At 45.2% G+C, this 144,179-nt stretch overlaps 1 protein-coding gene across 1 annotated transcript; it reads right to left on the bottom strand.

The window, feature by feature from the left end:
- Positions 1-28,516: 28,516 nt before the first annotated feature.
- LOC146862138 (thioredoxin-2-like) lies at positions 28,517-111,821 on the bottom strand. The gene is made up of 5 exons (XM_085643226.1): positions 111,705-111,821; positions 66,596-66,700; positions 64,890-64,949; positions 32,744-32,809; positions 28,517-28,694 (listed from the first exon to the last, which is right to left on the bottom strand). Exons 1-5 carry the CDS (start codon positions 111,726-111,728, stop codon positions 28,632-28,634), a joined length of 318 nt encoding a protein of 105 aa, XP_085499352.1. The 5' UTR covers positions 111,729-111,821; the 3' UTR covers positions 28,517-28,631.
- Between the last annotated feature and the right edge of the window lie 32,358 nt (positions 111,822-144,179).

The following is a 144,179-nucleotide window of genomic DNA, read 5'->3' on the forward strand; positions in this document are numbered from 1 at the left end:
TAGTTGTGACAGTTTTGAGCAAGTTTTTGACAAACAAATCAGTGCTTTTTCATGTTGACAACAAAACTGTAGTGGATCTGGTGAATGGTCAATAGGCAAAATAGGGAAGTCTTCTTAAATTGTTGCAGAGATTTATGCTGGGTTGCTACGGGTCAGTAGTAGCGCTTTAACAGACGATTGATTGATTGATAATATGACATTTAGAGTTAAGCATATACCTGGTCTGGACAATAATATAGCAGATTCGTTACCTCATTCTCAGCGGCAGAGAATCCTTATTTGGCTCCTAAAGCAAACCACGAAAAAACTCAGGTTCCTCCGGAGTTATAGTTTTTAGCGAGCTGAAGAAAAAGATGTTGGTGGAACACTCTATTGCTATCAGCACACGTTTAGCTTACAGAAGGGCTTGGATGGATTTTCTCCAGTCAGGTGTGGTTTATCATAACAACGATCAAGTAGGCTCTTTACTACGTATCGATGACATGCTGCGCTTTATTCTGAGCAACATTGACAAGAATATGTCCCCTACCACCATTGCGGGGAAGCTTTCAGGCATTTCTTTCTATGGTAAGTGCTTTTGGGGTCATGACCCCTCTTTAGGTGAGTTGGGAAGGAGAATTTATATGAGGTTGGTATAAAATAGAGAGCCGTGGCACTGTGCAGTGCAAATCTATATCTTTTTCTTTACTGGGGGGCATTATACCAACACTGCCTAAACTTTGATGTGCCACATTTGAAGATTTATTATTTACACTTTACATGTTACGATTATTCTTTGGAGCTTTTAGGATATCTGAGTTGTTAAGAAAATCATTTCATCAAGGGCTAAAACATTCCAATGTGTCTACCACACCAACTTCGTTAAGTATTCTTTTAGAATCATCTAAAACAGACCTAAGAAGAAAAGGGGCTACTGTGGTATTGCGGAAACTTGGCGGTCCGCTATGCCCATGGTCAGCTTTGTTACAATTTAAAGAATTTGAAAGTTATTCAAATAATAATTTTATTTTTCAGCATTAGGATGGGTCTGCCTTAACCGCTTCACAGCTTTTAGTGGTCTTAAGAAAATATTTGCTTTTATTGGATCCTAATCTTTTAGAATTTGGTACCCATTCTTTTAGAATAGGAGCAGCTTCAGAAACTGTCAGAGGGGAGTTTTTTTTCTTTACAGCAGCCGCGAAGGTTGGGCTGTTGGACATCAAATTGCTGTTTAAGATATGTTAGAGATTTTAATGAATTTTAGACATTGTTTTTTGGTCTTGCTAACATTTGTTTCTTTCCAGGTCGTCAATCTTTTCTCCGGCACACATGGCAAGCGTCGGGATTGTGAGACACTCCTTTGTAAAGTGGGCAGTCATGAAGGACGAACGAAGTCATTATAGTTCTAACCTAAGTTTTTAGCTTTGAGTTTATTATTGATTGATTGATGGGGGAAAAAGTGTCATGCTTTAAGGTAAATTGATGCTTTTGTTACATGATTTATTTTCTTATAAAGCCATGCACTAATGTCCTACTTGTTCATTTGGGGGAAAATGACTTGGTACAACTTTCCAGCCTTATGTTATTTGTTTTCAGAATTTTTCAAACCTGATGGGGTTCACTTTTGTTATACCAAAAGAATTGTATTTTGTAAATATTAAAGAAAGTTACTTGATATATTGGGATTGCATCTTGGGTTGAGGGCTGTATTAGTGACAGTCTCTTACTTGTGTCTTGATAACAAGATCTTATGTTCTGGCGTTTTCATCTAAATCAGCTGTTGAAACTGAACTGGTTTGGGATTTTATTTTCATCTTTGCTGAATGGGGGAACTTTTCACAATTTAAAATCTTTAGGGGTGGGGGGACAGAAAAAACGCCTTTGCAGGGTTTTTTCCTGGTGGCAGATTTAGACGGGATTGAGGCAGGCAGGAAGGGTTGGGGCAGGCAGAATAGCTTAGGACAGAGGGCAGAGGAATGAGGCAGGAGGTAGGAAGGGGGACAAACTAAGGGGTTGGAGTCGACGTTCAAGGTGGAAGAAACAATATGGGCAAAAAGTCATGGGGGATCGATACGGGGGAAAATTCATGGGGGATCGATATGGGGATATTTCATGGGGTATCAAGAAGGGGTGGCGGGTGGGGTTAAATGAAAATTCATTGATTGTATTATTGTATTGAATTGTCGTTGCTGAAATAATAGAGACCTTTTAACCCCATCGGTCTGTGATGTGATTCATTGCCCGATGCACATCTGTTAATGTTAGCGCGCCTGCCCTCGTACTACCCGAAGGTATATTAACTCCCACCCCCAGGTACCCAGCAGAATGGAGATGCAGGGCCGCCTCCTAGGCATCTGGCCACACCAATGGCAGCACCTCTTGTGCCTAGGTTAGTGTCCTTGCACCTTTACTTTGTCAGCTGGTGGTGCGCCTCAGTGCCTCCCCCGTCCTGACTGACTCTCTGCGAGCCCCTGGAGCACAGTGGTGTGGCTTAGCTTGTTGGCAGGTTGAAGGGGGCCTCTGCAACTACAGCACCACCACCAACAGCATCGCCCCTGTCAAACCCATTACCGAGGAGAGAACACCATGAAGAATGACGACTGAGTGATTCAATTTATTTTCATTTTGCATTTGTTTCTTTGGCGGAAAAAAAGGTGCCCCTTTGTCAGGCCTACCTGCTCGGTGTTTAACTTTTCAAGCACTCTCGCTCCTTTATTTTCATGCAAGAGCGAGGAACTCTATTGCACTTCCGGTTCAAATCAATGAACCTCAACTAACAAGAAAAGCATTATCTCAGCAGTTATTTCAGAGCGTGCCCGTAAACTCCTCTCCGCAGCTGTAGGCTGAGTTTTTTTTGCCAAACTCCGCCTCGAAGCGAAGCACGTAGTATTGAAAATTCTGAAAACTTCAACTTTTTTTTCCCCCTACCCTTTTAATTATAAGCACACTTTGTCTCTGTATATCCTTAAAACGCTGGTGAGATCAGATTTTTAAATCCCCCATCAGGGATATGGAGTATAATGCTCTGTGGCTCTGACGGAGTAGCCATACTCCATATTTAGAGTTGAGGGGGGAAGCTATGGATGTTGAGTCAGAAGGGGATCATCTTTTTAGGTCTCGCCTGACCCAGCGCATGCGCTGGTCTGGCGAGACTTATTGAGAGGGCTCCTAAAAGTGCTACCAGGCCAGCCTAGAGCTACAGTGCATGTGCACGGGCGCGCGCGCCGTGCTTTACCGCGATTACTTTCACTTTCGCGGCCGCACAGCCGCTTTGCATAGCCAATAGGTCTCGTTTTTTTATTACAACCATACACTGCTTAGCAGCGGCCACACACGCACACTGGCCGAAGGTGAGCTTGTTGTCTGGAGTCTGGCAAAGTTCGACCTCCGTGTCTGTGTCTTTCTACACGTTGTTTATTTCTTTTATGTTCTTCGAGTCGTGCGTGCGTGTGCAACAGATGGGGTTCGGCTGTAGGGCTTCTGATCAGCATCTGAATTTGAGTAATAGAGGTTACGTGGACGTTGCAGCTTACTGTGACCATCACCCTTTAAATGTTATTGCCTTCACGTCGGAGATCATCACACATTTATTTTTCAAAAATGTTTCCATTTATTATATCTTTCCGTTTGGCAGTTCATTCCCGTGTCCTCCCCTGCATTAGAGTGCAAAGTCTGATATTAAAAACCTGGGATCGCGTAAGTGCATGCCGAGTATCCTGCCTGCCATATAATTAGCAGCGTAGAGCCATTTCTAACCCAAATAGCCTCATGAAAGCACTTAATGATGATAAATGCACATTGCCGTAGGTCCTTTCCACCCGTGTCTCGAGATGCTATGGCATCATCATTTCACTGAAGCTTTTTTATTCAGCTAATCGTTGAAAGCACAGATGTGTTTATTTTTTTTTACTTCACAGGTTTAGCAGGATCTCATATTGTCTGGGATGAATAATCCAGACTGAATGTTGGTAGTTGTCGTACTTTAATATTCGGGACCGCGTAGGTGACAGGGCCCTACCCCTGTCTATGTTGGTATTAGCGAACCGCAAATGGTAAATGCGGCATGTACGAGTGCTTTATATATCGTTCTAGCTATGAATGCACTGTGTACACATTATTCTGCTTCACTACGCGGGTTCCATTTTGGAAGCAGTGGCCATCTTGTCATTGCCCTCACATAGGCTATGATGGAGTTAATACGGGCCTCACAGTACATGGGCTTTCCCTCTGACTTCTCTGTGACCTGGGCAGCTGGCTCTGCTGCCCCGGGTCAAACCGGTCTCACGAGCTCCCCTTCCTCCTTCCACCTGCGATTAGCATCAGGGCTTGACCCGTCATAAAACCCTTTCATTCTACACAATCCCCCGGCTAATCTCTTCCACACCTGCTTGTTCCTGCTTTATGACTTGTTTCCCAAAACAGGAGATGCTCATGTTTATTGGGGGGTCTATTTACTTCAAACGTGGGATCTGAACCTTACTGTGTAAATCATTGTGGGCTGGCCGAACTGGAATGTGGGATGGTCATCATGACTCTGCTTTTTCGTTTGTAATGTATATTTATAATGGCCATATCGTAAACCAAGGAATGTGTGCCTGGAGCATGATATTTTGTACTTAAGGAGAAGTCCGTTCCTATGATTTGCAGCAGTCTCCTGAGAACATACACGCTGTTGTACTTCTAGGATACCTGTCATTGGTCTGCAGCCAATAAACGATTCTTTGACTTCACCCAGAAGACTCTGTGTTTCTGTAGGTCCGGAACAGGGTGAACCCAGAAGTCATAGGGTGTGTGCCCCTGCACCGCTGGGTCTAAAATACCCGGTACTTCAGTTTGGCGCCCAACGTGGGGCGATTTCAGCGGTACCAGTCCAAGCCAGAGGTTCGTGAGGAGCTTCGTGTGGAAATTCCGGAGGAAGGCCGCCACTTCATCGACCCCTGCATGTCGACGTGGTCCGAAAGTCTTTTCTGCGAGGTTCTCCGCGTCCCGACGGCTACGAAGGACTGCTGCCCTGATTAATCGACCTGTTTTGGACCCTTGACGAGTTTTTAGAGAGCGAAACAATCGAGAGAGTCTTCTGGTGACGCCATCGATCAGCAATATTCAGTTAAGTATAAGTGGAGCGTCTCCCATTTGTTTTGGTATCCTTCGGGATCATTTGAATTGGTACTTTGGAGTTTGCAAACGCCAAAACCAGAGGACTCGTGTATTCACGAGAATATCGTAATCGATAATCCTTTGACGTTTGGATCTAGACTAGTGAGCGAAGATGCCTGGTTCTGGACTATTTGGTAGATTATTCTGTTTGGGTTGTGGAAAAGATTTCCAGCTAGAGGAATCATGTCCGGTTCCTCCGGTTGGAACTCCAACTTATGAGCTCTATGTGAAACATGGCGTAGGCCCCATTGCATATAACGAAGTGTGGATCCACTACACCAGGAAAGATGGTGTTTTAAAATGGCCCCAAAATGGTAGTTTTGATACCGATATTTTAGATAATTTGGAAATTAAATTGTTTAAGAAGAAAGCCCGGCCGGCGATGTTTGACTCTTTCCGCTTATGGCGAAAGGAAGCCAAACAGAAGGAAATTAAGTTAGCGAAAAAGAACAAGAGAGAGAGAGGTATGTCAGTAATGCAAGCAGCTGTACAATTTAAAGACAATGAAGAGGAGCAAATGAATGAGCAATTGCACAGGCAGCGTAAGTTAGGGATTGACAAATGTTACCCAGCTTTGCCACATGCTAAGCAGAGTGAGTCAGAAGAAAAGGAGAAAGATCCCCTGATGTCACATTTGTTGAGTTTGCCACCCCCGTATGCTCAAACTGCCACGGCGCCTCCCCAGCTTGTAAATATGCCGCCTCCAGTGCATATACTGCAAGCCTTGCCGCAACCGCCAGTTGCTTTGCAGCCAGTTCCTATTCCTGTAGCGCAGTCCTCTCAAGCGCCTCCAGTTGTGCTTCCAACTGCCCCCGCACTTCCTGCGACTTTGCCTAATCCAGTAACTGCCTCCCCTAACACTCTTCCTTCCACCACTCCAGTACCTGTCTCTACATCCTCTTTTCTTCCCTCTGTTTTTCCCCCTGTTCTCGCCTCAGCTTCTCCTTCAGCGCGACAGCGCTTAGCTAATGTGGTTACTACATTAATGTCTCCTCTCTTTGGGTCATCTGGTGCAACTCCTGGTGTACAGTGTAAGCAGTTGCGCAGCCAATTGCCTAACCCCGATGAGAAAATGGTAATAGATCACATGGCGCGTAGATGGATCGTTTTTCCTTCACTGTATGATGTGGAATCAGTTGTCAACACTTTCCATCAATGGGATGCCCCGAAACAGAGATATGTGTTCGAGAAAATGTGCGAAATTCTCTGTGAAGAATTGGAGGATAGTGGTAGAAATCCAAACCCGCAGGAATTGTGTAGAGTGAGGTTCGATTTTGGAACTGGTATAATTGTGGACCGCGAAGTAGATGAAGCAGTTGCGGTTGTATTGTCCTTAAGGAATGATGATTGCCAACAGTCATTGTTTGAACAAGAGGTCCTTGTGGGGAAAAAGGCAAAAGCGCGACAATACCCTATGAGAGAAGTTCCCCCGGTATGGAAGGAAGCGGTTGCAGCTGCCGGTGGTAACCCCGCTGTGGCAGCGCATTTCCAGCGTGTTTGGGTGCATGTTCCATGGAAGCGCTCTGAGGTGTTAGCGCTTAAGCAGTCCTTGCCTGATCCCCGTAAAAACCCAGCAGGTTATTATAAAGAGTTGTCGCAGACGGCAGGGTCATGCATTATGAATCTGGCCGATATAGACATGTTGTTTGGTAATGTTGTTCCACAGCCTCTATGGGGATCAATTCGTAATGTAGATCACAATGCAGAACTAGGGGATACATGGGCTAACATTGTTGCTGCTGATGCTAGACAAACTGGTGGTGCGAAACCAGAACCTTTAGTAGCTGAACTGCCTGGTAGAACTATCACGTATATGAAGACAATAATGCCTGCGATGCGCGTAAATTGGGATAAGTTATCTGCATGCAGGCAGAAGAAAGATGAGACAGTGTCAGACTTCTTTACTAGGTTTGAAGAAACGTTTATTGACCACAGTGGGCAGGATATGAGTACTGAGGGTGGCCAACGGCTGTTTGTGGATAAGTTTGTGCAGAATTTACTTCCTGACCTGTGTAAAAAGTTAAAAGATTCAGAAAGTTCTTGGGCTGTTTCTTTTTCAGCGCAAATACTGGCTACTGCACAGTATTATGAAAATAGAGATAAAGACGAGAAAGATAGAACAGAAAAGAAAACGAAGGAACTGAAGACGAAGGTCCTTTTACAGCAGGCCTATCCGCCACGTGGAGGTGGTAATAATTATAGGCAACCCCAAGGTGTCTATCACCAACCCCAACAGTTTCAGACAAATCAGCAAATGAATGGGTATTACCAACCACGTGTCCCTGTAGGTCCCAACCAATGTTCATACTGCAAAGAGGAAGGTCATTTTAAATACAGTTGCCCTAAATTAGTGCAGCGGAACGGTAATATGTATGGCGCAAGAGGTAGGGGTGGTCAGCAAGCTCCTAGAGGCCGAGGGCGTGGAAGTGTTCCCCAGAACGCGCGTCCTCTGCCGCCTCAAAGTACCATTAATAGCTTTGATCAGCAAGCTAACGCGATTAGTAATACGGCTCAGTATTATAATAATGATTATTATGCAGAGGACGGTGATGCAGAGAATAATGATTACTAGGACAGCCATAGACAGAGAGAGGGAGTTGTTTCAGTGCCAGTGGATCAGAGTGGACCGTATGTTGAGGTGACTACAGCAAATGTAAAGGAGCCTTTTCTGCTAGACACTGGTGCTGCAAAGAGTTCAATCATGCATTCAAAACTCCCTGGCGCACCTTTGTCTGGCGATATAAATGTTTCAGTGGGTTTTTCTGGCGCCCCAGTTAGGAACCCAATTTCCAGTCCCATGTCACTTTCTGTTGGACCTTGTGAGCTGAAAGCGCCCCTGATCCTGACAACAGGTTGTGGTGAAAATTTGCTGGGATTAGATTTGTTGAAAAGATTGCACGCTACACTGTATTGTTCTCCTTCAGGAGTACAACTTACATTAGGCAAGAAAGTGGTTTCCCCAATGTATTTGTCTAAAAACACGATGCCACCTGAATTGTCATCCCTTCCGGAGGCCCTTTGGGCTACAGGTCCCAATGATGTGGGCCTCTTGGAGATACCGCCATATGTGGTGACTTTAAAGGCTAATGTCAGACTGCCACGTATTCCCCAGTACAAGATCTCTAATGAAGGGCAGAAAGCATTGTTAGACATTGTCGGCGACCTGATTAATAAGGGTGTGATAGAAGAGACAAGAGGCAACGTTTGCAACAGTCCGATTTTACCTGTCTTAAAACGAACGGACCCTTCACAGCCACCTGTTTACAGATTTGTGATTGATCTTAGAGAGGTTAATAAGATTGTTGTGCCACAGTTTCCGGTTGTCCCTGATATAACTGCCTTGTTAACGATGATTCCAGCCTCTGCTGCATGGTTTTCAGTGATCGATTTAATGAATGCTTTCTTTAGTATCCCCATTGCAGAAGAGAGCAGAGACATTTTTGGTTTTAGTCTGGGAGGCCGAAGCTTCCGCTTCAAACGCGCTCCCCAGGGCTACTGTGAGAGTCCATCCATATATAGTCAGGCTCTGAAAGCGCAGCTTGATGCACTTGTTTTACCTAGTGGCGCTATCCTGATTCAATACGTGGACGATTTACTAATTGCCGCGGATACTGAGAAGATTTGTAAAGAAGCCACATTGTCACTGTTGCGCCATTTATCCGCTTTCCATCACAAGGTGTCTCTCTCTAAGCTGCAATATTGTCGACAAGAAGTGACCTACTTAGGTCATCTCTTATCGAAGGAGGGAAGGAAACTGACCCCAGAAAGAATTCAAGCCATTGCACAGTTGAGTGTGCCGAAAACACAGAGAGAAGTGCGTGCTTTCTTGGGCATCACTTCATACTGTAGGCATTGGATCCCTAGTTTTTCCTTATTGGCAAAACCTTTGTTAGCCTTAACATGCAAAGACACACCGAATCCTATCCCATGGTCTGAAGAGTGCCAGAAAAGTTTTGTGGAATTGCGTAATGCATTATGTTCAGCACCTGTGTTGGGTACTCCCGACTACAGTAAGCCTTTTACATTGTATGTTCACGAGAAAGATGGATGTGCGTTGTCAGTGTTAACACAGCCTTTTGGCGACAGACCGCGCCCATGCGCATATTTTTCATCCACCTTGGACCCTGTAGCGAGGGCATTGCCAAGCTGTCTGAGAGCGACAGCTGCTGCAGCGATGTCTATCCGACAATCGGCTGGTTTGGTAATGGACAACACATTGATTGTCATGGTTCCACACGCTGTAGACACATTATTAAATAGGACCAAGACGCAACACTTGACTAGTGCACGATTATCAGGCTACGAACTTACACTGTTAGCTAATCACACACACATAAAAAGATGTAATACGCTGAATCCAGCTACATTGTTGCCTATTCCAGCAGACTCAGATGAGATTGAACAGCATGACTGTCTGTTCAGGACAGAAGAAGAAACGAAAGGGAGAGTAGATCTCAAAGATACTCCCCTGACTGAGTGTGATGGCACTTTATGGGTAGATGGGTCCTGTTTTAAGCTCCCTAATGGTGACACGACTGCTGCATATGCTATCACGACTTTGCACACGGTCGTGGAAACTGCACGAGTGCCACATAATTCGGCCCAAGCAGCAGAATTAATCGCCCTCACGAGAGCATGTGTGTTGTCTGAAGGAATGAGAGTGAACATATACACAGATAGCCAGTACGCCTTTGGCGTGGCTCATAATTTTGGGCGTTTGTGGAAAGAGCGTGGGTTCCTGACGTCGCATGGAGCTAAAATTCAGAATGGCAAGTTGGTGAATGATCTCCTTGAGTCACTGACCCTACCGTTGCAAGTTGCGATCATGAAATGTAGTGCGCACCGGAAAGTCACAGATGATGTTGGACGTGGGAATGCGTTTGCTGATGAGACCGCGAGAGAAACGGCACAGAATGTGAAGACTAGAATGTATGTTGCAGGCCCCGCAAGATGGGTTAATGATGTGGGAATGTGTGAGAACACAATAGAGAGTGTGAAGTCGCTTCAAGCTGAAGCCACAGAGGAAGAGTTAAGCAAGTGGAGAGAAAGTATGGGTAAGTTGGATGAGAATGGTTGTTGGATTGATCTGACAGAACATAGGCGATGGTTGTTGCCTGATGCATATGTGCTTCCAGTAGTTACTATGGCGCATGGAATGGCACATATTAGTACGAAAGGTATATGCAAGTTGTTGGCTCCAGTATGGCAGAATGCTGGGATTCCCAAGTGTGCAGAGAACGTGGTCAAGAATTGCATAGTATGCTTGAAGTACAACCCTGGTAGGGGAACCCCAACTCCGGCTGGTCACTTTGCACCCCCATCATGTCCATTTGAAGTTTTGCAGCTGGACTTTATTCACATGGAAAGATGCAACAACCTGAAATATGTACTGGTGGTTGTCTGTGCTTTCTCAAAATGGATTGAGGCTTATCCTCTGAAAGATAACACTGCCCTATCCACAGCCAAAGCCCTTGTGAAGGAGTTTTTCCCTAGGTTTGGGATGCCAAGAATGGTGTGGTGTGATAACGGAAGTGAGTTTGTGGGTAAAGTGATGAAGAATGTATGTGAAGGGCTAGGGATAAAGCAGAAGTTCCACGCTGCAAATCACCCCCAATCAGCTGGATTAATAGAACGCTACAATGGAGCCTTAAAGCTCAAGCTGGCTAAAATCCAGGCGAGCACTGGTCTTGAATGGCCTGACGCTCTGCCTCTAGCACTCCTGTCCACCAGAATGACCATACACTCACGAGTGGGACTTAGTCCTTATGAGGTCGTCTTTGGCCGCCCGGCTAATGTATGGGGCGTGCCAAGACCGGCGAAATTTAGCGAAATAGAGCATCCAGTACTGCTCGATTACCTGTATGATTTGACTGTTAAACTGCGTGTTTTGCACCAACAGGTACATGATACTCTTCCCCAAGCCTCTGAACCTCCTGGACACCCTATCGACCCTGGTACGTGGGTGCTAGTCCGAAACTTCCAGCGCAAGAGCAACGACGAGCCTCGCTGGATCGGCCCTCATCTTGTCCTTCTTTCAACAAGATCAGCAGTGCGAGTGAAAGGGAAGAAGCACTGGATCCATGGTACTCACTGCAAAATAGTCCCCTTGCCTCTGCCATATGACCAGTGGGTCAAGGAGGGTATCGCCGACTCAGAGACAGACATTGTACCTCGCTTTGTACCATTCAGTGACGCACGCTTAAGAGGCACAGTTTCAGACCAAGAGAGTGACAATATTCTGCAGGAAGCTGTGCCACCATCAAGTCGACTGGACACCACTGAGCCTGAACTTTTGTTTCAAGACCAAACAGCACCTGGCCGTCTCCGTTATAATTTGAGACCTAGGCCCATGGACAAATAAAGATTTCCTCATTATTTCCCTTTTGACATTTTTTGCTCTCCCATCTGAAGGACTTTCTTGATTTTTGTTTTTCGAACCACCATCCGGGTTCTGCCGCAGGGTCGCGGTGCCAAGACTTTGGGGTACAGGCCGAAGACGCTAGGTCGACGGTTCTGGTTAGTCTAGGGCGTTTCCCTGGACTGACAGGCGTACTCCTCAGCAGAAGAAACTCATCCACCGCGAGCGGCCCGAGTAGAGGATGGAGTTTTTTAAGATGGAGAGACCGATTGAGGAAATGACCTTTAACGCAAGGATGTGTAGAATTGTAAAAAGTAAATGTTTTGTCTTTTTGTGTCTTTTTACACTGTGTAGCATAATGATGTTTATTGTAGGATTTGTGTTCTTCTCCGCTCAAAAGCCCATTGAACCCACTCAACAGCCTATATTCCTTTCTACTGCCTCCTCTCACTCTTTTCACCCTTTGCCTGAGCACGAACAGACCAGACGATCAGAGTTCGTAAATAACTCGTTTATCCAGCTCTTGCACCAGCACCAACTGGTAATGAATACGACCAATTGCTGGGTGTGTGGGTTAATGCCCCATACCATTAACAAGGGTATTCCCTACCTGGTGCTGCCGTACAGTTACAATGGATCGTCATGGGCATTCCAAACCATGTTTCTCTATGCTCTAGATACCTACTCCCCTCGCCAACCGCGTTCCATCAGACCTATCACCAATAATAAGGCTTTGATGAAAGGAGTTGCCGATATGAGTAGGGATATTAATGCATACTCATCTATTCCCAAAGAAGAGTTGAGACCTTATGTAGGATGGAACGCGACGGGGTATAGTATTAGTCTGGGTGAAAGACAGCGGAAAATCTCATCTCCAATCTGGGTCGTACCCCACATGGGTCGGTTCTGCTTACAGGGTAATGGTCAGAATCCTAGAGCTCAACTGGGAAGGAGTGACTGTACTGAAACGTACACTTTCCCGTCACAGTTTTCCCCTGCGTTTTTGGCTGCTAAGGGCACATATTTCATCTGTCATGACCGAGCATATACATGGCTGCCCCCTGATTTCTCGGGCACATGTTATATTGCGAACTTGCTACCGCCTACATTTACTGCTGCCTCTGACTATCACAAGACCAGAGTTGTGAGAGGTGTGATTAATAAGGAGGATACTGCCGGTCAGGAAGCAGGAGACTTCTTCTTGGGTTTCCTGCCGTTTTGGGGACCTATGGTCAATAGTAGGAACCTGAGACAGCTGACTCGGGTGGTTGAATCCACTGTCAATGTAACGGCTGGTGCCCTTAGTAATCTGACAGCTGAGCTCCAAGCGGATCGCCTCATGACTTTACAGAACCGCATGGTTCTAGACGTTATTCTTGCAGACCGCGGTGGGGTATGCAAGGTCATCCAATCCAGTTGCTGCATTTTCATACCAGATAATGCTCCAACAGTGTATCAAGCCATCTCCAAACTCCATAAAATATCTGAAGCCATACACGTGGATAAGGGAGATTGGTCACTGGTGGGGTGGTTCTGGGAATTGATATCTGCCTGGGGTTGGAAAGTTCTGATGGTCATTGGAATGATCTTAGCCATTCTTTTCCTGTTCTGTCTGTGTATACAGTGTGCTCCTGCGATATGTGGCCTCTGTGCTACCTTATGTGTGAGGAAACCTGTATCGAGGGACGAGCTAAGTAGTAGGATGATGCTACAGCAACATCTCCATGACTTCGTGAACATTGACCTAGACTCGGATTAAGATGAGTATAGTGATTGCCTATGTAAGGGCAAAAGGAGGGTCTGTCGTACTTTAATATTCGGGACCGCGTAGGGGACAGGGCCCTACCCCTGTCTATGTTGGTATTAGCGAACCGCAAATGGTAAATGCGGCATGTACGAGTGCTTTATATATCGTTCTAGCTATGAATGCACTGTGTACACATTATTCTGCTTCACTACGCGGGTTCCATTTTGGAAGCAGTGGCCATCTTGTCATTGCCCTCACATAGGCTATGATGGAGTTAATACGGGCCTCACAGTACATGGGCTTTCCCTCTGACTTCTCTGTGACCTGGGCAGCTGGCTCTGCTGCCCCGGGTCAAACCGGTCTCACGAGCTCCCCTTCCTCCTTCCACCTGCGATTAGCATCAGGGCTTGACCCGTCATAAAACCCTTTCATTCTACACAATCCCCCGGCTAATCTCTTCCACACCTGCTTGTTCCTGCTTTATGACTTGTTTCCCAAAACAGGAGATGCTCATGTTTATTGGGGGGTCTATTTACTTCAAACGTGGGATCTGAACCTTACTGTGTAAATCATTGTGGGCTGGCCGAACTGGACTGTGGGATGGTCATCATGACTCTGCTTTTTCGTTTGTAATGTATACTTATAATGGCCATATCGTAAACCAAGGAATGTGTGCCTGGAGCATGATATTTTGTACTTAAGGAGAAGTCCGTTCCTATGATTTGCAGCAGTCTCCTGAGAACATACACGCTGTTGTACTTCTAGGATACCTGTCATTGGTCTGCAGCCAATAAACGATTCTTTGACTTCACCCAGAAGACTCTGTGTTTCTGTAGGTCCGGAACAGGGTGAACCCAGAAGTCATAGGGTGTGTGCCCCTGCACCGCTGGGTCTAAAATACCCGGTACTTCATAGTCCCTCAATGTTTTCTGACGAAAGGGACTAGTGTAGGAACATGTGTGCGATCTAATTTGAAGTGTGTCTGATAAGACTTTTGGCCCAACTATAACCTAAGAGCTTTTTTTGTTTAATGGGTCAAGGTGATCTCTTTTCTGCTTTGATTTTAAATACGTTTTGGTCCTTCTACAAAAGTATCACAAAAGCTTATGAAAATATGGCAAACCATCATGAGTAATGCAATGAGTTTCACTGACGGAATTAAAATGTGCCAAACATGACCCGAGTGTCACAATAAAAACAAGCATTTGCAATACAATAGGTCTCGCATTTACGCGAGTTTAAGCTATTGACATTGCAAATAACAATGCCTTTTATTTTTGTTTTCGTTTTAAAAACATAAATAAAAGGCATAGTCATTTACAATGCCAATAGGTTAAACTTGCGTAACTGCGAGACCTATTGCATTGCAAATGCTTGTTTGCTATAAACTTGGCACTATGTGTAGGCAGTTCCCTTCTGCAGAGGAGTGTCAGATTGGCAAGTTACCACTTTAATAATGTATACCTCCACTGGCGGTTTTCTTGTACAGGCCTCAACCCCTATCAGGAGGTAATTTGCGGGGTATTGGTTTAATTGGTGGCTCTCTTTGTGGTGGTAAGTTGGGGGTTTATACAGAAGGGGGCAGCAGTCCTGTCTTAATTATTCTTTGGAGCTGAGAGGGATCTAATGAGTGTGTGAATGAAGATAGTTTAATGCCAGTAAACGCTAGGGGATATAGGAGAGAGAAGGGGAAATACAAGTTGGTTAATAGTTTTGAAGGGTGATAGATAGAGAGAAAGAGATGTGAAATGCCTTTGGGACATGCAGTAGGAGGTGTATGGGTAAGACAATTTTCTAGAAAGGGGACTCTACCTGGAAAGTGAGTGTGCATGTGTTAGACCTGACATACTTGGGGTTGTGTTTCTCCAAAATGTTTGCCTTCACCCCTCATGTTTTCTAAATTAATTTGTATTGGCATTAGGACTTAGTGCACTTTTCCTGCTAACCAGTGCTGAAGTGCTTGCGCTCTCTCCCTAAACCATGGTTAAAAGCGACCTACTCCTGATTGGCAAATGTAATTTACTTATAAGCCATTAGTATATAGTACTAAATGTACACTAAATGTATGCAGGACCTGTCAACTAAATGCTACTAATGGGCATGCAGCACCAATTGTGCCACCTCCTAAATTAACACTTTAGACCATGTCTCAGATCTACCATTGCAGCCTGTAGGACAGTTTTAAACCTTTTGACGGCCTGAACAGTCCTTTTTAATGCATATAACACCCCTAAGAGAGGCTCAAAGGCTCATAGTAGAGGGCGCAATGTATTTAAAAAGTAGAATGTGTGTTTAGGTTTTACATGTCCTGGTAGTGGAAAACTCCTAAAGTCATTTTACTACTGTAAGGCCTATCTCTCCCATTGACTAACATTGGGTTACCTTATTACATTTAATAGGTTTTAACTGTGGATTGGGAACAGGTAGAGATGTATGTTTAGACTTACATTAACTGTCATTTAAAATCATCCTTACTTTTACAAAGTTGCCATTTTCCTGTCCTCACCATGTGTGCTGTCTCCCAGTGTCCTGCATCACATGACTGTGAATGGCTCTGCTGTTACTGTTGGGATTTGTGTATTCCTCCCAGACAGTGACACAAAGGGGGATAGGTGTGAGCAGGATGGTTTATGCTACCAGAATGGCTTGGGGCGAAGCTGTGCCCTCCCCCGAGTGCACTTCAAAGGGCTTGCCTACAGCACACACAAAGAAACTTGACACTAGCCTCTTGTCACCTCAAACTTCTTCGAGCCTTGACAGGGAAAGGGAGGAACTTTCCAGAATCTGATGTGGAGGTAGGGCAGAATGTGGAAGACTTCAAAAGGGCTACCCTGCCACTGAAGGATTCCCTGCTGCTACCAGAAGACTTCTGTGCTGCTTGAAGGACTGCCTTGCTGCGTGAAGGAAAACTGGACCACCTCCTTGAACCTAAGGGCACCAGAAGTGACTCCAAGGGCTGGTTGGCTGGCCTCCTGTGTGAGCTACATGGACATAAACTCCTGGGGCCTTGAACCCTGCTGTTGGCCTCTGTTGGCATGAGCCAAGTGGTGCCAGCAAGGCCTTGGACCCTTGGTAGTGGTGTTGATAATATTTCTCCAAAAGCTGGAACTTGCAGATTTTACAAACAAAAACTTCCTGAAGAGAAGACAGACACCAAACTGCCAGCCAATCACCCATGGTGCACTGTTGATCAGCCTGACTTTGCAGTAGCTCCTGCTATGTTCTTTCCCTAAGCAGAAAATCCTTTTCAGCTGGACCTCTCGTTGATGGTATCAGCCTCATGGAGCCCTCTTTTGCTTCAGCCTGGTCATGGTGCAAATTTTGCAATTCCAAAAAGTTGTCTAAGTCTGAAGGTAAAAATCTTTACCAGGATTGATGATGAGGGACTGCCCATCAATGACGACAACCTCCTTGACTTGGAAATCCAGCTATTCTCACTCCATGCTTTTTTCCAGCTATCGTCTACGGCTTCACCAAGACTTTGCCCAGTGGCACCCGGCATCGACGACTCACCTTGAACACAGCCTGCTGCATTGCCCCGCTGACCTCTAGGTTCTCCAAGGCTTTTCTTCTGAACTTTTTCTAAGTCCGAAGGTAACCTAAGACCTTGCCCAATCCACCCCTTGTATCCTTCCCACACTCCATTGTGGTCAGCCTTACCTTTTCACTATGAACTGGTCTCTCGTGAGCAGATATTCACTGTGGGTGCTTTGATTTTTTAGGCGGTAGATTTCACACAAAAAAACTTTACAAATTCATAACTCCGGTTCTACTAATTGGATTTTATTCATTTTGGTGTCCTTTTATTCAATTTTCCTAAATTGGTTTAGATTTTTCGTGTGTTATGTTTTTACTTTATTACTGTTTGTGTGCTGCATAAATACTTTACACATTGCCTCTAAGTTAAGCCTGACTGCTTTTGTGGCAAGCTACCCAACGGTTAGCCACAGGTTAATTTAGGGACATGTTTGGCACACCCTAAAAATAATTGGTTTTGCTTGAATAGGGTTTTCAACCCCCTCAAACAATAACCCCATTTCTTACAGCATGCATTGTTGTCACGTCTTAGCCTGGAATTAGAGGCAGCTCAATGATATCTTGTAGACTCCGGAAATTATGGAGTTCAACTGGAAGATCCCAGATTGAACAGGCTGGAAGCCCTCCGGATCTTCAGGGTAGAAGGATGCATAAGCAATGTGGTAGGTGCTGCTTCCATGGAAGAAAACATGTGTTCTGAAGGTCAATGTTGTAAACCCAAAGAAGCAGGGATTTGATTAGAAGGAGCACAGCTTCCTGTTTAAATCCCCAGTGTACCAAGAACCTGGGAGGCTCAGCCTGTAGTGCTGTAGGACTTCTAAAAAAGGAAACAGATGCAATTCCAGACTGTTTTCAGACTATTAGGTCCTCATCAGTAGGAATCAGTTTGAGTCTTAGAACACAGTGAGCATGGGACCCACATATTTGCATACCCATTTCTCTTAAGCCATTGCACTGAAAATAACAAAAAAGAGATAGATTGAATGCTTGAGTTATTCGAGGCCCATTTCCAAAAGATACACCAGAGGGTTTTGAAGATATAGAAATTATATGATATAGTAAATCAGATTATTTCACTAAATCACAAACAAGCACTAGCAAATTCAATGAATTTGACACTTAGAAACTATTTCACCAACAACTTTAGCTAGTGGGAATTTGGTTACGTAGTCACTTTAGGTGGCCAAATCCAGTAGGGAGCCAGTCAGGGGGACCAGCAAGGTCCTCAGAAACAGTTACCTCAGCAGGTGAAACAGTCTTCAATCAGTTGCAGGCACTTTCATCCTTTGCAGGGATTTCCTATGGAAATAGTCCTGTTGCAAGGGATGCGGTCAACAGGGGTCTTGCTGCGACTACTCCTTGGTCCATGAAGAGCAAGGACGTCCTGGTCACAGGGTTAACGTCCCTCGAAGTCCTCTTGGTGCCGGCAGAAGTTCTGTCACCACTTGAGTACTAGTTGCCAAGTATCTTGGTCACAGGCCAGTCCTTCCTGGGTCTTCTGGAGGTCCCAGCTGCACCTCAATGACTCTCTCGGGCTCAGTGAACTTGGGTACAGCTTTGTGCATTGGTTCCTGGTCCCTGGTGCTGGTGCTGGTTGGCTGCGGTTTTAAGACTTTGGGCTACCAACTTGTCCCAACAGGCTTCTCCGCTGTTAAGTCCCGTGGGCTGTGAACAGGAGGCCTGCTCACTGACCCTTGGAGTCTCTTGGCTTTGGCTGGACTATGGCGACAGGTTTTCCTTAAACAGGACACAGCAGGCATAGTCATTCTCCTTTGCTAGCTACCCATTTCAGCGGGTATAGTCTACGCTGGTGCAGCCACTCTTTGCTGGTTCTATTGCAAGGCAGCAAGGCAGTCTTTTGTCGATCCTCCTTCCAGTCCGGTCGATATCTGAGCTCAGGATTCCAGGGGGGTCCTAAATAAGCTCAGAATATGCCTTCAGGGTAGGATTTGGTAGTAAGTCAATGGGCTACCAGGTTCCTTTTCACCTGATGACCACTTCCTGCAAAGTGTGGCATTTGTGCATACCAGCATGTAACATTCTGCCCACTTCCAACAGGGCCGGACCCCTTTCCTGGCATGTGGAGCTCCCTAGACCAACCCAGAGGTGTGGCTACTAGTGGAGCCACACACCCCTGGAAAACCAGTTTTGCAACCAGTTTCTGCTCTCCTATACCAAGTGCCAGCTGGAACAATGTTACCCATTGCTCTTCAAAAGGTGGATTTTCCTTTGAAGCTTGCCTTTGGGGCAAACACCTGTGTGGCTTCTTTCAGGAGGGAGGTGACACCTCCTTCGGGAGCAGGCCCCTATAGAATCCTTTCTTAGGAGTCATTAGCACATCTCCCCAGGAGTGCAGAAAGATGTGTTGGCTACAGTCTACTGATTGTACTACTAGAAAATGTAAAATTAATGTCCTGCCCACGAGATATGTCGCATCTTGCCTTAGGACTTGCTAGGCCGGCAATAAGGATGACATAATCATATACCTGGGGGAAGTCTGGCTTTGCCATTTCTTTAAATGGCAAAGTCTTGCCAGCAGTTAAACTGCTCTCTCAGCTTGGGGCCAGATTCAAAAAGATTAACTTAGACTTTTGTGTAAGTTCACTGTTTATTTACTATTTACAAGCTGTGGGTCTCATTTACAAGAAAGTGCTGCAGCGTGGCATCGCAAGCCCTTTGGTTGCACCACACTGCGGCATTTTGAAAGCAAAGGGATGAGACATATCTACAAGGATATGATGGATCCCTTTGCTCTCCCCTGCGCTGGCGCACAATTTTGTGCCATGTGCCAATGCAGGCACCCTTGCACCATAGTCCAAGGATGCCTGTGTCATGGGGATGATTGTTTAAGTGTCCCTTCCTGCACATAAACAATCTGAAATGTCATTTTTCATCTCTTATGTATGCTGTGCACGCAAAGAACTTGAAAAATGTCATTTTTTAATGATTGTTTATGTGCAGGAAGGGACACCTTAACCCCTTCCATGCTGGGCGGATTCCCCTGCTGTGCTGATCTTTTCCTGCGCGGGCGTGGTCATGACGGAACGGTTCCGTCATGAGCACAGCTTAACCGACGCTCATGACGGAACCGTTCCGTCATGAGCGTCGAAGGGGTTAAACAATAACCAGGGATAATTTCCTCGTGCAGAATGCAGAACGCAAAGAAAGAGGAAAAAACCGAGGAAAAATTACCACATTTCTCCTGGTTGCGCCTCCCTGTGGCTCCAATTTAGATGCGTTTCCAGGTTTACAATTTCTTGTAAATCTAGAAAGGTGTCTGGTTCCATGGGTGTCACGTGGCAACACCCACAGCAACAACCATGGAACACCCCTGTCACGCAAAGTGCTGCGTTTAAAGGGGCCATATTTAGAAGGACAGGAAAAGCCATGCAGGGTAACTTTTCTTGTCCTTGTAAATATGGGGCAGCAAAATGCGCCACCGGTGCGTCACAAAAAGTGACACACCGGCAGCACAAGGGGCTTGTAAATAGGCCCTACGGGCCCGATTCACAGAACTAACTTAAGACAAAATCCTAAACTTACTACCATTTTGGTATTCACAGAAGGCACTTACTCATTTTGGTATTCACAGAAGGCACTTACTCATTTCGGTATTCACAGAAGTTAGGAGTCCTAACTTTAGGACTCCTAAATGCCTTCTGTGAATACCGAAAGTCTTAAAATTAGGATTTTTCTCAGTTTAGTAGTAGTAGAGTTAGGACTCCTAACTTTAGGACTCCTAAATGCCTTCTGTGAATACCGAAAGTCTTAAAATTAGGATTTTTCTCAATTTAGTAGTCCTAAATCTAAATTTAGGACTACTAAATTGAGAAAAATCCTAATTTTAAGACTTTCGGTATTCACAGAAGGCATTTAGGAGTCCTAAAGTTAGGAGTCCTAACTATACTACTACTAAACTGAGAAAAATCCTAATTTTAAGGCTTTCGGTATTCACAGAAGGCATTTAGGAGTCCTAAAGTTAGGAGTCCTAAATTTAGGACTACTAAATTGAGAAAAATCCTAATTTTAAGACTTTCGGTATTCACAGAAGGCATTTAGGAGTCCTAAAGTTAGGAGTCCTAACTATACTACTACTAAACTGAGAAAAATCCTAATTTTAAGACTTTCGGTATTCACAGAAGGCATTTAGGAGTCCTAAAGTTAGGACTCCTAACTTCTGTGAATACCGAAATGAGTAAGTGCCTTCTGTGAATACCAAAATGAGTAAGTGCCTTCTGTGAATACCAAAATGGTAGTAAGTTTAGGATTTTGTCTTAAGTTAGTTCTGTGAATCGGGCCCTACGAGTTTATGACCACAGAGACTCTGCAATCGTGGCGAAGACATCCACACCTAAAAAGATGGGAGAGGTCTCACTTTGTGTGCATGGAGCTCTCTGACTGACTGCGAAGACTCTGCAGTCATAAACGTACTATTAGCACGCAGTTTGTGAATAAAAAATAAATAATGACATTTTACTTATGGGAATCATGCCCATAGTTCATGAACTTAAGGCCAAGCAGTAGCATGGGAGACCTGCAGTAGTGTACACTATAATGTAAGCCCAAATTCAAATATATAGGAACTGCTGTTAAATCAAAAGTCATAATGATTTGCAGAAACTTGCTGCCTTTGTAGGCTACATTGGCTGCCTTGTGCCAAGGATAGAAGAGGTGCCAGAGTAATTAAAAGCTTTTTAAAAATTCTGCTGTGTTTTAGCATTGCGACCATTCCACTTAATGATGACAACCGTACCTGAGCAGGCGATAGAGCAGTACTAAGCAAATTCATAATTTAAACTCTCAATCCCAGTATAGAATTGACTGTGCTGGGGTTTATTCACCCACCCGCTGCATCACAGCATCACTCACTCACAATTCTCCTGCCCTCACTCTCAGCCAGCTGGCCACTGTGGCTGGTAATCTGATTCACGGCTTGGAAACACTTTCCTTGTACCCGAGACCCATGTGATTGGTGAAATGGACATTGACTAAGGAGATGGGCTCTTCGCGAAAAGCACTGCTGTCTTTTAGCAAAACAGGAGCTCATGTTAAAGAACGACTGCAATTACGCTTACACAACATCGGTGATTGTGAAAGATGTATTATAAACAATCAGGGGGGGCGTGGTTTCGGAGCCAACGAAGATGGCCGTCCTGATGCAGAGCTCCGTGGCGACGTGAGGAGACGGATCTCCTCCTGGTGGTCTAATCACTGCTTGAGCCCCAAAAACTGCTCAAAATCAGCTATGACACCCAGATGAAGCCTTGTGTCATCTTTTAAGTGCCTGGGGTGAGCGCTTTTCATTGTTTTTTCTTCGGCTTGGCCAAGCTCTGTTTTTCGCGACCGCCGTTTTGTTTTTCTCATTTGCCGTCCGAGCGCTTTTTCCTGCTCAAAATGTTTCTTCGCTTCAACTATTTTTTCTTGTTTCCTTGGCGTTTCGATTTCTTATCATTTTAGTTCCCATGTACTATTGAAAAATGCTGTTTTATGTGGTATTTTCAGTAACTACTTTTTTCCTCATAAGGTACATAACGTTCTAACCGATATATGGACAGACTTTGTTGAAGAGTTGCTTTTTTGGTCATTTAATACTGCGCTCCACAAGTGTCTTCCTATTAATTTCATATTTCATGCACATGCGTGCTCTATACGTAGTAGTACCAACCTCTCTGACTGTTCTATATTAGAGGACCATAATCCTTTCACCATTTTGCAGGAGAATATTGTTGATTTGCAATCCAATATCTCTACTACTGGTGATACATCATCTAATAACGTATCAAGAAGGATCCACCCTCTCCTTCCAGTTCTCCAACGTCAATATCTATGGAATTAATTCTGGAAGAGATATGAGCTCTTAAACCCTACATGGAGGAAACAAATGTACGACTCCAAGGTCTTGAGGAGCAATGGTCTCACTTAGAGCAAAATGTTACTCATTTGGAAAGGCGAATTGTTCAGGCTGTAACCAACCAAGGGGCATATCATCAAGGACCTGCGATAATTATCGCTAAGCGCACTTAGCGCTAGGATAATTATTGCTGTCTAACGTGGAATTTTATCGCTGAGATAGAGTGCTATTAGCAATGCTTTTCTCAAAAGCAATAAAATTCCAAGCGCTAACTGCCAAATGTGAGATTATCGCTGGAAATCCAGCGATAATCTCACAAAGTTTGGCGATAGCTTGATGATGGGGCAAGGCATACTTAGCCATGATATCCACCTTACATAGGATATCATGGCTAAGTCAGTCTTGAAGCAGGCGTAAGGAAAGTAGCGATAACAGAGGTTATCGCTACTTTGCTTGTCGCTCTGCAGGTTAGCATGCCCATTGATAATTGGAGAAATGTCGCTTAGCGACATTTCTCCAGTTATGTCAGGGCAGGAACGCCCACTTTGCTTCTCATTAGAGATGCAAAGCTGGGCGTTCAGAAAACAGGCGCTAATGCAAGGTTTCAAGCGATAGCGTGACCTTGCTGATTAAGCGATAAAATTATCGCTGCTTTTCGTCCGAAAACGGACGCCAATGCGGCGATAATTTTGTATCGCCTCGTTGATGATATGCTCCCAAGGGCCTTCTTTACATATGAAGATTTGACATCTTAAACAACAAGTGGAAAATTTAGAAAATCGTAACAGGTGTAACAATTTACGCATTTATGGTCTTGCAGAAAACCTTGAAGGTTCTGATCCTCTTCACTTTTTTCAATCCTTTTTACCACAGCTTCTAGGTTTTCCTGAGTCTCCCAAATTAAATATTCAAAGAGCTCACCGTTTGGGTCAGATCCCACGTTCGTCATCATCTTCAACCAAGCCAAGAGGAGTTATTCTGTATTTCTTAGAATACACTGATTTGCATGCTGCTAAACACAAAGGAAAAATTTCCTGGCAAGGCTCCACTCTCTTTTTTGCTCAGGATTATGCTAAGGTGACAGCAGACCGGCGGAATTTGTTTTTGAACATGAGACCTGCTCTTCGCAGCTTGAACGCTAGATTTGGTTTGTTTCATCCTTGCCTTATGAAAGTTACTTACAACAATAAAACCACTACCTATGAAGAGCCTGCTTGACTACAACACTTCTTGGATACTTGCAGAGAAGATACCATGGATGTTCCTGGTCCATCGATGATCTGACTGTTCTTTTGTTGATTGTTTTATTGCTCATTAAGCTGTTTATATTGTTTTGTATTTTTGTAATATTTGTTGTATCACTTTTTATTTAATCTCTTTTTCTTACTATCAGGCGCGGTTTTTCGTGGTCTTCTGATATGTGATTCCTATTTCCCGCCTGGATGACGTCTCCCTCTCCCATCTTTGTCCTGGAGTTTCCCACTTGAGTGTGCCGTCTTACTTATGTGGCTTCACCATCCCCATGTATCATTCTATGTTTGTGCTATGTTTCTTGTTTTTCTTTTCTTTTATTTTTGTACTGTCTTCTTTCAAGATATCTCTTCTGTTACCTTTTTCTTATCTGATCTGTTTTATCGTTATTTCTTTCGAATTTTCATTCTTTCCTTCTCTCTCCCTTTTCTTTCCTTTTCCTTTTTCTAGCCTTCTTCTTTCTTTTTCATTCATGCTCATTTCTGGATCTTGCTTTCCTATATTTCCTACTTTATAATATTTCTTCTGTGTACTGATAGTTCACTGATCTCCCCTTATTTGACGATTATTTCTATTACAATGCTTTATTGTGTTATTTACAGTTGGTCATATCAAATTGTTCTTACTGTTTTAAATGCTTAGATGTCATTAAAAGTTATATTCTGGAATGTTAAAGGTTTGGGATCTCCTATAAAACGTCGAGGAGTTTTATCACACATTGCTGGGTTGAAAGGTGATATAGTAAAAAATTATTGGACATTCCCATTACCCATGATAAATCACTTGTGGACTGTAGTTGGGAATCCTATCCAGGAGAAATTTTTCCTATTCAAACATGGGATAAAATTTGGACGAAAATAAGGAAGTCTTCTAGAGCAGCAAATGTTACCCAAACTTTATTTTTTATCTATAATAGACTTTGATAACCCCAGTTAAATTACATAATATTGATACCCCATCCCCCCTACCTGCTGGTCTTGCACAACACCATCAGCTGATCTTAAACATATATTATTTCACTGCCCAATTATTTATACTTTTTGGACCCAAGTGCAGCGACAAATTAATAAAATTTGTCACACTCATATCCCTTTTTCTCTTTCAAACATTTTCTAGGTAGAATTTCTGATGTCTGGTCCTCTCAGACTACAGATGTTCATATTATTGATCTACTCATTGCCTTTGCTTTTCAACAAATCACTAAATCATGGAAGGATACCTCTACTGTATCGTTTCAAGCATGGTGGTATGAAGTTAGCTACAACCATAGATTAGATAGAGCCAACCTCGCTTGCTATTAAAAGAGATATACTGAATTGTTAAATGTGTCAGCTAACCTAGTTCAATCACATAACCCGTCCATTGAAGAGGCATCCAAACCTCCTTGACTTTATGATTATTATTGTCTTGAATATTTTATAATCCAAGTTTTCATTGTAGGAATTCTTGTGCTTAACTGTTTTGATGCAATCTTGAAACTTAATATGGAGTTTATATCCTTATTGCTCTCTATCCTTCTATCCCCCTTTCTTTCTCCTTCCCCTTCCTCTTCCATTCATAAAATTTTTGCAATATGTTTAACATAATTATCTTATTTGCTTTTCAATATTGTATTGTATTCTATTTCTTTTTGATCAATAAAATTCGTCTTTAAGCTTTAAAAAAAGAAACAATCAGGAGGGCTTTTAGTTGAATCAAGTAAAAGGTCTCATTGACTGCTCCCTGGAACAGCCTGCTGTCCCTTTCACAGAACCCTCCTAACTCCTTTACATGTTAGATTCATCCCCTTCTCTGCATCCCAGGTGACATCATTCTGGGCGACATCTCAGAGCTCCACATGCTATGTGCACAGCCATATCACAATCATCTTAATAGGATATCATTTATGTTTTAAAATATTATCACTGTATTTGGCTCTTAGATTTTTCCGTTTTAGTATTGACAGGCTCAATTGACTTTTTCCAAAGAGTTACAGGACTTAATTTTTTATAATGACAGAGCAAGCTGTGTGCCACACCGTAGATTGTGTCTAAGCAGCCTATGTTCTCTCAGCATGTTTAGTATCAGGCTCAATGGGGTTTTTATGACAGTGCTACAGGACCTCTTTTCTAACCATGACATAGCACATTGCATTGCTAAACCCTAATCGGTATCTATTCAATAGCTGGCCGTGGCAGCATCATTACCAGACACTATGGTACAAATTGGATCTTTTTCGTTTATGGTACGTGGAAGTTTTGACATTAATACATTACCATATCGCACTACACAGGGAAGTACTTATTACAAGTGATAGTTTTTTAACATGAACTTAGAACCATTCCTTGCCCCATCCCCACACTGGTGACAGCACCACTAGTGGAAAAGAGGCGAGATGGTGGTCATAGCAACCATGTTTGTGGCCCGGTTATTATAGAGCAAAATTATAGTCTATTAAATCAAACACATTGGGCACGATTCACAGAACTAACTTAAGACAAAATCCTAAACTTACTACCATTTTGGTATTCACGGAAGGCACTTACTCATTTTGGTATTGCCTCCTGTGAATACCAAAATGAGTAAGTTACTCAAAATGAGTAATTTACTCAAAATGAGTAAGTTACTCATTTTGGTAATCACAGAAGGCACTTACTCATCAATGTGTAAGTGCCTTCTGTGAATACCAAAATAAGTAAGTTCCTTCTGTGAATACCAAAATGAGTAAGTGCCTTCTGTGAATACCAAAATGGTAGTGAGTTTAGGATCTTGTCTTAAGTTAGTTCTGTTAATCGGGCCCAATAGGTTTTAACACCGCTGGTATTCTGAAATCACTAATTTGAAAGTGCTTACATACGTGATAATGGAGAAGAAGGACCCAGAAATAAAATATTTGCCTAAGATCACACAACTTTAAATATTCACACAAATGAGGATGCTCTTATTTTTCCAGGTTTTCTGGTTTCATTTTGTACAACTTAGCCACTTAATAGGTATTTGTCTCTCCGTTTACCTCAAATGTTAATGCTTAGTTTGACCTACATCTGCATGGGTTTAGAGCAAGGGTGGCAGGCAGAAGCCACAGGAAAGCTTGGCTAGTTTTGGGATCGAGGTTCCAGCAGGACCTCAAGCTGGGCTAGAGCCAGGCTTCAGGCTCGAGTCTAGATAGAGCTTTCAGTAGCTTGCCTACCACCAAGGTCCAATGTGTCCATTTCTGTAAGCCTCTCCAAAGGTATCTTACTGAAATGTATTGACAATATTTATCAGCACTGCAAATGCTTCTCAAAATGTTGCATACATGTTGAATGATGTGTTAGTCTTCATGTGAGGTGGGTTTCAGGACTGGTGCGTAGTGTTTTCATTTACCCTTTCCATGCATCGGACGGTCCCCGGCCGCCAGACGTCACGGTGGGCGTGTGCGGAGGACAGCCAGGGGCCGTACGAACCACGCCCACTCATTATTTCGCCCGCACCGCGGCGGAAATTGCGCCGCGGTAAAAGGGTTAATTTCCAACCAGGAGTAGTGTAGGTATGCTGGATGGTAGAATTGTGTGGATCCCTGCAGTTTCCAGAACTTCCCATCACAGAAATGGGAGGAAGCAAGGTTATTTTAGCAAAGTTTATGTTTGTAGGGCATTCTGGGTTCGAAAACATAATGGGATCCACGCATATCACTCCACTCTTGGACCCCCCTGGGTGTTAAGATTTCCAAAATGTCTGGGTTTCGTAGGTTTCCCTCAGTGACGGCCAGGCCCAGCCCATACATATACTGCTGCTACACACATTGCAAAAAGGGTTAATTTGCAAGACATAATTCCGATTTTTCCACATATTTTGTAGCAGCTATAGGCCGAGTCATACAAGTGGGGTACTGTTTCATAGAGAGCTATGTGAACTATTGTTACCAATTAAATTTGTCTCCAGTTCTGGCTTCAAAATGTAAACGAGTGAGCAAGGAAGAGCACATTTTTCAAATATTCCCTCTGAATCACATGATTGCATGGGTAACCCCAAACTTGCATTCCAGTTCAGGGAGGACCTGGCTTAGCCAGTCAGTTTGGGCTGGATTGTTCCCATTGGAGCTGGGTCAAGACTGATTTGCATAAAGCTGGGTCCAAACTGAGGTTGCAATGTGTGCAAAATACCAATGGGCTGGGATCCATCGAGTTATTACCAGTGTCTGAGAATAATTCAAGCATTCCATCCATCACTTTTTTGTATAGTTCAGTATGGGAGGACTGTGCCACGTTTAGTTAGGCTTGCGTTTCTTCAGTGGTGGTAGGTGTTTTGGCCTTTACCTTGTGGAGAAGTACGTCTAGGGCGTATGGAAAAAGGGGCTGAGGGAGGAAAGTGCTTGAAATACTTCCCAACCTGGGAGAGTGAAACGCAGTCCCAGACAGAGAATGGAAAGAACCAATTGTATTATAGGTAATACCTTAAAAAACAATTTCATCTGCAATCGCAAGGACACATTTAATTCCAATTGTATGAAAAGGCTTTGACCCTCTGTATGACAAGTTGTTCCCTATAAGATGGGTGTTTTTATTTAACTGCATGTTTTGAAACTGTTTTGAAAAATTACATAGACTTCAACTGCACAGATCGAAGGAGAGTCAGGCAATGAAAATTAGAAAGTGTATAAAAAACAACAAACATACACACTGTATATATCTTTATTGCACTTGTCATATGCCGCGACCTTGCTTGAATATAAGCTTGCATCTTCACATCTCCACAGTGGTTAGAAAAATCATCATATAAATCTTGAGCGATCATATGTGTAATTTTAGCTTTTTCTCGATTTCCTGAATTTCAGCTCCTTTGAACACGTCAACCTGCAAAGCAAAAACACATATCCATATATAAATGAGAAAGTGAGGTGCCATTCTTCTTCACAACATGTAGCATTAAAAAAAAAAGAAAACCGTCATGTGAACTAGGGCTCAGATTTACCAAGGGGTTGAATTGCCCTTGCATCATGCAAGGTAACGCGAGCCCTTAAGTCAGATTTACTAAGTCACTTGCATGGCTTAGTAAATCTAGAGTAACGCACAGCAGTGCAAGTTGCTGCCTTTTGTTACTCTGTGTTGGGAAGATGCTCCCTGGTTGGAGCATGGGTGTTCTCATGCATCCACCGATGGATTTTGGCACATTCCTATATTTACTAAGAATTGCAAACCTGGAAATGGTTCAAAATTATAAACCATCCCAAAAGAGGTGTAATGAGGAGAAATATGTTAATTTCTCCTCGTTATTCCCTCTTTCTATGCAGCACGCATAGAAAGAGGAAAATGCCTCTGAGTATTGGTTTTGTCCCTTCCTGCACAAAACCAATCCTGCTGGTAATGCAGGCACCCTTGCACAACCGCGCAATGGTTCCTGCGTAGGGTTAAGGCAGACTCAGTGAGCCAGCACACAGAGAGAGCCGGAATACACCAAATCCTAGTAAATATGGCACATGCCTGCTCCCTGCATTTGATTCAGGGCAATGTAGAAAGTGGTCTTGGCGTGTTGGGCCAAATGTTGGTATACCCGGGCCTGAAGTATTTTTCTCTACAAGCCTTTGAGGAACAAATACATCCACAATGATGCAGAGCAAGAAATGGAGCAGATCAATAAAACCGGGTAACTCTTTACAGACATACAATACATTTAAAGTGACAGGAGTGCATAGGGTTCTGCCAGCATCAGCTCAGGGCAGTGCTCACTGTTCTGCCCTCACAGTAAGAAGGAGAGGATATGGAATGATATGTCCATCCATAATTAAATGACCAATGTCTTCAGATTTTTCAGTCTTATTTCTTGTTGCAGCAGATGATCATTATCGACCAGAAAAAAAAATATAGGGTGGAATGGGTTTGCACAAAAGCTTAGTAGGCAAACCACAGATTCTAAAGGCCTGATTACAATCCCAGACATTATTTATCACCCCTGATAATTAGGGATACCACAGTATACGTTATTTATCGGAAGTGATAAATAACACCAATTATTAAGCGTTTATAGGAAATAACATGCAGATTTTGGTGTTTAACGCACCAAAATCTGCATTACATGGTAAATCCCATATGTTTTTCCCTGGTTAAATTTCAGCAGGATTGATCTGCTAAAATTGTATGAAGAATGAGATATTTAGCACGCCTGATAATTATTAAATGTGTTAAATACCTTCAAACTCGTAATTCTGACTCATGCGTAAACCGGAATTTACGCAGGGGTGAGAATATCACAAGGAACTTGTAATCAGGCTCTAATAAGGTAAATGCATACAACTGGGAGCAGGGAGGCCGAATGGGAAACATGGGATTAGACATGTCTTAAAGCTGAATAAGTGATGAATGGTAGGTCATGACAATGGGTAAGGGAATAATGCAGGAAAACAGCTCAAAGATGCCGTTAGCAATGGAGTCAAGCAGAAATCAAATGGACCTTCTGGACTTCTTGATCTTTGGGGTAGGCTAATGCTCACTCAAAGCATCCTTTAAGCTCACTTTGGAAATTCTGAGACAAAATGATGTTATGAACCTTTTTCTAGAGAAGAGCTGAGGTTGAGAATGTACTGGTCCCATTATCTGTACTTTCCTTAGAGCATTGATGATTGATTTACAATGTGGGAAGAATAGGGTTTGGTTTCAGCCATAGGTGAGGAATACTTGGTAGCAGATGCTGCAGTAAATACATTACATTAGTTCTGAATTTACACACTTATTGTTACCAATTACCAACCCCCCACAACATACAATGAGAACAGTATGCTTGTACATAAGCTACATATTGAACAGCCTGGTTCTTATCAGAAAATCAAAGTTCTTCTAGGTAACAATCTTCAACAATATTAATTATGGTTTTGCGCCCTCCCCCAAGTTTCTGCCTGAAACTCTTATCGTTAAAGAAATAAACCATCCCATATGTCAGGTTATGTGGCATTTGTATAGTTCATGTTTACCAATTACTTGGCCCCTTAGCACTTTGATACAGAGTTTGCCTTCTGTGTTTGTCCAACATGTTGGGATCTATTGGTGAATATGGGCATGCACCCAAAAAGGATGTGTGGAGGGGGAATCATGCAAACTGCTGTCCAAACCCATATGGATTTTATATATGTTACAATTGCCTCAGGACATTGCCTTGGAATACAGGTGACCCCATTTCCATTGGCTGCATTATTAATTAGTTCTAGACATCTGGAGTTACTCCCCTTGTGACACAAAAGTGGTGGTCTCTAGCATTTCTGGTGGATAGATGTGAAGTTACATGACTTTGAAAAGCTAAAGAACCAGTGGATAGACTAATAAAACATGTTTCTCTTTCAGAGAAACTATTATAAATGGATAGAAGAAAATGTAAATGATTTGTTTTTTACAGATATCTATGATGCTACAGTGAAATTATGAAATGTGTTAAATACAAAATGTTTAGTAGGCAACCATACTTATAGGCCTGTAACATAAAAATGAAGCATTGGTTATTGACTGGACAGATCTGATGATGCCATGAATAAATAAGAAAATATATTAATACTGAAAGGCTTGTTTTTCACATTAAACGACCATTGTGCAAGATGTTTTTCTTCTGTTTGCCGCAGATGTTGCAACTTTGGAAGCTACTGTTTGTTAGCTAGTGAATAGACACTCGTTTGTATTTCTTTTTTTTTGTGACACGAGTTTTCGAAATAAAGCTTATACAATACAATACATGTTTGTATTTAACGACTGACAGTGAGGTTCTCACCTCAAAAGATGCAGACGACAGGGACAATGAATGATGGGAAGAAGTTTGTGGAAAACAAGAAAGGATATGCCGCAACATTCAAAGACACATGGTTAAAAGACGATTGTACCCTGGAGAGAAAATGGGAAGTAAACCTGTTTCCTGGAGCGTGCTGGAATCTTATTAGTCACCATGAAGAAGTAAAAATATAAATGTTGCTACATAGAAAATGTTTATTTATATAGTGCATGTTGTTAGACAAATTCTAGGCAGATTGATTGGGATTTTCATTCCTCCTTTTCCTTAGACTAAGAGCAACATTTCCTTCTACCCACCCCCCGACACTTTGAGAGGAAACTCTTCATTGAGTTCCTTGGATTTCTTTATATGAGAAGTCTTAGCTTATTTCATGGTCTGCAGATATTTGAGCTTAGAATACTTACCACCTTATTTTGCTAAAGCTACATGCTAATGCTCGATTCCCTCATGAGAACCCTTCATAAGTATTTGAATGTAAACATGTTTTCCTTCTAGCATTTTTTTATTTATTTAGAATAGGGTAGTTACTTTATGGATTATGCATGTTTCATTATTATTATATTGATTGCATTATTGACTAATATATTCATGTATCTTATTACCTAATATTGATTGATTGATTATAACAACCATTGTTGATGAGACTTGGAAATAATACTTTAATAAAGATGACAAACTAAAAGATCTAATACAAAACCTTTTTAACACACTAAATCTATTTATTGACCGAATTAGAAAAAATGATAATTGATAAAGTTTTATATTGGCTGCAGCTCATTACATTTATGCAGACATCAAAGATCCATCGACCTTTATAGCGGGGTTTAGGAATGATGTGTAGGTGAAAGAGAAAACACATGCTCCAACACTACCATGGCCCACAGTCCCAGTTTTGAGTATCTGAATATCTACATTTCCTCCGATTCCCAAAGGATCAGTTCTCAATCACCATCTCTGCTACAGAGTGCTGGATGTGATAATTTAGAAAAGTCGTATGACAGCATACAAGTCACATGTTTATATCTAAAACACAGGGTATGAGGGTGCTACTTTATGACTCCCTAAAATCAGATTTATACAAGAACGAAAAATGATGTAATAATATAAAAAAAATTGAAAATATCACACAACATACCTTCTCGCAGTTCTTGATGAAAAGATAGGTGGACGGTGATGTAATTCCATACATTTTGGCTATATCCTATGTTGGAAACAAAAGAAAAAACTATCAGACACGCTCATCTCCATGTTCCTGCATGAGATAGTGTAAGGGACGTTGTAAACATCACTCATGACTGACAGCTCAAGTAACATTGAGGTGCCAGAAATGACCTGGTCCAGCAGCATTTATAAGCAACCAGGAGTGTAAAAATACACTGCTTCAATATAATACATACTGCAAAATGCAAAACAATTACAAGAGCCATAGTGGAGTTCAGAACAGAAGCATTTTTTGTCATAACCTAAAATCATCAGCCCTGGGGGATATGTTTTTAATTGAACTCTCACACACAGGTACGATTAACTTCAGTGATCAAAAAACACAAAAATAGCAGTACAACGTCTTAAATGTAGAGTGACACTTTTAAACACCCCCGACAGCTAGATGTATACCTCAGGGATGGTTATCAATGCCAGGCAGGCACCCCTGTATGTGCCTTTCTCGAGGAGTTTGCAAAAAATATAATGAAACTCTAATATCACAGCAGGCAATCAATACATGTTTGTAACCAGTAAACTGGCGCATTTACAAAAACTGCTTGTGGTTTAAGTGGTTATAGTCAAATGACTGAAGTCCACGATCCTACAATTAACAAAGCAAGCGAACAATTGTGCATTTGCTGTTGAAAGGGTGGAAATTAAAAATGAAAGACATACTGAAAACAGCAGGTGCTTTTTATTTGTAAAGGGCCTACAAGGCGGAGGGCTTCACACAAATTAAGGTTAATAGAACGTAGAGATTAGGAGAAAAAGGAGAGGGAACTGGAATTAAGCATCAAAACGTCATGAAGAGGTCTAAGCCTACAAACATGGTGAATAGGTCCTACGACAGAGGTCAACACAACAAATGTAACACTATTAACATAATGCCTAGGATACAGATATAAATAGGAACAAGAAAATGCAAAATACTACATAAGAATTACACCACCCAAACGTCCTAAAAAAGGAAGGTGAAGTCCCTGTGAAATAGGATAAATATGAAAATAAACGGGTAAAATAAATTACATGTGAATAATACACTTGGATCCACATTACAAATTCTCGGCTAAATTCCGATCCCTGCGCACACATATGTTTGTCCTGGAATGGGAATTCAGAGTCCTGAGACAATTATCTCACATTGTTTCCCCTTGAAAGGTTTCAGGCGGTCAAACCTGTCAAAATTTGAGGGGGAAAACATACATGTCAACATTTTAGAAAAGGAAGGTGGGAGCTTTTAAAAAAATAAATAATCGGGACAATGTATTTCTCCCATTGACTTCTAATGAAGCAGAAACAACTTCAGGCGGGAGACAGACAAAATAAAGCTATTCTTGGCAGCAAAAATCAGGAGTTTTCCGTCTGAATCGGGTCTATTGGCATGGATGGGAAAATGTACAGGGGGCAGGGGGCTGGGAAAAAACATGCAGAATTTGGGGGCATATTATCAAGCCAGGCTATAAAATTCACGCCGCTTTAGCGGCAGAAAACTGCCGCTAAAACGGCGATAATGGGCTTGATAATATGCCCTAGAGAATTCCAATCGAAGCCCATGTTAGATGTGAAGGACATCTAACATGGGCTTCAAATGGAATTCCATAGATCATATTATCAATCCCTATTATCGCCGTTTTAGCGACAGTTTTCTGCCGCTAAAGCGGCGATAATTTTATCGCCTGGTTTGATAACATGCCCCTTGGTTTGTTAAATTGTTGAAACAGCAATTGCTACAATGCCCAGCCTGGTGCTCACTTACTGGGCACTGCATTTACATGCATCGGAGGCCACACATGGCATTAAACACATATAGATGGAATGGGAGGGATTTTCTAGCCCCTCACTGGTCCAGCCAAGTAAGCAGCTGGTGTGTAGGGCTATGAGAACATCTAAGGGGAGTTTTTACTGCCCACAGTTCCTCCCTAACCATGCTGACCTGCTCGAGCTACTTTTTCTCCTGGTGGGAGGCAGGTGGGAGAGGGGGCAGGAGGAGCATCACTGCTCTTCCCACCCTCCTTACCACCACCAACCAAAGAAATCCCCAAACACCACTTCCCCATTCAGTTTGAGACAGCTCCTTCGTCTCTCAGAGTTTCTCTGCCCAAGAGAAGCTTTGGAGTGGAAGCAGCTGTGTGTCCGTGTCCTAGCAAGGAGTTGAGTGCTGTTCCTAACTTTTATTAGCCTAATCAAAAATCCACATAGCCCTTGGTTCATTGCTGGGGGATAAAGACACACATATCTGCACCCCAGTAAAGAGCCAAGGCACTGTTTGGATTTCTATTCTCATCCCTGGAAAAAAAACAGTGCCCGGATCCTCAATGGCCACAGACATGCTCATAGGTGCACCCAGTGAGGAACCTGAATGCTGTGTAGACTTATGTTTTAGCACCATACTTTTTTCCTCAGCACCTGGCTACTTCCTGGGGTACACGTGAAAGCCTAGCATCGTCCAGCACCTCAGAGAACCTACCAAATCACGGAAATTCTGGAAAATAGGCATCTAGAGGACTCCTGACTGGTACGGCTTGTGAGGAAGCCATCAGTTTTTCCTATGCAGATATCGCTCACAAACATTGGTTAAAAAGAGGATTTCCTCATATTTGTGATGGAAAGCTCAGGCATGTGTGGAGAACGGCAAAACTCCCAACATCTTGTGTTCGCAAACACCTATCACTTAAAAAAGTGCCCAACATATGTGGGTGGGCCTTTCTTAACTGACAGGGGCAAGTCAAATATGTGATTGTGAGAAGTCAATATATTATCAATGTGATCTTTACATGGTTACAATCATGTCCTATTTGTGCAGTAGGCCCACCTATACATGTGGGAGACCATTTTCATTGTATGAAGTGTGGGAGTACCAAATGGTATGAATTTTCCCATTTACTTGAAGTTCTTGAATTCTGATCACAGAGAATTGAGGAATAGGGATTTTTTAATCTATACTTCGACAATGGGATACTTTGAGATTCTTGTCAAGAGCACATATTGCATTCCTTGCAAGCCACATCACAGTGGACTCCCCTGTGCCTCCAGTTTTACGAAGTGCCTGGGATTGTTACATTAACCAGAATGCAAGCCGACCCTATATTGTTATATGGCCCTTAGGGACATTGTCGATATTGCTAAATTAGAATGAGCTTTGCTGCCATGATGCTGCTTTTGCGCATGCTACTACATGACTTTGTTTTTGCAAGACTCTGTTTGTGCCTTTCACATGAGAATCGGCTGCTTTTCGTGTTCTCTGTATTTCCTGGAGTTTAGTCTGAACACGATGTGCAAGGTCGATAAACAATGCCCCTTGTTATTCTGTTCTGGTCAGTCCCTAGCACCTAGACATAACATGCTACACACAGCTGCTGTACTGAAGACTCGTGCTTTGATATTACGTTGTTGCATGTTGTTTTAACACACTTGGAGAAAGCCGTTCCATGGAGAAGAGCTCCACTGTTCCAATGATGTAAACCTTACATTCAGGCTTTAAGATATGGGGTCTGCTGCAAAAGCCCAGAGATCTTCCTTTATATAAAATAAACTTCTTCTAGTCAAGGGGAGGGTGGTTAGGCCTAATTGTCATTTTGCCACAGTCTTTCGATAATGACTTCCCCCTTTGTATTCTATGGAATTGTAAGAATGCTAACTGTGCTGAGTTTATGCATTTTGCTGCTGGTAGTGGCTCGTATACTGTACTGTAGAGCACGATAGTTAAAATAAACAATTGAACTATTTTTAGTGACTCTGCTAATTCTTATTGTGGACAAGTATGAGTGAGTAAGCGAAAGAGTATGTCTTGCTCCAGCGAATCCTGAGAGAGTCGGGAGTGTTGTGTTCTGGGTTGTCTAATCATTTTTTAGCTTCATGATATTTGGAGGAGAACGAATGAGACACTATAGCTAGTAGGTATTTGGATTTTGGGCACTAATGTCGTAGGTTGGTACACCCCTATACACCGAGGTCCTGTTTTCCTGCGCATAGTTCTGTGTATGTGCAGAATCCCTGCAACAATATTAAATACTGCAAACTTCCCTGATTGAATTCCCACCCCATCAAAACATCCTCTGTTGTCTAGAGTGTGGATCCAGGCTCAAACCTATGGAAAATCCTGTACTAAAAAGGAAACTACCGTGCTTTGGGGTAAAGTTTTGTTCAGTGTGTTGTCCTGGCAAGCAAATCAGGATGAGGGCATTCTGGCACCTAGCAATAGAAACTTTATAATGTGAGAATATTAAAAATATATGGTTACCATGCAGCCCAGGTGTGATACCTGCGACCAAAAGACCTGTAAATTATACTGGTATTTTGCTTGCAGCTGCTGTTTTCAAAATTTCCAAAATGCACTATACCCAGTTTATTACCTATGAGCACTCTGAACCCATTTATCTAGTATCCCCCAGAGAAATTAAGTTTGTTTTCAGGACATGTTTCTGCGCAGTTCCAATTTTATTAATAAGATAAAGATGTAGATCCACTTTTTTCAAAATGCGAGGTGCATAATCAATATAAATGAAACATAAAAAAAAAAAAAATCGCTGGATTAAATAACAATGGCAGTGCATTTTTTGACATGTGGACTCCATATTCCCAAAACAAAGGTTTCAGGAAACATTGATTAGTATGCAATGCAGTGTAAGTAAGAAAAACATCTTTGAGGGATTGTTGAGAGTGCGCACAAAGATCACATAGTCTATTTTCTGGACCACTCCCATCCCAATCGCCTTTAACAGATTTTAATGGCAAAAAATCATACAAAACAATAAAAGAATTGTCAAACACAATGTTCCAAGTTCCACTTTAGATAAGGTTGGGGTAACGCCTCTAAATATGTGGCAGATGTAATCCTCATCTTCCTTTTTCTCCTACACAGCATCATATCACGATTCATTGACCTGGACCTAAAACTATGTTCCTTTTTTTTTGTGTCCTCATATCACCAGTGTTTGCAAAGCCAAGCCTGGTACCCGACCTGTTCCGCCTTCAGTCTACTTGCAATGAAACATCTAGCCCTGCTGCTCCAGTCCATCCAGTTTCCTGGTTACTGGTTTGCCACAGGTATAAACATAGGACGTCTCCATTAGGTTCTTGCTGTTCTATACCACCTCAAGTAATCGTCCCAAATCATACTACGAGGGCCCCCCTCAACTCCAGTATCCATTTTACATGTTTTTCGAACTACCTGGAGCCTGTCAAAACACTGAGGGGGGGAGAGGATCAGTCCATCTCTTGCAAATCTCTCTTCTGGCAAGAAGCATCATATAAAAAAGGAGATCCCTCCTATTTGCCGAAAAGGGCTGAGTAGGATGATCCTCCAACCCCATCAATATCAAACTTAGACTCATTGTTATATTTGCCTGGAGAGTATCATTGACAACTTTCTCAACAGTATGCCAAAAATCCTGTAATTTTGGGCACTCAAAAAACATATGCAAATCATCAGCGCTTAACATGGCGCATCTATGGCATCTTGGAGTTGGAACTGATACATCTTTTCAAGTTTCTGCGGGGTCCAGTACAACTTGTTGATTGTAAAAACACGGTTCCTTTTCAGTTAGCAGGTTTAACCACCTTGTAAAGTAGTTTTAAAGAAAGTTGCCAAGTTTTTTGCGGCTCCGTCATCCGAATTTCTCCTGCCCAGTTCTCATATAGGGCTTTTAGCTTCTTATCTTCAGATTCCAACAGAGCCCAAAACCAATCGGCAATTTCCTTTTTTCCGGGGGCATCATTCTTTAATTTTGATTCAATTTCCCATGACCCACCAATCTCCTGTCTGTTAGCCTCCACCCATGAGGATAGCTGCAGGTACTTGAATCTTGAGAGGTAATCACCCGTTTTTGCAACCAGCCCTTCCCATGGCCCATCGTCAGCAGATCCCCCCAACACCTCAATTCCCGCCCTCCTTAATGAGAGACTTAACCGATCTTGAAGGCACTCAGGTGTACTGGGTGAGTCCCAGATTGGAGAGAAATCTGAGAAATAGCCCATACCAACCTTACCGCCAACCAAAAGTAAGTGCTGCCTTTAAAATCTTCAGCCTAACTTTAAAAAAATACAATTCTTGACCCAAACTTACATAGAAAACCTTTAGATCCCCACTCCTTTACCATTTCTTTCAACAGACCTCCCCATAGCAAAGCCCCCGGATTACCTAGGAGGATTCTGCAGTTCTTCAACTGGAAAGCCATACAATACAGCCTTAGGTCAGGAAGGGCCAGGCCGCCCTTTTCCAGTTTCCACCTGAGTTTTTTCCAGGTGAGCCTAGCTCCTTGGATGCCCAAACAAAACTAACTAATTTCCCCTGTAACTTATCAATCATAACTTTAGGAAACGTCAGAGGGATACAATTAAAAAAAATATGTCAATTTAGGCAGTATCACCATTTTAATTAAATTCACTCTCCCATATAGGGTCAAAGGGGGATTCATCCATCTAGAGAGTGATTTGTCAATCTCTTTCGCTATCCTCTCCAGATTAAGCTGGGGAATTTGCTCTAGTGTCTTGATGATAATAATTTCAAGATATCTAAGCTCGCTCTGAACATTTCCCTTTGAATCTGGGACATCCCAACACATTACCCCGGTTTTTGCATTGTATCCCAGATAACCGGATAGTGCCCCGAACTCTTTCACTAAGACTTCCACCCTGGGAATGGTTAAAACAGGGTCTGCAGTGAAAATTACTAGATCGTCCACACATATTGAGATTTTATTTTTATAGGTGCCTGAACTGAAAGCAATAACCTGATTATCCCGACGCAGAATCTGGGCAAATGGTTTGATGTAAATATTGAACAACAATGGCGAGATAGGGCAACCCTGCCGCGTTCCCCTAGATCTCGGCAAACGTTTTGTGAGGGAGCTATTAAGTAAAATACTGGCTGTAGTACATTCATATAAGGCTTTCAGTGTTGTTATAAAGCTTGGGCCAAACCCCATAACCGCCAAACTTCCCATAAATAGACCCAGCAAACACGATCAAAAGCCTTGGCAGCATCTAATGTAACTACAGCCATGGGTATCGACCTTGATGTAGCCAGGTCTATATTACCGATTAACTGCTAGGTCAATTCATGTATCTGCCTCCCAGAGACAAATCCTTTTTGATCAAGATATATAAGTTGGGGGGCCAATTTAGCCAGCCTCCCAGCCAAAATGCTGACAAAGATCTTATAGTCAGCATTTAGCAGGGATATCGGGCGGTACAACTCTGCCTTTCCTGGTTCTTTATCTGGTTTTAGGATCAGGACCATGGTAGCTGCTCTCCATGATTCTGGGACCCGCGCCTTCCCTGTATAAACCAAATAAAACAAGATCTCCCATAAAGGGAGAACTCCATCAAATAGTAATTTATAGACCTCTCAGGGGATGGCATCGGAGCCAGCAGCCTTCCCATTCTTAGTTCTCTTCATGGCCCCCCGATCTCTTCCTGAGTAATGTGTACTTTCATAATCTCTTTCCCTTCACTAGTCAGACCAATTGCCCCCAACCAGTTATCAAACACCTCACCCGAGGATGCCCTCAGCTCATTAATCGTATTCCTGGTTCTTTCAAAACTGGCTTTCCAAGCCAATAACGCCCCCGCTTTTTCCCCGTATTCAAACTGTCTCATATTTCCTGCCTACCACCTTGCCTTACACTTTGAATTCAGTTTAATTTTATAGTTTAATTGTGTCTCTTCTAATCTTTTTTATCAACCCTTCCCTATCTTCCCCCTCACTTAGAGATTGTAAGGAGGCCTCAAGGATACCCACTTCTCTTTCCATACCTGCTAATTCTGCCCTCTCGCCTCTTCCTTTAGAGCATCCCAAGACTTTTTAAAATCCCTGTATATATGCCTTAAAAGCATCCCACTCTACTCCTGGGGTAGCAGTGTCTTTATTAATCAAAAAGTACTCTGATGTGGCCTTTTTTATAGCAGGCACCACCTCCTCATCTGAGATATGTGCACATTTTAGTGTCCACCTAAATGCCGGAACGCAGGAAACGTGGCGGCCGTGAGCTAGACGGCCGCGGGCGCCATTGGGGGTTAAGCAGTGCCGCAAAAGTGATTCCTGCCAACAACAAGCCACGTACCGGGTTGAAATGCAGGCCCTTCCATCAATGGCTGGTGCAAAGTCGGCTGCCTGCTGGCCGCTGCGCTGCAGGTCTTCAGGGACTCATTGGAGAGAGGTAGCTGTAGAACTTGGATGCTGCTGGGAAGCCGGCGTTAGAGCCAGGGGCAGACTCAGCACAAGTCGAGGCAATCTGCAAAACCTTGACGCAGTGTCTGGAGAACGGTTTCCCTCTCTGGGAGATCTGAGGAGGAGGAAGCCGGGTGAGAGAGCGAGTTACGCCAAGGAGGTGCGGGTAAGAAGTACCTATCTCCTGCATATGGAGAAAGGCGTTCCAAAAGAAGGTGAGGGTGGAGATAAACCCTCCAGAGACATCTTGAAAACCAGGAACATCGGGGGGGTAAGGCTAACTTTTCTACCAGTATCTTTAACAACAGACCCCATTTTGGGCGCAGTGCAGGAAATAAAGGACACTGCTAAAGGAAGGCGAGGTTGGCTAGGTGGAGGGAGTCTTCAAAGTAGGAGAGCAGGTAAATCCCCAATAAAAAGCGTAGGGGAAAGGAATAAAAAGTAAACTATCATACCTAACAAAATAACACATTTGCTTAAATCCTTCTTTGGTGTCTTACCCGGTATGCATAAAGGGACTTCTGGGGAAGTGACTCCTAAAAACACCAAGAACATAGGAGGACAGGTACTTAATATGTATTTTAATGATGCTGAAAGAGATACAAGCAGAGCCCCACTCCAAAACGAACCCGAGACCGATCCCGTAATAGCTCAAGAGGAGACAGTTTAAATTCCCAACAGCAATAGGTTTGAAGGTCTGGCAGCAATAAGCACACCAGAAGAGTCCAAAGAGTCTGAAAATATTTATATGAGGAGTGGTAAAGATGTCGAAAGAGGAGAAGGGACTCCGGGATATACTGATGACTCATTGGCAAGTATTCTAATGGGGCTGAAGAATGAAATAAAGAATTGGTTCGAAGTATCGGAAGCCAATCAGGTTGGCATATAAGCTAACACAAAAACTTGATGAGATAACCCTCCGTACTAAGATTTTGGAAGAAGAGGTGGGAACAGTAAAACAAGATGTGACAAAAAATGACTCTGAGATCTCTAAGTTAGCCAAGCAAAATCAAAGCCTGATGGATGACCTCGAGAGATTGGAGAACCATTCCTGAAGGAATAACTTAAGATTTTTGAACATCCCAGAAGCTGAGGAGGGATCAGACATGAAGGCCTTTATAATTAATATACTCCGGAACACGGTCTTGAAGGATAACAAAGATGTGAACCTTTCCTCATAACTCCCAAAGGGACAAACCTAGGAAGATTCTGGTGAATTTCCTCTCTTACACCATCAAAGTGGAAATCCTTAGCGGGGCCCTAAAGAACGGATCAAATTCAGTCAATGGTTATTCGGAAGAAATCAGGTCAGATATCTGTAAATCTCCGGAGCAGCGGCAATGGGAATTTGGAAACAAGATGGAAGAGCAAGAGCCCATAGTCCCATCATAGAACTGCAGCCAGCCTCCTAATATACGTACTTGAAAGACTCAATTCGAAACGTATAGGGAGAAACTGTATTTAAATTGTAAATGCTATGAAATATTTTCCCCTCTATTTTATGAAACTTCGAATATTTCATATCAATAATTCCAATAGCATAAAGTAGGGTTGGGGAGATGTTTGCACTATACACCGAGATTAGATTAAAATGTCTGCGACCTAGTGCCCTTTAAATTGGGCCATCACTTTACCAGAAAGGTGCAAAATGTGTTCCTTGACAGAGAGATTAGCAGAGTAAATTTTGCCCAAATAGGGGTTGAAGTCTGTACTTTCCAGCTGTTCTCTACCTACGTGCTATTAAGCTTCCTCTGTTTGCTACATCCCCTAGCTTTAAAAATAATCACTTTATCCTTATTAGTACTGTAATCCTCTACGTGTTAGGTCCTGTATAACAATATTATCCACGTACAGCAATGACGATATATTGCAATGGCCTAACTTTGGTGCATCCCTTCTCAATTCATTCAAACCTGTGGGTAGGTCATAAATATGCAGAGAAAATAATAAAGAACCTCAAAAGCATCCTTGTCTAAGACCTTTATTTGTCAACATTTTCGGTGACAGCCCAAGGTTGTCCCCAAGTAATTCATATCACCAAGCAAAAGAATAGGGATTCGGCCAAAAGCCGAAGAAAAGTTGATGTATGCTGCGTAGATGGTCATCCCTCGTGACATCACATATTTCTAAAAAATCATCTGCAGAGCAGTGATTTTATCCACAATGGAGCTGTCTGGTTTAAAACCAGTTTGTTCTCATGGTAGGATATTATTGGTATGCTCTCTATCCCATAAATGATCTAGCAGGCTCTTTGCAAAAACATTTCCAATTAGTTGAGCAGCAAAATCTGCCTTTATTTATTAGAGAGGGCAGTAGAGCCCTTCTTATGTACTAGTAAAATAATGCTGCCCCTCCACGAAGTTGGAATACGTTTGGAGTGATAACAATAGTTAAAAAAAGGAACGCTAAATAACCTGATCAAAGATTTTGTTCCAATTTTATGAGTGTGATCAGAATTTTGTCAGGGCCCCTGCCTCCCGAAGGGCTAGCTAGATGGATAATAGTCTTTAATCTAAGCCCTTCAAGGACCCACCAGGACTCTTTCATCTGGCAGGGGGTCGCTGTATGTGATAATTTTTCTTCGCCAAGAGGATAGCAGCACACAGATAGGTAATATAGGAAGACCAGTCAGCACTTGAGATGGTACTAAATTTGAAGAATGAACAATAGATTTATATGACCATGTATACGCTGTAGTAAGGAGAATTTCAATACCTCCACTTGCGTGACTTTTCCTGGCTTTTTTTGTGGGACAGCTTATTACAAAATAATTATTCTGATCAAAGAATCTGGCACACCTGGTCTCCTGGAGAAAGATTACATCCGCTTCCAGGGAAAAAGCGAAGTTTCTGTGACTTAGTGAAACAACCCTCAAAGCTCCAGGAAAGGACATTAAAGCTGTTACTAAAATGCCTGGGACTTTTTGTACTTCCTTGTATAATTGGAGTTAAGTGCCCCCGCCAGCCAATTTCACTTGCTTAAATCATCATTCCCCCCCCTAAAAAAAAAACCTGGAGCCTCATCACCAGAACTGCATAAAGTAACAGATCTACCATTTAATGCAACTGAAATCGGAGTTAATGTAGCATTATTTAGCAAGACCTCTACAGGGACCTTACAGTTCTCTAAAGGGGTATTATCTTGAAGAGTGGTGTGCAGAATAGGCCTTGTCAATCCCCTGCTGGAAAAAAGAGAGTTACATCTATGCCCCAATGAAAAAATTTATTACAGTTTTCTAAAATCAGGTTTACAATAACTTTGGGGAAAAAAGTGACTCTAGTGCTCTTCTCAGTTGAGGTATTCAATAATTGTACTATAGAGATGTCATCACTCCTTATCCTTAAATGACCTACTTCGCACTTACACTTTATTAACAAAGACCGATTCAAATTTGACAAATTATCAAACATGGTAACAAAATCAAGTATCAAAGGATTCTCTTTAATTTCAAGGTCAGCGCAAAGGCAAAAGGTCTGCTCACAGGGATGTCAAAATGTCACAATAGGGCTAAAATAGTCAGCGGTCGGATCCAAATGAGGTGCACTGTAGAAGCTACCAAAGTTCTAACATGAAAGGTTGATTTCGTATAAGAACACTATCTACAGCTTCTGGCTGAGATGTATGAGGGGGAGGTACCATCATAGGGATAGAATGGGTAGTGCATATAGATACAGCAAACTCTACACAGCAATCTGAATTATGAGCTTGTACAGCGTCTTTAACATCAAATCTTATTTTCCTTGTTTCCTTTTTAGGTCGAGCCAGGGCAGCAAATGCGCTGCTCTGCAAGGCATGCTGTATTCGGTAAATAGGCTATCGGGGTCTTTGGACACGCCCACCGCTTTTGGTTGGTTAGTTGGGCTGCTTTTCAAAATAGTTTCTCTCTGGTTGGTTATTATTTTACATCTGTCCTGCCTTTCAGTGCTAGGTTCCCTCCCAGCAGACATCACCAATTGATTCTTTTGGTTAGCTCTGGCCATCTCTTGACTCCTCGCTCGCACACCCACCCCGCCTCCCATCACGCGCAAATGCAGCATCCAACTCCATTTAGACCCTTTTCTCCAGGCGACGGTCCTGCTGAAGGACATCATGGGATCCTGGAGGTGAGATCAAGATTAAACAAGCATTTGCAATGCAATAGGTTTTGCATTACTGAAAGTTTGGCCTATTGGAGTTGCAAATAATAATGCAACGCCAATAGCTCAAACTTTCAGTAATGCAAGACCTATTGCATTAAAAACGCTTGTTAGCTATCCTACAAGGTAGCCTCTTAGCACTCAGACTCTTTCCTGTTTTCTTAGATATGCAGATACTGGAGTCTACCTTTTTTCTCTTGTTGAAAATTGGAAAAGAGGCTCCCGAAGTGTTCGGGGAGACCCTATTACTCACCCTATAAAACGTTTCCGGGAGCTTAAAAAGATTTTTAACTAGATGCAGGATAGAAGACAACATTTGCTACAAACAGCAGAGGGCATCAAAATATTGTAGAAAGTATGAGAGACTTATTGTCAGAGATAGGTAAAGCTGTTGGGGGAATATCTGATAAAGTGCGATAGGACCCAAACTTAGCGGAGCAGAGAAATTGAGTAGCTCTGTTGGCTTCTTTCCCAGGTTTTCCTCTGTTGTCGCTAGTAGTGAGCAAGGGTTTAAATCCAATGAGTCGAGACCTCTTAAGGGGTTATTGTTCCCAACCTCGACACTAGTATTAGATCCTGATGAGTTAAGGAATACATTTGGTGTGGAAGCAAGCCCTTTCAGTGCCCCAATATTATTAGATTTGTTTCTCAAGGGGTTTGATTTCCTTTAATGGCAGGTTCTGATGGAGATACAATTCTGCAATCTCAGTTGTTTTGCGGCCATTTCGAAAGCAAATAACGGGGCAGAGTAAAAGGGAGATTGAGGGGGTGCCAAGGAACACAAGACGCACAAGGACCTAGCCTGACCGCCTTCGTGATGCTGGTGCCCACACTGCCCTGCGGAAACTAGCACTCCTAGGCATTCACCACCACCTGCACGTCGATCTAGGTGCCCGCCGGAAATGAAAAGTCCCCTTGGAGTGCAAAATCCATTTGGAGCCTTAGGTGAGAGAGAGCAGATTCCAATAGTCTTCCATCGACTTGGAAGGCAGGCAACCAGCCCGACTGCAGTAAGGCCTAGAGTAGGAGCAGTTTCACAAGGGTGAGTAAAGGTGCCAGGTGCAGTACTATCAAAGTGCTGCATCCCTCTATGCCTTGCTATACCAAGCTCAGGTTCAGGCGTCCACTATAAAGCAATCCATAAACAATAAGTAGGCTAAGTACCTGCCTAGCTATCCCACGACCTATGGCCAACCACCTGCCTCTGATAATTAATGCTGCCTGCTGCGCAGCCTGCTCTGCTGCTCCACAGCTCCATTCACGGCAGAGTCTGCATCAGCGTCTGAAGGCTGGAGTTGCATGAATCAACTTTCCGCAGAGCGGACCGAATCCTGTGTTTGCAAGTGGAGCACACACACTGTATTCTGCCAAAAAGTCGGTCAGCAGGTCCACAGGTACCAGTGATTAGCATGCCCACCTTCACCGTCTTTGCTGCCAGGCTGTACCAGGATTTCAGTGGTGCACGGCACCCAGGCCTAATGGCTCCTTCACGGCATTTGTGAGGAAGAAGTCGGCAAGAGGAGGAAGAGGGAGCCCCGGGACGCCGCAGCTCAGGTAAGTTATTTTAATTACTTTAAACTTGTCTTTTTTAAGTTTTGGAACATTCTCACTGCATTTTAAAAGTGGGCGGGAGGGAGGCGGGTAGCGGGCAACTCGCTCCGCCGTGGGTGTGCGAAACCTGCCTGCCCTACACCTACTTCACGGATCGCGAAGTAGGCAAAACTACGCACACTGCACGGCCGAAGCGTAGCACTGTGCCCAGGCTTAGATTCAAACAAAACTCTTGGAGGCAGGGATGACCCTGCTGAGACTGTCTGTAATCTAGTCCAATACCCCCTTAATGGGAAATGCTAGATATCAATGCCATATTCAGCTGTGCCCAAATGAAGACCTGGTCAGTAATCCTGGATAAAGAAACACTTCTTGTCCCCACTGTCTGTTGATCTAGAACTTCGCCTTCCTATTGTCTGTTCTAATCAACACTACCTTGTCCCCTATATGAGGGGGACAAAAAGAATATCAGAACTAGACGTATGGCTTCTATCTAAGTTTCCCTATATCTGAGGTCGCTGCACTTAAAACCTACAAGTCACCCCTATGGTAGGCATTTCAATCCTGAAGGCTGGGTGCTGGGTTATAGGTGTGTGGGTGCCCCTGCATGAGCAGGATACCCCTACAAACCCTGGAGTGGATTCTCCAGGCTTTGTAAGTGCGGTCAGCCATTTTGATACATATAGTGGCCATTCGTCATTACATGATGGCTAACTATATAGTGGAAGTGCCGAGCCTGGTATCAAACATGTTGGAATCAGGTGCTCCTCCGGGAAGCACCCAGTACTCCTGGTAACAGCCTTTAAGGGTCTGCTAGCAAGCTAGTGCTGCTTCCGCCCACAGACATAATTCTGCCCTCCTGCTGCTGAACTGAGCTCGAGCAGGAGAAGGTAGAACAATAGGTTTCCTGTCACAGGGGGGTGTGACCACCTACCAGACAGGACTTAGTGTATTGGGCTGGGGGGCGCTTGCCAGTGCCTCTAGACTGCTTTAAAGGGCACATTTTGTGCCCTCCTTGCATGCTCTGGTTTGAGCTAGTTCAGGGAGCCATCTGGCAGGAAACTGAAAAAAGGACATGGGAGTATCCTCCCCTCTGTTCAGCCCCTCCTCTGGGAGGGACCCCCGGGTCGTCATAACCCCTTTTCTTAGGGTATAAAAGGGCTTACCTGTGGGTGGGACCTCATATTAGTCATGGGACAAGACTCAAGCCTGAAACCACATCACTCTTTGACCGTCTGGCCACTTGGACTTCACCTGGAATCGAGACTTCATCAAGGAAGACTCCCGCTGCTCCTGGTCTCACTCTTCTGCCAGTCTTCTTTATCATGTGTATCTGTGCTTCTTCCAGGATCTTCAACAGGCCTGTGGGCATCAAGGGCACCCAAAGTAATCTCCCTTGGAGTGAAGGAGTCTCTCCCCTGCATCTGCAGGCACTGCAACAAAACTGACTGGTCTGTTGCTCCTGACTTCCCACAGACTTCGAAAGGCTCAGAAACACAGGTGGTAGTTCTGCAACTCCTAAGAAGTATGACCTGTCCTCTCTGCAATTTTGAGGCCAGTATTCCTCATCGGAACTTCTGGGACCTAATCCCTGTGCACCGCGTCGACTTGCCATTGACAAGGCTCGTTGGCTCTGCACTCCAGAGCAATTCGAGCTACAAGAAGCTCCAGTCTCCAGCATCTCTTCCTGCCAAGATCTTCGTCCTCACCACAATCTCTGCACTATGGGCCCTCATCTTTGTTGAGCTGCTCAAGGTCCTCTTGCGACTGCTTCAGCCTGTGGGTCATCTTGAGGAACTTCTCTTGCTTCAGTGGACTCTCCTGCTTGCTCGGGGGCTGCTATGACTCTCCTGCACTTGGTGAGTCCCTTGGACCTTGCTGGTCCCAACGTTGCTCCTTAATTGTTTTCCATGCATGTTGCAGCTGCCAAGGCTTGTTGGTGCTCCCGCTGGACACCAGCCCCCTGGTTCTCGACTTTCAATGTGGGACAACTCGTGCATGGCTCCTGGCCTTCCTCAGCATTGCCTGGTCCTCACAGCTGCAGCGACAAGGTCACCCTCATCACTTCTGCATCTTCCGACCTCAGTGGGCATTGATCTTCTGTGCCCCCTGATCACCTCTGAGTGGCAAGAGGTTCAGCTCTTCAAGAATTCACCCTTGGATTCCACCAGACTCTTGCAAAGTCTTCACCAGCAGCATATTTCCTGAAGTCCTCCATTGTGGTCTATCGCGGTTTCTGATGTCACTTTGCACCTGTGCATCTGACTTCTCTGGTGTAGGTATCCTGGTTCCTGGGGTATCCATGGGCGGGTGACTCTAAAACCTTTTGTCTTTCACTGGGTTTCTTCATGGTCCAGAGGAAAGGGTCCTTCTTCTTCAAAACGGAAACCACGACTTTCCAGTTGACTTCTATTCATTGCACAGATGTGTTTCCACTCTGCACACAGTCTTCGTGGGGTTCCTGGGTATTCAATTTGAGTGGTTCCTTGTGTCCCCAGCTCTACTGATTCTCCTGGTCCATGTCCCAACTTCGGTCGCAGTTCACATTCCACTTTTTTAGTATATTGTTTGGTCTCCCCCTGGAGACCACGGTGTATTGTGCTTACTTACCTCTTGCAATGGAAGCATTGTTGTGTACTTGTGTTGATATCTCCACGTAGGAGATATACTAATGTGTTAGTGAGTGTTATGTAATAAATAGACATATTTTTATAACTACACTGTGTGGTTCTTTTTTGTTTAACCTACACTACATGATTAGATCTGGTAAAACAAGCTGCTTAACACACTTTCTGGACTGAGCCTAAAGGCTGTTCTCCACAGCTACCTCTTAGAGAGCTTTCTATGGTTGTCTAGGACCACTAAAACTACCATAAGGGTTGTCTGGATTAGTGAAAGGTGCATCATTTAAATAAGTGTGCACCATATACTAAGCCAGCCTCCTACAGTGCACTACTTGATAAACAAATTGTTTAGGAAGGGATGAATGAAGTTCTCCTCCTGATGAAGTAAAGCTACTAGATACACCAGGACTTTGGTTAAGACTCTCAGGGCTGACTTTAATACAAAAGGGAGGACCTTGAACTAGAAATAATTGTCCACTGTGAACTGCAATTATCTTTGGTGGTCAGCCTGGAGGGGGATGTGGAAGTAGGCATCTTGCAGATCTGTGCTGGATAGCCCTGACATGAAATCAAAGGGATGATCTTCTGCAATATCACGATGTTCCACCCAGGAATTACCCCCCCCCGCATATGACATAGTATTAAAGCCCAACGGCTGCACCCTTGATACTGAATAGCATGGGGCTTTACTCCCAGCCCCGCAGCACACCACCACTCATTTCCCTATCTTTGGAGATGAATAGGGATAAGTAGACCACTTGTACTCTATTTGACAAAAAGGATTTCAGCCACTGCCAAGCTAGGTCCACAATTCCTGCCTCTTCCAATCTCTTGAGAAGAATATCGTGGGACACCATATTAAAAAGCAGCTGACAGGTCACGCAAGATGATCACTGCTTTTTTCTCCCTGGTGGATACTGGTTCTAATAACGTCTGTGACTTCTAACAACACTACTTCTGTTCTGAAACCAGAGCAAAATTCAGAATGAGAGGGGTGGAGAATCTCCTTAAACTTCAATAAACCTGGTAATCTGACAACCAATTTTTCCAACATTTTTCCAAGAGCGGTATGTAAGGAGATAGGTCTGTAATTGCTCAAGCAGCGTGGATCTGAATTTGATTTTTCGAGTACATTTAGAAATAACATATTTTTCCACACCACCCTAAAGTTAATGTTGAACCCTGACTTAGGCATGGCAGGCATCTCAAGGAAGGAGAATATGGTCAGCCTCAAATGGCACCCTCAGGCTACTGTGCAACAGTATGCTTATCCTTCCTTTTACTGCTGGAGAGAGGGGCGATTTACAGTAGACCTACTACCTCTGCTGTCTTAACAATATGGATTCCACAAATAAGCATATATACTTATACATGGGAAACAGTGGTTTATGGGGATATTTTACACAGACTGGTTCTGAGTTGCATCAAATAGACAAGAGTGAAGCTAGAGCAGTCCATAAACTTACTTAGGGTCCAGGCTGAAAAACATCCCCATAATTCACTATTTACCCATCTTTAATTTTATTTTATGTATGGACCCTGAAATAATCTGCCTCTGCTTTCAACTGCTATGTAGGGGCAGAGGTGTAAGTGTGACCCATGCATAACATGGCCTCTGTTCACAGTAACCAAAAAAGAATACATGTCTTCTTACCACACAACCCCCACCACTCTCTGTGCCTTCCCTCCCCCTCTAGTACAGAAGCTATGATCCCCAAGTTCCAGAGCATGCTTCTCTGACAGGCTCTAAAGAGCCCCGCTTCAGCCCCTCGTAATTCCTTTATGATTTAGCTACAGTGGTTGACAACATCTGTTACCCACTGTTGCTACATCACAGTATTTAATTTCTGGATTTGAAATTGAGTCATTCACACTAATGTCTCACTATGGGAGTCATGTATAACATATATACAAGTATAAATGGGTAACAGTGAGCTATGGAGATGATTTTCACCAAGAGTTTCTAAATGACATTGTTAGAAATGGGTGTCTCTAGTTGGCAGAGGTAGGTACCTTTGTCCAAGTAAGAACTCTTCTTCCTAGTCAGGGTAAAGGGATACACATCTAAAATAACCCCTACTTACCCCCTTGGTAGCTTGGCACAAGCAAACAGGCTTATCTCAAAGGCAGTGTGTAAAGCATTTGTGCACACACACAGTAATACAGTGAAAACAGTACAAATGGACACCACACCAGTTTAGAAAAATAAGCAAAACTTTATCGAAACCAACAAGACGAAATACGACATAGAATCCAACATGCAATACTGAAAAGATAGTTACTTTGCAAGATAACCTTTAAATTTCAGGAAAAGCTGAAAAATACAGTTCTTCTGAGTCTTTAGCTCCGTCCGTCACTGCCGCGATGCTGAAAATAACAGAATCTAACAGTTCCAGCCGATTGCATTGGTAGGGGCCAGCTAAAGCGTTGACAGAGTCGTAGACAGTACCTTTCTCGTTGCGGCCGATCCTGATGGCACAAATTGATCAGGGCAACCGTCACGGTTGCGGTGAAGTGAAACGGTGCTGGGTGCGCTGCCCTCACGGTGCGGTGCATGCTGTAGCTTGGAGACGGTCATCTAATGGCGTCGGTGAGCCCAAGGCTTGTGATGAGGAGTGTGGTGGTGCTCGATGAGTTGCTGGCAGGTCACGAAGCAGGTGACAGAGCCGTTCGGTGTTTGGGTTGGCCAATGACAGTGTCTGTGACGTCCGGGCAGAGTGAAGCTAGGCGGTGCAGAGTGTGGTGCCCATTGGATGCGGTGCAAGCAACAGCTCAATGACGGTCGCCCAGCAGTGTCGGTGAGACCAGGGATGTGGTGCGAAGTCCGGCGGGGCCCTCTGCGGTGCCTTCAGGACATGGAACCAGCAACGGACTCAGTGACAGTCGGCTACTCTTTTCTTCTGCAGCGACTGAAACCAGCAGTCCCAGAGACGGTGCCCAGAAGGATGGTGAAGTCTTTGCTGTTCCTGAAATTTCTTGAATAGGGGGCAAGCTCTACCTCAAGCCCTTGGAGATACCTTGTCAAACAGGATACACACACAGGGCCCGATTCACAGAACTAACTTAAGACAAAATTCTAAACTTACTACCATTTACTAATTTTGGTATTCACAAAAGGCACTTACTCATTTTGGTATTCACAGAAGGCACTTACTCCTCAATGAGTAAGTGCCTTCTGTGAATACCAAAATGATAGTTAGTTTAGGATTTTCTCTTAAGTTAGTTCTGTGAATCGGGCCCACAGTTACTCTCCTTGGCAGAAGCAGCTATTGCAGGCCAACCCCAGATAGCACACAGCAAAGGGGCAGTACTTCTCCTCCAGCTTCTTCCAGCTCTTCTACTTGGCAGGGGTTCCTCTTGAAGTCCAAAAGTGATTTAAAGTTTAGGGGTCTGGGCCCCACTTTTTATAGCACAGATTCCTTTGTTCTCTGGTGGCAGAGAAGTTATTTGCCCAGTCAAAACCAGTTCTGTCCTCTCTGGTGCAGCTGCCCCGCAGGAGGTGGAGAGAGCATTGTCCCAGGCAGAGCAGGCCCATTCAGGTGTGAAAGAAATCTCCTCCCCCTACTATGAATGCAGCCCAGGTCTATTCAGCCCAGCCCTGACTCATTCAGGAAATGCAAGACACACATCAACTGTCCCCCTCCCCCTATGGATGTCTGAGAGAATGCACATCCAGCCCCACTCACTCCAAAGCCAGACAGTCAATACACAAACCTAGCAGAGGCACACTGGACGGCTAAGCAAAAAACACCTACTTACTAAAAGTGTTTTCTTCAAACCCAGAATGTAAAAATCATCCTTAATAAAAGATGGTTCTTTAGATTCTGAGTTCAGGCATACTAAACTCCATTTTTCTATCTTGTTCCCATGGGCAGTTATACTTATAAGATGTTATAAGTAAACTCACCATTCTATCCTATGGGGCGGATAGCCTTTCAATAGTGAAATACGAAATGCACTGTATTTTACTGTTAGGACATGCCATATACCTCAGTACATGTCCTACCATTTACATACACTGCACCCTGTCCATGGGGCTACCCTGGGCCTACCTTAGGGGTGTCTTACATGTAGGAAAAGGGAAGTTTAGGGCCTGGCAAGTGGATGCACTTGCCAGGTCGACATGACAGTACCAAACTTTGCACAGACACTGAAGTGGCAGGTCTGAGTTACATTTACAGGCTGCTCGTGTGGGTGGCACAATCAGTGCTGCAGACCCACTAGCAGCATTTTTTTTACGGACCATGAGCACATAGAGTGCACTGTACTAGGGACTTACCAGTAAATTAAATATGCCAGTCCTAAAATCACCAATCCATAAATACAATTTACAGGAAGATCATATGCAGTTTACCACTGATCAGCAGTGGTAAAGTGCCCAGAGTCATAAAACCAACAAAAACAGGGTCCAAAACAGGAGGCTGAAAAGCAAAAAGTCTGGGGATAAACCTGCTGGAAAAGCCAAGTCTAACAGACATCAAATAGACAACAAGAGTGATGCTAGAATTGTCTACAATGTCACTAAGAACCCCAAGTTGAAAAACATCTGTGTAATTCAATTTACCCGTCTACAATTTTATGTTATATATTGCCTCAAAAATCATCTGTCCGGGCTTATAACTGCTTGGTGGAGGCAAAGTAGAAATGGGGATCTATACATAACTTGGCCTCTCCTCTCTGTTCCAAATGTGAATTACCTTACGTGCTAGCCATAACCAGCTCCTACCACCTTCTTCACTGCTCAGGCAGACTCTCAGAGAGCCTAGACAGTCTGATCTGGAATGCCCTTAAGACACAGCAATAGTGGATACAGAATTTTGTCATCAACTCTTGCTACATCATAGCAGTTACTTAGTAGATTCAGAATCTGGTATAAAAAAATAGAGGCTTTCTGTGGAAGCCATGTATAAAAATGGGGTTGCAACTAGGAAATCTTTTATAGGTGCTGGAAACCCAGCATACCCAGTGTTGAATTGTACATCTGTCTTTATTTACATTCAGAGTTTATCGAAATGGAACAAGTGGGCTTCTTTAGCATGACTATGTTGTTAACGATGCAAATGTTTCTTGGTGATATGTAAACAAAGTAAGAACTGAGGTAAATTGGAAGTGTATGCATTGAACCGCCCGTAATAACCATTACTGTTTAAGACCGAACAAGCACTAACAAATCCAATAGCTGTAGTGTCAGCTGTTTGGCTTAATTGATGCTTATTTTGTTTAGTCAGGAGTTTTGTAGAGCTTTATTGTTGGGGGATTCGCCGGGCACAAATATAACAAACATTTTCTCAAACCAAAAATATTTATTCGGTCTCTGTAATAAATCTGTATTTCTACATGTTCAGCAGAGATTTTTCCCCTTTTGCAGGATCCTATATTTGTTCTGGTGTTAGTCCTCTGTGCTCTTTAATCCTGCTAGCCAACAGTAAAGTGCCTGTGCTCCCACTTTAAACATAGTTGAATTGACATATTCCTATTTGGTATATTTAACTTACCTATAGGTCACCTAGCACTTTTTACAAAATGTTCCCAGGCCTGCAAGTTAGTCAGCAGTGGACTGCAGCACCTTTTGTGCCATCTATTACAGTACAATGTAAAATATAGCATCAGGGCTACAATTGCAGCCTGACTGTGGCAGTTTAAACACTGAAATTCTACCTGTCAAAATAAACCCTTTTGGCAAGGTCAAACCTTCCTTATGTATGCCTCTTCACCAACAAGGCAGGTTATGGTATTTAAAAGAATTGCATGTAGAAAATTAATGTTAACCTGTCCTTACAGTTACTAGCACCCAAACGCTATTTTTCACTGTAGCGGGCCTACCTGTCCTATGTAGAAACCCAGAGTTCAGATTAAAAATCCAAATACAGTATCTCAGGAATGGGACTAGCTAGAAACAAACTATTTTTAATAGTTATTAAAAGTCCAAGGGACTACTAACCGGGACTGCGAGGACCAGCAGCCTCATCTCGAAGCCCAGCTGCTGCCTCTTCCTGGGACCGCCTCTGCACACCTGATTCGCTCTTAACTGCTCGCGGCCCCCGCTTCGCGGGAGCCGCTCGCTGCAGTCTGTTATTCCCTTGCTGCCATGGACCTTGCCACCAGGGACTACTAACCGGGACTGCGAGGACCAGCAGCCTCATCTCGAAGCCCAGCTGCTGCCTCTTCTTGGGACCGCCTCTGCACACCTGATTCGCTCTTATGTATGCCTCTTCACCAACAAGGCAGGTTATGGTATTTAAAAGAATTGCATGTAGAAAATTAATGTTAACCTGTCCTTACAGTTACTAGCACCCAAACGCTATTTTTCACTGTAGCGGGCCTACCTGTCCTATGTAGAAACCCAGAGTTCAGATTAAAAATCCAAATACAGTATCTCAGGAATGGGACTAGCTAGAAACAAACTATTTTTAATAGTTATTAAAAGTCCAAGGGACTACTAACCGGGACTGCGAGGACCAGCAGCCTCATCTCGAAGCCCAGCTGCTGCCTCTTCCTGGGACCGCCTCTGCACACCTGATTCGCTCTTAACTGCTCGCGGCCCCCGCTTCGCGGGAGCCGCTCGCTGCAGTCTGTTATTCCCTTGCTGCCATGGACCTTGCCACCAGGGACTACTAACCGGGACTGCGAGGACCAGCAGCCTCATCTCGAAGCCCAGCTGCTGCCTCTTCTTGGGACCGCCTCTGCACACCTGATTCGCTCTTATGTATGCCTCTTCACCAACAAGGCAGGTTATGGTATTTAAAAGAATTGCATGTAGAAAATTAATGTTAACCTGTCCTTACAGTTACTAGCACCCAAACGCTATTTTTCACTGTAGCGGGCCTACCTGTCCTATGTAGAAACCCAGAGTTCAGATTAAAAATCCAAATACAGTATCTCAGGAATGGGACTAGCTAGAAACAAACTATTTTTAATAGTTATTAAAAGTCCAAGGGACTACTAACCGGGACTGCGAGGACCAGCAGCCTCATCTCGAAGCCCAGCTGCTGCCTCTTCCTGGGACCGCCTCTGCACACCTGATTCGCTCTTAACTGCTCACGGCCCCCGCTTCGCGGGAGCCGCTTGCTGCAGTCTGTTATTCCCTTGCTGCCATGGACCTTGCCACCAGGGACTACTAACCGGGACTGCGAGGACCAGCAGCCTCATCTCGAAGCCCAGCTGCTGCCTCTTCTTGGGACCGCCTCTGCACACCTGATTCGCTCTTAACTGCTCGCGGTCCCCGCTTCGCGGGTGCCGCTCGCTGCAGTCTGTTATTCCCTTGCTGCCACGGACCTTGCCACCAGGGACTACTAACCGGGACTGCGAGGACCAGCAGCCTCATCTCGAAGCCCAGTTGCTGCCTCTTCCTGGGACCGCCTCTTGCCCTTTTGTATATAACCACGCCCATTGGACGCACCGCGGGACGCGCGCGGGCGAAGCCCGGGCCAAGGGCGGGCCCGTTGTAGCCCGTTTGAGACCGAGGGAGACCGGACCGGGCCCCCCTCTTTACATTGCAGACAAAGACGTATGTGCCGGCTAAACTTTGATATCTCATCGTGATAGTTTATGCCTCATGTGTGCATTTAGTCTTGTCTCACTTGATTGTAGAAATTAATTACCTGCAACCATTTTTACTCAGTAAGTTTTTTCTCTACGGCAGTCTATTCATGGCGACCAAAGAGGGTAGGAACTTCACTCATAATGGCAATCTCACTGGTACTCTAGATCACTTCATAGTGAGAGCTAACTCCGTGATTGACCAGGGCATAGATCTGATGGAACGTAGAGTCTCGCAGGACCTTGCACTGGCCAAAAGATCCTCGATGGGTCACTTTGCTAACGCTCGCACGCCTAAGGCTTCTAAGGGTGTCCCTAATATTACCGGATCTGAAGTACCCTTCCAGCCCCTTTGCCAATTTATAGATGATTCCACACTTAGCGGCCTTTCGAGTTGTGAGGGTTCTCCGGTGACCCCGAGAGATATAACGCCGCCAGTGAATAGGCATGGACCGAATCTACGGAACAAAAAGGGCAAAGTTTTAGGGACGATTCCAAAAACGAAGCCTCAAACCATTAGTGTATCGAGAGTTAAACCTGGGGAAGTTAAACAATCAAAACGCCGGAATATTCAAGCTCCTAAAGTGGTTACGGGTGATGGTTCGGGAAGTTGTGTTCCGCTTCCTGAGTCCTCGCACCGAAAAACTGCAGGGGAGGGCTTAGGCCAGGCACAGGCTCCTCCTGTTATAGCGTCCCAAGTAGATGGGGGATTTCATAACATCGAAATTAGACGCGCTGTTGCGCTCCCTCCTTCGTCCCTTGGAAGAAAGGCTTGCCAGTATTGCGACCCACTTTACTAACTTTGAACAACAAATAAAGGGCACTTTAACTAGTATTGCTACTAAAGCATGCCCCCAGTGCTCCTGTAATTGTATTTCTAATAGTAGAGCTGGGGGGTTGGGACAGATGTTACCACGATACGCTCAGAGACCCGGCCACCCCCCGTCCCACAGGTTATATCACAGGTAGCGACTGCCAAAACACAAAATCCATCACATTTTCAACATGGAGCCAGACTCAGTGACAACCAGCAACTAGTCCACAACAATGTAGGAACGGCCCCCCCTGAAAATGATAGTGTTATTGGCAGGGCAGCATGGAAGGGAGGCACCAGAGAGGTACCTAGAACTACTCCGAGAATTGACTTGCCTCCGGAAGCAAGCCCTTATCTGGTTGTCCTTACGGGGGTTCCTGAAATTAGTGCCACAAGTAGAGAGAATTTCAGTTCTCTGAAAAATAAAATAATACAATGGCTTAATAACTATAGGCCTTTGCCCCCTGATGTCAGAAGTGAGATTATTATGGTTAGAAGGGTGGGTTGGGTGGGGTGCACCCCCAAATCTCTAACTGGTGATTGTGTGATAGTCAACTTTAGGGATCCCAGGACCGCAGAATACATTTGCAAGTGGGATACACCTTGCCCTGATACAAAAATTGGAGTTCGCCCCCTCACGTTCTTCCATCCTAGTGAACACCCCGTGACCCAAGGTCTCAGGAAGAAGGATGGTCTTTTGTACCATATTCGCGAGGGGGAGGAGGTGGGAAGTATAGGCATGATGCATATGATCTGGCTCGGTATCATACCCCTTGCTCAAACAGGTTCAGTTACCTGGATCAGGTCGATTGACTGAGTTTGTACAGTCAGGTAGCTCGGGGTAATATTGTGGGTGAGCCTGCAGTTCCTGAGTTCACTGTGGTAGCAAGGGTAAGCAACCCGCTCCCTTGCATCCGGGGGATCCCCACTTATTCTGTAGGGACTAGTACAAACTGACCCCTACAGAATAAAGGTTGCATTTCCAGGGAGCAGTACTCTCCAATTAACCTAGCAAATAGTAGTGATGCCACACAGTTGGGAAGTGATATATACCAGCAGGGGTGCGTAACCCCTCTATTAGATATCCCACACCATACCCAGGGGAACTCCGAGCACATGATTATAATGTCATGGAACGTGGCGGGCTTGAAAATTAAGTTAGCCTGTCCAGAGTGGGGCACCTTTGTCAACACCACTGATGTCATTCTATTTCAGGAGACTTGGGCTAGGGAGGAGTCCTATAGACTGGGGTTCGCGGCCTTTAATATTAAGGCCCGATGGGGTGGCAAAGGTCGACCCTCTGGTGGTCTGACAACGTGGGTTGGTCTACACCTAGGTTGCCAGGCGGAATCGATCCAGACCAACTCGGATGACATTCAATGTGTCCTTATGACATGGCCCACATTATATAAACTTGCAGTGGTAAATGTCTACTCCCGCCCGACCGGCTTGGCCAAGGAATCAAGTACTATTGGAGAACTATCGGTTTTTCTTGATTCCTTAAGTCCTGACATTCAGTATGTGGTCGCTGGTGATTTTAATTGCCACTTTGAGCCTTTGCGAGGGCTGAATGAGGGGGCGTTGATGGGAGAAGATGAGTACTGGGGAATTCCACCCGGCAAGTCCCCCTATGCCAAGGCATAGTCTCCACTGGCCATGCAGATTACGACCTTAACCCTACACAATTCGATTAGGGCGGTAAATGGTCGTAAGCCCTTAGATGTTCCCTCGAAGTGCACCTATAATAAAAAAGATCACGAATCCCATTTGGACTATGTTATGGTAGAGTCTCGATTGTGGCCAAAGATAGTGGACCTGGAGGTACTGAACAGAATGGATAGTGACCACAACGCCCTGATGTTGAAGATGGAATCTCCCTTTATTTTAAAAAGCTATAATGAAATGACAAAGGATCTTGGCCTCGTCATCACTAACAATAGGCGGCGGGTTAAGTGGGGGAATTTGCTCGAGAAGAGGGATGCACTCCCCAGCCTATGAATGAATGAATGAATGAATGAATGAATGAATGAATGAATGAATGAAGTTATATTTATATAGCGCGTAACTACCCGGAGGCCTCGTAGCGCTTAAGGACAGCAGAAGCAGAAAGAAAAAAGGTTACTGGAAAGCTGAGAGAAAAAGGAAGGTCTTGAGGTGTTTGCGAAAGTGAACAATGTTGGGTTCGCTGCGGAGCGTAAGTGGAAGGGTATTCCAAAAATTGGAGGCATTCAAAGTGAAAGACCGACCGCCCCATTTTGCTCTGCGGACTTTTGGGGGCACGGTAAGGAAGGTGTTACTAGACCGGAGAGACCTAGTCGGTTGATAGGGGACTATCAAAGAGTGAAGAATTTGGGGGCCATGTTTCCAGAAAGCTTTATGGGCCAGGCACATGGCCTTGAACTGGATCCTGGCACGGATGGGCAGCCAGTGTAAAGACATCAAAGCAGGTTTAGCTGATTGTCTACGAGGGGTCTGAGTCAAATGGCGTGCGGCACAGTTTTGAATAACCTGTAATTTGTTTAAGGTGGACTGAGGAGCGCCAAGATAAAGCGCATTCCCATAGTCCAGACGGGATACGATTAAAGCTTGAACCAAAATTCTCCTGGCTTGGAAGGGAAGGAGGGGAAGGATTTTTCTGATTAAACGTAAGAGACCGAAACAAATAGCTGAAAGCTTTGTGGTCTGATAGTTAAAGCAGAGGGTCCTATCGAGCCAGATGCCTAGACTTTTAATTTGGTGCTTAGGCAATGGCAAAGGACCCATGCATGGAGGCCAGGAGAGGGGGGAAGAGGGCGAGGGGGATTTTCCTAAGAGCATAAGTTCAGATTTATCTCCATTTAGTTTTAGGTGCGAAGTGTGCATCCATTGAGCAACTGCCTCTAGACAAAGGCCAAGCGTGTCAGATGAGCCCTCAGGGTGATTAAGTGCCACCACTAGCTGGGTGTCATCGGCGTTGGTGATTATTTTAATGCCGAATGGAGAGACTACTTCAGCTAGAGGGGCCATATAGGAATTAAAAAGGGTGGGACAAAGGGAGGAGCCTTGAGGGACCCCACAGTATAAAGTAATTTTTCCCCTTTTTATAAAGGCAAGCGATATTTGGGCACAAGCCCCGAGCCTAGGTGCACCAGTGAACCTGCTTTCGGTCCACCAGGAATTGGTGGACAGTCTAGCAGGTATCTTTAACCCGATTGCTCTTCCAAAAAAGACTAGGGTGCCTTCTTCTTCTTGGTACAACGGCACCTGCTGGAGGATAAAAACGGATTTGTTAAGTGCCATAAAAGATGGCAAGGACAGGTTGAAAATATGCTCACTTAGGACATTGTATAAAGAAGTAATGAAACAGGCCAAGATAGATTGGGACTGGGAGAGATGGCAGAACCTAGCCTCAGCGCTTGATGATAAGGAAATACGGAGATTCTGGGCCATCGTGAACACAGGGTCCGATGAACCCCGCAATGCGATTGAAGCTAATATAGATGCGGGGGTGTGGGAACTACATTTTAAAACCCTATATGCAGCAACTGCTGACCTAGATTTTATGCCATTGCACACATCTAAACCCGGGGAGGTGGAGGCACTGGAATTTACCCCTGAGGATGTTTTCATTGCCTTAGGGAAATTGGCAATGGGCAAAGCACCAGGTATAGATAAACTCCCTGGGGACTTGTTTAAAGATCAACCGAAGATTTGGGCGCCATATTTTTGTGCTTCATTTAACTCTATTTTGCGTGGTATGGAGGTGCCGGGTACTTGGCTGGGAGCAGAGATTATACCAATGTACAAAAAGGGCTCCCCTCTGCTCCCAGTCAATTACAGGCCCATCAGCCTCATAGACGTCCCTCAAAAAATCTTCTCACGACTCATTTTAGATCGTTTGCAGGAGTGGATCAATGAGAATGAAATCCTTTACCCATATCAGGCTGGCTTCAGGAGGAACACATCCACCATGGACCAGATCTTCCGTTTAGTTATGCTGTATTGGAAGACGGTATTAATAGAGGGTGGCAGCCTCTACATGGTGTTTGTAGACCTCCGATCCGCCTTTGATACTGTTCCCAGGGGGAAACTTTGGGCTGTGCTTCGGGACTTGGGAGTTCCGCAAGCACTGCTGGGGGTTTTAGTAAGGTCACATGCTCAGAATTTTGCACAGGTTAGGTGTGCGAGAGGAGGAATACTGTCTGCTAGGTTTCCGGTAAATAGGGGGGTCAGGCAAGGGTGCGTCCTGGCCCCAACCATGTTTTGCTTGTATGTGAATGGAATGATCTCACACTTGGATGCAGTGCCAAACAATGATGCACCTAGATTGGTAGGTAGGAAAGTTTCGGCAATAATGTTTGCCGATGATACTCTCCTACTCTCCAAGTCCCCTATGGGGATACAACGTATATTGAATGGTCTTAATGATTTTTGTTGTGCCCATGGATTACAGATTAACGTAGACAAGACTACATTTATGATATTTAATCCCCCTTCACAGACTCGACCAGCACCAATATTGGAATCGGTCAGACTTGAGAGGGTTCAGACATTCCAATACCTAGGTGTCACGCTAAGTGAAAACCTCTCATGGGGCCCTCATTATGCCAAGTCCCAACTTAAATTGTCTCAAATTGTGGGGGGTATTCTTAAAATGACAAATGCCTCAACATATAGGCCTATAAGTCCTGCGCTTGAAATATACAAAGCTAGGGCGAGGGCAGCGGCATTGTATGGGGGGGAACTTTGGGGGCATGCTTCCAGGCCTAAAATCTCCAAAGTGGAGAATAGATTTCTGCGGCAGCTGCTGCTGCTTCCCCAAAGTACACCCCTTCTACCGCTAAGGCTCGACTTGGGTTTATTTCCCATCCAGGAGGAATTATCTATTAAATCCCTTAGGTTTTGGAGGAGGTTATGGATAACCCCCGAACTTTCGCAGTATAGAAATGAATTGCAAGAAGTATTGAGCTCAAGCAAGGCAGCGAACATATCATGGCTCACCTTTGTTAAACAAGAACTATTGACAATGGGTCTCTCAGCCCTGTGGCATAATCCAGCTAAGGCCTGTAGGAGATCTCAGGGAAATCACTAACGGAGTGCTATAGGTCACGCTGCAGCAGTATATGGCTGCACGACTCTCGAAATGGCACTATGGTAAAATCATTTTTAGAAATTAAATCTGCATTTGCCTTCGAAGAATTTTTGAATGTTATTCACCCTGTTGCGGCCAGGAAGCTGTATTTACAATGGAGGTTTGGTTCACTCCCAATAGGGTGTCTCACAAGTAAATGGTCATCTTCTAGGGTCACCCAATGCCCAGGCTGTAGGAGCTGAAAAGGAGAATTAATGCCATATTTTATTCTTTTGCCCTGCTTATAGTAGAGCTCGGAAGTTCTGGATTGTACCAATCTGTAAAAACCTGGGCTTCCAGAAATGTTCTGCTGCATTAAGAATTTTTAAATCTGATACTGCAGGATATATTGTGTTTGCCCTATCGAAGTTTCTGCTCGCCATGTGGTCTAAAAGGAGTTTTCTAATAGCGAATAGTGGCTAGCGCCTGTGGCTTTTGTACTGGATTCTGAATCTGTATCCACTGTTTTAATGTTTTATTATCTTATTGTAATGACGGTTTTACTTGTATCTTTTATGGCTGAAATATTTCCGAAATAAAGATTAATGAAATGAAATGCAATGAAAAGTCCAATTCAATGGTAAAGTTAGAATTTTAGTAAATATTAAGGAAAAGTAACTTTTAGAAAGTTACCTTTTTTTCACACCTGAAGTTCTTGCAGGCTAAATTTGCAATTGTTCTCTCACTTCTGCCAGTCAGTAATTAGCATTTCAATTGGCATGAAAAAGGTTTCAAGTGCCTCCCAGGAGCTAACAATAGGCTGACATGAATTGTCAGAGATAACTCCTTTGAACATGACCAAATATGAAGCCTGGAGCTGTGAGCCTCCTTGTTGGCATTACATTGTTACATCCTACGTGAATGTCAAATTGTGCTTGGGACGTCTGCTGAGTTTACATATAACACTAGGGGAGCACTTGAAAGGAAGGAGAAATAAGATTTCAAAACAATTCTTGTGTATACCCTGTCTGGTTGCTAGAAAATCCTGCTATGTTCTACCAGACTTCTGTCTCTGGCTTTATTGTGTGTACTGTGACTGCCCCACACTGAATTTTAGTGTTACATGTGGGGGGGGGACACTCCGATTACCAAAGTGTACTCCCTATACAGCCCGAGCCCTCAGAGTCCAAGTTTAGTGTGGCTGAAGACTTTCAACATCTTGAAAATGCGCAATGTGGCTAGGGTTGGCCCCAAAAACGTTTACATCATGTGTTAGGATGTGATCCAGAGTCGCTCCCACCCACTAGATCATGCCAGACATAAATGTGGCACTTCTAGGCACACACTTCAGAACACTACTGGACCTGTGTAAGATTAGAAGAGGACTGAACCTGCTCTTTGATGCCCTGGAAGAGCCCTAAAGGACCGGCCCTGCTCTCCCTCTAGTACCAAGGACAAAAAAGGTTCCTAAGGCCGACCTCCTGTTAAAGCTTCAGGGACACAACAGCCTACAAGAAGCCTTTTCCTGCAACTACCCAGCTGACCAATGGCAAGTGGACCTGGACTGGGCCATGTAGTTTATCTTATGCCTGACAACCTATGAGTCTCTAAAGGCCTCATTTGAGCTCCTGGGGGTCTTTAATAGGTACTCCTGTGGTGGATTGGAACTTAAAAAACTAGTCAGAAGGAAACTTCTGTGACCAGAATCAAACTGGTTGATGTATCCAAACTGCACTACATGGTGTACTCCTTGTGAAAGAGAAGAATACCATTACCAACAGTAAAGTTGGTCAATAGATAAATTGGACTCATCCACTGCCCCATGCTATATGCTGTAGAGGGCGATAGAAAAATATGAATTACAACAGAAGGAGAGGTTTGGTTGAAAGCTCCTATATATGTGCAATAGTTATTTCGAAATAGCACTTTTCAAATTCATATTGCCAGTTGCCTTAAGATTGACAAAACTAATCCTGTGTGGTTCAATGCCATAGAAATGAGACAATCTGTGCTGCAGTTTACAAATGACTCGGAACTGTGGAAGTACCCTACTGTAAGAAATAAATATTAAAGGCAAAATACTGAAAATAGTTTAATGATTAAGCAACATGACGTATATATCTTTGTATAACCAACCTAAGTCACACGGTCCGCAACAGCAATATAGATAAAGATAACTTTAAAAATTACTTACATTGTTTTCATCAAAATCCACTTTCAGGAATATTACACCACTGTACTGTTTGCTGAGATCCTACAGAAATATACAACATCTTGTAATGTACGACACTTATTGTATTTGCACTCATGACAAAAAACATGCACCAGTTGGATAGTTTTACACCAAAGTTTATGGCATTTCGTTTTTTAGTTTTATTTAAAAGAAAATGTTTCCTCTTTACTAAATAAAATTCCTGTATGAAGTCTGTGCTCGACAGCAAATGTTGTGTGTAAGGACGTTAAACTTAAAATTTTAAAGGTGTAAGATCAGATGCTTCAAAATATATAAAGAATTAAAAAAAGAAGCATTGGCAATAGTCAAGGCATTGGCTTCCAGTCTTTTGGCTGTGTCCATGCTGGTCTTGCCATGGCTTTTGTAAAAAAAAATTGTTGGGGATCTGCTAGATACTCACAAATATATAATAATGATAAGCACAAAAACATTGGCTATAAGCAAACATTTTCTGCTCTCAAAAAGCACACATTTCTTTTAAGTCCATGGAAATGAAGTGAAGTACTGTGGGCAGATGTTCTTCTGTGAAAGAGTAGAGTACTTTGAAGATAGCCAATGACTAACGTGGGCTGACCCACTGCCCATGCTGTAGCGGCCAGGATAAAGTAGCCCCTGCCATATATTATAAAGATATTGCAAGTCACTGAGGACCATATAGAGGAACGAGGATGAAGGCAGAGTTCCTTAATAACATTATGGAACACTGAGATGATTTGCAATATCCTTATGTCCCACATGGGGTACTTTATTCCTTATAATACATGGTCACCCCATCACTAACTATTTAAATGCTTGATGACTAGCTTTCTCATATGTAAGAGAGGATGTTTGCAAACATGAGCAATAAAAATAGAATCGATAGTGCTAAATTAAATGCATCAAAAAGCAGTTAGATATTGGTTACAAAAAGATATTAGAATCAGTTTAATACAAGTAAGTTTAAAAAAAAATCCGAAGTAGCTTAGAACGTGCGGAAACATTCTACATTTTCTATAATTACCTAAGCAGTGCAAAAAATAAACATTTTACCATAAATATCTCCATTTTCCTTGTCACTATACTACTAGGAAAACTGAGCAAATGAAAGAAAAGGAACATTTTGTTTTGTTCCTTTAACAGCAACTTTAATTATGCTCTGTGATCTAACCTGCCTTTCCCCTCACATGCTGGCTCTGGCAAAGGGCATTGTAACATCAGGACTCAATTGTAATAAGTTATTACAGTTGAGTTCTGGTATCATTTCTTTATAATAGGGGAAATTAGAGACAGGTTTTTATACAGGTATTGCAGATTCCCATGTATCCTATATATGTTAGTACAAATAAAAGGTCATGGTTAACACCAGACCTAAAAATGAGTCAATTACATATACAAAAGACACTGTTATGCGCATATAGTGTTCTGTTAATGTATTTTGCTGTGCTGTCTGTAGTACAAATTCCATCTAGGTTCATTTTTACCTCATTGATCAATAACCATGTTTGCATGACCCAGGTTTACTATGAACAGTATTGAGTGTTTTTTAGCAGCAGTTCTCCACGCTCTGCTCTGAAACTTACACCACCTCGTCAGTGCACTCAGATAGCTCAGAGTTATTGCATTAAAGATTGTTCCTTCAAAGACAGCGATGCCTTAACTGCACCCAAACACATTAAACAAATACTTACCTCAAACCTAGGAGCCAATAATTTACAGGGCCCACACCATGTTGCAGTGAAGGCAACAATCACCAGATTAGAAGCTGCATTTTTAAGCTCCTTGTCAAACTCGTCCTGCAAAAGAAAATGAACAATTCTGAAAAAGGAAAAATAAAACTGGAAAGAAAATCCAAAGATAATTGACAATTTATAACCATAAATACTGTTTTTCAACAAATTTACACAGAGGAGGTGAGATGGGAGGTCTGCCCTAGTCATCCTTTCTGGGACTGGGACAGCTGGTGTTGTGTGGAAGGAGCAGTGTAACCACGGTAGCCTCTGCTGTCATTACACCAAAGGTCTGGCAGCATTTCAATCTGGGTGGTGGACTAGTATGATGGTGGAAAGGGTACTCCGTTGCTGTTACCAAAATATAAATCTGCCCCAAAGTCTGGAGCTGAGATGCTCTGATTCAGTGTGACGGTTCTGCTACATTCACCTGCACTGTGCAAAGCTCCCAGACATAAGGACCTTCAGTTTTTGAGAAATGGACATACATTCTGCAGTGATGAGTTCTATTCTAATACACAGGAAGTAGACTAATTAAATACAGAGTACATTTATAGGACCCATCAAAGCGCTGGCTCTGATTGAAGTGATTCAATAGGTCCCACTTATAGCCTAGGATGACCAAACGTTTGTATAATCAATTGTGGGACTTCTTATTCTGGTAGATTTTATTTAGCACTAGGGTGATAAGCTTCACAATATTAATACAATATTCCTCATTTTAACAGAGGCGTGGCATATGCAAAGAAAATACATAAAAAACACAGAAGGTACAACAAAATTATTTTTAAAATGCATCAAGTTTGTTTACTCCAGCAAACACAACTTTAAAACCTCAATGAAAAACACGAACGTCATTAAAATCAAGGGAAAAAATGGAAATATACAATCCACGCTTAAAAAGTACTGGCAAAGACAATAGGTCTCGTAGAGGAGAGAGCTATTGGCTTTAAAAATGTCTTTTAGCCATGCTGTACAGCAGTGCAGATGAAGGAAAAAAATAAAAATAAATTAAGACGTGGCCAGTGCTGGCTGCATCATAGTGCATTTTTTAAATTTCTGGCAGGACAGGGTGCAACATGGAGAAAGGGGGCAAGAAGGTATGTGAAAGAAAGCACTAAGACACAGCCAAATCTGTCTGTGTTACAGTGCATTTTTTAGTTTGTTTATTGAGGGGTTGGAGGGTGGGGAGGCAATATGGAGGAGTGGTGAGGGGAAAACATGCACAACAACATGGTGGGAGGGAGGGGCTAGGAGCAAGCTGATGGACAACAGACGGAAGGTTGGGGGTAATCAAAAACCTGGAGACACACTGTAAGGGGGTAGATAGGTGGGAACAAGCAACAAAAACAATGGGCAACAACAACACAAATAGGGCGAGTGGGAGGGAAGAAGCAGCAGTGGCAACAACAATAGGCAACAACAATGGATAGAGGCTGGTTGGATGAATGGGCAAGCAGAAACAACAGCAGACAACGGAAGGTTGGCAGGTAGGTGGAAATGAGCAGCAGCAACAATGGCAAACACTAAACGAAGGGTGGGTTGTGGCAAGAAACAAGAGCAGAAGGAGGGTGGGTGGGGACAAGCAAAATGGGTGAGAGATGGCAGATAGTTGCAAGCAACAGGGACAAGGGTAAGTGTAACACAGAGATGGGAGGAATACATGAAGGAGCCATTTAAAAAGACATACTCAGGTAGAGTGCTTAAACGCAAAGAAAAAGGTAGTGCCTAAAAAAAATTAGCAGGAGGGCAAAATCAGTGAGCCCATGCTCCTGGAGAATGACAAACAGGAAGAAAGCCTACAGCAGTTAACCGATAAGAAGCAAATGAGAGTGACAATAAAGCCAACCAATGGTAAGCAATAAGGTGATCTCTAAGCCCACTGTGAGAAAACAAAAGGTTTCAAAGAGACAGTGCATGTTCTGTCTGTCTAGACAAGACCTAAAAAGCATGCATGAGGACATCTGAGCACAATGCATACAAGACAAAAAGCTGAAATGGCCAAAATATGTAGAATCTACCATGTAAATAGCTAGAACATTGACAACATTCTGAGAGAAAACTAGCATTTGTTTTGAATCAAAAATAGCTATTCAGTTTAGATTTTCAAACTTAATTCAACCTGATTTTCCATGCAATTAAAACAAATTGAGACAGGCAAAAAATATAAGAGGGGAGAAAGCACAATTCTTAAGGCAACCAACTGGCTGTGAAATCTTGTGTTAAAAAAAATATATGAATGATCCTCTTCATCTTGATTTAGTGCTAGAGGAAACATAAATAGCAGAAAATGGACCACAGACTCAGGTTGCCTGGCACAATAACAGCAATAAGGGGAGAGTGTTTGGAATTTGAACCAGATAACAGTAAAACATGATGGGAGTAGATTAACAAATCTGAATTATGAAGATGAGATTTTAGCAAGAAGTAGCTGTATAGAATCTAGGTGACAAAGAAGGATTACTCAGGCTAACATTAGAACTGCAGTATATTCTGCTCTGATCCATGGCTGCCCAGTAGATGTTTTTAAGGACTGTAGTGATGGAAGGAGTTATGAGTTCCCTAAACATCATCCCTAAATATGAGTCAATTTGTTAATTGACTCATCAGGCTGGGCCATTCTTGACCCTATTTTCTCAAATAGAGAAGTTATAGTTAAACAATGTGGAAGTTATTCCATGGTCTGGCCACTCTCTAATCTACTTTACTTGGGATATGGATATGGCTCTCCACGAAAGAGATGTTCGAATCACCCCTATTTATTATACAGGCTGGGCGAAGGCTAAAGTAGCTAAGATGAAGTCATTGTTAAGCAGTTCGAAGCTCATATTAAGTGGAGTTGTGGAGGCTGACACTTTAGCCTTGAATATGTGGTTCAGGAGACAGCAAACAAGGTGGCCCCCAAACAACATAGTGGAAACCCAAGACACATTCCTGTCCCTTGCTTTTATGTGAAACTGGCAGCAATAAGGAAACGCTGTAAACATCAGGAAAGGCAGTCGCGACAACATTATTTGCTGGAGGACAAGAAGATCTATAGACTGGAATTGAAGCATTATCAAGGATTGATAAGACACCACCTTTTACTCAGAGAGAGAGAAAGAGAAAGCGAGAGAGGGGAGAGAGAGAGAAAGAGGAGAGAGAAGAGAGAAAGAGAAGGGAGAGAGTGAGGGTGAGAGATTGAAAGAGTGAAAAGATACTATTTGGATTAAGGCATAGTTTATGTGATCGTGCGTCATGGTCACAATTATTATTTCCCTGCCACATACATCTCTTAAAACAGCACTCCATTTATCACAATATAACCTTGGATCCCTTATCCTTTAATTCAGGCAGATTAGTACTTGACATCTATTGCTTATCTTACTATGTTGTCTCTGAACGCAAACCTCATATGGCACTACATTAAATGGGAAAAACGTCACCTCGCCACATAAAATCCTGTATTGCCTAACAGAAAGAGATCAACCTCTCTCAGATGGAATTGGAACAGTTATGGGAGAATAGCTGGGAAAGGGTACTTTTTCTACTGCTACACAAAATCCGGCCATGATCATTTGGTCACTGGATTCGTGGGGTGGCGTTGAGCTATAGGGCACACCCTTTGACCTCTCAGACATTACCGCAAAAACTATCACAAAGGTAACTTACACTCTTCAGTAAGTTTACACTTTGGAGTATGTTTAATAATTTCGTTATGCCCAAACACAGAGTGTAAATTTACTACAAAAGAGTAAGTTACATATCTTCAGCCCCAGAGTAAAGCAGTTGGCTTACATCTTGTGTGCATGAGTGAAATCCTTCCTTAAACCCCTGTCTGACCATCTCTAAGCCCCTCTTACTCCTTCCTAATCCAATCTCCTAAGTCTGTCCCTTTCCCCGCCAACTTCCTTGTGTCCCTTCCACATTTACTATTAAACCTATACTTACGTGCGCAGGCTCCTCAGCCGGAGAGAACTCCACATATATAGGCATATGTAAAACTTACAATTTGTAATATGTTCTGTCGTACTACAACATGTGTATTTTTCAAAACTCTTTTTTATTAACATTTCGCACATAGCATAATTTCTAAACCATGTCCTTGTGTCAAACATGACATCATTTGTTGTCTTCGTCCCGCTCTCCCTCTATTGTCTTTCTTCAATGTTGGGTGTTTTTCCACTAGCCTCATGATTTGTTCTTGATGTGCCAGTCTCAGCCGAGTCATCACAAAGTGTGTTTTTTAATCAGGGTCCATGTGTTTATGAAACACAAGTTGCCGAAAACGAAGGAAGCGACTATATTCCTTGATATTCTACACCTTCATATAGTGACATAATTCAGAACAATGAGATCTCCCAGCAGAGTGTGAGGAAAGGCCCCTGAAATGTCATTCTTGATAATCTGTCTAAATGCAAGCTGAGCACTCAAGGTGCCTTCCAGATATGCAAAGGGTCTGGGAGGAGCGTGACTCCTCCTGAAAAGTATGTTCCCTTGCACAATTTTGGGCACCTACTGTCATTTCAGTTTTGTCTAGAGACAAAGGGGTTCTTAGCCTATCCAAGAATAGCATTTGTTCACTGAGGAACGGCTGGCAGTTGAGCATGGACATGGTCAAAGAACACTGGTAAATAGCATCCTTAGGGTCTGGTGATTTCCCTCATTGCCATAAACAAATCAGAGCTATTACTATACAATGTTTTTGGCCCACCTTCATGACTTAACAAATATATTTGTATTTCTGGAGGGCCAGTCTGACGACCAGTATCCATTCCATGCAAAATGCATGCACTAAACCATTTCACAAGGCAGCAGCAGTTAACCATGTCCTCATCCCCCGTTACTCATAAATAACCTTCCTCCTGCTATCAGAAAGCACCATCCTTGTAAACTTGCTGAGGGGTTCCTCCCATGCTTAGCACTGTAAAATCTCAGCACTCTAGCATAGATAGCAGTCTGGTTGATATCTTGTAGAAATCATATAGCGCTTCATACCAAGCTATGTGGGTCAAAGTGTATTTCCAGATGGTTGGATGCTACATTTTGGAGAGGAAGTGGTTGCTGACAATGATATAGCATTTTTTAGGTCAAGCTAGACAGCGCATGCGCTGTCTCTTCAAGACCTGCTGTAATCTGTCTGTGTACTTCTAACCCATCCCCTTTCTTGCCACTGCTTTTCATTTGTCTATGTCAGTGTACTTTAAAAATCATTGCTTGCTAGTGGTCAGTTCTGCCTCTTTGTCCCTCCTTTCACTCTTCTGTTCCTCCCACAGAGCAGGGACTTAGTACTGTCTCATTCCGCTATGGTTCTTTATCTGTTCTTTGGGGGACACTTTTTTCTTGGTTTTCTGCTCTGTTACTAATTCTCTGTGTTTAGCTGCCCTAGCTGCTTACATTCAGTTCAGCAAGCTTTATTCGGTATGTACAACAACCAGAAAAGCAAAAACAAATATCAGATAAATACGTTTTCTAAAACAAAACAAAGTCAACAGTGCATATAACAGTCCAGTTAATTACACGTGAGTCAGTTAACAAGCACAATGGCTTTTTTTCACGTCAATTGCTTTTTGAATATGTAGTACAACATAAAAACAAATCCCTGGATCATCAAAAGCAACAAGCAATTTCACAGCAGCATCGGTTGTTCTCACATTGTATTTTTTTTAAAGTGGCTTCAAATAAAAACATCTAAAATACAAGTAAAAATTACAAAAAAGCATAAAGTGCATGGTGCTCTGTTTAGATTGCTCACCACAAGGGCACGAGGATGTTGGTCTCATTTTCATTATAGGGAAAGCGACTAGGTGATGTGCTAATCCTAGTCACCATCTTGTCAGTACAAATCGATGAGAAGACTTAGTCACTGTAGACAGATAGTCTTGAAAACCACCTCTATGTTCAATTATATATGTGGTTTGCTTCCCTACAACTCATACGGATCTCTTTTTTATGGGCCAAAAAAGTGTCCGTTATCTCCTGTTTTGATAAAGTTATTGCGTGTCCAAGATTTCCGTGGACCTTAATGCATCCCGTCTTCCTTTTTTTTTTTTTTTTTAATTGACATTTTTTTATTAGGGTTTTGCATGCATTTCATCACATTGAACTTTCACAGGTATAAGCGTTAATCATTTCACCACATCATCATGGACCTTTGCGTAGTCTATAGTGGGTGGGTACTGTAGTCAATTAGCTGCTGAAGTCTCCTGTTATGACCCGAAAGACATGCCTCCCACAGGTGTGTTCTGCCTGGTCCCCGTGCACATCATCGCGGTGGTGCCTACAACTTCCGTCTCGTTCGGGGTCAGCTCTGCCTCCCCAACTTTGTCTATGCAGCGTTCCCTTCTTTCCCAGTATCACTGTCAGGTCATGTAACTAGGACAACGGCGTGTAATGCATCCCGTCTTCCTTAAAGGAAAATGGGATGCATTTAAAAAAGAAAAATGAAACGTTTCTGTTTCATTTTTTAAGAGCAGGCAGTGGTCCCCGGGGATTTCGCACACACTCATAAAGAGGAAGTGGTCCCTTGGGGATACCTTCCCGTTTACGAGTGTCTTATCACCTACTTGAAGTAGGTGGTCAACTGCGAGTGTTTTGCAACCAAAAATGCGGTCACAAAACAATCATACATTGCAGTTAGACTCTCTATTAGGAAGGGACGTCCTTGGCGCGTCCCTTCCTAATACCGAGCTGCAAACCATATTTTGCGAGTCAGTAATAGGTTACCGACTTGCAAAATAGGGTTTGTACATGGGGCAGACCAATTTTGCGGTCGCACATCTGCTCCTTTGTTGTGTGTTCTTCGCTCCTATAGGTTCATTATGTAACCAGCTGACGCAAAGTAAAAGGTTCACACTGAAGAATACTTAATTGGCAGTGTACCCTGCTAAAACAAGCAGCCTTTCAAAGCGTCAATTAACTGCCAGTCTGTTAGGATTCACTGGAAACGCGCACAAATTACTTCACGCAGCAATGGTTATCCAGAGACCAGAAGGCTGCACCGCATTTATCTTGATGCCACTGGCTGCAACCAGAATCGATTAAATCCTGCACGGTCGGGCATGCACAGCCCGCATATGTGCAGTTTAGCACCAGGTACCCTTTTCAAAGCTGCATCTAAAAAAATTCCAACCTGGCTTCAGTGGACTTGCAGCAGATGAGTTTCCTCTGAATATTCCAGTTCCTCCCAGGGTGTGGACGGAAGCAAGCTGGGGGCACCTGGGGATTGGTCTCCTGACTAGTTCTGTTAAATACGTTTTCTGCCTACTGCACACACACAACGTGCAGAAAGGCAGTGTTCTTTCTATGTCCAGGCAGCTCTCCGGGTGGAACCGCACTTTTCACAGAGTTCACATGACTTGTTTCCCTAAACTCAGCGATGTATAGCAAATACATTTCCTACCATAAAATATGAAACGCATGATTCTGAATTTAAAATAAACAGTTTATGTTTTATATTGTAAAACAGTGTCACAGTAAGAATACAAAGACTTTTTCACTGGTCAATTTAATACCAAGCATACGATGGGATGGTTAACCAGGTCTTGTGAACTTTTAATCGTGACATCCTATCTGCATACACATCACTGCGCTCTTTTTATTGCATTGGAGGCAGTTATCAAAATAAGACCAGTGTCTGCACTGGCTGCTTTAACCTCAAACTTTTGCATTCACACACTATCGCTTTTAAATCCCCTTCCAGAATGGTAACGTTATTTTTACACTGTCAAGTCAAGAATACTTTATTCGGTTTTAAAGACAAAAAACCATGAAAGTTACAGCATTAAATTACAATTTAAATACAGACACAAGAAGATATAAAAGGGAGAAAGGTAAACTTAAAATACATCTAGACTCAGTGATTTCCTAAGTTTAAAAACGTTTTTTAAATAATTTAAAACTGCGGTAACAGTAAGAACAGTGTCCATTCTCTGAAGCTCTAAGAAAGCCAAGCGACATTTGTTAATTTTCCATTCTTTGAGGAGTGGAATAATATATGTCTTACGAGGTAAGGTATAAAAAGTGCAGAAAAACAGAATATGAATATCTGACTGGGATGAAAAGTCATCACACGGACATAATGGTAGGCTCGATGGCCAAGAATTCATAACTGGAAAAGACAATAATCTAAAAACAATAGACAATCTAAAACGAGTCAGAATAAAACGTTCATAATTAGACATCGGCAATGTTAAGTAAGGCTGCAGGCTACTGCTCGTTAGAAGGGAAAAATGCAGAGACACAGTTTTTTTCTTCAATTCCTCTTGGCTTCTATTTTCTATAAGGTAGTCCAGGGATAGTTTGGACAGAAGATTCCTGGATAAACCTTCCATTGAGGATGGATCTGCAAAATGGTGTTGGCGACCAATTTTGGCAAAAAATGATTTGATGTAGTTTAGCCAATCTAAACGGTCCACGTTTTCCAGTTTTATAACATCCTGAAGGATGGCTCGATTCAGGGAGCACTCATCAGTTGTCCAAACCCTGTGCCACAGAAGAATAGGTTGAATTCTGATCAAATCAGATATATAGTTTAGGCCAAGTTCAGAATGACAAATATAGGTCGCGACACTTTGGGGGACTCTCAAAACATGTCTCAGAAACCTATTCTCAGCTTTCTGAAGTAGATCAATGTTAGTGTGGCCCCAGAGTCCCGAGCCATACATAGCAACCGAGGTACATGTAGCTTTATAAATAGTTAAAATTTCCTTAATTGGTTTCTTTCCCAGTTTTTTAATAAAATTCATTAGGGCCATTGTAGTTTTTTGAAACAGGAGAGTTCTTGCCTTTACCGCGTGAGACCATGCCCCAGTTTCATGGAACAGTACGCCAAGGTAAGGGAAGATAGAGGTAGATTCCAATGGAACGTTATTTAAAAACATTCTTTTTGCATGATTACCAGATTTAGTGCCACAGTTCATTGAAAAAGTTTTAGTGCAATTAACTTTTAAGTCTAGACTAGACATATAGCACTCAAAAGATTTTATCAAATTTTGTAAAGCCACGGGAGTGCGGGCCATTAAAACTGCGTCATCCGCATACAGGAGTGCGGGGATAAACCTCCCCCCAACCCTAGGTATATCCCCGCGATCACGCAGAAGATGACGCTCAAGGCCATTAATATACAACAAAAATAAAAAGGGTGCCAGGACGCAGCCCTGGCGAACGCCCCGGCCAACCTGGAATGACCTTGTGCATTGGCCCTCACGGCCGTAGCGGACCGAAGCTGAGGCACCTGAATAAAGATCCTTCAAAAAACAAACAATGGAATCTTCCACGCCTATCTCTCTTAAAATGGTCCATAATTTAGCATGGGAGACGCAGTCAAACGCCGATGAAAGGTCGACGAATGTGAAATAGAGGCGCTCCCCCTTGATCCTCAGGTATTTTGATTGTATAATCATTAAGTTTAGGCACTGTTCTTGAGTTCCAATACCCTTTTGGAAACCATATTGTAAATCGCTCATTATTTTATTTTCTTCTGCCCAGGTTTGCAGTCTGACCAAAATGATTCTCCCAAGAATCTTAACGGACGAATCTAATAGAGAAATTGGTCTGTAGCAGGCGCAGGATTGCCTGTCGCCCTTCTTATAGATAGGTACAATCACGGAGGTGAACCAGGACGGATTTAGGCCCCAAGCCAGAGCTGCATTAAATAATTGCACAAGCATGGGGCCCCAGAGCTCAACATTATCTTTAAACAGGTCAGCAGGGATACCATCAGGCCCTGCAGCCTTGCCACCCTTCGTTGCATTCAAAGCCAAGTTGACTTCCTCCAAATTTACAACCAGTTTAACTACCTTGTGCGCTATATGGACCCCGGGAGAAATATCAGTAATATGAAGATTGTCATGCGGTGTATAAAGACAAGAAAAATGCATAACCCAATCCTCCTCAGTGATGGCATTTTCTATACGCGCCTTGGTGTTATCATAAAGAAGAGGGGTATTAACAGCCTTCCAGAAGGCAGACGCGTCCTTCTGTTGTGACGCTTCGCATAGCGCTTCCAGGGCCTCCTTTTTTATAACCATTTTCCTATTTGTTAGGGCTTCATTATATGCTTTCCTGCGGATTCTTATTTCAGTAGTATTACGTGGTACTTGGTGGATAGCTCTTTTCAGGGAGGTTAAGGAGCTGGTGCAAGCGTTGTCAAACCAGCTCCTTTTACCCTTTGCCCTCTCATTTGCCACAACCCATAAATCTTCCTTAATAGTGAGAGCTATTAAGTTAAAATGTTCAATTATAGAATCAGGACTAGAATTATCGTCCAAGCATGTGGCAAAACTGGTAGAGCAGATACCCAGTAATTTATCTAAAAACCTTTCCGGGACCACCTTATTCCATTTTAAGCTATACCCGTTTTGTCTACCAAGGACCACGTCCGAAACTACATGAAGCAAAGGCGCGTCCGTTTGTTGGTCCAAAAAAAGATTTTCAATTTCCATAATCTGAGGCAGATGGTCACTCACTGGCTGGTCTATAATGTTGAACTTAATAATATTGTGGCGACAGCTATTAGAGGCAATAATAAAATCAATAATAGACAGTGCTCCTCTACCGACAAAAGTTGGCACAAAGATAGAGGGCATTTGAGCAATTTCATTTACAAAACCTAAATCATACATAAACAATATGTCATTTAGTAAATCCCCAATCAGAGAATGTTCAAAATGAGTTGAATTTGTTTCCTGTTCGATAGTTAAACCGCATAAACCCTGTTTACCTTTAGTGCAGAGTTTACAGTTAAAATCCCCCCCCCAAACAAACATAACTTCTCTATCGGTTTTGTCTATTTCATAATGTATATCATCCCTCAGCGTGGATAGAACGCTGGGGATTTCTTTCCTTGGTATATTATTATAGAAATTAATTACAGCAACATTTAGTCCCTTGCTATTCCTTAAAATTATTAAATGATAAAAACTAGATTTAGGAGAAAACCGGATAACCTCGTATTTAAGCTGATTGGAAACTAAGGTTAATAGACCCCCCTTAGCTCTTCCATGGGTGCTCCCCACAGCCGGGGTGAAAAAACTTCTGTATCCATTAATATTTACCGGATCCAAGGACCAGGTTTCCTGGAAAGCCAGGATATCATGGCCCTCAATAATGGAGCCCCATGATGGATTGTTGATTTTCTCCCTTAAACCGGCCACATTCCAGAATAAGAATGTACAGGCTTTCCTGATTACTTTAGTACCTTGATTACTTTGGGAGGAAGATACCTTTGTTTCCTCAGGTTGAATACAAGTAGAGGCACCAATAGGTCCCTCAACGTTTGATTCGAGTAAGAAGAGAGCCTTGTGAGTGTTACTACAGCTAACCTCGCTTATGTTGTCATTAATCAAAGTCTGGGTAATTTGTACCGGGGTAGCGTCCTCAGTGAGAGGTAAGGGGGCCTGAATTTTGGGGATCAACGGGACATTATCGAGTTTAGGCCCTAGCCTAATGGAAGAATTGTCACATACAGTTTTCCTATGTCAATCCACAAATTCCAAACCTGAAAAAACATCAAAATGGTTTTGAGTAGGCAAATTATAAATGGACGGGGCAATGTCATTCCCGTCCCATGTATAATTATTCGGGCCTCTATGCAAGGAGTAAGGGTGTCTGAAGTACTGATGGTGATTGTATGGACCACGAGGTTGTAAAAAGGGAGTCCGGCTATGACCATGATGAATACGAGCAGACTTAGTGACTGTCTGCCATCTATCCGCCTGGTTCATAGGGGATGGAGTTGGCACATATGGATAAAAATAATTCAAGTAATGTGTAGAGATAACATCACTACTACTGTGGACATACCAGTCCCCAATGTGCCTAACTGCCCTATGATCTTTAAAATTCACAATAATTACGTCCCCTTTTTTGTCTTTGGGACGCACCCCCACCCATTCACAACGCCTCACGTGCAATATTTCCCCATTAATATAAGCAGGCAAGGATCTGTTTTTACGCAACCAGTAAACAACTTTGTTCCGAAGACCTTGAAAATCTTCCCTAGTCCCACTAGGGAGCTCGGGAACGCCAGCTAAAATGATTACGTACGGGGCAGCTTCAGGAGGAAGGTCCACTATTGCGCTATTTTGCCAGTCTTTATTAAGGTCACTTCCAATCCCAAAGTTTTTAGTGGCTGGGTTATCAAGACTTTGTGGTGGGACTGATTTTGAGTCTAGACTTGGATTAACCTTTGAATTATCAGATGTTTTACTGTGTGCAATGTTATTCGTTAGTGTGGGTATTATAGGGGAAAGAGGATGAGATGGCAAGTAACCCTTCTGAGTAGATGGTAAAATAGTAGGATGGCTTGGAGGTCCAGAGCTAGTATTTGTCAAGGCTTTAGCGGGTGTATAAAAAGAAGTGATGTTTTTTAAACCTGACACGCAGCCCGAAATAGCAAGAGTATTATCTGCCAGCTTTTTCTCTATAGAATCCAAGCGAGTGTTTAATAGTAAAATATTATCCAGAAGGGGCTGTATTAGGGATTTCATCACTTGGTCGATTTTGGCCAAAGTGTCGGTCGCAGTCGTGCAACCATAATTGGTCTTTAGAGGCTGATTAAGAACAGACACTTGGGCCATCGTGGCCATCAAAATTGGGGTGATAATTTTCTTCAGGTTCTCGGATAGCCATTTTAAAGTTGAATCTTCAGAACCATTGTCACAATTAGTCCCTTCAGATTCCCCATTAGTTAATATAGGGGGTGAGACAGGAGAAAAGCAGAGCAAATTTGGAGAGCCTTCATCAACACTGCTAGAGCAAAAGCTCAGCAGAGATGCAGAGGCATTGATGGGCGTGTTTAAGGGGGAATCAGTTACAGAACAATTAACCACGCCTGACCCTGTAAGATCTTCAACAGCAGATTTACGAGGTGAAGTAGGAAATAAAGGAGAATTATTTGGTTGGAGCGTAAAAAATGGCACTGCATCCAAATGCCCTGAGGCAGGGTTTTTATCCAAGGGAGACTGTATTAGGGAGCAAACTTTTTGTTTAAGGGTTGCTGAACTTTGTTGTGCATGCTTCCCCCTATGTCTGCGTTTTACCTTTGTATGTTTTCTAGCCGTTTTAGCAGGTGGCAATGGGAGCTGTGAAGTAGCACTAGAATGCCTAGCGTTATGCACCTGAGCGGTAATCGTGGTACTCTTATTTGCTCCACAAGAGATATTACTAGTCATGATAGTCGGAGACAGTAAGGGAGGGGTTATGTCTTCAAGAAGTCTAATGGGACTCACCTTGCCCAAGGAGGCCCTCCTATCAGTGTTAATCTGACTTACTTTTTTAATAAGATAGCTATCCATAGGGCCTGTGGTGTGCAAATGCCTCTCGTCTTTGCCCTTAGTCATCAGGGCAGGTAATTTGCCGACGTCGGTCATTACAATCAGGCAAGAGAAGAGAGGAACTGCACCCAAGGCAAGCCCGCTAAGCCCACAAATATAGTGGGATAAATAACCCCCTCAAATAGACTACCAGAACATGTAATAATACACAGCTATGAGTTATAATTGTTGTACGGAACACAGCTGCAAAGTACCTGGCCCAGTCCAGTCTCTTCGGGCCTCGGAGGGCCACAGAGGGCCCGCCCTTTGCCCGGGCTTAGCCCGGCGCTGCCCGCGCGCTGTCCCGCGACGCGGGGGCCGTGATGATATTTAAAGCGCCTCCAGGCGCGGATGATGCAGTGCCGGCTTCCGGTGCTAGGGAGCCTGGGGATTGAAGTCCCCCTCCACACGGCGGCTGCGAAATTGTAGGATGCGGCGGCGGGAGGGAGACAAGGCGGACACAGGCAGGCACAGGTTAGTGCAGAGTCCCTCAGCAAAAATGCCACAGACTGATTTTTACACTGACTTTACTTCTAGAGACTGCATTCTTCCCATGAGATAAAGGCGAACATATCTAACTTTCCCCTAGCTTTATTTCGTTTCGTCTGGGTTACACTTCTGCGCTGCCCTTTACTCTGCCCTGTATGCTGCCCTGTATGCTGCTGTGCAAATTCCATCTGTGTTTCTCCTTCGCTACCTCGCTGCCTTTTGCCGGGATCAGAAGAATCCTATCTGGCGAGCAGCACCATCAGTTTACAGGAAGGTACCACATTTATTAATCGTTCGGAGATCAGAAGATGTAAGCCGGCCCCTGATTGGATGCTTGAGGCAGCTTACCTACGCCAAAAAATCGGGTTTAACTGGGCAGCACAACTTCCCACCCAATTATTTCTATCACTACAAGTGCACAGCTGTGATATTTGATAGGTGTGACTCTCAGTTTAACAAGATTGTCATAATAAATGCTGATGTGATTTAAACAGGAGAATGTGGTTATTCCAGTATAATACACGGGGGCCTGCAATCTTTATAAAAAACGGTCTCTAAATTCCTTATTGCAGACTAATAGTGCAATCAATAGTCACCTGTATTAAGAAAATGATGCAGCTGGTCTGTGATAAATAATTACGTTTGAATTATGACATCAGAGTGCCAGCTACCAGAGACAGGTCACAGAGCAGAATTACAATTGATATTCAAGCTGGGAAAAGAGAACTCATTTTTCAGCACACCTGAGATCTGTTTTATTATTACTCTGAGATTAACAGGAAGGTGCCAATTATGGCACTGTGTTTATTTTATTCACTGTTGTAGTTCATTACACGAAAGAAGGAATCTCTTCGAATGTCACCACACGTAATTAACTATAGTTGGTTTTTAAAAGTGACTTACCTCCATAAACCACTATTTGTTTAACAGTATGTGTAATTTCTCATTATATCTATTTAACATACTTGCAACTATAGTTGTTCATGAAAAGGATCAAGAGGGCAAGGATGTTGGCTTTTGGGGGAAAGGATAATAAATATTGTGACCATGTATGATAAGGAATAAAAGACTGCCTGATGAAAGATTATTACAAGCACCTAGGAGTTCAATGACACTAGACAGAAACCTGGTCTTCGGCTCGTTCCTCTAGGTGGTCTTGGAATTCAGGGAGACTTGTAATATCCTCATAATGTGCATCATTGGGCACTTTATACCATTGCTTAAAAAATGTAACACTGACCAGTATCAGAAAGGTAAACTTAAAAGCCGACAAAAGATACCCAAACATGCACAGAATGACTAAACTGTACGTCTGTGTCTCATGAAACCATACAATGTAACATGCCTATATCTCGTATTTTGTTTCACTGATCACTTTTTAAAAATCAGCATCTTAGTACAATGCATCAATCAACTACTACTGGTTTGTATTCTGCACCATGACTGCATTTCATGCTATATATAGCGTCTGCCCCAGTATTTCAGGTCAAAATATCGGGTCATCCATATACGATATACAATAAAAATAAACCACCCAAACTTCAGCCCAAGTGCAACTATGTCTATGCGGCTATGACCCTAAAAAGTTGAAAATAAAAAAATAGTTACTCAGCAGTTCTGTTTTGTTCTCAGTTTCAGCAGGTGCCCACTATCTATATCGCCATGAAATCCCTTCAAAGTTGGAGGTGCTTAGAAAATGAACATATACATGTGTACATGTGAGACCTTGTTCCCAGGGTCCCAGAGAGGTCAGAGGCTACTGTAGTGGAGACAGGGTTTTGCCTGCACACATTGCTATGTTAGCATAAGCGTTTTAGATGTTAACGCCATCTTGCCACTTTGCTGCCTTTGCACACGACACTACAGGTAGTTGTTATTATAAGTAAAACTGCTTGCTTTCTTTTTCTTCACATGAGAACTGTCTGTTTTTCACATCCCTAGACGTGCACTGCGACCTTAGTCTGAACACTGTGTGCAGAAACCGTCAAGGTCAAATAACAATGTATGCTGTTGACTTTAGGTTGATCGACCCACGCTCTAGACACAACAAGCACACAGCTGCAAATATCTGAAACTCGGGCGCCTTTAATATTGCATTGCATGCATGAATCTGGCACTCTTGTAGAAAACCTTTCCAGACACAGAGAGCAGTGCTGATCCTGTGATGTGATTCACCTAAGCTGATCTTGGAGGTATGGGGTTCCCCGTTCAAACTTAGAGACCTTCTATTATTATTATATAACTAGCTTATTAGCCAGGGGAGGGTGGTACACAAGGTATTATAGAACCTGTTTCCACTATCATTGTAATATGATTTCTCCCTTTGTTTTTTATGGAATTGTAACCATGCTGATGGTTTTATTTCTAATCATATGTTTGCTTATGTTAGCCAAAATACTGCATCTTTGAGTACGTAGTTGAAAATAAACATTTTAAACTTTTCCTTGTCTCTGATTACGCACGTTGTGGACTAATGTGAGTATAATAACGAAAAGGTGTTCTTGATTCCCACCATTCCTAAGAATATTCGAAGTCGCTTGTTCTAGATTGTCTAATCATTGGTAGCTTCGATATGATACGGAGAACGAATGAGACACTGATGCTAGTTGGATAGAGGTTCTGGGTACTGAGGTGAGTTTTTTGGTACACCACAATTCACTGAGGTCCTGTTTCCTGCGCATAATTCTGTGCATGAGCAGAATCCCCGCAACACTACTGTACTCCAAATGTTACAACCTTAGTCAAATCATGGGTGCTCTGGACCCAAAATACTTTTGATCCGTGAATGTATTACCAAGTACATCTTTACAACACTTGACTCTCTCAGCAAGCCTTGCTTTTCGTGAGCAAGGACTATAAGTACAAAGTACATGTTTATGCACCTCTTGCAGGTTTTCAAAACACATAAAGAAAAGGCATTGTGATTTACAATGCCAATATCTCAAACTTTCCCAAATGCAAGACCTATTACATTGCCAATGCTTGTTTTTTTTGGTGTGGTGAGAAGCCAAAGAGGTGCTCTTATCTAGTCTTGAGGGCGCAGTGCATAATTAACAGTCTGGTGCAGTATGCAGAAGAGATAGGCACACACAATTTAATAGTAAGAGTTGGCAGTTATAATTTACTCTGCAGGTCCAGTGTACTGTTTCATGGTTTCTATTATGCTACCTCCAACACTTCTGCAACGCGCTCAGCTTCTCTCATCACTCTGGTGTCCCATCAGGCAACGGACATAATATGGATCAGTACATGGGCCGGCACCCCGAGGGGGTGTGGATGGAGCAGCACGGGGGAATTCAGAGTGCCCTCCACTTTTATGCTACTGCAAAGGGGAGGGTTTTAGTCTCCAGCGGAGACTGCAGAAAGTCCACTCCACACACTTCCCACTACCTCATCCCTTGGTAACATTGCCAAGACCCAGTTGACAGCTGATAGCCATGAGAGATCCTCTTGTGCTTGGTAAAAGGATTCCTTGGTTAAGGGTCAGGCAGTGGCAGGAATACCTCCGGCTGCAATGCAGTCCTTTAAATACAGCGATTTTACTGGCAGGGTATTCTGGCCGGTAAAATTGGGTCCAGGGTTCGGACACTCTGGAAGTCTGGGTGCAGGATACCAGCCCACTTAACTCAGTGTATTTTGTCATATGGGCCTATGCATGCATTTTATCACAATTGTGAGACTTTTTGTGCTAAAATGCTTCTATTCCACATGCATGCTATAGGACATTTTTGTTTGGGCATGTGTGTTAGATCCTATGCATGAAAAAGTAAATAAAATAACTTAAACATTATCTTAGCCATATTGAAATAATTTGCAGCAAGCATTCATTTTATAACACTAATTTTTGTTCAAGTTGAGGTTGCGTCCTTGTTGGTCTTTGAGTTATTTCTTCAACGTTGTAGAAGATTATTTTTCAAAAAGTGTCATGGATTAGGTTGTGCCTCTGAGCGTAGCAGAAAGGAGTGCGTCAGTGTTGGAGGCAAGAAAGGTACTTAATTACAGCAAACTTAATGAAGGCAACCTGAATTGTAGCTGTCATTTTCAGTTCGTTGCTGGGTTGAAACTCCCAAGCCTGAAAGACGTGGCGTTTTGAAAACTAGTTTAGCCAGAAAACTCAGTTTAAGGATGGGCAAAAGGAATTTTTAGGGAGGAGGAAGGCAGGGTGTGTTTTGCAGACCTTACAAAAAGAGTTCATCTTTGAAGTAGCTGCACGTTTTTGAAAAAGACTAGTGCGTTAGCGTTGCTCTTTTAATTTTGAAACGCCGTTCATAGAAATGCAGATTGCACCAGGTAAGCCTCAAATGAAGCAAATAATTGTTTTATGAATGATAGCTCGTTTAGAGTTCAAGGTCAAGCAGAGGAATTATTACCACATACAGTTGAGGCTCAGCAAGCTGAGGTAGTAACTGTTGGAAATGGCCCTTTCTACAGTGCTTTCCCTCGACTTTGATTTTCTCCTTCCCAGTTTTCCGCTGATCTGGATGCTAGCCTTAGGGCTCTGAGCATGTTCAACTTTGCCATTCTGTGTCAAAGTGCTGTGCTCGTCATATCAAGACTGGCGATTGGTGTATACATGAATGGCTGGTTCGAGTTAGCTGTAAGTCCCATGTCAAGGGGTAAGACATATAGCCGGGGCATGTATCTCGAATGTTCCTCCATGGGCCTGCGGCACTGATTGTGCCATCCACGAAGGTAGCTCATTGATTGTGCCACAGGTTTGCCCTGTTAGGGCCTGTGTGTACAGGTTACTGTTACTCGGCTTGGTATTCAGAAAGCTACGTGCCAAGGTTCTGCATATCCCTTGGTATATCAAAGTTCTCCCTCAGGACAGAATGCAGTGTTGGGAAGAGGCAGGGCATGTGCGTCACATACAAGGGTTATGAATGGCCCAAATTGTGTGTTTGGTACTACAGGACATGCTTTTAGCATTGAATTAGCATGAGGTAATGAACCCTATTCAGCAGTATTTCCAACAGGCAGAATAGTAGCAGTATACTGTTTGATACTGATGAATTTGCAATGACGAATCCTCTCCAGTAGTGTGAGTGGATCTGACATTATGTGGGTGGAAATGTAACTTTTGGGTAAGTGGGCATTTCGATGCTCGTGTAGCTGTGTGCTTTTTGGCCTGTCTACAATTCACATCTGGGTGCTAGGGAGACAGCGACATCTGTGCATTCCTGATAGAAGGCCATCAAAAGGGTCTCAAGGAAAACTGCAGACCTCCGACTCTGAGGGGCTTCTCTGGGATAGCGACGTGGGAGTGCAATTGTCACCTGCATTCCAAGTGGCCAGGTCTTGGCCCTATTAAAGATAGTGATCAAACCTCCCGGGGTAGGATGGCAGACAGGAAAACATTTACAGAGGGCATGTGCATTTCAAAGGTGGCCTTTTGAACTGATCATATCTTCAAAGGCCAAAGTGGGTATAACTACTGGGGCTCTAGCTTCTGAAAGTAGAGACATTTTGGGATTTGGAACCATACTACGCTGGTTTGAAGGTGGAACATCGACAAAAAGAAATAATTAGGGCATGAGGGACTGCAACTGGACAATCCACAGACTTGTGGTGATCTGGAGCTTGTCATGCTTCAGGAAGGGGACTGTCACTTGGTGGATTTTGCCTGAATGTTGCTGGCCTACAGCAAAGTGCCAACTGTTTGGCCCCGGTCTCTACCTACTCTTCAGGGGCTCGTTGTCTGGCCTCCTGTCCATGAGATCCCAGAGACACAAAGGATCTCACCGTCTCCAAGAGATCAGAGATGGGGTTAAGTCTCAAGGATGTGGAATTCCTATAGCTCAACACCCAGGACATATTGTTTGGGGTCAAGGGTAACAAGTTTTCATGTGTATTTTGTCCTTGGGACAAGAGGCCCTACCCCCTGCAGCACAAACCCTTAGGCTGTCAGTTTGCAGTACCATGTTATGGATCAGGGAAGGGCACTGTCTGCAGCTAAGGTAATATTTTGTCAATATGTTAATGCTGTTCAAACTTCTATGTACGTTTCAGTAATTGAAAGCCTTTATTATTATTGTGAGCGCTCTAAGTAAATGTTGTAAGCCCTAACTGCACTACTAACAGTGGTTCCAGTATAAAAATGTGCACACTCGTTTTCAAAGTTTAGCAATATGAGGCTATGTATAATGCTCCCAGAATGCTCTCTGATTTGATGCAAATATTTGCAAAAGTTTGAAAGCAAGATTGATGATTCTTTGCTTTCAAAATAAAATGTTCATAAAAAAATGAAAGCAGGAAAAAAACATTTCACTAAACTACTGTTAAATTTCAGGTACCATTTCTTTGCAGCACCATTTATTAACATGTGTTGATGCATGCTAGTATTTCCCAAAAATAATCATAAAGGAAAATCAGTGTAACCAGTTTCAATAAGATTACGGGGAAAAAAATAAACAAGCATTGGCAAAGCCAGTAGGTCTAAAATTGGTGGTCAGTTTATTAGATTTAGCAGTGTGTGACTTGTTTTGGCATGGTTTTTGTAAAACCTTATTGGTATGGGAGCTGTCAGGCCCTCACCATTATAACAAACATTGTCAAAAGCAGAAATTGTTTTTGGTCTCAAAAAGCACACACTGCAAATGTAGCTACTGGCACTTAACAAAACTACTTTGTGTGCCGATATGCTCCTTGTGAAAGAGCAGAATGCTGCCAGTCAATACAGAGAGAGAGCGACTGAATTTTAATAAACACAAAAGGTCATGGTCAATGCCAGACCAAATTAGGGGCCCAATTGTTAAAGAAAGTCTCAAAAGTGCGCCATAGTATATGTCCTTGCATTAATTGCAGTTATATGGCTTTCGTCAATTCCCCAAAATGTACAGAGTAGGACAAGAAATCATCATCCTAGACAATATTTGTGAACTGCAATTATCATGAGCAAATATGCATGTGTAGATTTGCTCATGAGAAAATCTGAGTGTTTGCTAGTTCACTTTCCCTCCAACCACTATTTTTCAACTTTGGAAAAAGGTTTACGTCTGCCATTGTCAGGAGTAAATTTCCAACATTTCTCAGTATGGGGAAAGCTAAGAGAAGGGCTGTTGAAAACCCTTATAACATGCAAGTTAGTAGGTTTTCACAGACTCAAAAGGGCATTCTAACCCTGAAACTAATACTTACCACTACCTATGTTTTAAGTACAGAGCCTATTCACCTTAGCACTGGTTAGAAGTGGTAACGAGCCAGAATCCTACACCAAGAAAAATGAAGTCAGGAAAATATGAGGTCAGAAGGCAAAAAGTTAAGGGAAACTTCACTAAAGATGCCAGGTCTAACAGTTTTGATGCAATGTTTTTTAAAGATACATTAGAAACAGAATGAGGTTATTTGCCTTATTACAAAGTACAATACATAAATTGTATAACAGTCTGAACAGTATCAGCAAATCTAATATTGGAAGCGGACATAAAAAGGATTCCTCCTCACAGACTTCAAACAACAAAACCCTTAAAAATCACCTATGTCCCAGAGGTTATTAAATAACAAGCATCAATGATCAACGAAACATAGGCCTTGGAATTATCTCATTGAAGCTTCAGATGTGGAAAATGCAGTAAATATGTTGCCAACAGCACAAAGTAATACTGGAACTACATACCCAATGAAAAAACAAATACATCAGCCTCAGTACAGTTTACTGTGGTTAAATGATTGAATGTACATCTGGCACACAATATATTGGTTAGAGTTACAAGAGGATGCCCAGCCCCCCTCAGGGTATTTGGAATACGCTTGACCTTTTTATTCGTGACTCTTCCGCCGATAGGGAAATATCGCAATCACCTACTGACCACTAGCTCTTACTCCTCCTATCATTACTGATTCTTGGAACCTCCATGCACATGGTATTACATGACTTCCCCCTCTCCTTACTGCCCTAATACTCCCCCAACTCCCCTCTCTTCCCTTCTTTCTTTCTTTTTCCTTTATTGCTTTATTGGTACATTCGCTGAGGGTCTACACCTGACAGTCTCACCTGGTTCACTTTGCCAGTCCTATGTGATCCACATAACCAGGCAACAACTGCTTCTTATGTACTGGATCTATGTATATTGTTACTTCATGGCATTATCATTTGTATCTGTATGGGCCATATCATTGTATACATCGTTCACTGTCAGATGTAGGAGGATTAATCTTTTCTTCTCCCTCCTTATTCTCCCTGTATTGCTTCATTATCATAACATTTATTGAACAAAAAAATAGATTTACACATGCATTCTTTTGGAAAGTTATGGCACGTGACATGTTGGTCTTTACAACTTTATACAAAAAAAAACACTTTATCCAGTAATAAAACGGTTATCGCCTTTAAAGAAAATATTTGAATACACGAAGATTTGTGGCAAACTCTAAAAGGCAAAAAGGGAAAAACAGGGAATTTCGATTTACAGGAAATGGGAAAATAAAGCAAGGCATAGGGCATTCCAGACACATGTATAGAACAAATGTTACAATTATTTTTAAATTGATCAATATACCCCTGTTAGACTTGGGGGCCTCTCCTCTAGTCAGGGTAGGGGGGTACACTCCCAAAATAACCCCTGCTCACCCCCTTGGTAGCTTGGCACGAGCAGACAGGCTTATCTCAGAGGCAGTGTGTAAAGCATTTGTGAAGACATACAGTGACCAAGTGACAACACTACAAATGGACACCACACAGGTTTTATATAAAAAATAAGTATTCTTTATATAGATTTACCACAAGACCATTAAACGACAAAAACACACAATACTGTTACTTTAGATGGTAGAATTTTGCTTAGTTCTCTTAAGTTCTTTAACTCAATGTACCTCTTAGATGTGACACACAGGGCAACGAAAGTGTTGCAACGATGTTGATGCGATGAAGTTTTTGGTGCAAAGATATAAAGACGTGAAGATCTTCCAGATGCGTTACGCTTCTCCGATGTTTCGAGAAGACTCGACTGGATGCGTCAGCTGCAGTGGCGACACCCTTTACGCGATGCGACGACAGCGGCCTTGGCAGCGGCACTCTTCTCCGACGTTTGCGAGACGCTTCCGCTCGATGCGATGCTGCAGCGGTGACACCCCTTTACGCGATGCGACGACAGCAGCTCTGACGGCGGCACGCTTCTCCGTGGATGCGAGGCGCTTTTCTTGATGCGGTGCAATGCAACAACTATGATGGCTGCGATGGCGACACGCTTCTTCCTCGATGCAAGACTCTTCTCTTGATGCGGTGCAATGCGCCAGCTACGATGGCTGCGATGGCGACACGCTTCTTCGGTGTTGCGAGACACTTCCTGGATGATGCGAGATGCTTCCGCTCGATGCGATGCTGCAGCGGCGACACACTTTACGAGATGCGACGACAACAGCTCCGACGGCGGCACGCTTCTCTTTCTTGAGTCGCGCTTCCAGCTCCTTGCGACACGCAGTCCCTCAGAAGGCCCAACAACAGCAGCAGGCCCTTCCAAAGAACTCTGGGGAGCTGGGGGGTGAAGTCTGTTGTTCCTGAGACTTCAGCAGGAGGCAAGCTCTTTTCCAAGCCCTTGGAGATCCTTCACAAGTTGAGCAAAAGTACACACAAAGTTCCTTTCTCCTCGGCAGTAAGGCAACCACTGCAGGCCAATCCCCCAGGTTCAGGGATAGTTTCCTCCTGAGCTTCTTCTGGTTCCTCCCTCAGCAGAGGTTCTTCTTGTTTTACCAAAGTGATCTAAGTTCTTGGGATCAGGGTCCCAATATTTATACCCAGAAATCCTTTGTCCTCTGAAGGCAGAGGGGGCCTTTGCCCAGTACAAACCAGTTCCTGAGCACTCTGTTTACCAGACCTCTCCTTTCCTTTCACAGTGCAGGGCAGAACCATTAGACACCCCACAGGAGGTGGAGCCAGCATTGTGGGAGTCAAGTACAGCACTGGAGCACTTTGTTGACAGGATTCCTTCTCTTCATTCACTGTGCAGGGACATCAGCCGCTCCCCAGGAGGTGGAGCCAGCATTGTGGAAGGAAGGCACAGCCCTATTCAGGTCCCAGGTGCAACTCCTGCCACCCATTTGGATGCAGATCTCTCTATTCACCACTGGGACACCTCACCCTGTCTCCTGGAATTCCCCAGACCTGTCACTCAAACTCCAGACAAAGGAATACACACAGCCTAGCAGAGACAGGTTTGAATGGTTAGACAAGAAAATGCCTACTTTCTAAAAGTGGCATTTTCAAACACAGAATGTTAAAACCAACTTTACTAAAATATGTATTTTATCATCCTGAGTTCAGGCATACTAAATTCGAATTTCTACCATGTTCTCTGAGTCAGTTAGGATTATAAAATGTAATAACCAAACTGCCCATTCTGGCCTATGGAGAACAGGTAGCCTTGCAATAGTGAAAAACGAAAATGGCTGTAATTCACTATTAGAACATGCCACACACACCAGGGCATGTCCTACCTTATCCTTACAATGCACCCTGCCCTTAGGCCTACCATAGGGGTGACTAACAGGAAGTTAAGGGAAGGTTTAGGGACTGGCAAGTGGGTGCACTTGCCCAGTCAGCATGGCAGTACCAGACTGCACGCAGGCTCTGCAATGGCAGACCTTAGACACATGTTTACAGGCTGCTTCTGTGGGTGGCACAACCAGTGCGGCAAGCCGACCAGCAGTATTTGGATTACAAGCCCTGGGCACTCCTGGTGCACTGTACTAGGGTCTGACAAGTAAACCAAACCAACCAATCATGGAATCACAAATGATGCATGAATTTACAATAGGGAGCACTTGCACTGTGGCACTGGACAGCAGTGGCACAGTGCCCTGAGCAGCTAACACCAACAAAAATACATGAGGCACAACGAAAAAATGGAAGGGAGACTCACGCCAATGTGCCAGGTCTACCAACCCCCATTAGAATTATTGTAGAATTTCTATTGAAAATAGAAGTTTATGGTCAAAAGAGCCCAAGTGCAGGCAATTGACCTGATTAACATTCAACCTAACTAAATATGAAACTGATCAATTATGTATAATTGCCGTTGTCTCAAATCCACCTTTTCTGCTTCATTACCCAATATTTTTTGCCTTTTTCTGGACCGTAATTTTGCTGTTTTTGAACTTTGTTCACTTTACCCATGCTAAACAGAAGTAAAGTGCCTGTGCCCCCTCTAAATATGGTTAAAGTAGCATATTTAACTTGCTTTCAATTCCCTAATATTTTGTGTTATAGTGTAGGAAATACACCCAGGACTTGAAAATTAAATGCCGTCTGTAGACTGCAGCACCTACAGTGTCATCCACAGGGTAGCCCTGTAAAACATGGCTTCAAGCCTACTATGTGTAGCCTGACAGCAGCAGCCTACAAAACCTGTGAAAATAACTATTTTTGACAGGTGGGAAACCCTGCTTTTAAATAGTAAGAATTCAACCCTAAGCAGACTTTAGGGCCAATAAGGTAGGGTGGATTGCATTTAAAAGTACATGGATGAAATTCAAGTTGGTATGTTCCTCCAGTGACCAGGCCTCTAAAGCTACTTTTACTGGCAGAGCTGTAGATGAATCCTAGGAAATGTCAAAGTATATATTATAAACTTTAATCTTTAACTTTTGACTGGAAAAGGCCAGAATAGTTACTCAAAGACTAACTTTAACATTTATTAAGAGTCTAATTCACTGGTGAAACTGGATTTTTTATAATTACGTAACGTAACTTTTAGGAAATTATATTTTTCCTGCCTTTAGATCCTAGATGCTAATTTCTATTAGCTCCCCAGTAGCTTGAGCTTAATGAGGTGTGAAAACTGCCCCCAGTGCAAGAATACTTCCCTGTGTATGGTGAAGTGTGTTTCCACTTGCAGAAAGACTAGTGTGGGTGGACCCAGGAACTTCATTACCTTGCAGAGGAGCCTGCCCTTTCACAAGTAAATGTAAGGCAAGATCTTGAGAAGGCAACATTTTGTCCCCAAGTCTAAGTTGGCACCAGAACCATTGGGAGGGGAGATGACCCCAGAACCGGTTTTGAGTGAGCACAAGGGAGGGTTCGGCTCATTTCCTAAGCAACACCGCTGGGTGGGAACAAAGGCTGCGCAAAAGTGAGAAAGGTTTTATTTATCTTGGATTTCAGGGGTGAGTAAGACTGGGATTGTTTGCAATAGGGCAAACAGGAACTGTTGAAAACGTGTTGTTCCTGGGAACTTTTCTCCCATTGGTTAGGGAGTATCAGCCATTAATGTTGCACTCCAAAGAGCCCTCAGAATACTTTCTGGACCGGCAGAAGATCAGAACAGGACTGGACCCTGCTTGACGTAAGCAGAGAGGAGCACTGAATGACTGGACCTACCACCCTCTTGCACCCATGACAAAATGGTGGACTCCAAGGGTCAGTTTTGTGTCCTCCTGTGCTGCTACAGGGACACAACTAGATGCAAGAAACTTTTTTTTGAAAAAGTGATCAGTTGCCCCCAGTACCAACTATCTGTCGACTCAACTTTGCTGGTGGCAGTTGCATAAGTGACTTCTGGTCTGTAAGTGTTGTCTTTGAGGTCCTTGGGACCTTAGAAGAAACCCAGAGGAGTTGATGCAGAAACCCCAAAAGTTGGGGCTTGTAAGACCTCAGGAACCATCAGGAGAACCTTATGACAATGGTGTAAGACTTTTGATGCACTATGCTGGGATACAGATTCAGTCTTGGCCTGATGGAGGAATTTGAGCTCTATAAAAATTAAAAAAGACAAAGTCAGAAGGTATAACTCTTTTTTGGGTGAACCCGCTTGGTGTATCTGACCTGTGCTCCATCATGTTAAGCCTGAAATTGTGCCTAGATCCTATTTCACAACTTCCTTAGACAATAGTTGGCACTTAGTGCTTTTTTTATGCTTTTTTTACGTCAAGCTTTAGAAATTCATAGCTTAGGTTTCCCCTTATTAGATTCTTGTAGTTCTGGTGAAATTTTGTTTAATAAATGTAATTCTATTGTTCTAATTTGATTTGGTTGTTTTTTTGTTCTGACTGTATTACTGTTTTGGTACTGCATGAATATTTAACACATTTCTCTAAGTAAAGCCTATCTACTCTGTACCATAGCTACCAGGAGGTCGAGCTCTCTTTATGTTGGTGACTTACCCTGAGAAGTTAGTGTCATTATTCCTTGAAGTCGGTGACGGGCTAGCCCACCCCAAATAAAAATACACATTCCATTTAACTGTCAATACCAGTAAGCATATGGCAACAAACAACATATGGATAGAGTGTCCTTTAGGAGAGAATATGGCTTTTATTTTTAAAATAAGACAGACAATTATCACCTTTTTGTTCCTTTTTTCCAATTTGAGTTTCCAGTTTGTTTTGTTGTTTTCTATCAGTTTACCCTTAAGTAAGTAATAAAAGCTATGAACATAGGATAACAATGTACAGAATCATTGATTCAAACTACGTTGATGTACATCACTGAACTTTTTTTTTTTTAAACTCACACAATTGGTACTTGGTAACCTCACAAGAGTAAATTTGGTGGTGGATATTTATAAGTGTTTTTCTGTGTTGCAGAAAAAAATAACAACATTTGTGGTTAAAGTTTAATGTTTTTTATTTTCAGCTTTGGAGAGTGCATGCTCATCCAATTCATGTACTGGTAAATAGATGCAACATGACCTGGGCGAAGACTATATTGTGAACAGCCAGATTTTCAAGAGATTACAAAATTAAAGAAAGTCTTGTAGACAACTAATATCTGCTGGGAAAGTGTACCAATAGATTATTCATTAACAGGAGACAGAGTACCCAAATAGCTGAGTTATTTAAAAGTCAGGTTCCGTGGAAAGTTTTTTTGCAATAACACAAGTTTCTAATACACAAGAGCTGAAAAATGGTAGAAAAACGGAAGAGAAATGGCAGAGAAAAGGAGGAGAAAGGGGCAGAGGAGGGGGACTGTGGCATTTTGCAGGTGATGAATGAAATGTGGTGGTAGCACAAGACAGAGTGCTTTACAGTGGCCCAGAAGTGAACCAATAATAACTTGGATTAAGATAAAAAGGCAGGAGAGGGAAATAGAGGCAACAGGTATTTTATTCCAGTATTCTTAAGAAATAGTACCAACTACTTTGCTGAGTTACACAATCAGAGACAGGGAATGGTCAAAGGAAATAACCATATTACGGTTATAACAGAAGTAAAAATCTGAGTATGTAATATCACTTGAAAGCCAGGTCAACAATGTGACACAAATTACATCAAACATTATGAGAACATTAAAATAGATATTCCCCTAGCAAGGTTTCCCTCACTGAAAGAGTACAGGCCTCACTGCCCTAGTGACATTACATCTATTTCATGTCGCTGGGCTATAAATAAGGCATACAAAGGTAATCAACAAACTCCAGAATGCCACCACCAAATGTGTACTAAGCTTGAACAGACTTGACCACATCACCCATACTCTACAGAGTCTCCCAGTTGCTAGAAGAACCTCTTTCAGAGCACCAAACATCACCCACATGTCTAGCCATTGGATTTAATTGATTTTTCTACAATCCAGATCCAAACTCTACTCTCGACGGATGAACCTCAAATGAAGATGGCAGCTCTTCATACCATTCCCTTTTCTCAGTATAAACCTACAAACTATGGAACACCTTTCCGAAGTAAATAGAGACAACAAGCAATCACCTAGAATTCAGAAAAACAATATTTGTCCAAATATGACTCAACTTATTGAAGATTACATAGGATCTTAAGCTTGGTAAATGCCTGGTTACTACTCCATGTGCGACAACCAAAGTATCAGCAATAGAAACAATGGAGCTGACACTCCATCTATAACAACCATTGGCAAAGCCAATAGGTCTTGTATATCTATGAGCTATTGACTTTGGTATTGTGTTTTTGCCATGTTGCACACCAGTGTGGCTGCTGTTCAGCACTGCTAAAAGTTAGGGGCATGCAGTGCCCTACAGTGAAGTGGGGGGAGTGCAGTGTCATAGACAAGACTTATTGTCGTACAGTAGAGTGGGGGAGGGAGAAGAATGTTGTAGAGTTGAGTAGAGGGGAGTAGAGTTCAGTGGTTCAATGGCAGAGAGTGTCATAGTGTGCAGTGTCAGAGTGTAGTGTCGTAGTGGAGTGGCATAGAGTGGAGTATCATAGAGTGGAGTGGGGTGGAATAGGGTAGAGTGGATTGAGGTAGTGGGATGGATTGGACTAGAGTAGATTGGTTTGGGGTAGAGTGGGTTTAATTGAGTGGAATAGGGTGGATTGGAGTGGGGTGGATTGGCATGGAGTGGAGGAGGTTGATTGGACTGGAGGGGGTGAATTGGGGCAGTTTGTTTTGGATTGGAGTGGGTCACATTGGAGAGGGACATATTGGTCCAGATTGCAGTGGGGCGGATTGGTTTGGATTAGCGTGGGGCAGATTGTGTTGGATTGGTGTAGGGCAATTTGTTTTGGATTAGAGTACGGTGGATTGGATTGGATTGCAGTGAGGACGGTCCTGCGCCCTGCTGCTGCCAAGTGAGTCCCTGCGCCTGCTGACACCCCGCTCACGGTGCTCTGCTCAGCGACCCGTTTTCTCTCTGTACCCCGCTTCTTGTGGCTTCAACTGTGCCCCAGTGACCCGTTTTTCATTTTGTACCCCGCTTCGTGTTGCCATGATTGTGCCCCAGTGATCCGTTTTTTATTCTGTACCCCGCTTCCTTGCTCTGACTGTGACCCGTTTCTTCATTTTGTACCCCGCTTCTTGTTGCCTTGATGGTGCCCCAGTGATCCGTTTTTTTATTCTGTGCCCCGCTTCCTTGCTCTGACTGTGACCCGTTTCTCCATTTTGTACCCCGCTTCCCTGTTGCTCCCCCCGCTTGTTGTTCCCTGCTCTGTGCCCCTCTGTAACCTGTTTTTCTTTTTGTACCCCGCCCCCTATTCCCACGCTCCTGCCCATGCCCCCCTCCCCCCGCGCCCTCTGGTCCACCTTCCCGCCGCTGCACCCTGCAGCCATGCCCCCCGCTGCCCCATTTGCCACCCCGCTCCCGCCTCCCTGCTGCTCCTCCCCCCCACTCCCACTTATATGGAGGCCGCGCAGCACTGAATGGAGCGACCTTTGACCCTGCCTGCAGGTAGGTCGCCCCCCCAGCCGCCACACGGTCCTCCTGTGCCCTGCTGCTGCAAAGTGAGTCCCTGCGCCTGCTGACACCTCGCTCACGGTGCTCTGCTCAGCGACCCGTTTTCTCTCTGTACCCCGCTTCTTGTGGCTTCAACTGTGCCCCAGTGACCCGTTCTTCATTTTGTATCCCTCTTCGTGTTGCCATGATTGTGCCCCAGTGATCCGTTTTTTATTCTGTACCCCGCTTCCTTGCTCTGACTGTGACCCGTTTCTTCATTTTGTACCCCAATTCTTGTTGCCTTGATGGTGCCCCAGTGATCCGTTTTTTTATTCTGTACCCCGCTTCCTTGCTCTGACTGTGACCCGTTTCTCCATTTTGTACCCCACTTCCCTGTTGCTCCCCCCACTTGTTGTGCCCTGCTCTGTGCCCCTCTGTAACCTGTTTTTCTTTTTGTACCCCGCCCCCTATTCCCACGCTCCTGCCCGTGCCCCCTCCCCCCGCGCCCTCTGGTCCACCTTCCTGCCGCTGCACCCTGTGGCCACGCCCCCCGCTGCCCCATTCACCACCCCGCTCCCGCCTCCCTGCTGCTCCTCCCCCCCACCCCCACTTATATGGAGGCCGCGCAGCACTGAATGGAGAGACCTTTGACCCTGCCTGCAGGTAGGTCGCCCCCCCAGCCGCAACACGGTCCTCCTGTGCCCTGCTGCTGCCAAGTGAGTCCCTGCGCCTGCTGACACCTCGCTCACGGTGCTCTGCTCAGCGACCCGTTTTCTCTCTGTACCCCGCTTCTTGTGGCTTCAACTGTGCCCCAGTGACCCGTTCTTCATTTTGTATCCCGCTTGGTGTTGCCATGATTGTGCCCCAGTGATCCGTTTTTTATTCTGTACCCCGCTTCCTTGCTCTGACTGTGACCCGTTTCTTCGTTTCTTCATTTTGTACCCCAATTCTTGTTGCCTTGATGGTGCCCCAGTGATCCGTTTTTTTATTCTGTACCCCGCTTCCTTGCTCTGACTGTGACCCGTTTCTCCATTTTGTACCCCACTTCCCTGTTGCTCCCCCCACTTGTTGTGCCCTGCTCTGTGCCCCTCTGTAACCTGTTTTTCTTTTTGTACCCTGCCCCCTATTCCCACGCTCCTGCCCGTGCCCCCTCCCCCCGCGCCCTCTGGTCCACCTTCCTGCCGCTGCACCCTGTGGCCACGCCCCCCGCTGCCCCATTCACCACCCCGCTCCCGCCTCCCTGCTGCTCCTCCCCCCCTCCCACTTATATGGAGGCCTCATAGTGGCCGCCCAGCGGATGCACGCAGCGGGCGTGCCGCTGGCGTGCCGAAGGAGCGCCTAAGGCAAGCACGTCTGCGCCCGTCCGCGACCGGACCGCGCCCAGCGCCAGGACCCCTGGCCCCCGTCGACGCCAGCCCACACGACGGACCTACGACGCCGCAACCCTCAATGCTCTCAAACCCGGCCGTAACCCCGCCTGCTACCAAGCCACCCCGAAACACCCACAGACCCTTCACCTGCCAATCCTGCAACTTTACCTGCCTCCGGACCCGCACCGCACCCGCCAAGCCGAACACCAGCAACAACCACCTCAAGTGCATCCTGCTCAACACCCGCTCAATCCACAGACACGCCGTCGAACTCTGGAACCTCCTCGACACAACATCGCCAGATGTCGCCTTCCTCACAGAAACATGGATGAGCGCCTCCTCAGCGCCCGACATCACCACAGCCATCCCGGACGGATACAAGATCTCCCGGAGGGACCGCGTCAACCAGACTGGAGGAGGCATCGCCATCGTACACAAGAACACCATCCGCATCGCGACCAACTCCGACGACACCTTCACCGCCGCCGAACACCTCCACTTCCAGATACACTCCGACCCCAAGACGACCCTCAGAGGCACCCTCATCTACAGACCTCCGGGACCCCGTGCACAATTCAGAGAAGACATCGCAGACTTCAACAGCCCGCATGCACTTCCCTCCGCCGACTACATCCTCCTAGGGGACCTCAACTTCCACTTGGAGAACAACAAGGACTGCAACACCACCACCCTGCTGGACAACCTCGCCAACCTCGGACTCAAGCAGCTGGTGAACCCCCCCACCCACTACGCCAGCCACACGCTTGACCCCGTCTTCTCATCCAGCAAACACATCTCCTTCAGCCACTCTACCGGACTCCATTGGACTGACCACAGCTGCGTCCACTTCAGATTCAGAAAAACCACGACCCACCACCACCCGCAACAGGTCCCTCGCCGGAGCTGGGGCAAGATCACCGCCGAGCAGCTCACCACCTCCCTCAGCCTGAACCCTCCCGCCAGCACAACAGACCCTAACGAAGCAGCCAGCTACCTCACACAGTGGCTGACCACCTGCGCCGACGACCTCGCACCACTAAAGAACCCTCCCAGCGGACCTGGCAGCAAGAAAACCCCCTGGTTCACCGACGAACTCAAGGACTCCAAGAAGAACTGCCGCACCCTCGAGAAAGCCTGGCGCCACGACCAGACCACAGACAACATGACCGCCCTCAAACACGCCACCTGCAGGCACCACCAGCTGATCCGCACCACCAAGAATACAGCATACAAAGAAAGACTGGACAGTAACGCCCACAACAGCAAGGAACTAATCAGCATCGTCAAAGAGCTCTCCACCCCCAGCGCCGGAAACAACGGCATCACTCCTTCACAAGACCTCTGCGACTCACTCGCCTTGTTCTTCCACCGCAAGATCGCCGACATACACAACAGCTTCGGCGCACCAACCATGCCCCCAACCGCCGAACCAACGCCCCTCACCACCACCCTCTGCGCCTGGACCCCGGTCTGCACCGAAGACACCACCCGCACGATGAACACCATCCACGCCGGATCACCTGCCGACCCCTGTCCCCACCACGCCTTCAACAAGGCCGACTCCATCATCGCACCCCAACTGCGGGACATCATCAACACCTCCTTCCACACCGCCACCTTCCCGGAGAGCTGGAAGCACGCCGAGCTCAGCGCCCTCCTGAAGAAACCAACAGCCGACCCCACCGACCTCACGAACTTCCGCCCCATCTCGCTCCTCCCATTTCCTGCCAAAGTCATCGAGAAGACCGTCAACAGACAGCTCGCCGCCTTCCTCGAGACGAACGGATCCCTCGACCCCTCGCAGTCCAGTTTTCGAGCCAACCACAGCACCGAGACCGCACTGATCGCAGCCACCGATGACATCAGATCCCTGCTCGACAATGGGGAAACAGCGGCCCTCATCCTCCTGGACCTCTCTGCAGCGTTCAACACTGTCTGCCACCGCACCCTAGTACAGCGCCTCAGCGACATCGGGATCCAAGAGAAGGCACTGAAGTGGATCATCTCGTTCCTCGCCGGAAGAACTCAGAGAGTCCACCTCCCCCCATTCAGATCCGAGGCCACCGAAGTCATCTGCGGCGTACCACAAGGATCATCCCTCAGCCCGACCCTCTTCAATGTCTACATGAGCCCCCTCACAGCCATCGCACGCCAACACAACCTCAACATCATCTCCTACGCTGACGACACTCAGCTGATCCTCTCACCCACCAACGACCCCGCCACCGCCAGAACCAGCCTCCAGGAGGGGATGAAAGACGTCGCCGAATGGATGAAGAACAGCCGCCTGAAACTGAACTCAGACAAGACGGAAGTCCTCATCCTGGGATCATCGCCCTCCACCTGGGACGACTCCTGGTGGCCCCCTGCCCTGGGCGCCACTCCCAAGCCAACGGACCACGCACGCAACCTGGGCTTCATCCTGGACTCCTCCCTCTCGATGACCAGGCAAGTCAACGCCGTCTCATCATCATGCTTCAACACCCTACGCATGCTCCGTAAGATCTTCCGATGGATCCCCACCGAAACCAGGAAGACGGTCACCCAGGCACTCGTCACCAGCCGACTGGACTACGGGAACGCCCTCTATGCCGGAACCACAGCCAAACTTCAGAAAAGACTCCAACGCATCCAGAACGCCTCCGCACGACTCGTCCTGGACATCCCCCGACACAGCCACATCTCCGGTCACCTGAGAGACCTGCACTGGCTCCCCGTCAGCAAGAGGATCACGTTCAGACTCCTCACCTACGCACACAAGGCTCTCCACGACCTAGGCCCCAAGTACCTCAACAACCGCCTGACCTTCTACACGCCCACCCGCCAGCTACGATCGACCAGCCTCGCCCTCGCTGCCATACCACGCATCCGCAGAGCCACCACCGGAGGAAGGTCCTTCTCCTACCTGGCAGCCAAGACCTGGAACTCCCTCCCCATCCACCTTCGGCTGACCAAGGACCATCTCTCCTTCAGGAAGCAACTCAAGACCTGGCTTTTCGAGCAGTAACGGGCCCCTCTCCCCCAGCGCCTTGAGACCCTCCGGGTGAGTAGCCCGCTCTACAAATGCTATGATTGATTGATTGATTGATTGATTGGATTGTGGTATGGTGGACTGGAGTGGGGTAGATTGAATTGGGCTGGATTGGTGGGGGTACATTGGGATGAGTGGATGGATTGGAGTGAATTGAAGGGGGTGGATTGGAGTGGGGTGAATTGGAGTGGATTTGATTGCTTTGTATTGGAATGGGGTAGATTAGAGTGGGAAAGATGTTTTGGCTTGAAGAGGGCAGATTAGGGCTGGGTAGATTGGAGCGGGATGCATTGGAACAAATTGTGTTGAATTGGAGTGGGGCAGATTAGAGTGGGGCAGACAGTTTGAATTGGAGCGGATTAGAATAGTGCAGACTGTTTTGGTTTGGAGTGGGGTAGATTGGAGTGGGGCAGATTGTTTTGGATTGGAGTGGGCAGACTGTTTAAATTGGAGCGACTTAGAATGGGGTAGACTGTTTTGGATTGGAGTTGGACGGATAGGAGTGGGGTAGATTGTAATGGGACAGATTGTTTTGAATTGGGGTGGGGCAAATTGGAGTGGGGCAGATTAGAGTGGGACAGATTAGAGTGGGGCAGATTAGAGTGGGGCAGATTAGAGTGGGGCAGATTGTTTTGGATTGAGTGGGGCAGATTTTGGATTGGATTGGGGCAGATTGTTTTGGATTGGGGCAGATTGTTTTGGATTGAAGTGGGATGAATTGGAGTGGTGTGGGCTGGGAGGGTTGGAGTTGGGAAATTGGATGGGGTGAGTGGCTTGGATTGGTCTAGTTTGGAATGGATTGAGTGGGGCGGATTGGAGTGTACTGCACAATTATGTGTTGAAGCATAGTTTCAGAAATTATACGTAAGAAAGAAAAAATGTTGCCTTGCAATAAAAGAATCCTCATCTTTTGAGAACAGTGCCCACAAGTAAATACAAAAGAAAACATGAGTGCAAAGTGATTAAAGAAGACTTGGAAAAATAAAAGAAAGTTAAGTATAGAAAATAAAACTTTGACATTTTGTTTGTCCTGCTAGGCATGTTTTTGCCAGTCACACACCTTCTGTTTGCAGGGCACTGGACGTCACAAAGAACAAAATAGTACCTCAGTCATGTCTGGAGCCATGGACAGGCACTGACTAAGTTGAGCCAATCAATAAGTACTTGGTCACTTCTCCACAGAGAGGAATTGAAATGTTGTTAGCCCTGAAGTGATGAATTGCAAGACTTTAATGAAAACTGCCATGCAAGCCAATAAATGGCTAAGCAAAGGGCAGGCACCAAGTCCTTTTTGGATCCAAAAGTGTCTCACAAGGGAGAAGCATGCGCTAGCACATTCTCTCGCAGGATCCGCCCTATAAATGGTACTTGGTGGGCTTCCATGTCACACTGGGCTACCTTTTCTCATAACAATTTATACAAAAAATGCTAGGTATCTGAATATGTTGGTTCCCCGAATTCTTACCCAATCCTTTTTTTCAATGCTTTATTTAAGAGTTTTCATATTTACAAAGGAAAACAGTCATTGATACATATACAGGGGAATAATACGCATTTGGAGGAGAAATAAATTGGAACACCTGTGCAATATGTTCTTATGCAATCCTTAACCTCCAGGTCTGTACACTGCTTCCTAACCTCACCTACTGCACCGAATTTTACATACACAGACCAAGCTGCTACCACCACCCATTCCAGTTTACATCCATCAGGTGCCAAGTAAGTCAATGAAAGCCAGAGAGGTTCGTGACCTTGCTGCAGTTACAAAGTGCTGTATGAATGACACATAGGAAGTAGCAATGTACCAATCGAAAAGTGTTTTAGTCCTTGCAAGAGCTATGGAAACCTCTATATAAACAGTGATACAATCATATAATGGGAAGGTAGTGGTCATTCCAGGGCGTGTACGGCCTGGAAGTTCTCCCACAAACAGACATCTATGCGTAGTCCCAAACTCCTTTATAACCAATTCCGACTCTAGAATTTGCTGAAAATGTATTCTTGGTAGGGTTAAGAATAAATACTTTGAGATACTGGGAACAGACACTCCAAAAATTGATGAGGGTTTGGGGGGATGGAGTTCTCCACAGGGAAATTTATTTTCATTGCAGAGAGAAAGAAAAATGTCAGATGATCACATAAGCTGATGCACATGCTCATGTGCAAATAGAAATCACAAACTTCTGTCGGAGTACACTTGGAACCCTACGACTTCTGCATTTTTCCAGGCGTAAAACCCCAATTTTTTTTGAGTTGCTAAAAGTTGTAATTCTACGTCCATGATAGGTTGTAAACCTCCACGTGTTCATCTACCCGTTTTCCATAAATCAGTGGCGGATTGTGACATTTGAAAGTGATGGGGTGTAAAAGTCATGGATGAGTGTCATGACTAGCATAAGGAAGGTTCTTTTTTTTTTTTTTTAAATGGAGTGGGCAAATCATTGCTTCATAATATTATGCGTAGAACTACATGATTGTGAAAATGTAATGCCCACTTCAGTGAAAATGTGCTACCTGTGAATGAGAGATCACTACTGCACCATCCTTTAGTAATATATTGACAGTATGCCCCAAAGTGCACGACCACCAGTTACATACCACACCCATACCACGTTCCTGATGAACAATAGTAGCTCATCTGTGACACTTGTGCTATCTTTGGATTTTTCACAATCCTTATGATTTCAGTAATGCAACATTGACGGCAGCACTCCCACTATGGCAATTGTTGCAACACGACTGCAGTGTTTAATTATTGCACACCAGATCCATAGACCTTGACCCAATGCACTTCCATTGTGAGCCTGAGGATGCTAATAGTAAGTGTTCCACTTTCAAACATCATCCTCAGGCCCGGGGTGGCTGTTGGTAATGATGACATATAGGCTCAACCTATGGGAAGAACGCCGTAAATGTAGGAAAGCATCAGACCCGAATAAAAAGTGGAAAGCCTTTATTTCGAAATAATAACCTTATAAACAAGCATTGCAACTGAAATCGGTCTCGCATTTGTTTGAGGTAGAGATATTAGCAATGAAAATGGCAATGCCTTTTACCTATGTGTTATGGAATGTATGTATGTGGTGCATAGTGGAATTATGTGTGTTGGATTGGATTAGTTAGCTGTGTAATTGAGTGGCATGGAATTGTGTGATGTGACTTGGATATGTGTAGTGGAATTGTGTGGAATGGTGGGCTGTGGAATTATATGGGTAGCAAATATGTGGTTTTGAGTGTACTGGAATTATGTGGCGAGGGATTGTGTGTTATGGAGTGGAATAATGTGGAATGGTATTTTATGTTGTGGAGTGGTGTGTAGTGGAGTATAATTGTATGGTGTGCTGTTGCATTTTGTGGCCCAATGTGCAATTGTGTGGAGTGGATTAGATGGTTGTGGTGTGCTGTGTAATTGTGTTGTTGAGTTTTATTGTGTGGTTTGGTGTTGAATTATGTGGCGTGGATTGCAAACATTTGGAGTTGAATTGTATGGTGTGGAACTGTGTAAATAGCTTTACGTGTTTGGTGATGAAAAATAAGAAATAGGTAGGAGCTAACTATCAAATCTGCGTGTTTGGATGTTAAAAAGAAAGAAAGAAGGTTAGATTAATTGGCATTGTAAATGTTTCTTACCTATATGTTAGGAACTGGAGTGGATGTATGTGCTGTGTAGTGGAATTATGTGGGTTGTATTGGAATTGTTGGATGTGGCATTGTGTGGGATGGAATTCTGTGGTGTAGTGTGGATTTGTGTAGTGGAATCAAGTGGCATGGTGTGCAGTTGTAGTATGTGGATAGTAATTATGTGTTTTTTAATTATGTGGAATATTATTGTGTGCAATGGAGTGTAATTATGAAGAACAGTATTTTGTGTTGTGTAATGTTATGTAGTGGAGTTTAATTATGTGGTGTGCTGTTGAATTTTATGGTATGATGTAGAATTATGTGTTGTAAATTGGATATATGTGGTGTGCAGTGAAATTGTGTAATGGGGTGGCATAATGTAGTTTTGTTTTATAAATATGAGGTTTGGAAGGGGTTTGAGTGGAGTTGAGTAGTGTGGCATGGAACAGAGTAGTATAGAGTGAAATTGTGTTGAGTGTAATTGTGTGGCATGGTCTGGAGTGTTAATATGTGGATTTTTATGTGGTAGAGTGGATTTATGTGGGGTGTATTTATGTGGTATTGAGTAATGTGTAATTAGGTGGAGTTCAATTATGTTGCGTGGTGTGATTGTATGGATTAAAGTTGTACTGAGTGGTGTTGTGCAAACGCTTGTTGTTCTAAAAATTGGGTCATGGTTCTAAAAAGTTTGAGAAGCACTGACCTAATTCAATGATACTCAATTTACCAACCTTGGAAGGATGAGCAGCTCAGGCTGAGTCAACTTGTAACGGTTTAAATTAATTTAAAGGTATATATATCGGACTGCGGGCCTACATGCTCAGCAGAGATACTGCCAGCATTCACTGGAGATTACAAAGGTCACTAATTGCAAGAAAATTGTAGAAATATGAGCAACTTCCAACACAGTAAATAAACAGTTGTGGGTGGGGTTGGGGGGTTGCTAGCTACACATGAATCAGGAGAGATGTCAACATTGACCAAAGCTAGTGCCAAGACAATTGCGTAATTTACTCGGACAAAACTCAGTCTGTCAGATGGTGGATTCAGTTTTCAAACACAGTCATCAAGCTAAAGCTCTGCTTAAAAGAGTGGTGGTGAGAACCAGCGGGAGCTGGGCATACAAAGAAAGTCCTCGTTGACAGCGCCCAGTTGTAAAATTCCTCTGGTTATTGTGAGAAAGGGTGTGAATGGCAGGGTGGGGGTAGGGTGGCAAGCAGGGTAAAGAGGCCACGAGGTGAGGAGAGGCCCAGAATGTAGCAGGAGGAAGAAAGGGTTTTAAAAAAGCAGGAGAAACAATTCCTTCATCAGGCAGTGCAGTGTCGACAGGATTGTTGAAATTAGGGGGAGTTTTGCAAAAAGGCACGCAAAGCAGCACAGCCCCCGCGAGGCTGCGCTGCAAGACAGGGAGGGAGCAGGAGAGCGCAATATCTTCAGAGATATGGCTCTCTCCTCCGCTTTCCCTTGCGTCGGCACTGATTTCAGCAGCTGTGTGCCATGCACACACCTTAGAGCCATAGCGCTAGGGTGTGTGAATGAGTCTAGCATAGGTTTTGTACAGGAAGGGTACCCTTATTGTACAAAATACTATGCCTAGACACAATGAAATGCTTTTCCCACTTTGTATGTGTGCTGCACAGGGCAGCATGCATGCCAAGTTGGGAAAGCACAGAGAAATTAATGCATTTCTTCTGTTAGCTCCTCCTTTGAAGAGACGTTAACTTATGGCGTAAATTCATGTCTACAAATCTTTGTAAATATTGTTTTGTGTCAAAAAGCATGGGAGGTTGCATGGGAACGCCCATGTTCCACCCATGTAACGTCCCCTCTGCGCTAAATAACGCAAAGCAGTGCTGTGAGCTACTTTGTGGGTGCTTTCAAGTGCAAAACTTGAAGTAGATAGCAAAAAAAAAATTAGTGCTGGTTAGCGTCACTTTTGTGATGCTAACCCAGCACACAATGTTTGTAAATCTCCCCCTTACAGTCTAGTAATAGCGACCTTGGGTAACCTTTCTGCACCCTTGTCCAGCTTGCTCATCTCCTTATTTTTAATAAATAACTACTTGCTTTATCAATGGATGGCTTGGGGGAACTATGGGCCATATTATCAAGAAAGGCGATAACATTATCACATTATCACATTATCACAGGAGCCAGGGTAGGAGCACCGCTAGTTGCGCGCCCCCCTCCACGGTGAGCAACGAAGCGCTCACAAGGCAACCCCGTCTACCCACGACCCCACAACTGGGGGTCTCTTCCTTCCAGGTCCTCCACAATCCCTGGACCTTCAACTTGCCAAGCTGGTGATACATATAATATTTATGGCACTGGCCTTGTAGCAGTGTAACAGTTTTGAGCACTTACTCCTTAGACATCGGTCCTAAAGAATTGGAGAGTGACCTGCTAGGGGCAACAGGCAAGAAATATGTCGACCACGCACACATACTAGATCCTGTGGATCATTATATATCCATACAGGGCACACACATTTTAACTAGGGTAGCACACCCCGTGAATAAAATTAATTTCTTTAGGGCAGTGCTAGACCTATTTTACACCACCCTTCACACTCACTCACTACACAGTTCACTCACCCTCATGCACCAAACAGCTGTCTCTCAAAAGATCTCCGGCAAAGAGCCCCTCCGCGGGAGCCCGTCGGGCATTGCAGCGCCGTCCCCACGAGGAGCACAGCCCAATGATGAAACATGACACCTTGCTAGGTGTGTGAGGGCATTCAATAAGAGACTTGTTTTCCCCTCCACTCCCCTTGAGGAACTGCACACTCTGTTGTCTTTCGTGCTATAATAGTAGCATTTATTCAGCGTCTTATAATATCAGAAAGGCAGGGCTTTCTTAATCTGGGTACCCTTTTCGTAGGGTTATGGGATTTCCAAAGATCGGTTAAATAAGGTTGGTTGTGTAAGATTGGTGGAGCTTTGTTACTTGTCCACTTTTGTAATGATTTGTGTGCTGATTAATGCCAATTCTGAATGGCATCAGCAAGATTTGTAAGGGCGCATGGGTCGCACCTGGCATGAGCACATATGATCCATGATGGTAAAGCTGCCCACGCATGATGACGTATGAACGTCTATGCATCATCATGCCAGCACACATATACGTCATAATGCAGCAATAATTTTTGCAGACACTTAAATACCCGGTGAAAGAAAGTATGTGTGTGTTAGAGAAGTGTCAAAGTAGAAAATTGTGGCCGCAAAGCTCTCTGTATACCTATGTATTTCATTAAAAAACATAAAGGGGATGAGGGGCAGAGGAATAATGGAAAAGCGGGTGGTGAAGGAAGTGAATGCCTCTGCCAACAACAATGAGCAGAGGGGCAGGAGAGCTCTAGCGGCATGGGGGAATTAAAATAAAAAGCTTTGACGGATAGGAAAGGTATTGAAAGCACAAGTGAGCTGGGGGTCTGGAGAGTAACTCAGAGCATGGGAGTAGGAAGATGCAGCAAACAAGGAAGAGGGGAGCAGGAGCAACAAAACATGCACACTATGGAAATGGGGACTGAAATCAAAATTAAAAAAAATACAGAATGTTAACACCCATAGGTCATGCCATGGGGACGTATTGGCTTTGCCAACTCATTTTGGCAGTGCTGTACTGCATAGAAAGACTGTACCATCCAGTGAATACCAAACAGAAAGGAAAACAAGAAGAAATATAAAATCGGACGCCTTGTAGTGAAAAGTTATGCGCATGTTCACAAATTCTGGACAGTTAAGTACTGAAATCAAAATTTTAAAAAACACACAATGTAATGACAACAAGTTTTGTCATGGGGACTTATTGGCTTTTCACACTCTGCTTTTCTTCCTTTTTCTCTTTTTTAGGGTTTGGTGACTTTGTGCACCCGCCCATAGGAACTTTGTCCTCCTGGTGTTAGACTTATTGGCTTCACCAACTTATTTTGGCAGTGCTGTACTGCATTTAAACACTGTGCCGTTAAGTCAATGTTAAACAGAAAGGAAAACAAGAAGACACAAAAAAACAGGCGCCGTGCTGAAACATGGAGCACGGCGCCTGTGTAAAGAAAAGTTAGGCGCATGTTCGCAAAGTCTGGACAGTAACTACAAAGAAGAAACACAAAAGAGGGCTTGGTGCACATGTAGAGAAAAGTTATGCATGCCTGAAAATAAAAGTAGTCCCCAAAGAAACATGTGCACACCTACAGCGTAACGAAACTGTAGATGTCCGGTGCTCCTGAACGAAAAACAGAAGTGATGTCTCAGGAGTGCCAACCAATGAGGAGCCAACACGGAAGAGCAATGCAGGAGTGGACCAATTGCAAGCAGCAGGTGGGATTACACTCTATGTACTGATTATAGCATGTCTTTCAGACAGTGCATTTGCGCTGATGCTTGACCTAAAAACTAAGAAAAGTGTGAAGATAAAAAAGTGCAGACAGTTGCAATGAGCAGAAAATTGCCTTTTATGGTGGTTTTAATGCACAGGTGGGCAGTGCTCTGTGTGTGCTGTGAATGATGTGCATGCACCCCGAGTGATGTGAGTACTTTGAGCAGGAGGTATGCATGTACTGTGTGTTACGTGAAGCACAGCTTGTGAAGTGCCTGCACTGCATATCTCACATGGAGCTATGGGAGAACAGGAAGCAAAGCCGAGTTACCACAGGAGGGATGCTATGACAACACCCACGGCCAGACACCCAACTTAAATGTTAGTGCAGGGAGCTGGAAAATATTTAACTATTTAAATCATCTCTAGAAAAAAGATTCACATAAACTGGAAGGAATTATGTTTTAGTAATTTAGTAATGTTCTCTACAAACCTGCCATTTCTTTACTGTAACAATAAATCAGATAGTGTGATTCATTGTATTTCTTTAATTCGTGGGTGCTCTTAAGGACTGGCTCAGATCTGTGCCCCCTTTATCAAGCTTTACTATAAACTCATTCTTGCCATGTGGCCTATGAGCACATTTCATCCAGTTGCTCGACACAGTCACATGCCGGCCTTTCTTTGCTGCTGGAGCAGTTCATTGCCGATCCATTTAATGGAAGAGGTTGGGTTGCAGTGGTATCAATAGCCGAGGCCTTACCAGCCCTCTGGTTATCTTATTAGTCAGAACCCAGGGGTCATGTAAATCTCAGACTACCAGGAGCCACCGGTTTGAGAAGTCAGGAATGCAAGCAGCCAGTATTGGCTTTCTACCACCTCTTGCTCTGCAACATGTGCAGGGTGTAGTAACTTATTTGCAGCTACATGCTTTTGAGGTGAGCTGTCATAGAAACCTAAAGCTTTTGGAATATCGCAATTGAGTACAAGAATTAGCATTCCCCAACTTTTTGTGCCGATCTACTTTCTTTATTTCTGGCAGATTTATATAGCGCGAGCATGACCTGAAGGAACTGGAGTGCTGTACATGAGCACCAGTATTCGTTACATGTTGGTATCAGCCGACTGAGCAACCATGCCTGTGACTTTGGGAGTTAAACATTTGATGCAAAATTCACAGATGAGATCCAGGCCGGGCCAGGTCAGCCCTTCATGATTCAGAGGTTGGCTAAGATGGTATCATTAAGTTAGGCTATTTACAACATTATGGATCTGTAGTGCTGTGTTGAAAACAGCACATGTTATCAGTGCCTCCATTGGGGTGAAAACCCTCCAGAGCAGAGCACACACCTGGAGTGTGCCGGCAGATATGTGCTGTCAAGGAGCTCTGTATGCAGAAGGAACGCACATTACATTGCCAACTTCACAGCACCAGCGGGGTGGAAATGCAGCAACATACAATGCTTCTGCCTCGAATGCTGCAAGGTGGGCTAGGAGGGTCCAGAGAATGGTTGCGAGTCTAAGCCACAGAGTTTGAGTCGAAGCACAGAATGCGGCACTAGAGGCGGCAATGCCTATATATGAAAAGTAAACAGCCCCATGCTGTTGGGGCACACGCTCTGATTCTTACGTTTCAGACACCATAGTTAAGAGTCCATACTGCACCAAATATACAAATCATGTGGCCCGCTGCAAAGTACTACATTACATAAGATCAGGTTCATTTTTCTTTTTCTTTTTTTAGTCACAGGATAATTAAGTCATTTTCCTAGAATCGCAGGATGTTCAGGTGGTAGGAAGCCCATACTGGCTGCTTGAATTTCTGAAGCCACATCTGCTCTGCTCTTGCTTTAAAGTAAAGAAGCAAGCCTGCTTTTTAATGTGCAAATTAAAACACATACCTTTTTAATATACACAACTCCTTTTTGCATTTTTGACACGGTAGCCGATGGCTCAGTTTGGGTCCCATTCTGGTTGTCTCTTAGTCTCTGAGTCTTGCAAGAAAACTGCGGGCTATACTAAACTCCAACGTGACCGGTTTATTTTCAGGGACAATTCTCCTATCTCACCTGCATTGCCCGAGCCAATCCAGACGCTGCTTCCTTGCTTTTTATGTATCAAATAGCATGGAAGCAGTGCCAGGTTTGGCTGGAGCAGGCAAACCAGATGCTCCTCAGGAGACCAAGGGATTGTAGCTGCAACCCCCCCAGACTCACTAACGATGTACATAGGAGAAGCCTTGAGTGCGCATGTCGGGTTGGACGCAGAAATGCACCCGTCCATCCTGAGATTCGCACTTTACTTCGAACCAAGCCTCATGTAACGTCCCACCCATGTCTACTCGCCCTACCTGTCACTCATGCTGATTGACAGTGACCCCTGCCCTGAAATGAAAGAACCGTGGTCCCCAACAGGTAGAAAACAACGTAAAGTACTGCTGGAGCCAAGTGGGCAACAAATGAAGGGGGGTGACACTCCACCGCCCAAAAAGGGCAGCCGTCCCTGCCGTAAATCAAGCAGCTAGAAAGAACAAAGGAAAAAAACATACAAGTTCTCTGATGGGTTAGTAAGTAACTTTCAACACATAAAACCTGTAAATCGCACTGTCAGCATGTTCAAGTATTCACGGCTGACTTGATATAGTTGCTCCACATTGCTACAAAAACACATTAAGTAACCAACATTATGGCAATTTAGGAGAATGCATAATCAGTGCAAATATTGTTCCTTGCACGACCTGCTGGGGAACAGAGGCGCAGGGCCAAGAATCAGAGGAGGGCGACTCAAGATTCGGTAAACCCACCCTACCTTGGTAGACACAACCCCTTAGTTTCCATCCTGTTACTTCTCCTCCCCACCCCAATAGACATAGATTATAGGAAGCAGAAGACACACCCGACTCTTTATAACTGTCACCATGGCGGCGTTAGGGTGCGGTGTTAGCTGTGAGAAGAAATTAGGTCTAGGAGATGCTGAAGCACGGTGGAGAATCGGGCAGGAGGAGCAGCAGCAGCAAGTACAGGGCTCAGCCCGGAGAGGGTTTTTATCACAAGAGAGGGTGTGGTCATGGTTTGCAGATTCCATGGGCGGGAACTGGAGGCAAGAGATGCCGCCTTCAGTCTCTCACACATACAAACACACACTCTGCTCTTGTTGAAGAGCAGCACAGTTTCCGTAGTGGTGTTCAGTTACCTATACATTGGCAGGGTAGTGCGTCTTGTTTGAGCAGCTTTTTTTTCCAACAGCCACTACAACAGGCCTGGCAGAAGCAAAATGCATGGAGTGTTGCCCCCCTTCATTTGTTCCCCCCGTGGTACCAGCAGTAAATCAGTCTTCAATTGATTTAGTTTACGTTGCTTTCTCCCGGTCGGGGACCACGATTCTTTAATTTCAGGGCAGGTGTCACTGTCAATCGGCATGAGTGAGAGGCAGGGCAGGAAGACGTGGATGGGGCTTTACAAGAAGCTTAGTTTTAAGTAAAGTGCACACGTCAGGTTCGATGGGTGCCTTTCTGCGTCCAACCCTACATTCACACTCAAAGCTTCTCCTATGTACATCGTTAGTGAGCCTGCAACCTCTTGGTCTCCCGAGGAGCGTCTGGCTTGCCTGCTCCAGCCAATCCTGGCACTGCTTCCATGCTATTTGACACATAAAAAGCAAGGAAGCAGCATCGGGATTGGCTCAGGCGACGCAGGTGTTGTGGGAGAATTGGCTCTGAAAATAAACCGGCCACGTTGGAGTTTAGTAGAGCCTGCAGTTTTCTTTCGAGACTCTGAGACTGAGAGACAACTAGAATTGGACCCAAACTGAGCCATCAGCCACCGTGCCAAAAATGCAAAAAAGAATCGTGTATATTAAAAAGGTATGTGCAGGGCTTTAAGTGGGATGAAAAACTGGGGGGTCTCGCAAAGGGGCGTGGCCAATGTAAATAAGGACCTGGCTTAAAACACATAAGCTAAAAATCTGTGCTTAGCTTACTGTGCCGCCCGACTTGTATTTTTCTATTTCTGTCATTGCATCCACATATATGATACAACAAGTAACATCAGGACTATTGGATTTGTGAATGCTTGTTAGTTGCATAAGAGAAATAAGCAGCAACTATGGCTTGTATAATACTGAAAAAGCTTCCACTTAAAGCCCTGGTGACACCACGACAATGTTGCTCCTCCTGAGTTTCAAAAAGAGAAGGGAAATCCAGAGAGTAAATGACTCTTTGAAGGATATCCCTTCCCATACAACGCTCAACTGGTATGACGTCATGCCATAACTTCTCCACTAGTGAGAAGTAAGCAGTGTGAGCAGGCGCACATCGATATGCCTGCTGTCACTGCAGTCCTGAAAAAACGGACCGCCTGTGCCAGGGCACAAAACAGAGCCCGCTAGAGACCCGTTTTGAGGCCTCCTCTAAAACACTGCCAGTGCTCAGCACCCGAGAGACCCGGCCCACATAAAGCCCTGGGTATGTGTTATAATTAGCACATTGAAAAGCAGGCTTGCTTATTTACTTTAAAGCAAGAGCAGAGCTGATGTGGCTTCAGAAATGCGAGCAGCCAGTACCGGCTTTCTGCCACCTCAACACACTGTGATTCTAGGCAAATGACTTAATTATCCCGTGGCTGAAAAAAGGGAAAAGAAAAATGAACCTGATCTTATGCAATGTAGTACTTTGCAGAGGGCTACATGATTTCGTTATTTGGTGCTGTATCTTAACTATGGTGTCTGAAATGTAAACATCAAAGCGTGTGCCCCAACAGCATGGTGCTGTTCATTCTTTATATATAGGCACCGCCGCCTCTAGCGCCACATTCTTTGCCTTGACTCAAACCCCTCGGCTAAATCTTGCAACCATTCTCTGGACCCTGCGGGCCCACCTCGCAGCACTCTAGTGAGAGGCATTGTATGTTGCTGCATTTTCACCCGGCTGGCACTGAGAAGGTGGCCCTGTAATGTGTGTTTCTTCTGCATACTGAGATCCTTGACAGCACATATCTGCAGGCAGACTCCAGGTATTTGCTCTGCTCTGGAGTGTTCTCACCCCAATGGAGGCACTGAGAACCAATGCTGTTTTTAACACAGCACTGCAGGTCCGCAATGTTATAAAATAGCCTAACTTAATGATACCGTCTTAACCGACCTCTGAAGCATGAAGGGCTGGACTGGCCCTGCCTGGATCTCATCTGTGAATTTTGCAGCAAATGTTTAACTCCCAAAGTCACAGGCATGGTTGCTCAGTCGGCTGATACCAACATGTAATGACTACTGGTGCTCATGTACAGCACTCCAGTTCCTTCAGGTCATGCGCGCGCTATATTAATCTGCAAAAAATAAAGAAAGTAGATTGGCATACAAATTGGGAAATGCTTATTCTTGTACCCAATTGAGATATTGCAAAAGCTTTAGGTTTCTATGACAGTTGACCTCAAAAGCATGTAGCTGCAAATAAGTTACTACACCTTGCACATGTTGCAGAGCAAGAGGTGGTAGAAAGCCAATACTGGCCGCTTGCATTCCTGACTTCTCAAACCGGTGGCTCCTGGTAGTCTGAGATTTACATGACCCCTGGGTCCTGACTAATAAGATAACCAGAGGGCTGGAAAGGCCTCGGCTATTGATACCACCGCAACACAACCCCTTCCATTAAATGGATCGGCAATGAAATGCTCCAGCAGCAAAGAAAGGCCGGCATGTGACTGTGTCGAGCAACTGGAGGAAATGTGTTCATAGGCCACATGGCAAGAATGAGTTTGTAGTAAAGCTTCATAAAGGGGGCACAGATCTGAGCCAGTCCTTAAGGGCATACACAAATTAAAGAAATACAATGAATCACACTATCTGATTTGTTGTTACAGGAAAGAAATGGCAGGAATGCAGAGAGCATCACTAATTTACAAAAACATAATTCCTTCCAATTTATGTAAATCTTGTTTCTAGAGATGATATAAGTACTTAAACCTTTTCCAGCTCCCTGCACTAACATTTAGGCTGGGTGTCTGCCCGTGGGCGTTTTCAATGCAACCCTCCTGTGGTAACTCGGCTTTGCTTCCTGTTCTCTCATAGCTCCATGTGAGATATGCATTGCAGGCACTTCACAAGCTGTGCTTCACGTAACACACAGTACATGCATATCTCCTTCTCAAAGTACCCTCATTACTCGGGGTGCCTACACATCATTCACAGCACACACAGAGCGCTATCCACCTATGCATTAAAAGCCCCACATCATAAAAGCCACTTTTCTGCTCATTACAACTGTCTGCACCTTTTTATCTTGCCACTTCTCTTAGTTTTTTATAAGGTTATTATTTCGAAATAAAGGCTCTCCACTTTTTATTCGGGTTGGATGGTGGACTGCATTTGCAGCGTTCTTCCCAGAGGATGAGCCTATATATGTCATCATTACCAACACCCACCCAGGCCTAAGAATGATGTGTGAAAGTGGAACACTTACTATCAGCATCCTCAGGCTCACCCTGGAAGTGCATTTGGCCAAGGTCTATGGATCTGGTGTGCAATAATTAAATACTGCAGTGGTGCTGGAACAATTGCCATAGTGGGAGTGCTGCCGTCAATGTTGCATAACTGAAATAATAAGGATTATTAAAAATCCAAAGGTAGCACAAGTGTCACACATGAGCTACTATTGTTCATCAGGAACGTGGTATGGCTGTGGTATATAACTGGTGGTCGGGCACTTTGGGGCATACTGTCGCAAATATATTACTAAAGGATGGTGCAGTAGTGATCTCTCATTCACAAATAGCACATTTCCACTAAAATTATGCATTACATTTTCAAAAATATGCAGTTCTATGCATAATATTATACATCAATGATTTGCCCACTCTATTTAAAAAAACTAAAAACCCCGGACCTTCCTTATGGTAGTCGTGACGTAACACTCATCCATGACTTTTACCCTCACCACTTTCAAATGTCAGATGCCACCACTAACCAGCGCACAAGATCTGCTGTGTAAAGTAACATCAATTGAGCAGGGAAGGCCTGCTAGCAGTATAAGGAAGATCATCCTGGAGTCTTTATGAAGTCATCCGTTGACTTCAGCCAGGCTATTCCTGCAATTACCTGGGGAAGTCATCCAAAGCCAATTTGAAGTATGCCTATAGGGCAAAATATGTAAATGAGATGACTCCATAGTCATCAGAGAAACTGCTCCAGGATGGGTTCCTTTTATTTCAGTGGAAAACATGTGATGATCTTTTACTACTTCAGAATGCCCCATGATGATTTCAGGGTTAGGCTGGATTACTCCAGGATGATCCTATGAGTATTTCAGGATGGAGCTGTATTATTACAGGATGATCTTCTGATGACTTTAGAATGCAGCTGCATTAGTCAAGGATGATCCAGGGATAACTTTGGAACTGGACTGTAACAGTAGACAAAGACTTCATGATGTGGATGTATTACCATAGGATGGGTTCTGGCTGTACCACTGCATGGAGGTTTAAATATGCAGATGTATTATTCTAGGATGACCTTGAGTAGTAATACTTGTTTGACATACACAGGATATTAAGAAACACACTTTTTTATTAGTTCGTTGGCAAAGAAAATTATTGCTACAAAAACAAGCATTGGCACAGGCAATAGGTCTTGACTTTTTGAACATGTGGATTGCCAATGTCCTCTGCCAATGGTCTGCAGTATTGGTTCAAATAAACAAGCATTGGCAAAGCCAAAAGGCCTGGCATTTGCGAGAGCCATTGGCTTTGCCAATATGTTTTAGCCATATTGTACACCAGCATGGTTGTGGTTCAGCATGGCTAAAAGTTAGTGGGGTAAAGGAGAGTGGCTTGTCGAAAAGTGGAGTGTGATGAAGTGGCTTAGATTATAGCTGCAGAGTGTCATGGAGTGGTGCAGAATGGAGTGGCACTGAGAGTGTTGTGCAGAGTGGTGTAGAGCAGAGTTGATTGCTGTAGAGTATAGTGGCATAAAGTGGACTAGTGTAAGAGAGTGGAATGGCAGAGTGGAGTTCAGTGTTGTAGAGTCGAATGGAGTACAGTTTTGTAGAGTCGAGTGTCAGAGTGGAGAGGTATAGAGTAGAGTGATGTGGAGTAGAGCGGAGTAGGGTGCAGTAGGATAGAGTGGAGTAAAGTGGCATAGAGGGAGTTACGTAGAGCATTGTTGAGTAGTTTAGAATGGCATAATAGAGTGGAGTAGTTTAATGGAGTAGAACATCACAGAGTGTCGTGTAGTTCCTATATTACCCATATAGGACCTGCGCGTTCGGATAACATAAACTGTGGGTTTGGTGCAGACTGACGCTGAGCACCCCCACCGAGAAATGTTAGCCTGTTTGCATTAGATAGCTCACAGTGCCACTAGTGTCTCCTCTTATCAGGGAGAGAATAGTTTCTGGCAACCTTAGAACATGACAACCCTGATCCCCCGTAGAAACAATGTACTACTTTTCACTGAGTCGCTCATGGTCATTTATCCAGCCTCAGAGAGTTACACAGAAGAAACAGTCGGGCGTGTTACAATAAGAATTTATTGCACAGTTGTTCTTCTAGTGTAAAATACATGTGCTGCGATAATCGTTAGATAGTAGCAGATATTTATTATTAGCAGTACCGTGAATATAAAAGAATAGTACAGCTCTACCATTTTGCGATAAGCATGAATAAATACATGAATATAAAATGCATGATAAAAGTGCGCATACTCCTAAGATGCCTATCTAGATGCACCTAAGTGTACCTAGCATGTGAGTAGGTGTGAAGCCAAGAATCCCTCTAGGATTTAGTCAAACCCCATTACCTGAAGTGAGAGAGTGTGGGACCTCGTCCTGGTCTTGAGTTGGACACCATCAAGGGATGTGTTAGACCACTGTCAGCTGGAGCGTCTGCATGCAGGAGCCCCAGCGTCTCTGGTCAGTGTGTTGGCCTGGAAGTCTTGGTTCCCCCTGACAACCCTTGCAAGAGGTGCTGTATTTATACAAAAAGTATTTAGGGTTTCTTTGTCCCTTGTCTCATGTATTAGCCATTGTTGGATTTGAGTATGACGTATGGGATGAACCTTGGACGTAGATATGGTGGGGTAGGTGGTGTAGCCCCTGCCTGGTTTCCAAGATACCTCATTAATATTCATTCATACTGTATGAGTCCATTGATGAAGTTATAGGATGCTATCGTTCATGAAAAACCCTCCTTCTGCACCCAGGACTAGAACTAGGTAAAGGTTCAATCCTAAAGGCTCCTTACTGTGTAGTATTAGGAAGGTAAGGTAGGTGAAGGTGAATGATATTACTCAGACCTATATTAGGATACCTATATGAAACATAACAAGAGTAGAGTATGATAGAGAATAGTGTCGTTGGAGTGGCCTAGCAAAAAGTGGTGTAAAGTTCAGTGATGCAGGGTAGATTGGCGTAGAGTGCACTGGTTTTGAGTAAAGTGCTGTGGAGTGCAATGGCACAGAGTAGAGTGACAGAATGCAGAGTAGATTGGAGTGAGAGAAAGCAAATTGTTTCAGAGTAGAGTGGCATGGAGTGGTGCAGAGTGTAGTGGTGCAGAGTGCAGTACAGTTGAGCGGTACAGAGTAGAGTGCAGTGACATAGAGTCAGTGACGTAGAGTGCAGTGACTTAAAGCACAGTGGTGTAGAATGGCATAGCGTGCAGTGACTTAGAGTACAGTCGTGTAGAGTAGGGTGGCATTGAGTTCAGTGGCGGAGAGTGCAGTCTTGCAGACCAGAGTGTCAGAATGCAGTGGTGAGGAGTGCAGCAGTGTAGAATAGTGGTGCAGAATAGAGTGGTGCAGCTTTGCCGCAGTAGCCTGGAGTTCAGTGGTAGAAAATGCTGTGTTGCAGAGTAGACTGTTGTAGAGTGCAGTGGTATAGAGTAGAGTGGCATAGAACACAATGGCATGAAGTGCTTAACACTAATAGGGCTCCCTGCCACCAAATGTGATTTCAATACAAGGCAAGGAGCCTACCTGGCTCATAGTTCTTTTATAAGTCTGCCATTAGCTCACACACTCAGTCAAAGATCCTGTCAGAGTTATGCACACACCCACTCACTCACCCACTCAAAGACTCATGCATTCTCTCACAGAACCACCCAGGCACATGTCCTCCCACTCACAGACCCACTCAGACACACATGCATGTACGCATTCACTCACCCACTCTCCCTCACATATCCATTGAGACACTTGTACACCCACTCACATCCACTCAGACACTAATACACTAATTCACAGACCCATTCAGACACTCACACACCCATACAGTCACTCGCATACCCACTCACAGACACACTCAGAGACTTATGCACCCAGTCACTCATACACTCTGGGACTCACATACCCACTCACAGAACCACTCAGACACACACTCCCAATCATTGGCCCACTGAGAGGCTCATGTACTCACTCACTGACCCACTCAGACACTCATGCACCCACTCACTCACCCACTTAGATGTGCACCTAGATACTCATGTATCCACTCACAGAACCAGTCAGGCAGTTATATACTTATTTACAAATGTACAGCACTCATGCCCCTACTCACAGATTGACTGACTCATGCAACAAATCGCAGACCCATTGAAAGACTGATGCACCCACTAATAGATGCAATGAGACAGTCACACAGTTTGTTTTGGAACTATTGATAGAATGATGCACCATCTCACAGGTCCACAGAAATACTTACACAGTGAATGAGAGAAATACTGATACAGTGATGGATGCAGTCACAGATTCCACTGAAAGGGTTATACATTGTGTTAAAGAGATATTAAGGGAGTTGAATTTGCTATAATAGTGATAGTATAGGCGCTATTGTTAGGCAGACATTTCACTCATGCAAAGTCAGAGAAATTCTGCAGATATAGTCACCTGAGCTAACTATAACTCACGCCCTCACAATGCACTGATTTTGACCTCACATATTACATCCCTCCTGACATGGTCAGTGAAATCACTGACGACTTCTCAAATGACATCGCTGATGACATCAACCAGTGATTGTGTTTTTAGCATTGTAGATGGCAATGTCTTTTATGTATGTGCCATGGAATGTATGTATGTGGTGTGTGGTGTGTAGTGGAATTATGTGTGTTGGATTATATTAGTTGTGTAATTGTGTGGCATTGAATTGTGTGGTGTGGATTGGATTTGTGAAGTCAAGTTATGTGGCTTGGTGTGCTGTGGATAGTAAATATGTGGTATTGAGTGTACTGCAATTATGTGGAGTGAGATTTTGTGTTATGAAGTTGTTTGACTTGGCATCTTTTGGCGTGTTTCCCCTGAGTTTTTGCTTTCTGACCTCCCTGTTTTGACTCTGTTTTTGCTGGTGTAATGATTCTGCGCACTTTTCTCACTGCTGATCAGTAGTAAAGTGCAAGTGCTCCTGTGGTAAAACGTGTTATGTATTGGTGTTTCCATGATTGGCCTATTTGATTCATGTGTCAGACCCTAGTAAAGTGCACTGCGCGTGCCAGGGCCCATAGATCAAATGCTGTTGGTGGGCTGCAGCACTGGATTGTGCCACCCACGCAAACAGCCTGTAAAGTGCAACTCTGGCCTGCCACTGCAGAGCCTGTTAGCAGCCCAGACCCCAAGATTTCAGAACTCTTTTGGATCAAGGATACTGCCAAGAAAAAGAGCTGGAGAAGCTGTGAGGAGGAACTACCACTTTGCTGTGTGCCTTGCTCTGTTGGCCTGCAGTGGCTGCTTCTGTCTTGGGCAGTGAAAGGACTTGACTGAACATTCTGCAATCTATTTTTGTGAGTTTCTCCAAAGGCTTGAGGTAGAGCTTGCCCCCTGTTCAAGAAGTCTCAGAAACAGCAAAGACTTCAAGCTCGACGCCATCTATGACGCCGATGCCGACTCCATGATCTGAGGGCACCGCAGAGGGCTCCGCCGCAATGCCGCACCACGACCCTGGTCTCACTGACGCCGCCTGCTGACACCACCACCGAGCCGCTGCTCGCACCGCAACCTGTGGTCACCGCACTCTGCACCGCCTCGCTTCACGACGACGCCTTGGTATCCCCGACGACGTCACTCCACGCCAGACTCGATGCCGCTGCTTACACCGTGGTTTGAGGGCATCCCTTGTAAAGTTATACGACGCACCGCCCTCATCCCGCACCGCAGCCTTGGCCTACCGATGCCGGTGTCATCGACTCCAGTTTGTCAGCCGACGACAGCTCTCCAGCCACGACGATACCGCTGCTTGCACTGTGACCTGCCAGCACCGCGACCCTGGTCTCACCGACTACGCCATCTTACGCCTCCACCGAGCTGCTGCTCGCACTGTGACCTGAGGGCACTGCACGCCGCACTGCGGCACTTTGCACTGCAGCACCTGACACCGGCTGATGCCAGCGCTCCTGACTTCAGCAAAGAGTTTGATCTGCAACGCGTATGACTTCGTGGGCCCCGTCAACTCCTGCACTGACCTTCCGGAACCGACACCTGTGGACGCCGTGTGTTCGGAAGCTCAACGAGAGGTCATCGGCACCGTGCATTTCTGAAAGGTACTGTTTGCGGGTCTTCCCAACACCGTAGCTGGCCCGCGGCACCGCGGTCAGCCAGAACTGTTTTGATTTGTTTGCTCACGATGCTGTGATGGCCCCGGACGGAGCTATTGACATCAAGGAACTGTTTTACAAAGTTATTTTGCTAACTGAAGATTTTTAAGTACTGTATTGTGGATTTTTATCGTTCTGGTCTTGTCTTAAGTATATACAAATATTGGATATGTTTCTATACTGGTGTGGTGTTCTTTTGTAGTGCTTACACTGTATTACTGTTGGTTATGTGTAAATGCTTTACACACTGCCTCTAAGATAAGCCTGACTGCTCGTGCCAAGCTACCAAGGGGGCGTGCAGTGGTTATTTTAGGAGTGTAACTCCCTTACCCTGACTAGGAAGAAGGGTCCCTATTTGGACAAAGGTGCAAGCCCTTGCCAACTAGAGACCCCCATTTCTAACAGAAGTGTAATTATGTGGAATGGTATTTTGTTTTGTGGAGTGGTATGTATTGGAGTTTAATTAGATTATGTGCTGTAGAATTTTGGGGCACAATGTGTAATTGTGTGGTGTGGATTAGATGTCTGTGGTGTGTTGTGTAATTCTGTTGTTTAGTTGTATTATGTGGTTTGGTGTCGAAATATGTGGTGTGGATTGCAACTGTGTAGAGTTGAATTGTGTGGGGTAGAACTGTGAGAATAGGTTCACCTGTTTGGTGACAAAAAAGAAGAAATAGGTAGGAGCTAGGCATCAGAACTGTGTAATTGGGTGTTAAAAAAAGTAAGCGTTGGATCTATTCACATAACTGTAAATGTTTCTTATCTTTATGTTATGAAATGGAGTGGATGACTGTGATGTCTAGTGGAATTATATGGGTTGGATTGGAATTGTTAGTTGTGGCATTGTATGACATGGAATTGTGTGATGTAAAGTGGATTTGTGAAGAAAAGCAGATTGACATGAGGTAAAGCAGAGTGGAGTAAAGCAGAGCGGTGTTGAGCGGAGTGTAGTGGAGTAAAGCAGAGTGGATTAAAGCAGAGTGGAGCATAGCAGAGTGGAGCAAAGCTGAGTGGAATTGAGGGGATTGGCATGGAGTAAAGCAGAGTGGCTGTGAGTGGAGTAAAGCAGAGCGGTGTGCAGCAAATCACAGTGGCGTTGCGTAGGAGCAGAGTAGCACTGCCTTGAGAGTCACTGTTTGGAGTGGCTTTGCATAGAGTGGAGTGAGTTGGGTGGTGTGAAGGGCAGTTGTATGGAGCACAATTGTGCAGAGTGAATTTGCGTTGTCTGGAGTGGCGTTAGTGAAACAATCGGCTTGAAAGGTAATATCAGATTTAGAACTACATTAAAGAATTGTACTTCAGCTGCAGGAAGAAGAAATACTAGAACTGTGAAAATGTGCATAAACAGTATTAGCAGTTAAATAAAGCAAAGTAATTGGTTCCCTGTTTACAGAAATGGTGCATTCAGATGTGAGGGCCATCTGGTTGGATTGGTATAGGGCGGGTGGGAAGAGAGTAAAAAAGGCTACAGGAGAGAGAGTGAGTAAAGAGCCATATATTTTAAACATTGTCCATGGCATGCATCCAGGCTTCACAGACCTATTGATCAGTTTATCATAAGGACGGGGTAAGCATGAAAGACTGGATAATAGGAAAGGAGCATAGTGAAATGGAAAGGAAGAAAAGAAAATAGTGCAGGAGACAGAGAAAGGGAGTATGCTTCTGCCCTATAATATATATGTATAGAAATAAAATATATGAAGTTCAGGAAGGACAGGCCTTTATCATTGCTGGGCTTCACATAATGCATAGTTCTGCTGCCCAGATACACAACAGCGATTCATTCACCAGGTCAGGGTTTTCTGCCATAAATAATATGTTTTACCTTATTAGTTAATTTGGCTCAATTAAAAAAATATGACAACGTCACCAGGAAAGGAAAAATAGACAGCTGCCTATTTTTCCTGGTTCACTGACAGAATATCGAAGCCCAAAATATCCCCATACACAAATATCGAGTCATAAATATCTATGTCAAAAATATCAACATCCTATATTTATAATGGTAAGTATCAAAATATTGAAAAGAAATATAGATGTCAAAAGTATAGATGTATAAAATATAGTTTTTTTTATATCTAAAAAATATTGTTACATGTAAGAAATAATACAATTAACAATATTATTTGGATTTAATATACATTTTAACAAATATAAAAAATACATTTAATTTGAAAAAAACATTAACATACATTTAAAAAATGTCATATATATATATATATATATTTATTTTTTTACTTTAAAACAAATATTAAACTATTAATTGTAATTTATTTTTAAATTTTATAAATATGTAACAATTTACAAATAAATATATATATATATACATACACCTATAACATAAAATCTAATAGAAAATAACATTATATTGTAAATTAAAACATTAAAATATTTAATAGTCTTTAAACTTACATTTTGCACTCCATTGAGTGCAACAGTAGGAAAAGTGTTGGATAGCAAATGGGTAAAAATAACTATTCCCACTCCAGTGAATGAAACAGTAGGGAAAGTGTTGGATAGCAAAGAGGTAAAACGTAATACTCCCACTCCAGTGAGTGCAACAGTAAGGAAAATGTTGGATAGCGGAGAGGTAAAAATTACTATTCCCACTCCAGTGAGTGCAACAGTAGGGAAAGTGTTGGATAGTGGAGAGGTAAAACTTCCTCTTCCCACTACAGTGAGTGCAACAGTAGGGAAAGTGTTGGATAGCGGAGGTGTACAACTTAAAATTCCCTCTGCAGTGAGTGCAAGAGTATGGAAAATGTTGGATAGCAGAGGGTTAAAATGACTATTCCCACTCCAGTGAGTGCAACAGTAAGGAAAATGTTGGATAGCAGAGGGTTAAAAATTACTATTCCCACTCCAGTGAGTGCAACAGTAGGGAAAGTGTTGGATAGCAGAGAGATAAAACTTCCTATTCCCACTACAGTGAGTCCATCAGTAGGGAAAGTGTTGGATAGCAGAGGTGTAAAACTTAAAATTCCCACTCCAGTGAGTGTAACAGTAGGGAAAATGTTGGATAGCGGAGGGGTAAAAATTACTGTTCCCACTCCAGTGAGTGCTACAGTAGGGAAACTGTTGGATAGGGGGGGGGGGATAAAACTTAATATTCCCACTCCAGTGAGTGCAATGTATTAATTAATTTAATATAATTTACTTTCCAACCATTACCACTATAAACCCCACAATTCACATCTTAAATTAATTACACAATTGCCATATTTGAATTTTAATTCATTAATTAGCATTAATTAACACATAATTATTAATTATTTTAAATAAATTACTTCCCACACTATTCCCCTATAAACACAACCACCCGCTCCTAAAAAAATAACACAATTAACATAATTAATTACCAATTAATTAATTATTAATAATTAACAAGCCATCAATAAATTATTAATAATAAAATGTTTCTCACAATTAACACAATAAAATATAAATTAAATACATATTAATAAATCTAAAATATTATTAAATGTATTATAATGAAATTACTTCCCACCCTATTCCCGTATAAACCCAGAACCCGCTCCTAAACAAATGACACAATCAACATAATTACCAATTAATTAACTAAATATAATATTTTTAACAATTAATTAATAATTAACTAATAATAAATTAATTCCCACAATTAACGCTATAAAATCTAAATTAAATAAATACAATTAAATAAAAATATTAATTAATTTATTATAATGTATTACTTCCCACCCTATTCCCCTATAAACCCACAACCCGCTACAGAACTAAAACATGCAAAATTTTATTAAAATAAAATTAATAACTACTAAAAATTCAACACATGTTTTAAAAACCAAAAGGAATACTTATACAAAAAAAGAGTTTACATACTTTTAAAATACATACTAAACTAAAATACATAACACTAAATAAAACATCGATATTTTAAACAACTATATTTTTGCAAACGATATTGATAAATTCGATATTTTAAAAAATATAGATTTTTTACCTACATGTCGATATTCTTGACCACGATGTCAATATTTCTGCATCACAATGTTTCTAACTCGATATTTGTGTATGTCGACATTTCAAACTCGATATTCTGTCTGTGCACCATTTTTCCTTTCCTGGCAATGTTTTCATATTTATTCCCTGAGTGAATTAACTAATAAGGTAAAATACATCAAATGACAGACGAATGTCTGTGAAATGGGGAGGTTGATGGTGGATTAATGCTCTATACTTGCTTTGCGGGGGTTTTATGTGGGGGGGCATTTTCTGCAAAAGCCCGGAAAGCCTCTTTTGAAAAGAATGTTATGAAGCCGTTTGCTTTGTGTCACGAGCCGTGCAAGTGTACTTCGCCAGTGACCCACTCAGTGCCACTGCACGTACGGGTCAGGCAGCGAAAGAGGGGTAGTCATGAAAAGCTAGGTTATATAGGCGACTAAGACCAAACAGCTCACCCTATTATCGCATATTTTTCTGCATAAGTACATCAAGAACAACTTGTTTTCCAGCATATACGTGATTTGCCAAAAATTACAGGATGTGGATCTGACGTTAGGATTCGAACCCAGGCCTCCAGTTTCAACATCTGTAGTTGTGACCAAAAGGCTATACCAATGATCTGGTATGGTGATACAAAATCCCACATTTAATCATTACCACACACGCTTTTTTATTAACAGAGCACGTAATTCATCTGAGCCTGATGCACCGATGTTGCAAGGCAAGATCAAGCACCCTGCCTCAATTGGAAGTACCACATTAATAGTGTCTGTAGCACCCCAAAAGCCCCATATATTGATGCCCCATATATTGATGCAAGCCCACAAAAGGTGGGCTCCAAATTCCCACCTCTCTGAAAAGACCCCACACTCCTTAAAGTTCCCTGATAGGCAGAATCCTACCTCCAGTTCTCGCACATAAAATGCGGTTGCCCATGGTCCACGCAGGAGGTCACTAAAGAGGGCGGCCCTCTAGTGCCATCTGGGCACTAACCCACCCCTTCTCTAGTTGTGGGGACTCAGGGAGGAGTACCCCCAGACTGACCTGTGGCGCGCTAGGCGCGTGACTTCCCACGCGCTGAGGATGGGGGGGGGGGGGGAGGGGTATATAGGCCTCCCCTGCCATTTTGGCATCGTCTTTTTGCTCTGGTCACGCCGTCTGCCTGGGCCACTACTTTTTTCGCCGTTTGGCACGCTGCAAGATGAGCAGAGGCAGGCTCTTTCTGTCTGGTTGTGTGAGGTGAGCAGTCTTGGCGTTCTTGCGTCTTTTAATTTATGTTGTGGCCTCTGCTCTTCTGCCTGTAAGATTTTGACCGCCGGTAAGAACGCTGTGAGGGTCAGGTCCGCGGTGACGGACTTGTACGTGGACGCATTGGTGGACACTGCGTTGGTGCGACCAACTTTGTGGGCAGAGGCGCAGCGTTAACGAGGTCGGCGGCGACGAGTGGAGCATTGGAGTCATTTGAGTACAGGGACCAGCAATTACTTAACCCCAGTCTTTGCCGTGCACTAATATCGGAAGTCGAGGTCAAAGAGGGGAACTCTTGGAGGGATTTATTTGCCTGTTTGCGGAATGTGCCTTGTAAAATCTTGGTTTTGCGCGGGGTTGCATAACGGGCGGCTGTTTATAGAGGCCAACAACGGGAGGCTCACGGACACGAATTTGTGGGACCGGCCCCTCGCAGGGTGAGGAGGATGGTGAAAATCGTGGTAGAGAGAGTTTCCAAAGAGCACTAACACCTATTTATTGCTCGTCCGTCTACATACTCTGGGCGCAGTGAGGTGTCTAGGCCGCCGGGTGGCACTGTCCCTCGGTTTCACGGTTTCTATGTACACGCCAGAGTTTTGTCATTACCATTTGATGGGTTTTCTCCTGCAATTGCATTACTAGCACTAGCACTGTATAGATTAATTGAACATTCTCGGTGTAATGTCTTGTTTTAGTGGCCAGTCTGGGAGAGGTTCTGCGTGACTATCATGCACGTTGACAGGTTTCTCTGGGCAAATTATTGGGAACATCTCAATTTCCAGCTGTCACAGATAAGGAGCCTAGCGGAATCGCGATGTTTGGAAACTGCCTCAGTCTGGACCGTGTTAGATCGTATTAGATGACCTAAGAATGTTTATGGGCAGTCCTTTTAAAAGATTAGCAATCTGCATTTAAGACTGTACGAATGCAGGTCTGGTTGCTCTGGGAGCTACTGGATTGTGTCTAGAAACCCGTGTCTGACCTCACAGTCATGGGCTCAGATCCTGGCACATCAGCTCCAGTGGCGCAATCGGTTAGCGCGCGGTACTTATATAGCGGTACTTGCAGTGAGCAATGAATGCCGAGGTTGTGACTTTGGGCCTCACCTGCAGCAGTTAGGCTTTTTTATGCCGCTGACCTTTTACTTGCGGGGCAGACACGGGGGCAGAGAGGGTGTCGGTGCTTGGCAAGCAGGAGAGGAGCGTTGACATGTTTCTCTGTGTGGATTATTGGGAACATCTCGATTTCTAGTTCGTCAGATAAGGGGCCTAATGGAATGGCGTTCGGGATGTTTGAAAACGGACGCATTCTGGACCGTGTTAGATCGTATTAGATGACATAATAATGGGGCCTATCCTGGGGGTTTGAGCTCGGGACATCCGCCCAACTTTGTGGAGCGGTGGCCAGCTGCACTCACCAGGCGGTGTTCTTTCTGGCAGGCTTCAGTGCAACTGTGCCACTATGTGACGTGGCGTTGGGGACAGCTGCACCCACCAGGGGGTTTCCTGCTGGGTTGTGCACAGTATGTTAGGAGCAATTGGGAACCATACAAGTGCCTAACAACGTGGAGAGGGGGTGGGGCTGCTGTGCTCGAGGGGGTGGGGGGTGTCCTTGCTGGCTTGCGCCTAAGGGTGGTGCAGAGTAACTGGAAACTGTTTGTACTGCATCCTCGGCGAGCAGCGGGTACAGGACAGCCGTTCCTCCATACACTGAGGCTGCCTGCGGCCCCCGCAGGGGGCCACCCTCGACGGGCGCCCCCTTTAGTCACATTTGGGCACTTCCCCACCCCCACGAATAATGGGGGACTTGAGGAGGAGTCCCCTTACCAGACGCGAGAGGCGCATCACTTACGATGCTCTGAGGAGGTGGGGAGGTATTTATGCCACCCCGGCCATCTTGGCGTCATCTTTGCGCCGTACACGCCGTCGATGTGCTTCTCTGGACACGGTGTCCAGTCCCGCCGGTATCGTCATCGTCGGGCCCAACTCGGTTTGGTTTGCCGTGAGTGCGGGCCATGTAGGGCCATCGCGCAATAATCAGTCCACGCAAGGTACTTTTAGCGTAAAAGGCCATTTTATTAGGACAGGGTTGGACAATCATAACCAGAAACATAACACAAATCCCCAACAATCCCCAACAACAACATTTCTCACTATCCCATACTCTCCAAGACTCCAACTACTCCATCCCCACTTCACACCGCAACCTTCTCACTTCCATTCGCTTCCTCACTTCTCTTCCAAAACTCCACCATCATCTCCATTCGTCGTACACTGGTCTGACGCACCCCCACGTTTCCCCAGTATCCCCCTCCCCGGAAGGGTGAGTATGCCCGTCATGGACTCCTCCCCCCTCCCCAATCTGCCCCACACACACACAACCCGTCCTAAACTGGCACGCTGATAACGTGACATCACGCCAACTAGTCACGTAATTGCCGGGTGGGCGGGTGGCCAACGATCCACTAACTAACCCACCCTGAGGCGCTGGGGAAAGGACGAGGAAGGACTTCCTCTTCCTTCCCCTTTTAACCCCTACCTGACGACCCCACCCCTTATCCCACCCCTTCCTCCCCTGTCCTTCACTTGCGCGAAATCCCCGGGGGAAGACTAGACCGCTGGTCTTACTTCCCCCGGGGGCCGCATCGCGCAATAATCAGTCCACGCAAGGTACTTTTAGCGTAAAAGGCCATTTTATTAGGACAGGGTTGGACAATCATAACCAGAAACATAACACAAATCCCCAACAATCCCCAACAACAACATTTCTCACTATCCCATACTCTCCAAGACTCCAACTACTCCATCCCCACTTCACACCGCAACCTTCTCACTTCCATTCGCTTCCTCACTTCTCTTCCAAAACTCCACCATCATCTCCATTCGTCGTACACTGGTCTGACGCACCCCCACGTTTCCCCAGTATCCCCCTCCCCGGAAGGGTGAGTATGCCCGTCATGGACTCCTCCCCCCTCCCCAATCCGCCAACCAGGGAACCCCCGGAGGGCGGTTACCTGCCTCACCCCGCACAAGTGCACCTTTCGCCCTCACCCCCTCAGACACCAGATGGACTCATTCCACAACCCACTAATAAGATCCCTCATTTCCATCATATAGTAAGCGTTTCCCATGTGCGAAAGGTGCACGCCATCGTCCCTGAAAAGCAAGGGCTCCTCGAGCCGCAGACCAGGGTGCGCCAGCACCTTGATCCCACAGTCCTCACAGAAAACTCTCATTGCCCTATTCAATTTCCTGCGGGCTCGCTCCACCGCAGCGGGCTTCAATGCCCCCCTCCAAATCCTTCGAGGAATGAATTCTGTCCACACAATACAAGCGCCAGCCAGATTGCGTTTCATCGCTGCCAAGTCCCGTTGCATCAAATAAATCAATGACACCGCCGATTGCCGCACCAGATCGTTCTCTCCCAGGTGGATAACGAGCAAATCCGGACACCCTTGCTGCAAGACTTTCTTCGTGAGCCAAGGCAACAGTTCCCCCCAGCGCATCCCACTCCTGCCCCACCAAAACACCTCATGACTGCTGCTTCTCAGGCCCAGGTTACGCCCGTACACCTGCCTGTCAGAAAACTTAGCGGCCCAATGCACAAATGAATGTCCCACTATCCAGGTAACCGTCTTGGCTCCTGGACCCCCAACACAACCTACAAAGAAAAAAGGGGAGCGTTAGAAACAAGAAAAGTCACACAAAACGCTCACACAGCCGCCGCGCTCCCCCCGCCCTACTTCCTAACGTACCGCTCGCAGCAGCGCGAACGCCATCTACCAATCTTCCTGATCTTATCCCAGGACCAACCCAGCCGTGCCGCCGCCGTCGCCGCGCCGATCCGAAAGGAATGGGTCCCATACCCCGCCGGGTCCCTGCCTAGGCGCCGCAATGCCATGCGCAACACGGCCAGCAGCTGGAACGCCGTGACCCTCTTCCCGGAGGCATGACAGAAAATCTCCCCCGCCCTCCGGCCGCTCTGCCCGCAAAAACTGCGCCACTCCCGCACTGGGCAAACTCCCAACTCCCCCGACTCGCTCAGCCACACCCACGTGCCTCTTCCAGCCTGATCCGTCTTGGAGCGCCCCAGCCACATCCCCAGGCGCACCCCATCCAACCGAACATCCTCAAACCTCATCCCCAGCCCCCCCCTACCCCCCAACAATTCCGAAACCCGGAAAGCCCCAAAGAACATCCACGTCATGCATAAACGAAACAACGCCAACTCAGTCATGTCGTAACAAAGAAAACCCAACTCCGCCAATATACCTACCAACAGCTCAAAAGTAATTGCCTCGCGCAACGGCGCCCCCCCGCCCTCCCCGCTCCCTGGTCCAGCCCTTCAGCATCCTGCTCAGCAACTCACCCCTGGCCGGATCAAAACCCAAATAAATCATCCCATAGAAAGAAATCCCCGCCAATTTTCCTGCAATCGTCACTGACGACAGTCCTCTATCCATGCAGTGCAACACATACCGCATGACACCTTCCTCACACTCCCGCTGAGACATCCGCCACACATCCTGCGACCAACCCAAGAACACACCCAACTCCACCCATGCCAGACGATACGTCCGCCGCGTGGACTCAGCAACAGACTGCTCCACCAGATTCACCACTCTCACTCCCCCCAGCTCCAGATACCCTCCGGCACCTTGGTCTTGGCAAAGTCCGCTCCGGGCGCCAACCTTCGGAAACGCTGCCACTGCGAACAAGACAATGCATCCGCAATGTCATTGCTAGCGCCCGGCACATGTTTCGCGCGAAACAGCACATTGAAGCGCAGGCACAGCAGCATGAAACTTCGCAGCAAGCGCAGCACCCGCAGGTCCCTTGCCCTCTGATGGTTCACCAAATCCACCACCGTCCGGTTGTCCACATGAAAAAGCACCGACCTGTTCTGGAATTCCTGTCCCCACACCTGTAGCACCACCAACAGCGGAAAGAACTCCAAAAACGCAATACTCCTGCCCTGTGACAACCAGTGCGCCGGCCACTGCTCCGCACACCACCGACCATCCCAAAACACACCAAAGCCGCGCGCCCCAGCCGCATCCGAAAAAATCTGCACCTGCCATACCATGTTGTCATCCGCGAAATCCAAGGAGACCCCATTGAAGTCACTCAAGAACCCCTGCCACACTCGCAGATCCGCACGGACACCCACCGAAATCCGCACCCGGTGATGGGGCAACACCGCCCCTGACATGGCCAGCCCCAGTCGCCTGCAAAACGTCCTACCCGCCCGTACCACACGGCACGCAAAGTTCAGCAAGCCCAACAACCGCTGGACGGACCTCAAATCGATCTTCCGCGCCATCCACTCCACTGAGTCCAACTCAATTCCCAAAAACGCCAGACAACAACTGGGCCCAGCCGTCTTCTCCGGTGCCAGCGGCACCCCAAACTCCCCCGCCATCCTCTGGAAGTGCCGCAACGCCTCCCCGCACTCCCCCGACCGACCCCGGCCGACGAACAAAAAGTCATCCAAGTAGTGGGACACCAGCCGGTGCCCCGCCCTGTCAGTGAAGGCCCACTGCAAAAAAGAACTGAAAGTCTCGAACAGAGCGCAGGAGACCGCGCACCCCATGGGAAAACCTTGTCCACAAAGATGGCCCCCCCAAACTGCATGCCCAACAACGAGAAATCCGCCGGGTGAATGGGCAGGAGGCGAAACGCCGACTTGATGTCGCACTTGGCCAGTTCCGCCCCCCGTCCACACGTCCTCACCAACCCAATCGCATCATCCACCGACGCATACAGCACCCGAGAATCCTCCTCAGCGATGAAATCATTCACCGACCACCCCTCAGGCCATGACAAATGGTGAATCAAACGAAACTCGCCCGGTTCCTTTTTTGGAACCACCCCCAAAGGGGAGATGATGAGTTCAGGCAGCGGCCACGTGTCAAACGGGCCGGCAATTTGACCTTCCAGCACCTCCTTGCGCAATATAGCCTCCACCACCCCCGGCAACTCCTTCGCCGACCGCAAGTTCTCTGCCCATCTGCTCTCCCGCGGCCCTTGGTACCCCACTCGAAACCCTTCCGTGAATCCCCAGTACAGCCTCAACGCCGCTTCCCGATCGGGGTAGCGGGAGAGCCAAGGACCCATGGCCTCCACACTAACTGGCGTAGGAGCCCTTTGGCCCAGCCTGTCCCCTGCCCTTTGTGACCCGCCACTGCTCGGATGGGGTGGCCAATGTGAAACATTGCGTGACCGGGTGCCGGCCTCTGCACTTAGAACACTCATGTTTAAATCTGCAGGGGTGTCGGGTGCAAAACCCCTTGTTGAAATTCCAACAGGCCCCTGTGGTGGCTCCCCCACTCTTAGCCGGCTGTCCTGTTGCGCCTGCAGCGGCAGCCTGCCCACCCGCACCCCCAGCTCCCCCGGCTCCCCCTCCCGCCCCCCCGAGTCGGGACGTGACTGAAAAGGCCGATAGGCCACCGGCAGCCCACTAGCCGTGTGCGTGGACGCAGAGGACTGCGTGGAAGACATCCACTGCACCCACAACTCCTGATCTACCTCTCCCCAGGGCTTGTCAGGGTTGACGCTGATCCGAGCCCGAAATTCCTCATCGTAACTGAGCCAGGCGAAACCTCCAAAGTGCATCTGCGCTTTACGTATGATATCCATGTATTTGAATAACGCAATCGCCCTATCCTGATGCTTCTCACAATAAATACTTGCATAGATCAAGAAAGCCGACGTCCAATTCTCCATATTTACCGGCACCCGCGGCCGCCTCGTCAACTCCCGCTCCTCCTCCTTAGACCCCTCTTTCGCCTGAATCTCCCAGTGCAACAGCTTGAAAACGTCCACAGACTCGTGTTTCCAAATCCTGCCCCTCGTCTTCTCGGATAGATGGGACCCCAAAGGCATCGCCAATCCCATATACGGCAACTTCTTCTTATGCTTCTCTCCCCCTTCCTCTTTCCCATCCTTCTCCCCCTCCTTATCCGTCTGAACGCCGGCCCCCACAAGCCGCTTCTCATCCCCCTCCGGGGCCGCCGCCTTAGCCGGCACCTTCGGCTGCGCCGACTCTCCCACCACCCTCACCGACCCATCCCCCACTCCCACAGACCTACAAGACTTCCGGCGCCCCAGACCGGCACCCCCATCCCACACCCCCCACCATGCGCTCTCACCTGTCAGAGTGCGTGGCACCTCCTGCGCCCATCCGCCGGGACCCGGGGCTGACACCCTCGCCACTGGAGCCTTGCTGCAGCTGGCTTTGTTGGCCTGGAAAACACCAAACTTCCGCATTGTCTCCGTCCCCATCACCTCACGCACTTCGCCTTCCTCCAACTCCTCACTCTCCGACTCGTAATCCAGCTCTTCGACCAACACAGGCTCACTGGGCTCCATGCGCACCTCACGCACCACACGCTTCACGCCTTTTCCTTTCTCTCCCTGAACAAACTCATACTCCGGCGCCGATGATGCCCGCTCCCTCGATGGAGGGCAGGCCGCCGCGGACCCCCCTACTGCTTCGCCCCGGCGTCTGGAGGCCGTCATGCGCCCCGCCGGCCCTCCCCGGCCTCTACCAGCAGTCTGCGCTGGCTTGGATCCCCCCCCCCCTCGTGACCGGCATAGTCCGAGGGGGCCCCAGCGCCACCAGGTCTCTGCGACGTCAAGTTCATCCCTGCCTCATCCATCCACACCCAGCGCCCGCGCCCCCGCGCCGCCCCGCACCCCCCCCGCGCGCCGCCACCCGGTCCACCGCCCGCTCCCCCTCCCTGGCCGCGCACATCTCATCCCAGCGACGCTCCGTCTCCTCGATCAACCGGCGCTGTTCCCGGATACGCTCCTCCAAGGACATCTCCGCCCAACGGTCGTCCCACCGCGCCTCCCCCGCGCCCGCGCCCCGCGCCCCACGGCCGCGCCCTGCACCCCCCAAAGGGCCAGGCGTCCCCTGCCCGCCCCCCGCCCCCCACTCCTTTAGCCGGCCCTTTGCCTTTACCCCCCCGCCCTCCACCCTTCCCCTTGCCCCCGCCCGTAGTTTCCAGCGCCTGGTCCCCCCACCGCCACCCTCACCCCCGGCCGACTCGCTCCCGGAAAGATACAGGGCGAAATCCTCCCCCACCTGCTCCCGAAATCCTCCCCCACCTGCTCCTCTGACTCCCCCTCCAGATCACTGTCCTCACTATAGTCTACCAAGCATGAGGCCCCCCCGCTGCCCCTGGCCCCCCCCGCCCAGCCGTGCCCCCCCCTCAGGCACCCCCACAGTGCCGCCCGCGTCAAAACAGACTCCCCCCCCCACCCCCCCCTCCGGCACCTCCCCCGCCGTCCACAACACCGGGAGGCTCAGACGCCTATCCCCGGGTTTCACCACAGTCCCCGCCTTCTTGCCCCCCCCTCGCGCACCCACCGCGTGCTTCTTAGGAGGCGGTTCCTCCATGCAGGCCACAACGGCCGCCGCCACCCCCGCGGACGCCGAACGCGGTGTCCTAGACATCCCCACCCACGCCTGCTCCAATACACCCGGCCGCAGTAAATCCGCCCTCCCCGCGCGCCCCAACAGCTGAAGCGCCGCCCGCACCGCCGCCTTATCCGGCGCCTGGCCCCCTCCCGACTCCATTACCGCCCGCGCTCCGCGAAAACTACCGCCCCGCCCCCGCCGACTCCACCCGTCACACACAGGCCGCCCACGTTGCCAAACGAGGCAGCCCCAAAACCGCTCGCCACTCCAAACACGCGCCCCGCTTACCGACGCAACAAACACCCACTGATATGCCAAGTCTCCGCAGGCCAACGCTCCGCAAACTCCCAACGATCCCCAACGATCCACTAACTAACCCACCCTGAGGCGCTGGGGAAAGGAAGAGGAAGGACTTCCTTTTCCTCCCCCTTTTAACCCCTACCTGACGACCCCACCCCTTATCCCACCCCTTCCTCCCCTGTCCTTCACTTGCGCGAAATCCCCGGGGGAAGACTAGACCGCTGGTCTTACTTCCCCCGGGGGCCGCATTGCCGGTTTTGAAATTGCACTCCCTCCCTAAGTTTCCCTTTGGGATGCAGTGGCTGTGACCTCCTTGGGTTGCAGGCAATAGTGACGCACGAAATGGGGAGAACCGCACGGTGGCTACATGGTGGCTCGGGACGAGTGCATGGGGATTAATCGCCCCCTCACTCCCAAAGTCTTTAACCCTGTTCAGTAGTTCCGACCATTTAGTTAACGGCGGCTACAGAGGGGCACCCCACTTTTGCTCTCGGCGGGCGGAGTTGGGCTGGGCTCAGCATGGTTGTCCTTGAGGCAGGTTGTGCGAATGACTACATTAGTAAATAGTATGTGGCGTGACGGCCAGAGCTGCAGGCAGAGGTGCCCTCATCCCAAATTATTTGGGTCTCCCGGACAGCTTTATACTGTGCATGAGGAGGTGGTGGGTACTGGGATTTAAGGTATCTTCTGACCAGCTAAATCAAGAGTCAGGCAGTTTCAGGAGTGGGTGCTGGGTTCAAGCCAGGGCTCGGGCCGCGACTAACATGACGGGGGCACTTTGGGCCCGATCCGAGGCCTTGGTTTTCACATGGGGGAGCGAACCGTGGGCTGTGGTGAGCGCCCCCCACCCCGCAAAGGGCGTTGCTGATTTGCTCACATGTTAATTTTCAAGGAATTATGTGGGTGTCCTCAACATAAGGTTCAGGCATTGCACGTGTAGGCAAGAGTGTCGTGGTTAGGGTCTTGTGAACAGCTACACTGAGGCGCATTAATTTCCCAGTTTGGCCTGGGACTGTGGGGCAAAGCACGATGGTCAGGGCTTAGCGGGACCAGAGGGGCATGTGCGGGATGGGATCTGCCGCACAACCTGGTCGCCATGTCCCCAGGGAGAGGGCACTGCCTCGTGGCCTAGGCTGTTGACTACAGGCATGGAGGAACGGGGTAAGCATTGGCGATCGCGACACGCGCTGTCCTAGCGTTTCACTGCTTTCCTGTGCCCGACGCTGTCCTAGGGGAGGATATCATGTGCAGGCACTGCCCGGTTCCACCGCGTGAGGAGGCCCGCGTAGCTACCCTCCCCACACTTTTCATATGGAGCATGGCAGCAGGCGCCTCGAGTGAGATGGGGCAACCCGGCGCTGGAACAACCTGGTGCTGGGACACTCGCTGAAGTATGGCCGTGCGCGCTCCAATCGGGAATCAATTTTCAGCAGCTTGTGTGGGCGGTGAGAGGGCCGCCGTTGTTTGCCCCCAGCTCCCTGCCCAGGCTGTGAAGGAAGACTGTTGTCGTAGTGTTTAATGCTTCGTATGTTTGAATGGCTTCGGACTGGCTCAGGCATCTGGCTGCTGAAGCGGCGCATTTTATTTTAACACACCGCTCCTTCGGTTACTCGAGGGCCGGGTGCCTGCTACAGTCGCGTGTGTCAGCTTGTGTATGCAGACGGAGGGCTGCAGTGCGCCGGCTTGCAATTAGGCGGAACTGGCGCTGCGGCTCATCGGTGAGCCCTTGCCCCCGCCTCGGGGGAAACCCTTCTCGTGTGATGATCCATGTGGCGCAAATAGGCAGGCGTCTGCTCACAAACCTGGGTTTCTGGGCATAACTTGTCTTCCCTGTGGGTACAAAATGACCTGTCTTTGTGTAATGTAACTCCACGCTACATTTTAGGTCACTCCCTGCGAGTTTGGCGCTCTCGGCCAATATAAAAAAATAAATAAATAAAAAAAAAGTATGGGCCATAGCGCGTGGTTTTCTTTTCCAAGGTTTGGGTAACGCGAAGGGTTGCGTTCAGGGCTGTCATCTGCCCACCGTTTCATTGTTTTAGGATATCACGCGCAGCATCCAGTGCTCACCAGGCCTGCACCTACAAGTGGCCTTTGTTTGGTTGCTCGGGACATTACTTTGGGGCCATTGTGAGGGACAGTGCTGTGCGCAGGTGTTTTTGATGCTGTCCGTTCGACTCAGGATGCACGGTTCGAACCTCTGTCTGTCTTGTTTGACATCGGGGGTGGCGCTGCTGGTGGCATGCGCTTACAGCAGATTGTTTCTCTGGGCACACGCTTGCTTTATTAGGTGTGAGCAGGGGAGGGCTTTCCCATTGCCTTTTCTCCACAAGATTGCCCATGACTAGTCTGGCCTTCCGGTGCTGTTTGACGGTCGACCTCCTGCACGGGGGAAGATGTCATCGTGTTCTGGCACGGCAGGGTTCAGTTTTCACCAGAGATTAACCCCTTCCTTTCCCTTTTTAAGCAGGGGGAAAACCCTCTTTTGGGGGAGCAACCCTGGCAGTTCTGTTAGGCAGACCGTACCAGGTTACTGCCGTGGGTTGTCTGTTAGGTTGCAGTCCTAGGCCGGGCTTGGCGCCAAGGCGAGGGCGGCTCGGTCGAGTGCGGCTACTGCTCTGTTTCGATGCTAGAGCACAGCATGGATGTTCACGGCTGGGGAATTGGCAGTGTGTGCGCCCGCCCACTGTACCTAGGACCAGCCCAGTATGGCCCGTATAGGGTCTGCGCTTACTAGGAGCAGGAAAGGATTATTATGAGATGAAAACAGCATGGCAGCCTGCATATCGAGCTGAAGGTTTGTTATTGTATTTTCTTGCGCTGACCCAACGCCCGCAGTTGGGTTTGCTGCCATTTCGGTCCAGGTTTTGTTGCAAAGAGTTTTTATGCTTTGAGAGTTAGAGTCTCTCCTATGGCAAGTTAAAATTTGTCCCGCTGGCACAGTGCTTAATGTGGAAAACAATAAGTGCCAGGGCAGAGGGAAATTAGCAAAAAACAATACAACTGAGGCCCAAAGTCCCCAGGCCTGCCTTAGCTGCATTTGGGGTACAGAATACCAAGGCTGCATAGACTCGGCCAGTGTTGCTGGACTGTAGGTTCCTCAGCCTACCTAGGTATGTAATTCAGTTGCAGATTCCGCCAGTTGCGTGTCAGGCATTGTGCGGTCGGTCAAGTTGGACGACCCCTTGGCACGTGGGGTTTTCGGTAAGGTGCATTCAGCCCTCACAGCAAGTGCTGTTTAACACTTTTAAATGTCAGTTATGGGGCAAGCGTGAGACCAGGGTGTGTCTCCGCCACACACTGGTGCTGCAATTATTCACCTTGGCACCAGGTTTTATCGGCACCTCCGGCTGATTCACGGTCATGCAGCGGGGTGATCTGGACAGCGGACGAACTGGGGTGCTGGGCTTAAGGGGTTCAGCTCGTGTCAAGGCCGTGGTCTGTTCTAGCTGAGGTCAGGTTTGCAGCCCATCGCGAGTTGCTGCTTTTCTGTCATGCAACTAGCAGCCATAGGCTAGGATAACAGTCCTGACTTGTTGGAGGTATGATGTTACTTGCTATAATATATGTCTGGATGCAACGATCTAAACAGCCAGATACTGGTCGGGCGGCACACCATTCTAAGCACCCGTGGCTGCGGGTGGTGCAGGATGGTAGCTTCCGTTGGGTGCTCGTGCCTTGAGAGAGTCTGTGGCACGTCTGTTTTGCACGAACTAGAGCAGGGCTCGTCCTCAAAATGCCTTTTAGCACGGAGCCCGCCGCGGCTCAGCTTCTGTGCATCCAGGCCACTAGAGGGCAATTGCGACTCTATTCCCCAGCTATTTTCCGACAAAGATGTATCATGAGTTGTCTAAGTTTAAAGACTGTCTCGATGCTTTTGCTGCGCCTCATGTTGAAGCCTTTATTTGAATCGATTTAGCATGTTTTCACAGAAAACACGGAGCCCGCCACGGGTCGCCGTATGCCTTTAGGTCACTAGAGGACATTGTTACCCTGCACCAAATAAGTACCCTCCGGTGTTCCCCATTCAAGGGGTTTGTCCTGTAGTGATTTAAATGGCGCACCTGGTGCCTCGCTTTTGGTACCATGCTTGCACGTGTGACAAATAACCAGCAGGAAAGTTTGAGGGAGGCTGCTGAGTTGCCTGGCATCGTTTGCTCATTTCTGGGCCAGTGATGGTAACTTTTCAGGGTAAGGTTAGAATTTTTAGTTGTTTCCAGGGTAATTAAAATAACCTGGGATGGAGTCTCTCTGTAGTGTGCCACGGTGAGAGTGCGGTTGGCACTTACAGTTACACTGCCTCTGGGCTAAGCCAAAGTCTCTGCCTAACCACCTAGGGGGTGGGCTGGTGTCAGCTTAAGTGTGTACTCCCTTCTCCTTACTAGAAAGGTGGGTTCGGCCAGGCTTAGTTGCATACCCTATCCAATCATTAACTATATTTACAACATTCGTAGAGAATGCCTAGGATTTGTTCGCAGTCCATTCGCAACTGCCCCACAGGGTGAATGTTTAAGGCCACAAGGTCTGTGGGGGGCTCTTGTGTGGGAGTCTGTTGAAGAGCTGAGGTCAGGCTAGGATGTCTTGCGCTTTCGCCGCACGGTTGAGTCCCAGCCACGAGCGGATTGTATTAGGGTGAGCCGGCTGGGGGTCAGGAAGCGCCAAGGCATCAGTAGCACCGAGCGGCTCACAGCCAGATGCGGTTTCCGATGCAAGTGGCATCTGTTAGATTAGAGCCCTACCCTGAGGTTCAGCCTTAAGTGCTTGGAGGCCTGTTGACACCGCCTTTCAAGGGGAGACTTTGTCTAGCTGACTGCTCTGAGCAGAGCATTTGCAGGCGTAAGTAACAGGATCAGCTGCCAGTTCAAACATGCATCTTCCACCAATTTTCTCAGATAACTGGGATAGTGAGTAAGGCGGGATGGATACATTTTTTCTACCTGTATTGGCACACCTTGTCAGGGTGATTGGCAAGGGGATGGCGCCTTAGATAACTGTGTTAAGTTAAAGTTGAAGCACAAATAGGCTACGATGTATTAAGGAACATTTGGCACTCCCAGTATTCAAGAAAGGGCAAGTATTGGTACATATTGTTCCCCTTCTAGTCCCACGGTCTTGGCTGCTCCCTGGTATACTAACAGAAGTTCAGGAGGGCAAGACTTCACTGAGGGTGGTGACTGGCTTAATTCGATGGGCAAATCCAAAGGTTTCACATTTACTAACGTGAAATTTTCAGCTGCCGGTGCATAGTTTTATTCATATGCACAGTATTTTTAATTTAAATAATAGATGTATTGACTAGTACGACCAGCGGACGCTCTCGCATTAAGGCATTTGCCAGCGGTGAGTGTTGATATGCTGTAAGGATATAAAGGTTAAATACGACTGCCAGGTCCCATTGGTGTGTCAGCCAATTGGCCACTTACGGATTTAAAGGTGAGTTCAAAGGGCACAAGAGAGGTCATGGCATAGGAAACCTGGAGCGTTTCAGCTTTTGGGTCTGGTGGTGGCTTCACCTCATGGTATTTTGATCTAAACCCCATAATGTTCAATCAACCTTTATTCCTTCTGTGGCGGTTATAATGAAAATCAGTGAGCGGGGTAAGAAATATCTCTGAACCAACGGCAAAATGCCTACGGGAACACTTGCACTGCAAAAATACACAAGCGTCATGCTACAACAAGCACTATACACAGATAACTGGGAAAGGAAGTAAGGGGGCCTGATAACTCTTACTTCTACCTGCATTGGCACATCTTGTCAGGAGTGATTGTCAAAGGGATTGCACTTCAGCCAGTCTATGTTACCACCCTCCACTCCAAGCCAATTGTTTAAGGTCATCTTGGGCCGCATATACAAAGCCCAGTATTAGGCCCCTGTGGTTGTCAGTGTCGTGAATTACTAAATTCAACTGAACAGGAGGTGTGACCGTGGTTTAAACTAGCAGAAGTTTGGGAGTACAAGTCTCCTTCTAGGGGGTGGCTGGCTGAATTTGATGGACTAGTCCAAAACGTTTCTCAGCAATGGCACGTGCGATAGTGTCAAGTACTTGTGCATAGTTCAACCAGACACTCAGTATCATAATAATTTAAATAATCACTGTAGTTGCAAGCGTGAGATTCCCTCAATGTCAGCAACTGCTCACATTGTTAGCAGTAAAGCTGCATGGGAAGTATGGGTGCAGTCACCACAGATAAAACTGAACAGGCACCAGTCTGTCAGGAAAGGAGGGATGTTGAATTGATTGCTCACTTAGCAGTATGACTATTGCGGGGAGGAAACAGGGGTGATTCAGGGGACACAGGTGGTATGACGGCAACCCAAGACTGTCAGCTTATGCTGTGTAGGAGGTTCTGTATCACCAACCAGAAGGGTGCCAAATGGCAAAACCAGCAAATATGTTTAAGCAATGTGTGTCTCTGGCCTTACAGCGGTGCAGAGCCATTCTCAGTTAGAGGTATGCCCAGGTGAAATGTGTGTGCTGCTTAAGGTTCTAATAACCAGTGCGGTTTGTGGTATCTTTTCAAGGTATCACTTGATCGCTTACAACATAGCACATTCAAGCGGGTGTTGTTTCATTGCAAGTTGCAATGGGAGATTCCCTTATTACGCCAGCAGCTGCACACATGGCCAGCAGCATGCAGCCTGGGAATTCTGGGGGCGAATACCACAGATTAAACTAAAGGCAAAATTACTGTACGACAGGAGGGATAATGGCAAGTTCACGAAGGCTCCCTTGCTTATGTCACATATTCCATGGCGGAATAGTCAGCAATTGACACTGGGAACCTTAGATTCTAATAGCATCATTGGTGATATACACACGACTCCGTGGTCTCGTGGGGTATGTAGTCCCACCCTGAAGTGTAGAATGCAAAAGAACTGCACATTGCCACTATTTTGAGTGTGACGGAGGCAACAATTTGATCCCTGCCAAAGCAAACCAAGGTTCTTATGGTCAAATGCCCAACATACAACCATTCACTCCTGCCTCACTGAAGGTAGTCTGTTAGCAGAGGTATAGAACGGGACGTCTTGCGCCAGGGTGCAGACAATGCACGGGCAACACAGCAGAAAGTCTGCTGTCAGACAAGGGTGCTTGCGGGCTAGGAGGCCAGGCAATGTAGCAGAACCAATTCTAAGGACCCCTCTCCCCCCACCGAACTGCCTGAGAACGTGAGTGCAGTGGGATTTGCAATGTTGCAGTTATTTTCCTCCCCATACGGGGGCAGAAGGGTACTTTGCAGGAAACTGCATAAATGTAGTGGGGGCTAGACCTCCAGAGCACCGAGGGTCACAGCTGGTTCGCAGGTATGTGGGCATCGGTGATACAGCGTTAGTTAAGCAAGTCTGGTAGTAGGCGTAAGTTCTCCCCAAATTGTTGTTGTGACTACAATAGTGTGCGCTAGGCGAAAAACAGTTTTGTTCGCCAAGGTTTATTAATAGAGAAGGTCTGTGCACATGCCTGGTCAACCTCAACAAAGTAGGTGCACTCTGCCCCCCGGTCAGGTTACGGGTCGCTTCAGTGATGCACAAAATGCCCCGTCCGCATAGCCAAGTATATAGGCTGGTCGTGGAAGCGGTCCTATAAACAAGGGTGCTGCTGTTCCATGAATTGGGGAAGCAGGTGTTAGGGTGCACGAAAGGCTAGAAGAACTGCAACTACAGGTTGCAGGAGATGGGAGCGATTTCAGCTTGAAGGAAGATAGCGATGTTTAAGATTAGAGCTCCCTCCTGGGAGGCCATCACACTGTTGCAGGTCATGCGAGGTTTTGGTACTTTCTCAGAGAAGAGTAAACTGCTCCATGCACAAGTTCGCAGAGCAAGGGGCTTTGGCTTCATCAGGCATGGGCTATGCCGGGCGAACACCAAAGGTTATTTTGACAAAGTTCGTGTGCACCTGGCACAGGCGGGCCTGGATCTGTTCCGACTGGACATGAATGAGGCCAAGGAAATTACAGCTTGCAGCGAGAAAGGAACTGTTTTGGTTGGGGGGGGCTCTTTAGGCGACGGTGGCCGCCTCCAGAGCTGTGGCGGAGTTACAGGGCGATCTGGAAGCATATGGGTACAGAACGGTACCTCTGCAAGAGCACAATTGGGGTGCCAGAGCCAAATCCCAGGAACCTCAGCAGAGAGGCCTGGAATAATTACGTCGGCGCCCCGTTAGTCCTTCGGGCGGTTGGGGGCCTGAACAACTGGGGGCTTGCCTTGCTCCGCTCCGCCCTAAAAGGGGCGTGAGTAATAAGGGACCAATGTGTCACATGATCCAGTAAGGGGATCACCCCCAAAAGGGTAGCGCTGATTGGATTCTCCACAGTGCTTGGCTCATCAGGCGGGCAGGGCAGCATAGGTTAGTACAGCTGCCTGCCCTTGGATCGCCCGTAAGATAACCCACCATATTGCATACTTTTGTATGGAATAAACCTGCAGCAATATTTTTCCCAAACAAAAGTTGTGTTGTGTATTTATTTATGCATGCATATTCTGTTGTGGTGTGGGTGGGGTGTGTTGCCAATAATGGGACTATGCGGCTGCCCGCGGCCCCCGCAGGGGGCCACTTTCAATGGGCGTCTCCTTTAGTCACATTTGGGCACTTCCCCACCCCCATGAATAATGGGGGACTTGAGGAGGAGTCCCCTTACCAGACGCGAGAGGCGCGTCACTTCCGGTGATCTGAGGAGGTATTTATGCCACCCCCGGCCATCTTGGCGTCCTCTTTGCGCCAGACATGCCGTCTCCCACCCTACCGCTTACCCGGCGTGGAGTTGTCAGGCGAAGTATATAGAACGTTGTAATGTTTTCTTTTGTTGTTGCAGGCGGAGTTACAGGGCGATCTGGAAGCATATGGGT

The sequence above is a fragment of the Triturus cristatus genome, chromosome 2_2, assembly GCF_964204655.1.
Source record: "Triturus cristatus chromosome 2_2, aTriCri1.1, whole genome shotgun sequence".
Classification (NCBI taxonomy): Eukaryota; Metazoa; Chordata; class Amphibia; order Caudata; family Salamandridae; genus Triturus; species Triturus cristatus.

Coding starts and splice junctions, on each gene's coding strand:
- LOC146862138 (XM_085643226.1), bottom strand. CDS start 111,728: ATGGTGACAGTTATAAAGAGTCGG. Junction 66,701..111,704: donor TGACAGTTATAAAGAGTCGG/GTGTGTCTTCTG, acceptor TTTCTTTTGCAG/GACGAGTTTGACAAGGAGCT. Junction 64,950..66,595: donor TATTGGCTCCTAGGTTTGAG/GTAAGTATTTGT, acceptor ATATTTCTGTAG/GATCTCAGCAAACAGTACAG.